At 37.2% G+C, this 141,998-nt stretch overlaps 10 protein-coding genes across 34 annotated transcripts in view; 3 read left to right on the plus strand and 7 right to left on the minus strand.

The window, feature by feature from the left end:
- Window positions 1-1,471: 1,471 nt before the first annotated feature.
- On the minus strand, window positions 1,472-28,330 carry fer1l4 (fer-1 like family member 4). 2 transcript variants are annotated; one of them, XM_008409158.2, is made up of 49 exons: window positions 27,691-28,022; window positions 26,454-26,509; window positions 24,630-24,718; window positions 24,302-24,401; window positions 24,134-24,228; window positions 22,878-22,922; window positions 21,642-21,806; window positions 21,507-21,567; window positions 21,241-21,372; window positions 20,763-20,825; window positions 20,587-20,671; window positions 20,329-20,497; window positions 19,878-20,055; window positions 18,310-18,496; window positions 17,331-17,410; window positions 16,810-16,935; window positions 16,651-16,717; window positions 16,375-16,478; window positions 15,873-15,981; window positions 15,480-15,687; window positions 14,833-14,965; window positions 14,645-14,745; window positions 14,485-14,572; window positions 14,290-14,406; window positions 14,048-14,200; window positions 13,577-13,778; window positions 13,361-13,485; window positions 13,141-13,275; window positions 12,659-12,832; window positions 11,949-12,059; window positions 11,700-11,861; window positions 11,394-11,568; window positions 10,518-10,630; window positions 10,272-10,388; window positions 10,005-10,044; window positions 9,565-9,665; window positions 8,679-8,813; window positions 8,476-8,595; window positions 8,239-8,366; window positions 7,977-8,147; window positions 7,575-7,729; window positions 6,679-6,860; window positions 6,494-6,579; window positions 6,307-6,405; window positions 6,081-6,198; window positions 5,648-5,771; window positions 4,758-5,059; window positions 4,438-4,538; window positions 1,472-2,838 (listed from the first exon to the last, which is right to left on the minus strand). In XM_008409158.2, exons 1-49 carry the CDS (start codon window positions 27,767-27,769, stop codon window positions 2,658-2,660), a joined length of 6,147 nt encoding a protein of 2,048 aa, XP_008407380.2. In that variant the 5' UTR covers window positions 27,770-28,022; the 3' UTR covers window positions 1,472-2,657. The 2 variants fall into 2 exon arrangements, with proteins under 2 accessions (XP_008407380.2, XP_081463058.1); XM_081606932.1 differs by lacking the exons at window positions 1,472-2,838; window positions 4,438-4,538 and having other exon boundaries at window positions 4,942-5,059; window positions 6,103-6,198; window positions 27,691-28,330.
- A 204-nt stretch (window positions 28,331-28,534) lies between these two features.
- cpne1 (copine I) lies at window positions 28,535-53,454 on the minus strand. Of its 6 annotated transcripts, XM_017304896.2 has the most exons (17): window positions 53,297-53,446; window positions 50,645-50,707; window positions 36,263-36,388; window positions 35,986-36,165; window positions 35,539-35,613; window positions 35,369-35,440; window positions 35,104-35,187; window positions 34,888-34,977; window positions 34,705-34,803; window positions 34,544-34,630; window positions 34,331-34,390; window positions 34,060-34,193; window positions 32,619-32,673; window positions 32,368-32,422; window positions 32,044-32,177; window positions 31,722-31,958; window positions 28,535-30,579 (listed from the first exon to the last, which is right to left on the minus strand). In XM_017304896.2, the coding sequence occupies exons 3-17, from the start codon at window positions 36,386-36,388 to the stop codon at window positions 30,463-30,465; spliced, it is 1,605 nt and encodes a 534-aa protein (XP_017160385.2). In that variant the 5' UTR covers window positions 50,645-50,707; window positions 53,297-53,446; the 3' UTR covers window positions 28,535-30,462. The 6 variants fall into 6 exon arrangements, with proteins under 6 accessions (XP_017160385.2, XP_008407377.2, XP_081463060.1 ...); XM_008409155.3 differs by lacking the exon at window positions 50,645-50,707 and having other exon boundaries at window positions 53,297-53,454; XM_081606934.1 differs by lacking the exons at window positions 50,645-50,707; window positions 53,297-53,446 and adding an exon at window positions 38,053-38,330.
- A 1,263-nt stretch (window positions 53,455-54,717) lies between these two features.
- nfs1 (NFS1 cysteine desulfurase) lies at window positions 54,718-61,885 on the minus strand. The gene is made up of 13 exons (XM_008409159.3): window positions 61,535-61,885; window positions 60,626-60,702; window positions 60,042-60,158; window positions 59,369-59,452; window positions 58,892-59,044; window positions 57,987-58,080; window positions 57,738-57,872; window positions 57,394-57,551; window positions 57,217-57,322; window positions 56,925-57,006; window positions 56,752-56,835; window positions 56,314-56,403; window positions 54,718-56,208 (listed from the first exon to the last, which is right to left on the minus strand). Exons 1-13 carry the CDS (start codon window positions 61,638-61,640, stop codon window positions 56,145-56,147), a joined length of 1,350 nt encoding a protein of 449 aa, XP_008407381.1. The 5' UTR covers window positions 61,641-61,885; the 3' UTR covers window positions 54,718-56,144.
- Window positions 61,886-62,948: 1,063 nt separating this feature from the next.
- Window positions 62,949-73,398, plus strand: c5h6orf89 (chromosome 5 C6orf89 homolog). Of its 2 annotated transcripts, none has more exons than XM_008409161.3 (8): window positions 62,949-63,054; window positions 68,424-68,685; window positions 68,784-68,949; window positions 69,207-69,355; window positions 69,758-69,909; window positions 70,751-70,886; window positions 71,219-71,342; window positions 71,519-73,398. In XM_008409161.3, exons 2-8 carry the CDS (start codon window positions 68,497-68,499, stop codon window positions 71,599-71,601), a joined length of 999 nt encoding a protein of 332 aa, XP_008407383.1. In that variant the 5' UTR covers window positions 62,949-63,054; window positions 68,424-68,496; the 3' UTR covers window positions 71,602-73,398. The 2 variants fall into 2 exon arrangements, with proteins under 2 accessions (XP_008407383.1, XP_008407382.1); XM_008409160.3 differs by lacking the exon at window positions 62,949-63,054 and adding an exon at window positions 66,444-66,607.
- Window positions 73,399-74,017: 619 nt separating this feature from the next.
- dram2b (DNA-damage regulated autophagy modulator 2b) lies at window positions 74,018-80,492 on the minus strand. 5 transcript variants are annotated; one of them, XM_081606935.1, is made up of 9 exons: window positions 80,400-80,492; window positions 80,248-80,307; window positions 78,363-78,521; window positions 78,180-78,247; window positions 77,942-78,081; window positions 77,670-77,847; window positions 76,475-76,557; window positions 75,775-75,867; window positions 74,018-74,879 (listed from the first exon to the last, which is right to left on the minus strand). In XM_081606935.1, the coding sequence occupies exons 3-9, from the start codon at window positions 78,491-78,493 to the stop codon at window positions 74,760-74,762; spliced, it is 813 nt and encodes a 270-aa protein (XP_081463061.1). In that variant the 5' UTR covers window positions 78,494-78,521; window positions 80,248-80,307; window positions 80,400-80,492; the 3' UTR covers window positions 74,018-74,759. The 5 variants fall into 5 exon arrangements, with proteins under 5 accessions (XP_081463061.1, XP_081463063.1, XP_081463064.1 ...); XM_081606937.1 differs by having other exon boundaries at window positions 80,248-80,279; window positions 80,400-80,476; XM_081606938.1 differs by having other exon boundaries at window positions 78,363-78,516; window positions 80,400-80,460.
- A 3,268-nt stretch (window positions 80,493-83,760) lies between these two features.
- Window positions 83,761-95,435, minus strand: cept1b (choline/ethanolamine phosphotransferase 1b). 2 transcript variants are annotated; one of them, XM_081606953.1, is made up of 10 exons: window positions 95,211-95,435; window positions 93,556-93,799; window positions 92,201-92,375; window positions 91,551-91,698; window positions 90,978-91,119; window positions 89,472-89,556; window positions 89,013-89,144; window positions 86,884-87,042; window positions 85,992-86,117; window positions 83,761-85,104 (listed from the first exon to the last, which is right to left on the minus strand). In XM_081606953.1, exons 2-10 carry the CDS (start codon window positions 93,741-93,743, stop codon window positions 84,988-84,990), a joined length of 1,272 nt encoding a protein of 423 aa, XP_081463079.1. In that variant the 5' UTR covers window positions 93,744-93,799; window positions 95,211-95,435; the 3' UTR covers window positions 83,761-84,987. The 2 variants fall into 2 exon arrangements, with proteins under 2 accessions (XP_081463079.1, XP_008407384.3); XM_008409162.3 differs by having other exon boundaries at window positions 93,556-93,829.
- Window positions 95,436-96,433: 998 nt separating this feature from the next.
- pth4 (parathyroid hormone 4) lies at window positions 96,434-98,531 on the minus strand. The gene is made up of 3 exons (XM_081606954.1): window positions 98,374-98,531; window positions 97,451-97,533; window positions 96,434-96,764 (listed from the first exon to the last, which is right to left on the minus strand). The coding sequence occupies exons 2-3, from the start codon at window positions 97,528-97,530 to the stop codon at window positions 96,482-96,484; spliced, it is 363 nt and encodes a 120-aa protein (XP_081463080.1). The 5' UTR covers window positions 97,531-97,533; window positions 98,374-98,531; the 3' UTR covers window positions 96,434-96,481.
- Window positions 98,532-104,601: 6,070 nt separating this feature from the next.
- Window positions 104,602-111,316, minus strand: LOC103464805 (uncharacterized). 2 transcript variants are annotated; one of them, XM_008409171.3, is made up of 5 exons: window positions 111,074-111,316; window positions 110,720-110,958; window positions 106,753-106,982; window positions 105,757-105,892; window positions 104,602-105,680 (listed from the first exon to the last, which is right to left on the minus strand). In XM_008409171.3, the coding sequence occupies exons 2-5, from the start codon at window positions 110,924-110,926 to the stop codon at window positions 104,961-104,963; spliced, it is 1,293 nt and encodes a 430-aa protein (XP_008407393.2). In that variant the 5' UTR covers window positions 110,927-110,958; window positions 111,074-111,316; the 3' UTR covers window positions 104,602-104,960. The 2 variants fall into 2 exon arrangements, with proteins under 2 accessions (XP_008407393.2, XP_008407392.2); XM_008409170.3 differs by having other exon boundaries at window positions 110,720-111,316.
- Window positions 107,429-127,405, plus strand: LOC103464804 (DDB1- and CUL4-associated factor 1-like). 2 transcript variants are annotated; one of them, XM_081606952.1, is made up of 30 exons: window positions 107,429-107,611; window positions 109,054-109,250; window positions 109,374-109,450; window positions 109,603-109,676; window positions 109,914-110,027; window positions 113,247-113,384; window positions 113,507-114,103; window positions 114,280-114,381; window positions 115,282-115,440; window positions 115,637-115,816; window positions 116,000-116,109; window positions 116,289-116,388; window positions 116,752-116,921; window positions 117,071-117,195; window positions 117,300-117,376; window positions 117,703-117,849; window positions 117,978-118,133; window positions 118,553-119,188; window positions 119,869-120,146; window positions 120,235-120,433; window positions 120,675-120,757; window positions 120,855-120,939; window positions 121,779-122,012; window positions 122,638-122,731; window positions 122,804-122,908; window positions 123,194-123,267; window positions 123,510-123,599; window positions 123,842-123,994; window positions 124,220-124,307; window positions 125,219-127,405. In XM_081606952.1, exons 2-30 carry the CDS (start codon window positions 109,060-109,062, stop codon window positions 125,284-125,286), a joined length of 4,704 nt encoding a protein of 1,567 aa, XP_081463078.1. In that variant the 5' UTR covers window positions 107,429-107,611; window positions 109,054-109,059; the 3' UTR covers window positions 125,287-127,405. The 2 variants fall into 2 exon arrangements, with proteins under 2 accessions (XP_081463078.1, XP_017160519.1); XM_017305030.2 differs by lacking the exon at window positions 107,429-107,611 and adding an exon at window positions 107,731-107,975.
- A 1,748-nt stretch (window positions 127,406-129,153) lies between these two features.
- dock3 (dedicator of cytokinesis 3) overlaps window positions 129,154-141,998 on the plus strand; it is a 161,587-nt gene continuing 148,742 nt past the window's right edge. For 4 of the 11 annotated variants that reach the window (XM_081606940.1, XM_081606942.1, XM_081606941.1 and 1 more), the window contains exon 1: window positions 129,159-130,331. In XM_081606940.1, coding sequence (XP_081463066.1) covers window positions 130,295-130,331 — 37 coding nt within the window. In that variant the 5' untranslated portion in view covers window positions 129,159-130,294. Of the gene's footprint in view, window positions 130,332-141,998 lie in introns of all 11 variants that reach the window. The other 7 variants (XM_081606946.1, XM_081606947.1, XM_081606949.1 and 4 more) reach the window with 5 other exon arrangements.

Below are 141,998 nucleotides of genomic sequence, written 5' to 3' on the forward strand. Positions count from 1 at the left end.
ACCTTAAACAAAATAAATCACAGCTAAACAAAAAAATAATAATTAAATCTAGGGGTTTTGTATAAGAGTAAATACAAAAACCAGCTGTTGGGAATCTGTTTGACACTTCACTTCAACCAGTGGATCATTCCCTGAAGGCTTACACAATCATCAATGTACTCCCAATATGTCCATCGTGGTAGATTATATGGAGAACTTTATTTTTAAAATAATAATAATTTAATGACTGAGAAGTTAATTTGACATTTCGGGAGACGTGCCAGTGTTAGTTTTCCTCCTCAACATTCATGTTTGTTCTCAAATGATCAGAGTGCCTCCTTCTAAAGGCCAGGTGACTCACCAACCCTTAGAGTTATCCTCTAAAACAGTTTGTAATCTTAAGCATAAAATGTAACCGTTGTCAAATGCTTCAAACTCGTCATCTGACATCATTTCCCTTGTAGCGTCTGAGCCAGAGAGTCTCACACTGAACCAGCTTTGCCAGTCTCAGAGGAAATAATCAGAGCAAACATCTGGACAGTAAACAAACTATTTGTAACTTCCTGTTGCACCAATAGAGGACAAGGACGAAGTCTGACTGTAGAGTCTTGCTCTAAGTTTGGTTCTTTTCACCTGTAGAAAGCAACTAATGAGGCAGAGGACAACAAATGGGTCATTCCAGGACTATTAAGACAGCAAAAAGCTGTAGGGGGTTGCAAAGGTATTGCTACCTTTGAACATTTTCACATTTTGCTATGTTTCAACTGAAAAAATGCAAGTTTTGTTTACAGGGGATTATTTAATTGACTGACTCAAACTAGGGGATAGCTGTCAAGTGAAAGGACATGTTTTACAAACATAACTTGAACCTGATGACCTGAATCAAAATGTACTTCAGCCAATTACCTTCAGAAATAAATAACAATGTTAAGTAAAATCCAGCTGTAGGCAATTTAACCTCAATATAAACCCAGCTGTTTATAAATGCCTCAGAGGTTTATTAGAGAACATTAGTGAGCATGCAAGAAAACCAATGAACTCAACAAATAGGTCAGGAATAAAGTTATGGAAAAACCTAAGGCAGGATTAATCCAGCATTTGTGAAGAGGAAAATTATTTACTTTGGGGGAGCAGCAGAGAGTAGCCTTGAACTGAAACTCTGATTTTTAAAGAAGAATGCAAAGAAAGAAAGCAGCTGTAGAAAAGAAGTCGCACAAAGATCTGTTTGCAGTTTACCAGAAGGGGACAGAAAACATGAGAATGAAGAAGATCTTGACCTTGAAAAAGAGGGCTTTAATCTCAATGGGGTTTTTTAACCTGGTAAAATAAAGGCTAAATGAAAAAAAAATTCTTTACAAATTTTATTCTTCTATTCTGGAATATTTTATTTAGTCTGTAAAGGCGTTACAGGCAAACCTTAAAAGCTTTCAGTTGTAACTGTAGAAAAGGACGGTTAAAAAAATCTAAGTGGTCTGAATAAAAGAGGCCAACTACACTTTTCAGCTTTTATTGGTTAAAAACAAGCTTTCATAAACATTTTCTATTGCACATCAAAATTATCTTTGTTTTGGTTTATCACATCACATTTGTGTAAAACATATCGATGATTATGATTGGAACATGAAAAAAGGTGGAAAAGTTCAAAGGGCAGCCCATTCATCAAATCTAAAAAACCTTTTTGAAGATTCCTGTAAATTTTCTAAAAACACAATGAAAAGATGACGAAACCAGATTCACCAGTCCGAGTTGTCCTTGTCCTGGAGTGAGCTGGAGGTCGATATGCTGAAACATGCTGATATGGTGAATTGGTTACCCTTCGATGAATTGAAAACATAACATACTGGACCCCACGTGAATGGGACACTGTTGTAATGAGTGACCTTTTAGTGAAAAAAAACACACAGTAAAGTGCCCACTCAGTGAAGATCATGAGATGTATTCTGTAAATCACTGTAATGACAGTCGGTAGTGAACGGGAACTCATTCTTGATGAAGGTTAATTGTGAAAAAAAGTAACCTTGACTGTTTTGATGATGTTACATCCACGTTTTCCTCAAAACAACAGTTTTATAATCATTTGTGAAAGTGTTGGTTTTGATCAGCATTAATTCATTTTCCATCAGTGTTTAAATATCACAATGCAACTGAATAATGTGCAATTTCTTGATTATTGTACTTTAGTAAATAATCAATGCCTTCCTGTCACTTTGAAATAATAAATCATTTTACTAGCAGTTGTCTAATTTCCACCTTCCAAGCCACTTACAGAGGTTGATGAATAAATATTTACTAATTTATTCAAAGAAACAAATTTAGCATCCTTATTAAACCAAAAAAATCAGAAATCATTTTAATTGTAAGCCAGTGCATTAAATTCAATATTTTTTCAAAATATAGCATAAATCTGATATGTTTTTAAAAATATAGACAAGAACATCAGCATAACTAACACGTGAGGAAATATATCACATTTTACTTAAGAAAAACATTATTTTCCTAAAACTTGAAGTAATCCCTGATTGGCTATGGTGACAGATTATGCCGATACTGAACACATTTCTGATGATTAATTTCTGTCGGTATTGTAGTGCAACGTGGTTAAATATATCAGTCTGAGAATGAAACCTGAAACTGTTTGGAGTTTTGCACAGCGCAACGGTGAGTCCCAGGAGGTTTCTTCATCCGTTGACGATGAGGGAACTGATTTCTCCTGGCAACGTGTAAACAATCAGGACGAGGAAGAGCGTCAGGATGATGAGGATGACCAGGGCTATTATGTACTTCTTGTAGTTTTTCCAGATTAGGAAGACAAAGGTCTTCATAGGATTGATGAACCAGTTGAAGCTGGTGGTAGGACGGCTGCAAAGACAAAAAAAGAAAAAAGCTTTTGTCAGCAAACTCTAATACAGTAAAATCTAACATTAATGCAAACATTAGTTCTGTTGCAGCATTTATACGTGACGTTTTTGTTCGGTTTACATGACAGGAAACAAATCTTTCAGGTTTCAGCTCAATCCCTAAAATGATACAACTAGTGAAAGAAAACATTTATTGACAGGCAAAGAAAAACTTCAACAGATAACAGATATACTTTCAAAAGAATAAAACTCACATGTAAGTTTATATGTTACCAAGAACATCTGATTACCAAGTTCTACCTGACTTATTGAGTCACAGGGAATAAAACTATATTTAATGAAAACTGGGAATCTTGAACATCCAATTTCTAACTACAAAGCTTAAAACTGAACTGCTGAAGGAAGCCCTGTCAGCTAACACCGACCCTGAGACAACATTTTCTAACCTCAGACGTCACCACACAAGACTCTCAAGCCTTTGTGCTTTTTATAATCAGATTTGAAGATACACAAATTACACGTTTTCACTCTAAATAGCACACTAACTTAGCTTCTCAAAAACAATTAAGCATAAACCACTTAGGTGGTTAAAGTTTTATTTGTTACAAACTTAAAATACATTGTTTCAAGGTCTGATCTAATTTTAGTAGGCCAGGAACTCAGATTTTCTTCATGTTGAAGCCTCAGTCTTTGCAAGGCAGCTGAACTGAGCTAAACAGACTTCAGCATCAGTTAGTAATACAAACTGATCACATCGTCGACGATACCTGTGAGCACAGCAGGACGTTTGTCTGACGTATTCTATGTCAGAATATTTCTGAAGATCATTTATGAAGAAGAATGGAGAAATAAACTGCCTGATTTTATAGCTTAATATTTCTGAAACTAAAATGTAAAAACAAAAAACTGAAAAAAATCAGTCTGTATAGAGTGTCACAATAGATTTTTAGCTGTTGTCCTGTCTAGTTTAATACAGTACATGTTGTTTATTATTATTATTATTATTATTATTATTATTATTATTATTATTATTATTATTATTATTATTATTATTATTATTATTATTATTATTATTATTATTATTGTTGTTGTTGTTGTTGTTGTTGTTGTTTTAGCACCTAGTGATCATCTTTTAAATGATGCACTTCCATTGATTTGTGTTCAATAATTTCTGATAGGATTTAGAATGGAAGTTGTTTTTTCTTCTCATAGACCCATAAGGTCTTTAGACCCTAAAATATTATTCATGTGTTAACAGAACTAGTGGTTGCTTAAGTTCCTAATTCAACATAAACAAGTGCTTTTTTAAAATAACTACTTTAGTCACAAAACCTTTTTAAGCAGTGCTATCTTGATTTTACATATGTTTTGCATTGTTAGACAGTCTTCATTTGTTGGAAGAGAAGAAAAAACAGCTCTTGATTCAAAAACCTGCAGCCCCTCTGGAAGACTCAAAAATGACTACTCATCCTCAAATATGAATATAGTCAGGCAGCATTCTCATTTTTGTCAGTTTGTGCAATCCTGATCTTCTAATTTAAAGTCCATATTTACTGCAGCATTTATATTATTGACATGTTTGTGTGTGACTGCATGTTACTTTGGTTTTTCCAGAGGTTCTGGCTCTTTGCGTCCACGCCCCACAGGGTTCGCCTCTGCCTGTTCCAGCGCCACCAGCTGAAGCTCCGCCTCCACCTTTCCCTTCACAGAGACAATTGGAGTGTTACAGATGTCCAACCTTAGCTATAAGTAGTTGCAGATGTATTGCATCAGTAACTGCAATAATAAGGTCAGTCTGTTGAAGATCTAGCAGTAAGAGATTCAACATCCCTTTTCTTTCAAAATACAATAACAGCTCTTCAGAGTTCATGTTCAAATTAATTTCAACAAGCATGATCAACGATCAATCTTTTCTTGTACCATTAACAAGTAAGTATTGCCCAAACTGTCAGAGTACTGGATGTCTTCTTTGCTCATCTGGCTTCTTTTGTCCTTGGTCTTTTTCTTCTTGCGTCCCTTCTTTTTAGCGTCTATCTTCTCCTTCTCCTCCCTCTCGAAGTCCTCAGCCGTCTTCAAGCGGACCAGCGGCCACCAGCCCTTCATCTTTTTAGCTCGAAAGATGGAGAAGCGAGGACTGGCCTGGTCCATGGCCATTTCAATCGTACATTTGCTGGACGTCTTTGCCGGTCGCACCATGCTGCTGAGGGAAAGCTCTATGGACCCTGAAAGAGAATCAGAACATGGATGATGATACGTTTTATTGCAAATGTAGACATAATAGTATACAGACATTTAGGACTCAATCAAGACTGAATATGTGGAATAAAACTCTTAAGATATTGACAGATACAATTGGCAGACACAAATAATGGTGAAATTTTACTTTACTTTTACTAAATTCTTCTATTTAACATTTGGCCAAAATTGTTTAAACTCTCAAAAAATGCAGGGCATGGTTGTTTTGTTTTGACTTAACATCATGCTAAAATATGCATGTGGCACATTGGACATGCATGATGGGTATTGACCCACCTCTGTAACAACACTAGGAATGTAACATTGTCGTTAACCAAGTCAAGAAATCTTTGGAATATGAAAGAATCAAGCTATTGAGTTGCCTTTCACTTGGAACAGAATAAAGCTTCTGTCTTGCATCATTTTGCTCTGCTGTCTTTGTTTTTTATGAATGTCAAACTGTGCTGCCTTCTGTTTTGCTATCACTTTCGAGGTATTTCCATAGTTCTGAACTTGCACCGGGCTAAATATGATTTTCTCAGATAGCAAAGAGTTTTTACCACTTTTAGTCTCACCTAGAAAGTCATTGGCTGAGATGCGATCGTAGTCCCACACCTGCAGCGTCAGAACAGCCGGCTGGCGAAACTCCGACTCCTCCAGGGAAAAGATGGACTCCTTCTTTTTGTACACCACTTCTTTCTACAGGGGCAGAAAGGGAATATTTTTAGCTGAACATTATAATTTTTCTTTGTATTTAACATATTTTCAAACACTTGTTTGTGTTGTTTCTCCAAGCTCTTGAGTTATTTTAAACTATGAAGCAATTTGAAATTGTTTAGTTGAGTTTATTCATGTGTGACAAAAGGTTTGTCAACATCTCCAGAATTCTCAATTAAGCAAAATGTACCTTGAATGTTCTGTTTTCTTGATTATAAAAGCCAGATAACATCAGAATACATTAAGTATCCCAGCTTTGTAGTAGAGACCTCAGGATTAACATGCATGTACCTCAGTGGGAAGGTAATCAAACCTAAAAACAAATCTCCAGTTGAAGTTTCCTTCACCAGTCAGGGAGTTAAAGTGGACATCAGTTTCCTGTTTATCTCCTTCCAGGCCTTTTATCCAGCTACGAAAATAATAAAAATAAATGTGATGGTGGTTGGACAGACTGCGTAAAGCTGGACCAACTGGTTCAGCATTGCAAACACGTGTTTTGAAGTGTAAGTCTACAAACCCCTTAACATAGATGTCAGAAGACGGGTCGCCGGTGAAAGGGTTGACGTCATCCAGAAACACGTCGTCGGTGTTCCAGATGATCACACGCAGCTCATACCTGTCACAATCAAAACAACAAACAAACATGAACTATTGTAGTTTTCTTTCTAGCCTGTTGATTTGCTCTCAGTAGTATTTCCACCTACATTTCAGGTAGACGAGGTTTTATGTCCACAGCAGGCGGAGCAGGGATATCGGTGGGAAACATGTCCACCCACATATGAAGATAACCCTGCAATTTGCAGCAGACATAAAAACGCTGTTGCGAGCGACCGTTTACACCATGTGCAGTGACTTGTTCTTAATTTTTGCTTTGTGGATGTAGGTGAACCTGAGGGAGTCCAGGATTGTCCTGGTTCTGCAGGGACCGGATCTCCACATGTTCCGGAACCAAAGGAACGGCTCCAGAGAGGAACTCCCTCATCTCCCCCCAGCGCTGCAGCACATTCAGGGATGCATGCTCCTCTATCTCTGCCTCTTCCTCTGGAGACCGCTCATTCTTCTTCAGCAGACCTGATAAAAATAACAACACTTCTATCAGAGCTGCTGCTGCTGCTGCTTTCAGTCTGATTAGAAATCCAGCATGTCATATTTTCAAAAGTCAGGCATTTGTCAGTGAGCTGAAAAGAAGCTTTCCTAAATTACTGAAAATAGACCTGGAGTTTCTGTAGATGTGAAGTAGATGTGCAAAAGTGTTAGAGATAAATACCAAATGACTCAATGGTTTGATTCCAGTGAGAGATCTCAGAATGCCTTGACTCTGAGGTGGCTGTGCAAAAAGCACATCACACTTTTCAGATCTTTTTTTTCTTCTTTTTTGCATAAAAACTGCACACCGTGTCTCTTTTCCCTCTCACTTTACAATCATGTGCTACTTACTGTTATAAGTGGGGTGAGTGTAAAATAACACGCTCATATATTGTTTTAAGTATAGTTTTACTTTTTTCTCATTTCTCAGCTTTTAAATGTTTTTGCTATATTTTATTATATCCTTCCACCTTGATGCTTATTGTAATATCCTTAATTGTGTTTTCAGCATTCATATAAATTCATATCAGTAACATATAATTTGTCTTTCAGCAAGATATCAACCTGTTCACTCCCACAAATGTACTTTTCACATATCATAGTGCTTCAGGATGTAAACTCTCTTACTTACTAACTGCACCTGTTGAGATCTATTCTGTCTATTTATTTCTGTCTGTCCATCTTTATTCTCGGTCCCACCTTCAGGTACGGCATCTGGTGGTATTTTGAAGATCATGTTGAGGACTTTGACTTCAGACGTTCTGTACTCTGGAGACGGGATGCCATTCTTTCTGCAGAGCTCAGCCAAGATTGTTGATGGTTTCTTTGCATCACGCCACTTATTGTAACCATCGCTTTGAAGGCACAGAGAAAAGTACACATTGAATGAGTTATAGACATTGCACCCTATTGTACATGTATAGCTGTCAGGGTAAGATTTTATCTTAAGTTTTAGCACTTCTGTGTGGTTTTGGTGAAAATTCATGGTAGTTTTGTCTCTAAAAGAGCAAATAAAAGAGCAGCTATATACAGCTGTATATGTATATCATTTGTGCTAATATGTAGTTGAGTCTTGACACTAGCCTACAAAGTGATACTAACGTGTCATAGTAAAGAGCGAGGCCGCATGAGGCCCGATGGCGGCTGTAGAACCGATTCTCCAAATCAATCCGAGTCTCTCCAATAACATCATCTGCCCCAACCAGATCGTGGTCCATGACGGTTACAACCAACTCCGTCTCCAGGGGAAAAGACACTGTCAGTTCAAACACCCTAAAATACAGAGTTAGACATTTAGACAGGCTCTACGGCAAGCAGGGATCAGAAGGAGAAAGCTAACTGGGAAATGGAAAGAGACACTGACTCTCCAAATATTGGGTTGAGCTGTTTGGGGATGTATCGATCTTTGGAGTCCAAGCATTGATCTCCCACCTTCACAACAATGTAAGGGTCAGCTTTACCGTTCGGGTCAGTGGGAGCCAAGCTGGTGGCCTGTAACACAAATCTGAATTAGATGTTGAGAAGATTCAAAGAATTCAAATATGAGATGTGCTGCAGAGTTTGTACTGTACATGAGTGAGAGACAAAAACAGACCAGTACCTTGACGATGTAAACTCTGACCAAGACTTTGGCGGGGGAATTTTTAGGAATCCCATTGGTGATCTGACATGTCGTGTCATCTCTGTCTTCCACATCGATGGGATAAACTAGGAAGGAACCCTGTGGATGAAAAGCAGGAACCAATAAAAAGCTATTCTACAGAAACACAGTCATATATAAATCAAGAGCTGCATTAGCGTCACCTTGTATTTTCCCATCAGCCTCTCCTCATCACCCTCCTCACTGTCCTCAGTGATGGCTTGGCCTTTATACAGGGGGAAGATCTGAAGCCAGTCCTGAAAATCACTGAACTCTGACTCCAGATCGCCCTCATACAGCTGAACACAAACAAAGTTGTTCCACTAAATAACTTGTTTTTGAATCATTCAGGAAGTATTCAGTCTAATTTATATATTTTTTTTATTTCTCTGCCACATAAATTAGTGAATTAATGAATAATCTCCTCTACATTCTCTGATGAGCTTTGTGTCACAATTTTTTCAAGACTCCAGTTATCCCTGTTACTTGTGCATCTTTTTCTAACAAACTTTTTTCTTCAACTCAACTTTCCATTAGTGGATTGAGCATCTTTCAATTCAACAGCCTTAACATAGAGTATAAAAGCAATTCCAACACTTCCAAGTTTAGCCTGTTTTCTTGTGAGACTGATAGTTTACTTAAATTACTTTTTGATTTTTAACTTGCAATTAATAAAAACTATGACACCTATAAAACCTGAACATGTAATTAATGGGATTTTCTCTGGTAGAAATCTCAAGGACAGCAATAGAAATAGAACCCATTTAAAATAGGTCTTAAGACTGCATTAGATGTGTGGAAATTAAATGCAGATGACTATTTATTATGAGTCTGTAGCTGTATGATAAAACATCAATTAAACGCTTGAACAGAAACTTAATCTTTGGAGTGGTGAAAATCATTCAAAGCTCACTTTTATGTTGAGAAGCAGACTGCTTCTCGACATCTTTTATCTGTTGATACTGTTCAGTACTGATCAGGTCAAAGAAATGATGGGCTCCTGTCTTTGAACATTAAATAAAACTTGAAAGAGTGATGTCTATTGAACACCTTTAGTGTGGCAATCTTTTTGCGTTTTGGAGGCTCGATATCATCCACATCAGCTTCTTCCTCCTCTTCTTCAATGTTTGCCATCGTCAGATTTACTCCGTCTGTGCAAAGCAGAAAAGTTATCTTTTAAAATACTTTAAAGATGTATCTATCCTCTTTTCATCTATTCATATTATAATATCCCTATTAGATATTAATTTATTGACTCCTACTCACTGGCAGCAATCAAAACTTAACCAAAGAGATAAATATGACTGAAATTTGTTTTTTCAGAAGAATAATGTTCAAACCTGGGCATATTCACAAAAAACATAAGCAAGACTGTTTTAATAATAACTAAACTGTATAATCCCATATCTATTTTTCTGTCTAAAGTTGGATCAAATAAGGTTAAAATAACATTCTGGCAGGTTGTTCATCAGATCTGAGTTAATCTGTACCTGTCTCTGCTTCTTCCTCCATTTGTTCTCTCTCTGCAGCCTGCACACAGGAACACATCATAATTTATTGAAATACATTTACTTTTTTCCCATTTTGTCACAGTTATGCATTACTTTCTGTTGGCATCTTGCATAAAACTTGAACAAAATATGTTGAAATTTACAATTGAAATGCAAGAAAATGTAAAAACGTTCAAGTGGCAGTAAGACCTTCACTGGACACAACGTACTGAGAAAGACCAGCCGGGTAAATGATCTGTGTCTCACCAGCTTCTCCAGTTCCTCCAGTGATGCATAGTACTTGGACCACCAGTCCAGCTCCTCTTTCTCAGGAGCCTCTTCCTCCAGCTCCTCTGCCTTTCTCTTCAGCTTCTTCAGGGGAGCCTAAAGGCGTTTACATCAACCAGAAGAGTCAGCTGGCCAGACTTTCGTATTTTATTATGGGCAGCTGAAACATAATGTTTTGCTGTTGTGTCTCTCATAAGCAGAGCAGAGGGAGATGAATGTACTCACATTAACTATCTTCATGGGGTTAATGGGGATTTTTGATTGTTTGACTGGCAAACCGCTGAGCCTCATGTTCTTCACTGACGTCAAAGGGTTGATCTTCTTTGAATTATGCCTCACTAGAGAAAAGCACATACAAAGCTTGTAAAAATGTTTTAAACTGAAAAATCTGGGCAGTTCAGAGCAGCATGCTGCAGAGGAACATTATTCCACATTAGAACAGCTTCAAAGTCAGCTTTTTGGAAAATATAGCAATTTATTTTGCAGTTGAATCTCATCGAGCTCAACCCCATACCATCCATGAAAACCACATTCATCAACTACAATTATCTTCTTGTTCAACACATTGTAAAGCATCCTCCATTTAAACGTACGTGGGATTTGTCACTAATCCACCAGATGCAAAAGTGTTAGGAAAAAAACAGCAGTTATTTTAATTGTGGGTCTCAGAAGAGTTTCACAAATGGTGTTGTTCCACTGCAGCTGCAAAGAATAACGTTAAACACTGGAAGATGGTCTGAAAGACTATCAGAAACCACAAGACACTGACTTAGATCAATTTCAGTCTAAGTATGGTTTGTTTAAAGTAAAACAGAAAAAAATCTGATGTAACTGAAAGCAGAGCAAATAACTAGTAGTGCATGCTGAAATGATAAAATAGAAGAAATATTTTTTTGTCCCTCAGTGGAGAAATCCATGTAACCAGCAGCAAAGTTGTAAGCAAGCAGAAGCACACCGATTCACACACAGTAAAATAGGACATCAAATATAAGAAACAGGAGACTTTACAGGAAGGGCACAAACCTGAACTCTAAAAAATATATAAAATCTCCAAATATAGAAAATTCTAACTTGTTTTGCAGAGTTGACCAGTTTTGTTACCTTTTGGTTTTGGTTCTTTTTCTTGTTCCTCTTTCTCCCCTCCACATTCCCGTGGAGCGTAGTTCATGAGGTTCTGGACAACATGGGACCCAACCAGAGCAAGGTGACCGAATGCCCGGTGCTCCACCACAAACACCGTCAGAGGAGGGTGGAGGTAGGACTGCTCTGGAAGCTCCTGACAGAACCAAAGGCAGAAAACAGCTGGATGTTCTAAACAGAATGTCTGGAGCTGCAGCTACTGACATTCATCACAATTTATCTTAGATAAATCTAAATGCATTTGATGGCAGGAAAAAAGAAACAGACCACATCAATGTAGCGGACCACTTCCTTAAAGTTTGGGTTGGTCTTGTAGCTCTGAATCTCTTCAGACTCCAGCTGCTGTCCTGCACACTCCACCCTCACCTGTGGCCGCTCCACCTCAAACAGCTGCACCCTCTTTAGCTCCCGCAGACCCCAGAACAGAACCTGAACAAAAGAAAAAGAAAAAAAAACTGCAGAGAGTCGTCTTCTTTAAACTTTTAAACAAAATGTGCGTGCTTTTACGAGCTCCACCTCGATTCTGAAGGTCTTCAGAGCAGGTCGGACTCCCTCTGGAATGACGTAATGTTTCTGTTCATTGTCGTAGGTCAGCTCCTGAGGATCCACACTGAGGGGGAGGCGAGGCTTCAAGGGATTGGGTCAAAAGACAGCTTTAATCTTATATAGTGTTATTGTTTGTAATGTCACAATTATATAGTAAAATAATCAAGTTGATAACATCTACCATTCACAGACTAACGACAAACTTGCATTGCACTCACCAGAGTGAGGTTGCATCTTCTAAGGTGCCTTTTAAAGTATTTACAACTGTTGAGCTTTTCACATTTTCTCAAATCTCTGTTTATTTTATTGGACTTTTGTGTGTTTGGCACAAAAAGCAGTCTGTTTGGAGAATGTCTCCACCAGCCCTGCAAATGGAGTACATCTAGAAAGTCCAAGTGTTTTCCACTTTACTTTGAAAAATAGTTCAAATTTGGTGAGACTGAATGATTATATTTGTGAGCATGAAGTCTGGCTATAGATTCCCAATTAGATTTGGGTCCCAATTTGGTCCAAACGATGAAACTCAAGCATTTTCCCCTTCCATTCCACGATTATGCTCTACAACTTTTTGTTGTGTCACATAAAAGTCTAACAGAGTATAATTATGCCTTTGGTTAATGTAACAAAATATGATGCAAATGTAGCACTTAGAGTGAGACTGATTGATTTACTAGGCTTACTTCTCCAAAAGCAGAGTAGTCAAGCTCAATGAGCTCAAAGGCAGCCAGCAGCTCTCCGGCGGGAACCCGCCCCCTGCTGACGTCATAGAACTGAAGTCTGGGTTTTTCATAAAACTGCTCCACAGTTTTAAACTCAGGCTCTGCATAAGCTTGGCCCAAAGGCTTTGGACTGCCCTGCATAAACACAGAGATTCACAAACTGCTTGAAACCAAGTTGTCATTCTGCTGAGTTGTCCACATATCAGATAACTTACTTTATTTCACTGACTTTCAAACAGATTCATCATTGATCTAGAGATTAAAATGAATAGGTGCAACTTTTTCTCTTTATTTTTATCACCTAACCCATCAACCATTTCCAACGCGACTGATTTGGATTGTTTTCAACTGGATTATTGCAAAAACGTCATTTGGACTCATGGTTGAACTGGAAGCAACTGCCTAACCTATGGAGCATCAGAAGAAAAGAGTTGTCGATTTACCATTGTGTCATGATCATAGATATTGATGATAATGAGAGGTGGGTCTTGCTGAAATTGTTCCTTCGTTCCTTCCAGCAGAACTTTGTCAAACAACAAACACTGACACCAGGAAGGAGAGAGGGTGTCTGACAACACCTGTACAAAGTCATACAGATACAGATCAGGTTATTTGGTGCCAGAGCAACCAAGACCTTTAAACCAGTAGAGTAGCGGGACATACCCTGGTGACCTGGCACTGCGTAGAGAAGACCACCCTCGCAAACGGATCTGACAGGCCGTCGTCATCTGCAGCCATAAGGCCACGGCCCTGGTAGAGGTGGCACCGCAGCTGGAAGTACCTGCTGTCTGTAGAGACAGAGATTTTCAAAGGTTATCTAGAACAAGATTTCTGATTAAACTATATATCTCTTGCTTTTTTGATGATCAGTTGACTCACCCTGGCAGGACAGACTGACAGGAAACTTTCTCCTTCCCTCCACAGTAAGTTGCCTCTGTGTTTCCTCCTCCTCCATCTCCTCATAGATTGGCATGAACTCTTCTGGTAGGCTGTTGATTGCCTCCTTACTGTACTTGACAGGACCAAGCCACAGGTACACCTCCAGCTTTGCAAAGGTTTCACTTGGGGAGCATCCTGGAGACTACAGCACAATGAGAAAAATTACTTAAACTTCCCAATATCACCTGCTCGCCACAGCAAGCAAATGATGAACAAAAGATTCAGGATGCAAACCATGTTTTAAACCTTAAGCATCACAAATGACGCAGTCTTAATACAAATGTTTTGTACTGTCTAGGAACCACATAATGTTCAGCTCAAAGCATTTACACCTGGGCCTCCTTACTGCTTTATTTGTATAACAATGACACCCATCAACTTTAGGATTATATATAAAAGCAGACGGATAACCTTCATGTAGAGAGTGGTGATGCGGCCACAGTCCCGCCCCTTCTGCTCCTCCACCAGTGAGAAAAGGATGGAGTGGGCAGGAATCCTGACGTAAGCCAGTCGTTTGCTTCCATTAAGTAACCAAAGAAAAGCATCTGGGATGGTGCTCTGGGGCTGCAGGTAAGACATGTCAGCACTCAGTCAAAGAATGCTCAGTCTTTGTGGTGATTTGCAGTTTGCACGACCTTTCTGTGTTGCCTAACCTCCACAGCCAGTTGTCGAAGCTTCCTTAAGATCTTCCAGCTTTCCATCAAATGCTCTTTGGTTTTGTTTCTGGTAATCCTTCGCCTGATTCTGACTGCCTGTCTGGCTAGTACAACCTACAAACAGCTAAACGGTCAGCTAGAAACCGACAATCACATTGTCAGCGGCAGAAACAAAGCTGAGAATAAACTCACCAAATTCTTTTTGATAAACTCCCTCCTGCATTTATCCAGGCTGTTGGGACGGGACTGTGACCTCCTGTCTGAGAAAGCGCTGAACTGTCTGACAAAGGAAGACACCAATCAGACAGTAAACCAAATACCTTTCTAATTAACCTTTCTGATTGAAACTCACTTGCAACACGTCACCAGCTCCAGTAACACCTCAGTCAAAATCTCCTTTGCTTTACCCTTCGGCCTCCGCAGATCACTTTCCACCTGATTGAGACCAATCTCCTAAAATACAGAAGAAGAACCTTGGAGACACTGAATGATTCATTAAATGTCATTTTTGAGAACAAATTCAAAGCAATTGACTCCCACCAGTCTGTCGGCCATCTTGCTAAGCCAGTTGGCCTGATAGAGACGAAAGCTGTGATCTTCAAACTGACTCCAGACATACAGACAAGGCTTCAGGTTTGCTGACGGGGCCTGAAGCTGAATACACTTAAATGACCTAAAAACAAGGAAAGAGACACACAGAAGCTGATAAACATGAGTGCATGTAGTTATAGGATATAATCTGGTTTCTCTTTAACAATCACTACCAGTTTATTAATCCACCCACCCAGGTTAATTTATAATTTAATTAATTTAATCTAGAGTAATTTTACTCTAATAATTGGTCTTCCTCATCTGAGCACCACACATATTTCATTCTTCAAAGGGTTTGTTTAATTCATCTTAATCCTTGATAGGCATGGGAATAAGGAAACATCTCATCTAATTTAACGATACTAAAAATTTGACTTGATAAAGAAAAAAATTGTTGTTTAGAGTTGGTGCTGCTGATCATTGCTCATCGCAAATTTACATCACAAGTGTGACAACAAACCCTTTGGAAAGAAGAGTTTTCCAGGTTAGGGTGGAAGTAATTTATGAAGTTGGAAAACTTTTAGAGCATCTCCTGAATTGTGGGGATGAAGCGTGTCTAAAGAAACGACCTGCTGGTTTGATTTTTGACCGTGTACCTGTCATAGTCAGTGGGCTGAGGTCTCATGGCAGAAGACACAGATCTGTTCTCAGCTTCAGGATTCGTCATCTCCTCTCTGTCCAGCTCATCCTCCGACTCCAACAAACCGTGTGTTTCCTCAGTCAGATCTTCTCTGCTCCTCCTCAGCTCCTCCCTGCTCTGGCTTTTCTTAGATCTCCCAACTCCCACTGCCTTGCCATAATTTCCTGCCAAACACAAATAGATGAGAGGCCTCCGGGATTAGCTGTCAGAAAACAAAAGTTGACTTCAACCTGACGGCGTATAGATTAATAAGAAATTGAGTTTTTTGTGCCCCATAGACTGCAATAAATCCCAGCGCACAATGCATTAGCAATACAAAAAACATGTATTATGTATACACAATGTTTACCTATGGAGAGTTCAAAGGTTAGTGGTTTTGTTCCTACTGTCAGGTCTATCATTGTCACTTCAAACAAAGACGCAAACAGCAGAAACTCCTCCTTCTGTCCCAGATAACCCTGAAGTAAACATAAATATATTGTGAACAGTAAAAGATTTCACTAAGGTTTCACATAACTTCTATAATACAACCAAACATATGACAACGTTCCAACAGTTTAATTCTGAAAATATGAGTTAAAATGTCACAGACAAAAGGGAATTTAAATTTGAGAGAATTAAAACTACTAAAACTCATTAATGCTTTTTTGTGCCGATTTTTGGTTTGTCCAAATTTTACTAAAATTAATTTAACTTTATTCAACATTGTTTATTTTCCCCTCCTTTATTCACCTGATTAATCCCTGAAAATAATGATGGCACTTCTTCCTTTTAATTCTTAAAGTTTCTTAACATGACCATAAAGTGGAACAACATCAACAGACTAAACCAAACTGAATGACCAAGCTGACCTCAGGCAGAGGATGGATCTCCTCAACTTCCACAGCGACAGACTCTGGCACCTCAACTCCTGCTTCTTCAGCCTCATCAGCTAATCCACTCGGAGCTGAAGTTGCTTTGGCAGCAAAAAAATCCAAAAAATGTTGTAAATATTTTTTTTTCTTCCTTTTAGCCAATCAAAAGTGATAATTGCAGTGTTGCAACTATCAAAGATGGCTGACGGCCCATTTTATACCAACATGTGAAATCTTTTGATGGGTAAAACCAAATTCATTGTAAAATCTCACCTTCCTTTTTTTCTTTCTTGCTGCTCTTTTTCTTCTTTCGTCCAAACTTGCCACGTGCTCCTTTCACCTTCAAGAGCCCATACAATAAAAGTGTCACATATTCAAATCAAACAGTTGATAAAGCTGTTATTTACAACCGCAGTATTTCATGAGTGATACCTTTACGGCTGCAGCAGAGCCGGTATCTGTGGGGACGGCGGATGGAGAGGAATAAACATCCATGGAGAGAGCCAGGAGGATTCGACCTCGATAGAAGATCCCTTCACCCAAACCCTCGTTTAAGGCCTGAAATAAATTGTCTTTTTAATACTATTTATTTATACCTTGACTACATTTTATATATTTCCTGTTTTACTTGAAAAATATGGTTGAAAAAACCTTCTCTCAGCATAACTTGACCTTGTCAAAAAGTAACTATGTTCAACAAGTAGCAGCGTCTCTTGTTTTTAAGTAAGTAAATAAATGTTGCGTTATAATGACAGTCTCGTGAAAAATCAGCTAAAGTTTGATGAGTCTAACAAATTCTTACCCTTCATTCTGTTTTTGGCCAAATTAAATGAATATGCTTATGTCTATAGTCTTCATGTAAATATAACAGGAATTTTTACCTTTAATTTAAATATGTAACATAAACTCTTCATTGTTGCAGTAAATACTTAGTTCATCTGAATGTATTTTACCTGGTGGACGTCTCCCAGGGTGGAGTTCTGTGGAGAACCATAAAGATTAACCCAACTTGGACCAAAGGTTGGGTTAAATCCTGCAAGGAGAAACAAGGGGGAAAAAAACATGAGGAGTATTAAAAATTTAAAGTAATTAATAAAATTACATTTTCAGTGTAACAATTTTATTTATTTTCCAACTAAATATTTTTTTTTGTCTGTTAAGAGATGTTTTTCAAGAAAACATGCTAATAAAATATTACATATACACATATAGATTGAACATATCAGGGCACTTTTATAGCCATGATCGTAGAAATCAGCTAAAATGTGTATGATGGCGTTCCGCCATCATCGGGCATGGTGAAGTGTGAGAGTTCCTTTGGCATAAAACCCAAAACTCTGGTGGTTTAGTAAGGCAGTGGCAGCATATCTGTGTCCTGGGTGATTTATGATGGAGTCTGGTAGCAGCAGAGGTAGCATAACATGTGAATCAGTATTACCAAACTTTAAAACAAGACCTCATCTGTTTCGCCTGAAGGCTTGTTGCTGAGAAACTGAGAGAAGTTTTAAGTTTTCAAAATGCAGTTAAAATAAAAAAATTATCATTTTTGTCGCTGCCAAACGGATGTTCAGCCATCATATTTAGCAATGTGTTGTGGAGGAAGAGGAGTAGGAGTGAAAAGAAGAGAAATGGTGAGCAGTGACTCAGGGTTTGTAAAATGATTTACTTGCATCAATGTACAAAAATGATTTGTCAGAGCCTGGGTGTGATCAGTAAAAAAAAGCAATACAAGTTTATCATTTTTTGGGCATGATTTCAAGGAATTCTAACAAAGTGCTGGATCAGGTTGAAATAAATACACTAATGGCTGTAAAATGTTCCATTGTTTCAATATAAAATACCAATACACAATTATTTTGGCAATTTTAATCTTATTTTGGTTTTCTCCAGTTAAGGAATAGAAATGTTTAATGCACTATTTCAGTTTCATACCATTCCTGGTGGGATCAGATATCTGTTGGAGGTCCAGAAAGTGCGTAGCTAAAGCTATGTCTCCCATCTTAGCATCATCAAGGAGCTGGATTCTGATTCGCTGTGCAAGTGGAGGAAACTGCTCAATAAAGGAGATTTCTTCATTCCATACTGGGTAGCTGGTGGCACTGGCAACTGATGTTTCCCCCTAAAAACAAAAAGCATTACGATAAAAAATGTAAAATTTACCAAATGAAATTACCCCTTTTCCACTAAAAGCTTAAATGTATGTGCTATAATGTGCTATAACATCAACAGCAGGGGTGCTCAATACGTCGATCGCGATCGACCGGTCGATCGCCGAAAGGTTTTGAGTCGATCTCGGCAGGTGACAAACTGAACGCCGCCAGGACGCTGAGGCCAGCACTTCCTCTTCTGACGGGCTTATCAAAAATATTCACTAAGATCCTAAACGTTTGTAGCTTCATTAAAAAAAGAATAATTATAAAAAGTCAACGAAACGTGTTAAAATTAATAATCTCAGTAATTATTGTTTCAACAAGGTGTTGCGCAATTCTGTGCGTTTCGGTTCCATTAACAAAAAAAAGCGACTCAAAGACCGACTGACGAGCAGAGCAGGAGTTTAAATTAGCTACTCAACCACCGCTGTGTTCATGAGAGGCTTACTAATAATCGAGAAATAAATATCAAGCCTATAAACCTGATATCGTAACGGACTGAATGTTGTGTTTTTAATGTAGCCTAATCTTTGCTCGGCTTGCGGGGTGCAGGCGGTTGCCACGGCAACGGGTGTGCTTAAATGACAAAAGAGACCGAGAGTAAAAAGGTAGGAGATGTTTTCAGTTGATAGTCTGTTCGGGTTGTTTTACCTTTTTTTTTAACCTTTGCTGTGGCTCATCACACCTGCTGTAGTTTCTGAACATTCAATAAACGACTAACTTGGACTAATTACCTCGTTCTTTGTGAGCATACGTCACAACAAACATCAAATAGGGCAAATATATTTCATTAAGTTTTAACAAATTCTACCGCGATAATTATGTGAAATTAAATTAATTATATCCCGACTTTAGAAGATTTGCCTTTACCTTTATTGGGCTCTTTGGTTCCTCCTATCAGTCTGTATTTTCTCATATTGAGGTCATCAAACCAAATTTCAGATCTACCATGACTGACTGACACCTGCTGGCGTCAGGTTTGCAACCAGCTTCTGACTGAGAAACCAGTAACCAGAGACCAGTAACCAGAAACCATTGACCAGTGACCAGAAACCAGTAACCTGCTCCCAGTGTCAGAATCTCACTGAGGAAGAAACTGGATTAGGTTTTCTGTCACTTTATTGTTTCTGCTATAACTGATGTATATTCGCATATAAAATAAGTCAATAGAGTTTAATTTGCAATTTTTTATGTCTTTGTGTCATGGGGTAGATCTCAGGCAGCTGGTGAGAGAAAAAGTAGATCTTGCTCTCAAAACGTTTGAGCACCCCTGATCAACAGCATACAAGTAAAAACAATGTCAATTAAATATTTCATACCAAGAATATTTGTATTTGTTCATCTGTGTACCTGCTGTCCAGCGAAGGTCACCTGTACGTAGGGGTCAATAAAAACTGCCCGATCAGTGACGGACATCTTTGCCATCAGCCCTGCTTCCATGGTTGGGAGACCCTCAGCTCTGTAGATCCGAACACGAAACCGAGCCCATGGACGCTCAGACGGCATACCACGAGGAAGTAACAGATTTCTTTAAAACAACAGCATTAAAATAGTTAAATTCACCTCAGTGGAAGGCTCTTTTATTCAAGAATATGGTTTAAACAAGACATTCAGGAATTACTCCCAGATTTCCCATAAAAGGGTAACAGCATGAAGTTATCTAACCAAGACAATAATCTCAGTTACATTTACATTGAGACTTGGCAAATTTATTTTCAACCATAATGTAAAATGTGAAACAAAACATTTCCTTGGTATTTTTAATCTGTTTAAAATAATGACAATACTTCATTTCACTGACTTTTCTATATCCTCGCTGCTTCCAGACGAGGAACCCTTTGATAGACTGGGCATCCGAAGAGCGTCTCCCTTCATCAGCACACTAAGGCTGGCCCGGACAAAGCCCTTCACTCCTGACCTGGTGTCGGTCGGGTCGGTGAGAGGAGCCCACTTCTGATAGAAACGGTGGTCTGGAGCAGCAAACAGATGAGTCAGTGAGTACCTTGGGGTTTAGGTAGGGTCAAAGTTCTTTGTTGTGAGCTGTAAGCCGTACTGGTACCTGGCTGACTGTACACGGTGGAGATGTCAATCTTAAAGGTCCCAATGTGGGTCATCAGGAAGGCCAAGGTCCGTCTGTGGAACACCTGAGACGAGATAAGGTTACAAGTGATCATGATGACTCCTTAATCTCTAAAAGGCAGAATAAATAAATAAATAAGCAAATGTTTGAAGAACCTTTATTTCTATGACTTCGTCAAAGAAGATTTGAGGAGCCTCCTGAAACTCAAACTGGAAATTCTAGAAAAAGTGAAAAGAGGAAAAGGAGAAACAACTTCAGTTTACTCTACTTTTGCTTGATATGTAATCCATGACATGTGGAAAGACGCTTAATTTCCACAGTTAAATATGGTGGAGGATCTATGATGCAGCGGGCCTCCATCTCTTCCAAGGACTCATTAAGAGCATTACGTCACAAACTCTTTAGAAAGTTCATGCAAAGTTTAAATAAAAATCTGACGGGTTCTACTTGGATCTTTCATTCATGATATGATCCAAAAGCTGTGGTCAAATCAACATAGAAATAAATGCAATCTCAACTTTCACTTTCTTTCAAAACATACATTCATCTAAGTTCCCTGATTTAGATTTAGATTTCTACATTAGACTCTGATTTGGTTCACAGTTTTCTCCTGAATTCCCAGCTGTGGCGTACCTCATTGTAGAATGGGCAGTTAGTGGATTTCTGTGTTGCTGTGTGTTTTTTCTGACTTGCAACGCTGATAAAAACTGCAGGGCTGATGTTCACGCCAACAAGCTTCTGAGCCTCCAGGATGTTCACATTCACCTGCATCAGTACACAATCAAGCACACGGTTACGTTAACTCAATAAACTTTAGATGATACTCAGAAAGATTTAACAGGAGTGTTTACTGGATTTACCTGTAGCTGGCAGGATAGTAAATTCTAACTTGAACTCACCTGAAAGCTGTGGACTCTGGGCATCGCTGCAACAGCAGTTCTAGACAGGGGTCTGCAACGACTGCACAGACACACCCAGCAGATCAGTGATTCTGCACCCTGACGGGTAAGAGAGACAACGTCACACCAACTCACCTCCTGAGAGGAGTTAAAGTGATGTCACAGGTCTCCATCTCCACAAGGTCATCATCATAATCATAATCCTCATCATCTTCGTCTTCATCGCCTGTCCGGATCAGGCTCTGACCAAGACGGCGAGCATCTCTCTCCAGCTGATCGTTGCGAGACGCCATGGATCCTCTAATGACAAGAAAAGACAAGGTTCTATATTTGTTCTTGTTTCAGGAGGAAAGTTTTTAAAAAAAGAGTCACTATAGGCAATCATATGTTTATCTGTTTCTATCTGGATTAGAATATGCATTATAAAAATGATGGTTAGGTTATGTGAATAGTTTATAAATGTTTTAAAAGCTGCAATAAGTAAGACAGAGCAGAGTGGAGATTATTTACTAAAATTGAAGAAAATAGAGGTTTGTAGTCAAATAAATAAAGAAAAGCAATCATTTTTGATTCATTAGCAGTTACATATTGCCCCTTGCAGAAGTATTTAGACTTCTTGTACATTTTCACATTTTGTCAAGTTACAATCAGAACCTCCAGTTTGTTGTAATGGGACTTTATGTGCTAGACCAATACAAAGTGTGTTAAGTGGAAAGAAAAGAAACAAGGTTTTTTTTTTAAAATTTCAAAACAAAAACAACAGAAAAAGTGTTGCATTGATTTGGCCCATTTTGTGATACACAAACATGCTTTGATGTAAGCCGGGCATGGCTAGCCTCAATCTTCAAAAGTAAGTGTCCTGCATGATTTAGATGTTTTATTTGTCAGAAACACCTTAATAAAATGAATGTTTCTCTACAAGTCTTCTGCAGAACCTGATGCATATAGAACATGGAGGACACTGCATCTTAAAGAATGGAGTTGTTGATGTTTATTGATGAATTTTCTGCAATAAAGCTCTGAGGCCTTCAAAGAACGGCCTCATTTATACTGAGATGAAATTACAAACAAGTAGACTCTGGGGGTAGTTGGTGGCACTACAATTTATTTGGGGGCAAAAGAGTAAAACTGAGCTGAACACAAGTACAGAAATTGCTTTTATTATTTTTATTAGTTGTTATGTCATAAAACATGAAAATACTTAAGGTGTATGAATGCTTTTGCATGATGCTGTAGTTGAAGTAAAATACTCCAGATTCTGACTGTCTTGTTGCTGATATTCAGAAAAATTAATGTGTGGATAAAATATTTAGCTTAACCTTGTAACATCTGCAAAGGCAGGAACAAATGAATGTTATAGGAAAGTCTCACCTCTCAATGTCATCAAATCCATCATTCCTGATGACCACAGATGATCTGTAAATGGATAAAAAATGTTATAAAAGAAAGTAATAACTACCATCTCTCTGCCTTGCAGTTGGTCTGTGTGTAAATTATCTTAACAATCTTTTACATACAGCCGAGCAGGCAAGTTTCCTCTTCCAGTATTTTGTGCAAAGCAAAGTATCAAACATAGTGCAGAAAAAGGGACTCCAGTTATCTATTATTTAGATAATGTAAAAGTGTGCAACAGCAATTTTCACACCCTCTAGACCGTAAAAGGAAGCCGGAGAGAACATTTCTGCATTTCTGTGAAAAAAGGATGGTATATCACATCCTGCAAAAAGACTGAACATGCATTATAAAAGACTGTTGGCTTAATTTTGTTTCTATGGGTATAAAACATATGGGTATATGTTTGGTGTGTTTTTATGCTGTGCTAGTTTTCAAAATTGTAATATATAATGTTTACAAAGGAAAGACAGCTTTGGTTTTATTTCTTCACTAAAAAATGTAAGCTGCAGTAAAGGGGCTAAATTTTATAATTGTTTGTTTATTCAATAAATTTAAAAAGCTACAAATCACTTGGTTTTAGGGTTAAAAGATCCAGTTATAGATAAATTGTTTGGAAAATGACATGTATAAATTGCACAAAGTTGATAGACCTATAAAACATCAATCAACACAATTCCTATCCAAATTAAGTTTTTAAAAACATAAAAAAGGCTAATTGTTCCAAGAGGAAAATTATGGATTGACTCGGATCAGAGATTTTTTTTTATTTCCTACCAAGAGTCAATCATTTTTAAATTAAATATATTAAATATCAATTACATTGTTTTTGTCTGTTCTTGAATTTTCTGAGTAGGAGCAGGATATGTAGCATTTTGAGATCTTTATGCAGTATCTGAAAACAGACAACACACCCAAGCTGAAACTTCTGTGCTATGGCTTTGTCCCTTAAATATATTTGTATTGCTTAATAAACATGCTTACTTATTTAAGTATGTCTTCCAGAGTCTTAATTTATGCATCTCACAGAGGCAAATTATAGACAACACCCCAAAATATACTTCACCTTCTGCAGAAAATTGTTGGAGAACAATTTGCTGCAGAATTTTAATTTGTTCATGTTGTCTACGTCAAAGATAAACATGTCAAAAACAATAAGTAAGAGAGCAAGTATTTTTCTCAAACTGTACTTTGTATTGTGTATATTTAAGTGAAAAACTAAGATATGTTTTTACTCATCACTGTCTTCAACTTCCAAAAAGTCCAGTCCCTCCCATTGTCCTGCTACTCCCTCCAGTGGATGGAACCGAATGTCCAGCTCTATAATAATCTACAGAGACAGAGAGACAATATGGCTGCTACTGAACTCAAGACATTTACAGATGATGTTAATGTGGCCTTACATCAGTCAGGCTGTAGTTGGCATCAGTCAGAGGTTCTCGAAGCAGCAACCTCCCGGAGGTAACTACATGCTGCAGACTAATAACAAGCTGACCGAGCAGTCTACAAAAACACAGACAGTTATTATTATCTAATAAAACACTGTGTCTCAATCCATATAATGCAACACCAGGTTGTTTCACTGTTTGCAGCTTATCTGATTAGAGGTTGAAACTGTGCTTTTGAATGAGATTCAAGTGGAAGTAGTAATTTCTGGTCAGTTTCAGGTTAGAAGATGGTTGGATGCTATGAGTTTGGATTCATGTGCATACATGTGTTTGCGTGTGTTACCTGTTGGAAAAGAATTTGCTGCAGTTGTAAACGCTGATAGACAAAAGTTCTTCTGTGATCTCTTTACCATAATGGGGCCAACGGAAATGCTGCATGCAAAGAATTACACAAAGATCAAAGCTGAAGCACCTTTTATTTCACTTCTAGATTTTTGAAAACATTTCATGTGTTAATGTGTCACTGTTGAGGGCCTTTCCTAATGTTGCCTTAGTTTTTACTGAATCTATATAATGAAGGATGAGTGTATACATTCAAAATGAAACATCAGAAGAACAAGTGAAAATCCAAAATTGATTTAATCACAAACATTTTAAATTTTGCAAGATCTTAAGCCAGCAATGTTGATTAGAGCTGTTTTACTTTAAGTTTCATGTAAAGTAGCCAAAAGCTCCTGTTTGGGTTCATTGGACCATAAAGTTGTCATTTCAGCATATTTTGTTCCTGCCAGGCTCTGAGGAACTTCCATAATCAGTTTGCTTCTTGTCTTTCCACCCAATCTTAGAGTAAAATTCAGTTTAAAAAAAGAATCTGTTTGTAGTACAGAAAATCCTCCAACCTGAACAAGTAGGAAAAGACCGTTTCTATCTTTACTTTGGAGATTTTCCAGAACAATCATTAACTACTGTGTCTTAGAGGAAGGCACGCACACAAACATTCACCTGGAAACACCTACAGAACAAACACCTGACTGACTCAGCAGCAAAGAAATACAGCATAGGTTCTCTGAAACCCCGTGCCTGCGAACTGCTACTATATGCCATGTTCACATCAACAAACACCAGGCGACAGAATGAAAGGTGCAGCGTCACCAGTTCAACAAATATTGCCTCTGGTCATAAAGTTAAAACAAACCAGACAATCAGACTTGTGACCTTCTCTGAACAATATGATAAATGACAACATTTTTAAAAAGTACACAATTAATGCATCAAACATCTTACAGCATTTTTTAAAATAAAATGTTAAACTTAACCATCATTGGCACTGCTGATGTCCATGTTTTGTAAAAAAAAAAAAAAAAAAAGAGGCAGAGAGGAATATCATGTATTTTCCAAGCACATAGCTCATTTTATAGCTCAATCAAGTTTTAATGAAAATGCTATGTAAATCAAACATAACTTTGTTATAACTAAGAAATTTGGCTTCACAAAATGACGCGTTGAAATTGGCCTCCGTCTCTTTAAGAAGCTCCTGCTCTTCCTGACACTCCACCTTCCGCACCACAACAGTGCTTCTCCATCATGCCATTTACAACCGTTCTTAGAAGCGTTGGTCTGAGAAGTGGGTTGTTTGATGAAGTCGGCAGACTGGCAGGTCCACCAGGTGTTTGCTAATTGCTGCTGCCACTAGTCTGGAGGAGCTGAGTGGGGAAGGAGTTGGACAGGACTGCTCTGTGAGTCAGAAGTTCAGCTTTGTGGAAATAGGCATGTAGGCACCCCTCAGGATGTCGAACTCATTTGAATTTTTGGGACATTTTGGGCCATGAATCATTAATGTCCTCAAAGGAAATTCATGATTCATTTGATTTGACTGATACAATACTTAAACTCAAAAATGTTATCTTGAAAGTTTTATTTACGTGTCCCTCTAGTGTCTATGGGCCACATAAAAATTTACGTCAGGCCAGATTTGGCCCCCAGACCTTGAGTTTGATATATGTATGTTATAGGCTGCAAAAGGACTTGTCATTAGGGTGGAAGGTGAAAATGACTCTGGACATTCAGCCACAGCTGTTTATTATCTGTAATCAGCCTGTATGTTTAGCTGCCTCAGGTCATCTTCAAATACATTTCCTGTTTCTACAGCATTCATACGGTTACTGACCTCGTTGAAGATGGCAACATTCTCACACTGTGGGGCTCTGGTTTTATGAGTGAAACCTGGAGGATAGATAGATTAATTAAACAGGTTACATTGGCAACACCAGTATTTATCCTATCTGGTTATTAACTAGTTATTAGGTGAAAGGGGAATAGAACAGATGGAAAGCAATAGACTTTTGTGGATAGATGGAATAAAACTTTTTACATCATAGAGGACTGACAATCTAAATAACACAATTATTATTCCAATGTTAAATGAAGGATAGGAAATCTGTTTCATTTTACTGGATTGGGTTCATAAACTGGGTTTTCAACTCCAGTTCTAAAGAAATGGATGTCTTGCAACTTTTAGATTTCTCTCTGCTTTAACACAATTGAGTCAAGTAGTGAGGTCACTGGCAGGACTCAGGAGAACTTGACCGCATACTGAGGAAGTAATTTAGTCATTTAATTCAGGTGTGTTGGACCTGAGACACATCTACAGGCTGCAGCCCTACGGAACTGGAGTTGAAGACTCCTGCTCTAAACTAGTGTTTCAAGGTTATTTTCCAAAGTTCTGTCTCTTTTCAGCTAGATTTATAGTTCATTTTCTTGCACTTTCTCTTAATTTAGATAAATATTTGATGCTATAAAGCCTATATTTGATACTAGTGTTGCTGATGTACCGTCTACTAACCTCTTGAGGGCAATGAACCAACAAAATGTTTTAATGGTTTGGAAAAAAATATATATGGTCGAGGTAGTTGTCCCTGGAATAAAATAACTTCTTATGACAACAAAGAAAACAACCATACATGATCACTTCATAGCTCTTGCAACTGGGAACTTAATTATTTGTGTATTATTTGGAAATGTAATAATACTGTGATTAACTTTCCTCATGAGCCTTAAAAAGCCCAGTCTGAAACTTTATTTTTTAATCCTGAGAAGTGAAAATGACTGAGATCAGATTTAAGACACATTTGTTCTGTGTATAATTTTTACTTAGATCCTCATACTTCCTTCACTTTAAACCTTAATTGCATTCATTCAAATGTCAAAATTAAAACAATGACCACAAACAACTATCTAGTAGGGTGTAAAAAATGTTAAATGAACTTCAATCTGTCTACCACATCAAAATAGCCTTAAACTAGATATTCACAGATGAAACCTCCAGGAAGTTTGTTAGGAGTCCCTCTGATGCTCTGTCTTCACAGCGTTGTGAAGACAGAGTGGAGCATATTTGCACAAATTACCTCTGAAGGAGAGTTCAACCTTTCTGTCTGAACGTCCCGGCAGGTTGAAGATCCTCTTCAGATCCACACTGATGGACATGATGGCCTTCACCTCTGTGCTCTCCTGTTGGTTTCTCTAGGGTTACGTCTACATGTTTTAAGGTCTCCTCTGCTCAGCGTTGGTAGAAACAACCCGAGTCTGTTCTGAGTGTGTGTGACTGTGACTGAACATGTAGGCTCACTAAAGTGTGTCTTTGGGCAGGTCTTTCCAATGTTTGATAAAGCAAATAGTGGCTCAACTAGTTTCCTCCTCAGAAAACACACACGTACAAACAGAGGCTGAGTGTTACAAAACGTAACATTTAAACCGGTACTTAACTTGAATTAGTAAGGTTAGCAACAGGGTCATGGATCAACTGACTTAATCTGCATTTCTGCATCTTTTAGCTTTGTACAATATTACAGTATTAGTGTGGTGCTGTATTTTACACTAGGGAACTAAGCGCTTCAAAAGTCTCTGAAATCAGACTCTGTATGCTAGACAGCAAAGCTGTTGGACATTGGTCTTCCTGCTGCTGGATCAGACTTTCATTCTGGCCAGGTTCACAGTGGGATCTCTAAAATGTAGAGTATATAGCAGACAAGCCTATTTTATGCAACATTTATGGCCCTTGTTAATGGAAAACAAAAAGTATGCTTTTCCATTTCATCTGCTGTTCTACCCGTCATGGAGACCTTTGCACATTTTAGTGTCATGTTTTTCAAAACCTCCACTGAATTTCTGTAAGTATCTGAAGATGGAATTTCATGACAAATGGAACCAGAATAATTCACGTTAGTCAAATAATGCACACATGAAGAAATCTTTGTTTACCAAAGTTGCTTTATTTATTGATTCAAACATGCAGCATTGGAAGAGACATGTTATCATGATAGATACTGGAGCATTTGTTCAGATGTTAAAAACAAATAATTGCAGGCTGTAAATGATGGATCAGGAATGACTTTACTTGATGAGGAACCAGCATCATATCACATGACATGTTGGCAAGATTACAATGAAAAGGCAAGAGAAAAATGGTTTGCATGATTTATCAGATTTAGAGTTTACTTTAAAATGTATTTTAAAGAAAACTATTTCAAGACCAATTCATCAAGACTTAATCCAAACAGGGTTTAAAACCTGAAAGAAGCTAAACTAAATTTTAAACTGCAATTTGGCATGGAAACAGAAAAATCTGGATTTGCAGTCCAGTCTATTCAATAGGTATAGGTAATGAATGCATAAAAATAGCTTCCATTAAAAGTAAACAGAAGGTTTGTTTCATGATGCTGATATAAAATATGCTTTAGATGAAGATTGTTTAAGAGGATTGCACATATCTTCCTATTTTCTCCTGAATAAACAAGTTTTATAAACTAAAAAGGCACAGTGCGTAAAGATGATAACTGAGAATGATGTGATGTAGCAGGTTTGCTCAGAGAGGAGACAAAAACTGTCAGTGTGCGTAACAAGCTATTTTTAGCACTTTCAGCACCATCCCAAAGACTTTCAGCAAACACATTTTGTGCGAATGCGGGCGTTTATTTAAGCTGTTCCCAAACATGATTGACTCTCCTCTGCACAAATTCAGAAATAAACTATAGAAAACAAAAGACAAAAAATACATGATTTTTTTTTTATCCCAAAATGTAAAGAAAGTTTTTTTTCTTTTTTTAAGTGGTTAAATGTGATTTTAAGTGACCATCACTGGAAATAAAGGCAAAAGTACTAGATAAGTGATTACTGTTGGAAATGTTGGCAGCAGTGTCCTTTACAGATAATAAATGTATTTAATGGCAATAAATGGCAAAATTAAAATTTTTCTGTTCTGGTTCCATTATGATGGTATGGATGATTTTTACACTGCATTTTCAGCATGGAATAACTCTGACCATATTGCTGTGGTCCCATTTAAAGCAAAAAATGCACTGAGATGACCATCATGATGGAGGCAACAACAAAGGATTGCAGCTGCACAAATATAGTAGACTTTTAACAATGTATGATCTGGTAACCAACAAAGTAAAATATGCAGCAATAGGAATAAACATGGCATCATCAACAAGCTAATGTTAGCTATGTTGCTGAACTCAGGCTATAATGGCTGAGAAGCATCCTACAGGCACGGCTGCATTGCAAAAATAAGGCAACAAGAATGTTTTGAGTAAGGCTTCAGGTGCAAAGCTGGTAGCATCTTTCATTCTATTCTAGTTTTAAAGCATTTTAGGCAAAGGCAAAGTGCAAAGTGTTGGCACCTAATCAATAAAGCTAATCAGAGACCACAAAATCACAGCTGGTTGGAGTGCAAAAGTTCTGGTAATAACTGGGAATGAAAACACTGAGAGTGGTAAGATACCAGCTCCTGTAGTTCCACAAATGTCCACTAGAGTGATAAAGTTGGATAGAGGGCGTGTTTTCCTGTGTGGCTCAGTGTTTCTCACTTGACACAAAACATGCATAGTTAGTTACAAAGAAGCAAAGTCCTAATCTATCTTAATATCATTTAGGTGCTAGAGAGAGAGAAATATGTAAAGTATGCAGTTATGCAACTATTTTAAAGGGTCAATTCATCCAGAATTATTTTAACAGGCTTGTAGATTAAGTACTGCTACGAAATTGGTTGACACTTCATGCTAATTATCAATGACCTGTTGATTGTGCATAGCATATAGCAATAATAGCAACAATTGTGACGTGGAATGAGATGAGGCTGGAGTTTGATGTGTAGGTTTGGGGAATGCAGGTGACATTTAGGATTTGGGAGCAGCTTGTTGTTTCTGCGGTTCGAGGCCTCTCATTTTGAAGTAAGACACAAGCTGGTTGGGGACCTCAGCGAGAACAGCCTGGGCCAGCGCCGTCACAGGAGCCTGGGCAAAGAAAGACAGATGTCAATGTATATAGCAAGTCTGTTTTTTTTTGTTTTTTAATCGAAAAAAGTTATTCCAGTGCATGATCCATCTTTTTCTGGCACACAATTCAATGAGAGAATTAAAAAGAAAAAAACATTTCTCCCTAGTTTGAATCGTAAAAGTTATTAAAGCATAACATAAGTCTTTCAGATCTAAAATGGTGTTTGCGCAGTACTTTGACGTCATGAAGGGAATAAATTGCACAAACAAGAAGAAAAAACAAATATGATGCTTATTAACAACGACTGTAGGGTTTTGGACTTGATGCAACCATTTGTGCAACAATTTCTAATTGTGTACAAGTTCCATTCAATATTAATGAAACATTAAAGCTTTCCTTAAAAAACATGTCAAATTAAAATAGATTTGTAAACATCCATGAAAGAAAAACTAAGGAAGGCTAGTAAATAAGTCTCCTTGAAAACACTCAATAGGATATTAATTTCAACATATATTTTCCAGAAAATAGTTATTTTTCCTAACTTTAGTCGGTGTAAAGATTGTTAATGTCAAGGCATGTTAAACTGAGTATTTTGTGAGGAAGCAGCCACCTAAACTTCACAAAATGCTATAATTCTCAAAAACCTGGATTATCTCCATAGATGCTAAAACTTTCCACCATATTGAGAAAAAAGCAGTATTAACACAAGACGGTTTATTTACTTTTTTAGTTTCTTGTCACCAACTGGACATTTATGATTTAGTTCAGGAAATTGTTTAAAAATGTGCATTGCTTTTACTCAGAAATTTTAATTTGCAAAATGTTCTCCACTTGATCTTTCTTTTGATAAATTTCTGATGATGCAAAGACCGACATGCGCAAACAACTCTGTTCAACATCAGTGCTAATCTATTTATATTTACATTTCAAAAACTGATTAACTATCTTCTCAGTACTACTAAAGGAAACCCAAGTACCACCACTGGTATGTGTACCACAGCTTGAGAACCACAGCTACAATGCACTCTTATATAAAGTGATGTTTGTCATTTCCACTTAATGGGACTGAGAATTAAAAAAAATAAAGAAGTTTCACTGTTTTTGTTTCATATATGGAAAAAGTGAAAAATGTGCATCTATTATTTACTAAGAGACTTACATCTTTGAAATTTCTGAATGGGACAAACTGGACGATGTCTCTGGATACGGCCTCACCAACAGTGGACCTAAGGACGCCATCGTCTCCATCCAGAAGCTCCATGGCCTTAAAATCAGCCGGCCCCACCCCCACAATAATAATCGACAAGGGCAGCCGGGAAGCCCGAACTATAGCATCCCTGGTCTGATCCAAGTCGGTGATTTCGCCATCAGTGAGGATGAGGAGAACGAAGTATTGCTGCAGACACAAAACAAGATCAGACTACAGGTTTGTGCTCGTTAGATTAGATTTTTGTGTATTTAAGATGTTTGCGGCTCCTCACAGAGGCGGTGGGAGCCTGAGCGACACCGGAGGCAATGGAAGCAACGTGGTTGATGATGGGAGAGAAGTTTGTGGGTCCGGACAGTTTAATTTGAGGCAAAACCCCTCTGTAAGCATCCACAATCCCCTGAATGCCTGGGAGACACAGAGGCAGAGCAGAGGATTAACTAATCAAACAATGCAGACCAACAAAGCGTAGAAAATAACCTGTGATTTGAAATGGCTTCGTTCCTGCCAACCCTATCTTAGTATTATATTTAGGATAAGTGTTCAGCAGCCCTCCGTGATATCCCCCTGGCATTATGTTGCATCTGTGTTACTTTACCTTGACAGTATGGGTTGCTGGGGTTGAAGTTGAGGGCGAACTCATGATTGGCCGCCTGTGAAACCAACAACAAAACAGTTCAGTGATTGCACAACAATAAAATAAAAGTAAATCATTCATGAAAAAACTGCTAATATTAGCTTGTTTATGCTGCCACAATTGTTCCTATTGCTGATTGCAGTTCATGCAGGTTTGTCATGCATGAGGCTGAACTTTAGATTCTAGACATCAGGTTGGTTATAAAAGCTGACCTGAAAGTCTGGAGGCAGTTTGGCACCAAACCCGAATGCTGGGAAGAGTTTATCACTGCAACAGAACATATGTCGAAAGAAATAAAAATGTAAAAATTACAACCGCCCTCAATAATTTCAAACTGTTCTAACTGGAATTTTTTTTTTTTGAACAAGCAGAAATTATAACAATGGTAGCAAATACAGGTCCTTCTCAAAAAATTAGCATATTGTGATAAAGTTCATTATTGTCCATAATGTAATGATAAAAATTAAACTGTCATATTTTAGATTCATTGCTCACCAACTGAAATATTTCAGGTCTTTTATTTTTTTAATACTGATGATTTTGGCATACAGCTCATGAAAACCCAAAATCCTTGTCTCAAAAAATTAGCATATTTCATCCGACCGATAAAAGAAATGTGTTTTAATACCAAAAAAGTCAACCTTCAAATAATTATTTTCAGTTATGCACTCAATACTTGGTCAGGAATTATTTTTGCAGCCTTCAATGCGGCATGACATGGAGGCAATCAGCCTGTGGCTCTGCTGAGGTGTTATGGAGCCCAGGATGCTTCGATGGCGGCCTTAAGCTCATCCAGAGTGTTGGGTCTTGCATCTCTCAACGAATGAACTTTATCACAATATGTAAATTTTTTGAGAAGGACCTGTATGCAGTATGGGGAAGTCGAACTGGTTGTAAATGAAAATCTGCAACGAACAAGATTAGAAAGGGGAAATAGTATATCCAAACAGAAATTTTACACAAAAACAATATTGAATATAGAAGACTATGAAGAAGCTGTAGAACAATGAGTTCAGAATGCAGGTGTAGATTTAAAGCTTAGTCTAGGTGACAGTTTTAGATTATCACCCAGGTAAACTGAGAGCTGCATGCAAAAGACCTGAATGTGGTTTAATAATTATGCTTTCTTACAGAGGTCTGGAAATGCGAATAAATCCTGAAGTATAAAGCAGCTGTTCTAACAATGACATTAGAAAGGTTCCAAAGCAAAAGAAATGAGGCAGTAAAAGGTAAAGTATAGCAAATTACATAATCTAGGACATTGTGCATACTGCTTAGAGTTTTAGAAGGATGTGTGTGAAACTTTGGTGTTAAGTAGTGTTCCTGTGGATGGATGGAGATAAATCAGAATATCAAAAGTTAATTTCGTCATTGCATTTTGGTTATTTTTTATGAATTATGCTGTCTGTCTAATTCAATCCTAGAAACAGTTTCCATTTCTCGGAAAGTTATAATAATTATAAAATAAAAAGGATTTTAACACCCTACTGAAAGTACGTCCACGGGCTATTTAATATTTGCACTCAACACCTCGGGTTTCTTTTAGATAAATCAATGGAGACATAAACTTAATGATTTTTTAATTTGCTGAGATTAGTTTGTTTCAGGTTCCGACTCTGCATGGGTGTAGTTTGTGGTTCGTTGTGTACTGACGTGTCGTAGTCCTGGACCACCTGCCCCACAGACCACAGAGCAGACAGGTACTGGTTCAGCCCATCCGGACTCATGTAGTGGAGAGAGTTGGGCGAGCGAGGATCACCGTTTGAGCCGGTGAAGTCGATGCCGACCTAATGTGTTGACAAACATGGATTTATTTAAATAAAAAATGAAATCCCAAGAAGTCAGTTATTCAGAGGTGATGTAATCAAAACTGGTCAAAATCAAATATTAAATTTAGTCTGTGCATTAGTGTATGTGGACATACAGTGAAGTTGATCTGGCAGCCACCCATCACAAAGTCCAGGAATGAGTAGTCAGTCACCAACTGTAGGGGAACACATGAAACCAAAAGTCAGATGATTGAAAACTTAAAATCTAATTCTAAGAAACAAACACAGTTAAGATTTCAATGCTTATACAATCACAAGTATTCTTATAGAACCTAATAAAAACAATCCTGAGCTCCTGAAGTCCGTACCTTACAGCTCTTCACTGACACAACCCCAGAATTCTTGTAGCTTTTCTTCTTCTTCTGTTTCTCTGGGTGGATGCAGTCGAATTCCACCTAAACGATTGCAAAGTGGACAATGACCACGGGCAAACAGAAACAAATAAACTTACAAGTTTTACTGAACTCACTGGTGAGCCACCAGCAGCTTTCATCAACTCCGAGGCTTTTGTTGTGAAAGAACCAATCAGGTCATGTGACCCATCACTGTCATGGTCTGAACAATCCACCTGCAGAGGAGGGAAAGGATTTAATGTAATCAATGAAGATTTGATTGGTTGTTATGGGGGAACTTAAATCATGATTGGTGAAACCTTCAAAGGTTTTTCCATGTCGGAGGAGCAGAAGGTCTGCAGTGGAACGGAGAACTTCTTCCAGCTGGGATTCAGGTTGTTCTTCACCACCTGCACACAAAAACACACATCACATCATTTTTACCATAGAAGACCATTAATGGGTGAATGGAGAGGAATCCACCCATTATATGCAACTTTCATGTTCCTGAAAGTTGCAGAAACGTGAATCTTTACCTCTGTTCTGTGAACCAGCTGCCATTTCCCATTTTCTCCTTGTTTAAAAATCTCCAAGAATGGATCAGACTTCCCAAATGTATCCTGGAGAAAAAACAGTTTTCTCAGCAAGTGTTTTTGAAGAACAAAGACGACAAAATTAAATGTGTATGGAGGCAACAAGTTTGTTCATTTATCACAGCAAAGCAATAAAACCCATGTTGTTCCTGCTCTGATTTAAAGAAAATGAACCTTTCAGCAATCTTAGTAGAGTTTTAGCCGTTACCTTCTTGTCAAGCTTTTTAGCTTCCAACTCCAACACAATGGCTCTATTGTCTTTGATTTCCTCTGCAGTGATCTACAGACAGTGACGTTAATAATGCTTCACCATCACCGATTCCTTAAGGACAAACTGTACAATGAGATGCTTTGCTCAATAAAATGCAGGCTACTTACTGTGATGCTTCCTTTCCCAGCTGGCTTGTCTTTCTTCAGCTGAAGAGGTCTGGTTATAGTTTTGCTGGAAACTATCTGAACACACACAAACACAAGTTAGATTTTTATTGCCAAGAAGTATACAGTATTCCTGATATTCTCTACTCTGTGAAATAAAAATTCAGCATCAGGCTGTTAGATAAAGAAAACCAGTCATAAAAAGCAATTCTTTCATTGCTGACATCACTCATCGATATTCAATCTAAAGCTTTTATGAAGCAAAAAAGTTGCCTGAAAAGGGTGGCTTGATTCTCACAAACTAATAACTGAATGTTGGCATAAGCAAAGATGCAAGGTCATGCTTGAAACTTCAACATTTACAGATCTTTTACCACTAAAACAGAAATAATAAAAGTAAAATAACTTATCTTCTGATAAGTTTTAAACCTGGCCTTGTACGGTGGTTACCTGTCCCAGCGTCAGCTCTGCCCCTCCAAGGTAATCATCATCGGCAAGATTAGAAGTGGAGTTATCAATGTCGTAGACCCCAAACTTCAGATTCTGAACCGTCTCGAAGTGATAATCTACCCTCAGGCGCTGACTAAAGGATGGACTTGAGGTGTTTTTCAGACGTTCGGTGCGACACAGCTGACAAAGCAACAGGAAGAGATGGGTGCAGTGGGTTTACCTCAAATATGAATTCAATCTGGGAAAAAACAAACTGTAACAAGCAAAGAGCTATTACCTCTGTCCATTTGTCTCCCGTTTTCTGCAGCAGTACACAAAGAGGGTCTGATTTTGAGCCAACATCTTTATCCAGTAGGTTCTCGCAGGAAACCGTCAGCTCAATCTTAGAGATACAGTCTGCCATCTGAAAAAGAGTAAATAGGGGTGTTTTGGTTAGCCCAGAAAATAAAACATCTCCGGTTTAATTTGCAGTCAATAAATTGTTTTTTTTTATAAAAAGTCCTGAACATCATTTTTTCCAAACATTAAATGTTTAGAGGCCATTACATTCAACGTAGTGTAATAATGATTCAAACGACAAATACAAAATGTGATGTGGCAGAGAAATTGGTTACTTAGGAAAAAAATTTGAACAAGGTCACATAAATCAGCAATATGGCTTTAAATTAATGATAGTGCTCCTCTGCAACAGCTCGAGTATACATTTGCGCAAATCAAAACCAAAAAAAAAACCAAACACTTAATACAATGAAATAAGTTATTACAGCCAAGGTTACAAAAGTGAAGTGCAACTTTAACAATAGTGAAAGAAACACTGTAATTTACTACAGAAGGAGAGCCTGAAATGTCATTTCAGCTCATGTGTAAAACTATGGGGTTTCTCGAGGATTCATTTTCCGGAAAATTTCATTCAACATCTATTTGATCCCCCTCATTCAAATTATACTGAATCATAATCTCCCTTACATACTGATGGCACAGATATTTACATTCCTGCTATGACCAAAGTCGTCAAATAAGAGTGTCAATATCAACATAAAGTATTGCTAAATAAGCTTTCTATGTAAACAACACTCTAATAAAGGGCTTCCTGTCACATCAGGATAAAGAAAAAACTACACGTTTTTTTTTTTTTTATCTCAGAGGGTTAGATCATTGAATTGGTGCCTACGTGAGGGGGAAAAAACGATAAATCAAGCAGCTGCAGCTCATCCCAAGTCTTTTTACTGGTGCTAAAAGTACTAACGCCAGCAAAAGGATCAAATCATATCATTCAGATGTATATTTCTCATTATAAAGATATATATTTACATTTTAAATTGTGTTGATACTCTAAAAAGCACTACATAGATGTGTGCCAAATTGTATTTCAAAATTGCTGGTCAAATATACACCTCACTTGTCCTAATATACGTATAATGCGTCTTACGCTCTCTTTGTCTTCATTGTACATTTCTTTACTTGTTATTTTATTTTCCTGCAACACGCTTAGAATTACATCATGGATTACTGGTGTTATACAAATAAACTTGCCATGCATAGAAAAAAAATTCACTTAAACCTCAAGCTTTGCGTTTTATAATCTGATATCTTCACCATGATGAGGAAAAGCCGTCCAAGAAGGCAAAGACACGCAAATCAACCCAGATATGCAGCTTCTGTGTAGTCCGACTATAAAGACTCAAAAAATATATCGTACTATTCTTTAAACTTCATATAGCAATTAAACAACTTGATTTTATCTACAAGGCCTGCTAAACCGGTTTTACGACGATCTTCTCTGATGAGTCACTGCACAGTTTTCTCCAGCAGCAGCTGTACAACTATAGACGGACTCTGTGTCATCTAACTAAACAAATACAATTTCTACTATCTGCTATGCATGAATATTTGTTACACTATATCCTCTTCCACACTCTTTTAGTGAACAAGAAAGCGCGGCATGCTAAAGAATAATTAATCATATATAATAAAAAAAATACATCGCCAGTTGAATAAGCAAGAACTATAGCTACACGCTCATTCAGAAATAGAAACACGAAGTGAAGTAAATCTAAAAGTAATCACCTTTTTTCAGAGCGCTCTTTTCTTCTTCCAAACCACAGGAACAAACACCAAGTCGGATGAGAGAACCACTCCCACAGCGCCGAAACAGATACGTTTCTTTGCCGTTTTCTTCTGCAGCTGCCTTAATACCACTAAACCAACCTCTCTACTAGAGCAGTCACTTAAATATTTGCAGGCTACAGCTATTTTTTTTTTCTTTTATTTTGCGGCAAATAAAAGACTTAGAAGGCAGCTAGCTCAGCTCCAAACTTCCAGCAAGTTTAGCTAGGGCTATATTAAAAAAGGAGTCTCTCTGATTGGTCAGTCTGATACAAAGCGGTGCTCTGATTGGACAAACTGTCAGTCAGTTTAGAATGCCAGAGAAGACGATGACAGTCTTTCACAATAAAAGTGGCGACACACTTTACAAGTTAACCATAAAATCCCATACCACCTAATTAGAAAACTGTCCGTAACAGGATACAGACAAAACATTTAGGATATCTTTAAAAAAATACAAATAAAAAAAGTATGTTGAAATGATCAATGATCTGCAACATAACATTTTTACTCTTGAGTTTTTCTAATGCACCTTTCTTATGCACTACCTTTCCTGAATACATATTCACACACCCCTTGAATGCAATTAATTATCTGAATTATTAAACATTCACTCGCTACAGTAGTCCTAATGTAAGGCCAAGCTCATAGTGAAATATTTTCAACATGATCAAGTTACTCCACAAGTAAATTTTTGCAAATTTTCCCTTCCAGCATAAAAAGTCATTTTACATTTCATTTTACACAAGTATTTTAAAAATATATACTTTTAAACAAAAAAGATATTTAGTCCATTGGCTGATAATACACAACAATAAAAGCACATGTTGATGAAAATGTGTCTTACTATAGCACCAACCAAGCTCATTCAAAGGGTTAAATCATTCTTTCCATGTTTTAAAATCACTTTGGACAACACATCAGCAACAAGAGACACACAAAAGACTTGTAACATCATCTGCCTGATTAAACAAGAGAATCTCAAAACATTTACATCCAACAGGCCATCATCACAATTGCACCTCAATATAATGATTTTGACAAACGGTGACATTTATCTTTATATAATTAAGAGGTTATCTAATTTATAGATAAAAGTACAAATCTTTGCTTAAGAAACAGCTACGCGTGCCATTTACCCACTATGAATACCACAATCTAGATGTCACTTCCTGTAAACACTACTTCCTAGTTGGTGCTGTCTTCAGTTGCATGTTAACATTTAGCCATAGTGACTCACTATTCATTTTTAAATAACATCTACTGGAAACCATCTTTACAAGTTACAACAGATAGTCTACAAAATATATCAAACACAAGCATTTTCCTAATTATTCAATTAATTCAGTCCAGCTCATTTATTTATTGTCTTAAGGTACAAACCCAGTTTGTTTGTTGTGTGACAAATCAATCCAGACAAACAATCCAGTCATATAAACAGATTCAAAGTCAGTTCCATACTTTCATAACCCCTGACTGTGTAGCAAAACCCAGCTCACACCCATTTACTTATTATTGCACCATACCTAACAACAGGCTAATGTTTTCTGTACAGAAAACCATTAATTTATCACAAAAATATATTTGTGGATATTAAATTGAGGGGTGCATTTGATATTTTCATTGCCCACATTGTGTCACATTACAACCACAAGATTTAATGCGTTTGATGCATTAGTTATGCCATGAAGTTGAGCGTAATAGGAAAGTGGCAGGAAAAAGATGTAGGACTTTATTGAACATTAATCTACAAACAGTATCATGAAGACCAAGTAACATGGCACAAAAGTCAGGGGAAAAGTTATTAGTGTTTTTTTTTAAGCAGATAGGTTTTGTAACAATATCCCAAGTTTTCAAAATCTCACCAAGCACTGTTCAATCACCTAAAAATGAATTCCAAGGCACAAATCCAAACCTTGTGGCTGTCAACTAATAGAGATTATTATTCAGAGAAGCAGCCAAGAGGCCCATGGTATCTCTGAAGAAACTGCAGTGACTCCACTATATGTGCCCAGGGCAGCTATTAGTTGTGCAATTCACAAATCTACCCTTTGTGGAAAAGTGGAGAAAGTAAATTTGAACCTAACATTCAACTGACACCACAAACACATGGAACAATGTGTTCAATTGACTCCATAATTACATTTTTGATTAATTTTTTATTTGTTTGCAAAAAGCTATGCGTGAAGAAAAACTAATCTCCATCTACCTGAACACACCACACCCACGTTAGAATATCTTCTTGTTGTAGCATAATGCCATGGGGGCGATTTTCCTCAACAGGTATAGGGAAGCTGGTCAGAGTTGAGGGCAAGGTGCATGATGCTAAATATGGGACACTCCTGTGAGAAAACCCGTTTCAGACTGCAAAAACTTGGAAATAGGATAAGAGCTCACCTTCCAGCAGGACAACCACCTTAAATATACAAATCAACAAAAATGCTTCAGATCAAACCATACCCACATGTTAAAAATGCTCAGACCTAAATACAATTTATTCATTGCCTTTGACTTCACAATTATGCACTACTTGGTGCAGATCTATTGTATAAAATCCCCCCCAGAAATACATGTAGAATAAATGTGTTAATTATTAATATCTTTGCAAGGCATTGTAGTTTAAGTTCAAAATGACAAGTATTAAAGAGCGTAGCACTGATAAGTTGTCAAAATAAGAAAATTTGATCTAAGAAGCACAATTTAAAAACAGCCACATACATCCGTTTATCATCAATTATTTCTAATAACTGAAACTCTACACTTTTAATACGATGCAGAAAATTACTTTTAATCTAATTACATTTATATATTGTGTTTATTATCAGTCCAATTGAAAAATAAAATAATTTTCCTCTGATAACCAACTTTGTGATTCTTTCAGGGTATTAAAATATGTAGCATTAAACTTAATAGCTATCTTTCTAAAGTATAGTTAAACTCCCGGTTGTTGCAACCAGTGGTTGAGTATTTAGTGTCAAGACTATGTTAAATATATTAGATATTTGCATGGTAATTGTTAATTTTAACTTATTAATTTAGCTTCTATTTTGACCACCTGGCTACCTTAAGAGACTACCATTTATTTAAATACAGCTGTAAGCAGATCTTATTTTGTCAACAACTATTAAAATCCATGTTCCACTTTTAACACATCCAGGGTGCCATCTACAGATCACCCTTTTTAAGCTCCATCTAGTCAAATTCACTATTTACTTGTTTATCACATTAGCAGGGCTACCACTTACAACATCAAGTTCAACTTTGTTGTTTGTGAATTTTACGATGACAACTGAAGAGTCTAATGCTGTTTAATAATTCATGTATCCATCACTCACCTGTAAGATATGCCTTCTGTTAAATCTTAATAGTTGCATGATCAATAGCTCGCTGGTCCCATTAAAAAATAAATAAATAAAGCTCACTCACCGCTTAGTCATATCCTGAATGTCCACCAGCTGGATTTACTATAATACACAAACTCTGCCCTTTCCACACCAGCAGCACAGCATCATCTGTACCCCCACATTTCACTTTTATTAGACAAATAAAAAATAATCCATGCACACGATTATATTCAGCTGGACATGGCTCTTGTATCCGTTTAGAGGTGCACCACTTCTCAAGTCCTCTCCAGACCAAACTATTTCCAATAATGCCCTCTACTGGCATTAGTGGATTCACACAGCTTTTACAACTGCAGTATGTAACTTTCATAAAAAGTGTTTACATAATTGCAAAATATTAACATTGTCATGACAGTATAACACAAATAATGCGTTCCCCCCAAAAAAAATGCTCCTCTGCCTTCCCCTTGTGGTCCTGCTGCCATCTGCACAAATACTCTCTGGTTGTTTCTGATTGGTTGTCAGAAACAACCAATCAGAGTCAAGAGGAAGGTCTTAGCACTGTCAATCATCCTGATGTACATGCTGCTCACAGCCTTTCCCTTTCTATTACACAACAGCTGGTTCACCACAATGGAGTTTGCCACAAATGCCCGAGTTAGTTAGCAAGGCCACTGATCACGGCAGTTAAACAATTTTCCTAGAACAGCATTAGCACATTTAGCAGCGCATACATAGGTATGACTGACAGTGCTGGTAATATAGTAACACTGGGAGGAGCTCCATTTTTTCACAGATCATGTCTCACACCATACAGTCACATTTTGACAGTATTAAAGTAAGCATGTTTTGTAAACGTTACATACTGCTGGTGTTAAGCATGCTTTACATTAATTTAAACCCACTTTTCTGTGCTATAAAATATTTTAATTTGGTTTGGTGTAATCTCAATTAACAGTAAGTAGAACATCACAACTAACACAAACGCAGAAAAAACCAGTCTAAGTGCAGCTAACAACCAGTAATAAGTTATTTTATTGGCTATTTTTATATTTGTAGATTAACTGGATAAAAAATGTCATTCTGTGGAATGTTCATTTCGCTTATGTTTATTTAATGCACTATTAAAAGTGCATAAGAAAAATGAAAATAAATCATTAAATTTCTCTTTTACATAAGAAAATAATCTTTTTGCCCAATGTGCAATAATATATAAATCAATTTGCATACACTTGATCATTTGTAGGAAGGTATGCAACTGTATCTAAAACTTCTAACATTTGAAACACTCAGCCCTTTCTGCTCTACATCATTACAATGTTGGGCTATTTTTTTTTTTGTTTGCTTGCTTTACAAAATGGTAAAACTATGCCATTTCAGAAGTTATGGGTAAAATATTTAAAGACAAAGGTGTTTAATCTTAGATGTACATATTTTTGTACTTTCGCTTACTGTTAAGGTACTGTTCTTTCAGCAAATGGAAGGTTTTAGAGCCTGTATCTTAATCCATTACTAAATTGACAATTATAGCAATAATTAATTAATCATGATAAACCCAATTAATTGTTTCAGCCCTATATGATAGTGATATTTATTTAGTCCTTTAGGGGTGATTTCTTGCATATTTTAGATCTCTGCCTGATTCAACATACCTGTATGAAACGTAGGTCCATTACCAGGCCTCTGCAGAAACTGAGGACATACTTAAAAGGCAGTTCAAGCATTTGAGCTGTGCTGGAGCAGGAACACATTTAAGGCATGCAGGATATGACCCACAAGGTTATGTTATACACCTCTGCTCTATACCAATGGCCCCCATTGTCAACAGATTTTGAAGCAATACACCACCTGTTGGAATGTGGTGAACAGATTTGTGCTATGGATGTCCAGCCAAAGAAAAAAAAAAACAAAGACAATGCTGAAACCATGACCTTATTTGGTCCAATTGCAAACAAGTGTACCTAATTAAGTGTCCAACAACTGTAAGGTTTATTATAGTACTCCTTCAATTGCACAGATAAACTGTGCGATTTAACTTTCAGATGTCAATTATAATGCGGTAAAGTATTTAATGCAACAAGTGAAAAGTAAAGCCAAAGGACAAGAAGCATCTGTTGGATAAGCTTACTGAATAAAAGTTTACATCCAAGGTAGGTGGTGCAAGTATTTTGAATGGAGGAACACAATGCTAAACTATAAAAACAAAGACTTCAAATGGTAAAAATATTAAATTGCGTTAAGTATTTCAAGACAGACAAATATAAGCTAATTCAAGTTCCCATAATCAAAAAGTGAAGAGCAGACAGTTGGAAGAGATCACGGCAGGTGAGGAATGTCCCTTTATTAGCCAAAGCAAAGGAGACTCCACATCAGGTATGGTAATACGATCATACAAATTTGTTCACAGCAATATCAGAAACAAATACGAGCTTTAAGGTGGAAACATCAGAATCATGATAGAACTTACAAGCAATATAATGCTAAGAAACTAAAAACACTACGGACTTCATCTCAGCACTCTACAGTCCAAACACCTACAAAACATTTGTCTGCAAAATGGGGTTTTGGGGTATTCAGTGAAGTATAATTGAAAAAATGCATTATCATAAAATGTGACAGAGAAAAAGAAATTAGCAGCTCTGTTAAAAAAGAAAAACATGACTCCACTGTCTTGCCATCCCATATCCTCTATGTGGCAACACTGACTAACGCATCAGTTTTAATCAGCATGATTTTAATAAACAATAGGGGATGCAAGCATAATCACCATTGCAACAGGTCACAGACATTTGATCGCCTCAAGAAAAGCTTCTCATAATTTCAAAATTTAAACATGGATTATGAGTTCAACGCAGCGGCAGAATTCATCAAAGCAACATAGGATGTAAAGATTTGAATGCAGCGACAATGCATGTAAATTTTTACCATATCAAAAACACAAACATTTTATCACAGCATCATACTGTGGTTGTTCATCTTACCAAGCAACAGAGCATGTATATTTCAAACCACAACAGCAGAGCATTAAGCACATACAGCAACAATGTTTGACACTTTACAATAAGGTTATCATAGCAAAGAAAGACAGATGACTATAGACAACATGACTAGAAAAAAAAGCTACACTCTCAGTGAAAATAATATGGAAGGACCAAAATAATGCCAACATCATTATAACCATCATATTCGCAACCATTGTGGGTCTATAGAGGCAAAGTCAGTGGAGCAGATGCAGAAAAATAACCAAAAAAATATGAGGGATTACAGTCCTTTATGGACAGCCTGCAAATGGCAGGGCTTACCTGTGGGTATCTACACAAAGGAGGAGTTTTGGTAATGACAGTCACTGAACTGAAGGTCTCAACAACAAGGTTCTTGACATCTGGCTTACTTCAGAATTAGTCATGGTTGTGGTTTAGCCAGAGTTGTTGATCCAGATGAATGTAAAATCTTATGTACAGTCATTTATTATTAATATTTAAATCAGGTTTATTTTAACTTTACGTGCTCCAATAGGTCTGTCATTAAGTTCCATTACTGCAGCAGTGGCCTCATCATGGCTCTGGAAAGCCACCATTGCTTCGCCATTTGGCATGCCTTTATCATTGAACTGTAAGCAGACTGAGCCTGGTACCACCTGGTAACCATAGAAGAAGTCCATAATCTCATCCACAGTTACAGTGAATGGCATGTTCTGAAGCTTTACGATTGTTGGACCAGCAGCACTACGCTGATTGTTGGGATTGTTGGATCCTCCAGGGGCCGAAGGGTTCCGGAGGGCTTCGTTCCCAGGAGTAAACACTTGCTGTCCACCTGTTGCTCCACCACTTGGAAGCCCCTGGTTATTGGTGGTGGTGGTAGGCCCTCCACCCCGGTTCTGTCCTCCTCCAGCTCCCTTTCTATTGGCATTATCAAAAGGTACTAAGCCTCGCAGCCCATCCTGGCCAAAAGGAGCTCCTCCGGTAGCTCCAGGGCGAAAGCCAGGTGGCTCCAAGATAGGAGCGCCAGGTATTCCTGGAACCAGAGGAGGAGCAACACCTAGATTTACTTCCCCTAACCCTGCTGCCAAAGGAGGCATGGGGGGAGGACCTGCAAGCCCGTTACCTGGGGCAGAGAATGGCGTAACAAATGGGTTACTGTTGAGGTTGCCCATGGTGTTTCTAAGAAAGGTAAATTCATCACCACTCATGGCTGCAAAAGGATTAATCTGGGGCTGCTGGGGATTAGGTGGTGCCTGCTGATGCTGGTTTTGGTTCTGATGGCTTTGGTTGCGTTGACCTCGCTTGTTTTGAGGTGGAGGATTTCTCTCAATCTCCTTCATTTGTTCAAAGGTCACCAGATGGACGAAGGCATCGCGGCCATTGAGTTTTTGGCGGTGTAGCCTTTCAGTTTTGCGAGCATCCTCCTCAGTTCTCAGCTGCAGGATGGCTTGCCCCAAACCATTGCCATTACTATCTGTCAGGACTTTCAGCGCTTCCTCATATATGCCTATACCATCAAAAAAGGCACGGACATCCTTCTTGGAAATGTTGTAGGGAATGTTGCTAATGTGGACACAATTCCTTGGAGTTTTCATGCCATCTGGGTTCTTGCCATCACCTTGTCCTGCTTCACGTTTACGGATAGCATCAATCTTTTCTAGCATTCCTTTTCGGCTGATTGGATGGACCTGGATAAAGCGGGAGCCCATGTATTGCATGTGAGCTCCAAGCCCAGTCTTGTAGTCCTGTTCTGACTTAAATTCAAGGAAGCCCTCCCCAGTAGCCCGCCCATTTGGGCCATAAGAAATAAAGACACTATCTTCTACGATGGCCAAATTATTGAAAAATTCCTTAATTTGTCTCTTGTTGGCCTCATAAGGCAGACCTTTCAGATAGACACAAAACTCCTGCCTGTGAGGAGATCGTGACCTCTCTCGTTGGTCTCTGCCTCCAGGACCAACATTGATGCGGCGGTTCTGATGATCCTGGGCCTCATTATGTAATTTACTAATATTATGAGACATATGGCTCATCCTGCTGTCACTGAGGCTGGCCCACTGATGCTCAGAGCCCGGACTGATCTCAATGAATCTCTGGCCCATCATGCCACCACCTCGCTTCAAAGCTTCAAAACTATCCTGGGGCATGAAGAATTTGACAATTGCCCTTCCATTTGGTCGACCCTGCCCATCCCTCTGTAGGCGAACCCCATCTACTCCAAGACCTCGAAAGAAGTCCCTGACTTCCATCTCCGAGCAGGAAAATGGGAGATTTTGGAGGAGAACATATAATTCATCAGGGTTTGACCCCCCTGCTCCAGTGGCAACAACTGCTGCAGCTTTCATATGAGCTTGAAGGCCAAGAGAAGCCAATGGAGAAAGAGGGTTGAACAACATGGGATTAGGGGTTCCAAGAGGCAGACCTGAGCCCAGTCCTGCTGGAGGAGGTAAGGAGGGGTTGAAGGGAGGTAGAGAGGGCATATGAGGAAGGTGGGCTATAGGTGGCACTGGGGGACCTTGGGACAAAGGTGCAACAGAAGGAACGGGCGGAAGGGTGGACACTGGAGGAGGAACTGAAATTGTGGGTAGTGTGGGCATTGGGGGCATGGAGGGCATGTTGGCAAGAACAGAGATGGGTGGAGGACCGGCATTGAGTGATGATAGAGCTGTGGAAATTGTGGGAGTTGAACTATAGTTATTGGGGAAGCTTGGTACCACATTGGCCATGGTTGCTGCTGCTTTGTTAGTTGGTTGGTCTTGTGATGAGCTTACAGCAGTCACTGAAGCTGGGGTGTTTGTAAAACCCTGATTCCCATGGCTACTAGATCTCCCTCCTGCCCCACTTTGCACCGTGGGTATGGAGGCTGTCGGTGCTTGACGGTTTGCATTTCCAGCTGTGGGTGCTGTCATCTCTACTGGCCCTGCTCCAGCTTCAAATCTACGGCGGCTAAGTTCAATCATGTTCTGCATTTCTGTCTTGCTACTAAGTAACAGTGATACTTTAGAGCCTTTGATGGACCCGCCTGTACGCATCATTCCTAGTCGAGCATCCTCATCTGTGGCGAACACAATGAAGGCTTCACCATGTTCCCCACCCACGATGTGAACTCCCCCATCAGGAATGGTTAGGCCGGAGAAGAAGTGTCTGATGTCCATGGTCCCAGCCACTATGGGCAGACCCTGCAGCCTGATGACTACAGCCATATTGACTGTTTAACAACAGCCCTACAACCTGGGGAGAAAGCAACACTACCATCAGATGAAGAGCAGAGGGAAGCAGAGAAGTTTCTAAATGTTTCAGACTTCAAACTATGCAGGCAAGTATCATCAAATTTTTGATCATGTAGAAACCGTTTTTTTGTTGTTTTTTTCAAACTTTGCAAAGTTATTTTGCCCTCTGATATTGGAAACCAGAGGTGTTTTGAATAATAAAAACAAATGCATCACTTTGAAAAAAATGTCTAAAATGCAAAACAAAAACTAAAAGGCCAACCTCTAGCAAGTTTGGTAAACTTGATTCAGAAAAACAATCAAATTAGATTTTTTTTTTTTGCTCTTTAAAACAAATGGAAGCTGAGCATGTACAAAGTAACTCAAAAAAGCCAATATTCAGAAGGCTCTGATTTCATACTGTAGTTTCATGCCAACAAATAACTGAATCAAATCAATAATTTAAAAGCTAAAAATAAAGTTCAAAATATTGCCATGTTTAGAATTGTTCATGGGCCATTTATCACTAGACAAAAAGGCCAAATACCCGTGATCAACTGATCTTAAGCAAACAGGTATACAAGCCATTTCATACAATACAAATCTTAAGACAGTTTGGTTAATAAGTACCTTCTGTTTAATCGAGCAAATGTGTTCATCTTGTAGAAAACCTTAAAGCATACACGAACATTCTGATGTCAAATGACCCTGATGCTTACCTTACAAAAATAAAATAACTCAAACTGATAAGAGGCGTAAACAGATTACTTTTTGGTGACAATGGGTAAAAAAACATGTAGTACTATTTTACTCAAGAGCTTCATGGGTCATCGAAGAATGACAAACTTACTTTCAAAGTAAGATTTTCTCATTTAATTTTCTCATGCTAAGAACATGTTCTTAGCATGTTCAGCAAAGAACATGCTAAAAAAAACAAATTTTTACACCTCAAGTACTGAAGCTAAATTGAAGTTGGATCAATTTCTTGGACACCTTTGAAAAAAACTTATTTTCAACATTGTAAAGCAACCATTGAGCTCCATAAAATACTTTAAAAAGTCTTATTTTAGTCCATTTAGGATGCATTTACACAAGCCCAGTTTGGTCAGCTTTAATCAAACTGTAGTACATTTACTTAGAAAGTCTGGTTCATTTTGGGGGAGGAGAATGCACATTTGAATTCTGAGTGAACTATGACTGGCCTAAAAACGTAGATCTCAGTTTTGTTGACGTGAACTGGCACAGTTCAAATACGATTGCCAAGCGGACTGGAGACCACTCCAAAACCAGGAAGCAGACTGTGGCGCAGGGCATTCTGAGTAAATACAACTAAAATAAATGCACAAATCTAGAGTAGTGGAAGAAATTGTTCGGAACCTTTAATCAAAGACAAAAGATAAATCCTACATCCACTAAAATTTGACACTGCTACATTTTTATTTACATTTGATGAAGAAAAGTTGTGCTCAGTATCTTCTTCAGAGGTTTTTGTGCAGTTTCCTTCAGTGATTCTTGGTGCAGCACCATTACAGGCGAGGGGGGAACAGGTTTTTCAAAGGGTTTGGTTGGTTTGACACAATGCAGTGTGAAATCGAACTGCACCAGATGAAAATGTAACAAGTATTGCAATTTTGGACTCCAATTGAACCGAGTCTACCGGACAGTTGTGAAAATAAATTAAAACAACACTCTGGCCAACGGCTGGTTCTGGACTTTCTTTAAAAAGCTTTGAGTGGGGCTGGGCAACAACTCAAAAACATTTCAAGTGAGCTATACAAATGGCTCTAAATATTTACCCTCCTGCATATAAGCCATTGGGAGAATGTGATCCTGAAGGTACCACTCACGTGTTCCTCTACAAGCTCATCTGGAAAACCAAGTGTGTCTGTTTTAGGTGAGAAGAGGCATTCTGGCCATGAATGCTGTATATTGAGATATAACCCAATTATATTGATATAACATTTTTGAGGTCAAATTGCCCAGTCCTACCTTTAAGTTCAGAACAGATAGCTGCTTCCAGATTGTAAGCCTGCTACAAAACCAGTGTATAGAGAACCAAGTCATCTGAAAAGGAGAACACATCTGTACTAGAGATGTACCAAGAATCAACTGGTGACCAAAATCAAACATTGAACAATCCAAAACTTAAAACTCCAATCTTTTTCCAATCTCTGAAATCTCCATATTAATCCACTCAAACATTGTGAAAACCACACTTGGTGTGCGACTTGTTACTGCAAGATTCCACATTAACCATTTACAGTATCTATGAGATGTTCTAAAATTAAGTCAGAAGAAGCACAAAAGCAAATTTAAAAGAAAACTGTACTCTGTATGCATTCATATCGGCTGGTCAGTCAGAGTGCTACAACAGACAGCTCCTGTTGTGCATTTTGCTCAATATTTCTTTATTTTGCTGTTTGATTTGGTACCTAACCTTTTCGGGTACGAGAAACAGCCCTTTGCCATAAAATACCAATTTGTAACCACCTTGGAACTAGCAAAAGGTGGAAGACAGTCTTGAGCCAAATTCAGCAGATACCAGGAAGGCGTAGCTTAACAGTTAGTCATTCTAGCTGCAGAACTGATTGCCAATATAAAATACAAATGACATCTTAAAAAGGTCAACTACATACTATTGTCTTTTTCTTTTTTTTTAAATAGTACGTTTTTAAAATTAACTCCTCTTATAGACATGGTGTGATGCTACTTCTGCTTCTGATAAATAATGACTAACTGAACTCAAGGAAAGTGCACTAAAAATCTGTTTTTATTGCTGTTAATTATAGTTCAAACAAGAAAGCAAAGCAAGTTAAGACAAATTGGTTTATCAAAGTTTTACACATCTTTGATGTTTCTGAACCCTACTACTTACATCAGCTTAAAAAATAACTCTCAACTGTCTCTTCTTAAGAGAAAGTTGTATTTTTTTTTACCTTGGAATGCAGAGAAATCGGCTTTGTTTGCTCAAGCTGGTCAAATGTGGTGCAAAAATAAATCTCATGCAGTTCAAACTCACCAATGCAACTAAGCAGTGTGTAAACTTTCACTGAGTTACAGGATTTCTGCAGGACACTGAAACCTGGTGAAAGGGTCAGAGAAACAAACATTCCTGTTCAAAACATTGTTCATACAGCAAAATCACATGAAGGGCGAAAAAGTGAAAGGTGTGTTTCAGTAACTTGCAAAATGTATTTAATAATTTAATCAGTGTCAACAGCTAACTCTGAATCGGACTCAAAATGTGAAAAATGCCATATTAATGTACGATTGCCTAAAGGTTTAAACTGAACAAACATACTAAGATTTAGCAAAACTGAACTTTGAGAATCAACTAATGACACCAGACTCCCAACCTGAAAGAACTAAAACACTTGTAAAGGATGAAATAATCACAGCAACAAACAAAGTTAACCCAGAAATCCAAAGGACTTAGACAAGTTCTGATGAAACCAGATCTCAACACCAAAAAATCCCCTGGAGTTATCTCACAATCAGGCACTCAGCAAAATCTTACAGATATGCATCTTCGTACATCCGAGTCAGCAAACAGCACTTCAGCTCCTCTTTGTACAAAACATCAGAATGACCATCTTAACCAGCAAACATTATGATATCAACCAAACATTAATGACAGCAGGAGAAACTCTTTAGACAACAGAAGCATCATCGTTAATTTTTAAAAAGAAATCTTAGGAACATTTATTGAGAGCAGCATCAGCATCATGCCAACCAGAGCAACATAAGCATCATATAAACCACAGCAACGTTCACAACTGATTATCAGCAAAGAACAAATGATAGCAGCTGATGAACAGGAAAAACAGTGGAAAAGAGCAGAGCAATATGGCAGCTAAGACCAATAAAACACGCAGAGCAACAGAAGATGGAGCAAACTTGCCACTTGTAAAATCCTCTGTATTGCCATTCAAGATGGAGGGACCACTGCCCTCAGTAACTCAAGCAAAGCTAAAATTGTTGGAAATACAAAATGCCTTCATGCCTGCAGTGTACTACACAACATGATGCTCAACATCCTCAACCCCAGAGAACCAAGCGCCACACTGCAGATTACACAAAAGACAACAGAGATGAAGGACAATTCTTTCAGTGCTTTGAAAAGTAATCTTCATTGAAGTTGTAATGATCCTCGCACATTGGTGTTAATGTACCTAAGCAGGCAGCATAAAGAGGAGAAATAAGACCAAAGTACAGTAGAAACCAGGAGAAGAAACCATCCAACCAACCCTGGATACTCAAGGAATAGCGATGCAAAATGAAGCTGGAAAGATTCAGAAAACCACTTCCTGCAAAAAGAAGGAAAAAAATGCAGATTTTTATTTTTAAACAGCAAATTCAGAATCAGGGAACAAAACAAACAATACTCCCCATGTTTTTTTAAAGTAACTAAACCAGTAGGAGGGACATGCCAATGCAACATGGAGACCAAGTCTCTGACAAAACAATAAGACAGCATCAAAAAAATCTGAGGTCAAATCAACATGCCTTTTTTAACCTCTTGCTATTATTGCAGTCACTGATCATTTCTGACTCTACAAAGCTCCACTGGAATCCACATTCTTAACAGGAATTCATAAGAATTGTTATATTTAATAATCTTCAGTAATTCAGTCCCTTCACAAGCAAAACTGAAATCATGCATACAAGTGGTCAAGATATAAAGCCATTCAGAACCTGCACTATGTTCTCCAACAAAGTACTTTCAAGTACATTAATTACCAAACACCACAAATAAGCAAAAAGAAAATAGAACCACAAAGGCCATTTTTTCAGCTAAAGTATCATCATACTCAAAATGCATGTGTGGCAAATGTGTTATTTTAATGTAAAATAAACTGTATTTTCTGCACTGCACAGAGCATTTGCACTGCTTTAGAAAAAAACTATTAATGGCAAACAGTTAAATCATGTAAATAGAGAGAAATAAACCAGTATCTATTAAGCTGCGATTTAGGCCCTCATGTTTTCACAGGATTCAATGGAAATGGAGGAACATACATTACTCCAGAATTCAAGTTTTTAAAACACACACACTACACACACAGTCTCATTTTATAAGTCCTATGCTAATTTATTTTGAAAATTTTGCCAACACCAATTGAGAGAATTGGTCTGTAATTAATTACGTCAAGACATGCTATTAACAATGCTCTAGTTTACCTTTATTTTATCAAACTGGATTCTTGAATGAAAATACTTTGACATAAAATACTTTGATAATTTGTTTGCGTTTACAGTATTCTGTATGCAGCTGTAAACACAAAGAATCAAACTTTAATCAACTAACCTCATTGTGAACTGTACCGTGAAGAAAATAATGAATTTCGGACAGCTAGCTAACGGTAAGTAGCAACCAAAAAATACGAACTTTCGAGCAAAACCATGTTAAATATTTAGTCAATACTGTTCAAACTAAGCAAAGCTTCGACACATATCCTCTGCACACATTTTCTAAAACTCGTTATCGACTAATTCCAACCAGCGTGTTTCATCTGTATTAGCATCCATTGAGGCTAACCTCCCATTAGCAGCCATCGCTGCTGGTGAAACCTGTGATTGAATGTTTTAGAGCTGAAAACCGAGCAGTACGCGGGCTTTCCAAGCCGCTTGGACAGTGTCATTAAGCGGCCTGTCGAATGTGGATTCTTACCGAGGAATTTTGTCAATTTACACACTGATGTTTTAGTCATACACGGGAGTCTTTTCTTCTCTCTGCAGGGTGTTTCTGCACGAAATGTCGGCGCAAACCACGCGATAACAGCAACGATGACGCGAGAGTGTGCAGCCTCCGCCCCCTGCTGGTTGAATCTGGTTAAAGCAAACTCTCCTTCATTTTTTTTTATTGGCGGTCGGAAAAAAAAAAAAACGTCCAGTAGGCATTACCGCCACCGTAAGTGGAGAGTGGTTCATAAGGATTTAATTTATAATATCCAGATGTACTTAGATATTGATATTAAGGAAAACTCATTCCGTTCAATAAATTAATTCTGATCTATTGAAAAATTGAAAACCATATTCTGACACAAAAGATATTCTTTTGTGTCAGAAAATATACCTGTTTAATTTATAGACATTTCACTGCACTTTAATCCAGATTGTATGTATTCAAACTCATTGAACTGTTTTACATTTCAATGCATGTTACTTGTTTTGTATATAATAGAACATTAAAAAAATATGCTCACTGCAAGGAGAGTGAAGCTTGTCAGAATTTTGGGGGAAAAGACTTGAGACTTGAGACTGAGGCAAAGGTTCAGCTCCCAACAGGAGCCAGAAATACAGTGGAATGATTGAGTGTTAGAAAGTCCTGGTCAAAGCATACACCCAAACCAACAGAGAATACATCTAGATGTAAATATTGATTTTTCACAAAAAATCTCCACCCAAGCTCACTGAACTTGAGCTGTTTTACAAAGAATGGATAAACATTTCATTCTGTAGATCTGAAAAGCAGGTAGACACACATGGAAAAAGATTTGCAGTTATTAAAAAAATATTGTCCTTGCATTTTGCCTTTAACGTTTGGTCTCATCACACACACAAAAACCTGAGAAAACACTCTAGTGGATATACTGCAGCATGATATGGAATGTGAACATGGGCTGGTGTTAGAAAGTGAAATACTAAATTATTTCAGATAAAGAAAATCAGTAGATAGGAGAGTGTGAATACAGACAATGGATGTTTTCCTTTTGTTAAGTTTGTTTTCAATGGTGAGAAAAAAATGTTTTTTCATCTTCACAAGATGAAATTATTTTTCTTTTGAATCCTTTAATCATAAACGGCATTAACCTGTATGTGTTAAAATATTCAATGTTGTCATTCGATCAATGCCATTTGGTTTTAAAGCTATTAAATAAGTGAGCTATTGACAATATACACATTTTTTGGCATATTTTGCAGAGTTCCACTTCAACTCAAAACACCAGCCATGTGGAAGTGATGTACTGGTGCTAAGAGTTGAGCTAGTTGGACCTTTCAAGTTAGCCTTTAACTCTTTAACAGAGTTAAATATGAGAGAGTGACACGACATCCTGGGTAAATAAAAGAAAACACAAATTGGTAAAAGTCTTGATTGCATAAACATAAAGCAGTGATTTTATTGGGTACTAATGAGCACTGTGTAACAGCAGAAACTGTGGAGTAATGACATACAACAGCTGGAGGAGCCTAGGAATAAAATACATCTCTTAAAGAGATGTTTATATTTGCTTTAATAGTGTGGATTTGGAAAACAATTTTCTGGATTTCTTTAATCGTCTCATGTGGATGTTTGTCAAATTTCTGTTTGGAAGTTATTTCATCACAGTTGTTGATTTGTTAAGAATTAGTCTTAAGAATGTTCCACACCAACTACTGAAGTGGATATTTTAAATGACAACCAATGATGAAGGTTCAACCTGCTTATTTGATGGGGAAACTGAATAATCCTTCAGATGGATCATAAAAAAAAGAGATGAGACAAACTGACACTTGTGTTTAGATTCACACTGTATGTTTTTTGCCCATGAAATTTCCTATCCATATGCCATTTTCATGTAACACTTACTTTATCAAAAACAAAAAAAAAACAGTTAAATCAAAGTACAAACACTCCCATACAAATATCTGCTTTCAGATGTAACAAATTGAAATCAACATTTACAAAAATCCATTTCTTTTCATCATCCGAAATATCATCACTTTTCGATTTGATCAAGGGCAGCCTCGTTAACGCATCACCTCGACAGGAGGCAGGGTCATGCGGTGGGCACGCGTTTCATCCACAGGGGCAGTGAAACTGCTCATAGTTGAAGGCAGATGTTTTTTTTGTTTGTTTTTTTTATATTACATCAACACTATTCCTTTTTTATAACATTTCACATTTTAATAAGACCTATGTTGGATTTGTCAGCTCAGTTTTACCCTAAAAAGCTTTTAACCAGGCTTTGACATCAGGACGATAGTAATCCATGTAATTCAAACTTATACATACTGAAGCAGTATAACTGCATCTATATATTGCATATAAAACGGTGGTAGATGCATGTTCACTGTAGTCAATTAATATAAATAAGAATAGCTGGCATAACATGGCAGTTTTTCCTTTTGCTTCTATTTATTTTAAATGATGTAATAGATTTTTCCTCTCCTTGCATCTTACACAAAAATGGCACAAACTACATATTCTGTCCATTGTACTCTATTGTTCTATCCCTTATCATGATTTGCAGGATTCAGCTTACTCAGCTTTCAAGCTGCATCTCAGATCATATAAAGTTGCACATTTTGTGGAAGCCTCCTTGTAGAATACAACTGTCAGAGACAGCAGTGTTGCTGCTTCATGTCTCCTAAGAGAACAACTTCAGGAACTTGTACAAAAACAAAAAGCTACAGTTACAAACAGACTTCAAGTCGGACAGGAAGTTTGTGCGTGTTTGCTCAGAGGAAAAAATAGCTGGACCATCCCAAGAATTTCTTAGGAACCGTAATTGTTATCGGCAAGCAGTGGGTGGGGTCTAGTGCTGCGTCCACTTGATGCTCTTCAGGTCGATGCCTTCCTGAACCATCTCCCAGAGAGGACTGAAAAGAGAGGGGACGGAGGAAGGTTAGGGAAGGCAGAATTATTTAAAAATATGTTACAGTCAACAATAAGACCTGATCAGATGAAAAGTAAGAGTTGGTCACCTCATCTCTCTGAGTCTGCGGACGTGCTGGATGCATTTCTCTGCTGTGTAATCGACTTCTTGTTCTGTGGTGAACCTGCCAATACCAAACCTGCAGCAAAGGGATTCTCTTTGATCTTATGCACATAAGAGTTTAATTTCAACGCTTCTCACAAGATTAACCAGTGCAATTTATCTCTAAATAAACAAAACTAATTCATTCCAATCTGATCTTATCATATACAGTTATATTTAGATATCGGCATCCAAGTCTGGGTCTGTTTATATGACTGGACAATACTAATTGATTCTATACACCAGGATCTGAACGGGACTGGTTTAATCAGGACTCTTAATAGTTATTTGGTGATTTGACACTAGATGAATAACCCAAATGAAATTAAAATATAGAGGCCCCATAACCAAAAAAGCAGAGATCTCCTTTGTCTAGTATTTGTACCTGATGGAAGAGTGAGCAAGGTCTTCATCTGCTCCAATGGCTCTGAGAACGTACGACGGCTCCAGAGAAGCTGATGTACATGCACTGCAATCACACAAACTCTTTTCTCTTTAAAAAAAAGTAACAACATTATTCAGTTTTAACCTCATATTTGTTAAAGGTGGCAGTCTGACCTTCCAGATGACAAAGCAACATCCTTCAGCGCCATCAACAGACTTTCTCCTTCCACATAGGCAAATGAAAGATTAATGCATCCTGTAAACACACACATTCAGGTTTTTTAGTAAACAAGCTTTAAGTTCAAAACTGTCTTTTATGCTCCTCCTTCAAACTTACTGAACGGAGGCTTTTAGGTTAGAATTTAAGAGCAAAACTTTAAAGTTGGTTTTAAGTTTAGAAAAAAAGACTAAATAGATAACAAGAATGAGAGAAGGGAAGAGCGAGGATAGCAAAAAAAAAAATTACCAGGGTAGCGTTGTTCTGGGTCTCCGTTCATGATAACGTCAGGAATCTCAGACATGATCTTCTGGACCAGACGGTTAGCCAGCATGGACACTCTTTGATGATCATACTAAACGCAAAAACAAATATTAGGTAATCATCAGGTCTGGTCACTCAGTTTTTTTTTTCTCCTGATTTTACCTCCATCTCCTTCTGAGATATGCTGCAGGCGGCTCCCAGCCCGACGGCCAGCGGAGTGGGTACCGTCCCAGAGCGAAGACCTCTCTCCTGGCCGCCCCCATTCTGCAGCGGCTCCAAACGAACTCGAGGTCGGCGTCGCACATACAAAGCACCCACGCCTGCAAACAAACGCACACGTCACCAATTTATTCTCTCATAATTCATCAAAACCCATAATGAACAAGAGAAGTAAGCAGATATGCAGTGACTTAAATATATGGGTACAAATGGGTTTGTTACAGGTATGAAATGGAAGTAGGCTGTTTACATTATTATCTTAACCAACTATCGCCAATTATATTAACCTTTGGGTCCGTAGATCTTGTGACCACTAATGGACATCAGATCGACCTTCCAGTCAGAGACACTGATAGGAATCTTTCCAACAGCCTGCGCAGCATCAGTGTGCAAGAAGACTCCCTTGGATCGGCAAATCTGACCTGAAAACAGGATGAAGAGTAAACCTTGATCAGACCAATAACATTAGCCAAGCAACAACAGTTGGCTGATTTACTTTGTGGTAACAGGCGTTTATTATATGCTGCCGCATCTACCGATTTCCTCGATGGGCTGCTTGACTCCAATTTCATTGTTGACGGTCATCACGGACACCAGTGAGGTTTCCGGACGAATGGAGGACTCCAGTAACTGCAATCACACACACAGGTTTTATCATTAGATCTACAAACCACTATCAAAATTCCACAAACGCCATGTTACGAAGGGAAATTCTCCTAATGCAAAAACCTCACACTATGAGAAATAATTTAAACATTTTTTCCACTTATATTGTGACATGAATTTGATATAAAAGTCAACTAAAACAAACCGATCTGTTAGAAAACTAACAAAAGGTGAATTTACCCAGTTGTATAAGTTCATACACCTTTGAAATTGCTTCTGATTGATTTTTAGTGCTCAGTCTTTATTGGGGCAGTCTAACAGCGTCTTACCTCTTGACTTCTAAAGATTCTCCAGATCTATCAGAGTCTGAGAACATTTACTGTCTTCAGCTTTTGAGGAAAATGGTCACATTTAGTTCTAAAGTTTTGCTCATTTTTCTCTCGAGATGTCATTCTTTTTATTTGACCAAAACTGGCTAGCATGTAAGAAAAAAAACACACACAGGTTAAGTCGGGATAACTTCAAACACAAAGTTGCTTCCTACTTTCTCCCTGCCCTATTGTCCTTTGTAGAAAACCAGTTGAAAATTCCTAGTGGCTGACTCTTCTTCTGAGTAAACCTGGGAAGTTTTACTCTTTTCCTTTTATCTATTTTGGACTATGTTTTCCTTTCAGTTCAACTGCACAGGATATATTTCATATAATATGTCAAAAAATTTTAAACAGTCTTCTCAAAGAATCATATTTTACCAACATTAAACCTTGACACTTAACATGGGTATGCACATTTGAGAGCCACTGTAGACATTGTCAGTGTGAACACTGTTGTAGTGTACCTGCAGGTCCAGAAGTCCATTAGTCTGGACAGGCAGGTAGGTGACCTCAAATCCTTCAGCCTCCAGGATCCGACACGAGTCCAGAACACATTTATGTTCAGTCTGGGTTGTGATCACATGCCGCTTCTTGGCATGGTAGAACCTGGCCACGCCCTGCAGGGAGGAATACAAAAGATCAACACCCAGTGAGGTCCAGTGTCTTAATTTTTATGATTTTTTTTTTTGCTTGGCTTTGGTGTGCTTTAATTTTATCGCATCATGTTTAAGTTTGACTTATTAATCAATTATTTCCGCACTATTTAAGCATTTTGCAGCCATAGGAGAAAATAACAGAGTATATGCTAATATAATGTGCAGCAATTATTTTTATTATCAAATAAAAAATTATATTTTTTCTTACTTTTAAGCAAAACTAGATGTCAGAAGTGAGTTCAGGTTGTCTTTGTGTGTAAATACAATAAAGTAAAAAGACGGGACCTTGATGGCCATGTTGTTGGACTCTGTGGCTCCACTGGTGAAGATAATTTCTCTGGGATCAGCTCCAATAAGATCGGCCACCTGCTGCTCATGGAAAAAAAAACACAAAGTCAGCGGCTATTTTCAACAGTTATGTGCCACTTTCCACTACATGGTCCCGAGTTTCCTCAGCTTTCCCAGTGATTGCATAAATGTATTCTAATTTATTTATATGATAACATAATATTAAAAAAAGTAAACCATTTTGAGATGTCGAGCAGACCTGGAGCCCATCCAGGGGCAGATTTTGAGAGGGTCACAAGAATAGTCACAAAAGTACAAAGTTGCAACCCAAATTAATTTTCTGTTGCAGAAGTTAGTATTTGATTTAGAAATTTTTATCCAATTTTGAAAAGATATATATACATTTTTTACTTACTTCTTAATTGTTTTGATTGGTTGCATAATTACAATTTAGTTCTTTGCAGAACAGCTTTAGCTGGCTGTGTGACTATGTGTGGGGCAGAATTGGGGAGGCAAAAGAAGAGTTTTCCCAGGGTGCAATTCATTAAAGATCCCACCACTGAGTACACCTGATCACCACTAAACTAAGGTAGGGGAGCTCTTATCGAAGTATTTGCATATTAAAAGTTGTTTCCTACTCCCCCCCTGTCCTGAGTGAGAGTCTTTATACCTTCCTGGCAGTCTCCATGGCAGTCTCGCTCTCCCAACCATAGGCATGAGTCCTGGAGTGAGGGTTTCCATAGTAATTCACCTGGTATGGCAACATGGCATCCAGCACTCGAGGATCCTAAATATACCAAAAGGACAAATAACTTGTTAAACACACACATAATCCATTAGTTTAGGAAGCTGCATGGTGTACTGAGCCTGCTTCAAAAATGATCTTAATCAGAGGTTTTAATAGAAGCATAAATCTCTTTCAAATGATAAAACAGTGAAATTTGTTGCTAGTAAAGATGCACAGGATTTCCACATGAACAGATAAATGAACTACAAAGAAGTTTAGGAAGTTAAGGTCACACAAAGAAAACCTTACCCAAGCTACAATGATATATGTTAGCTGGAGAAGCTGATTTTCTTTCTTTTTCCCCCCTTTTTTTAAGAGCTTCTTTGCTCATTAGCACTTTGAAGGTGTTGCCACATGGAGAGAAGTCATGACTATTGAACTTCAAAATACATAACTAAATTATAAATGCAAATACAAGACAAAACAATTAATCACGACTTGTTGAATAATTGACAGGAAACAGTTACCATAGGAGTAGTAGCCTGGAAGTCCATGTAGAGGGGCCGCAGCTCATCTTTCTCCAGTTCATGTTTCTTGATCAGCTCTACAGTGAAAAACACAATTCACACAGCATTTTAAACTCACTAAAAAAATGTCCAAAGCAATCAGGACATTATACAAGTTCAAAATCATTTAAGCACAAAAGATTCTTACTGAATGCAGTATAGCTATTTGCCATATTTTCTCATTTATTCAAGCTGATTAAATGATTGACCCAAAATCAGGTAATTGTCAGATATTTCAAAGCAAAAAGCTATTCTGAAAACAACAATGATAGTTTGGTTGCTGGAAGAATTAGCTGGAGTGCTTAGCCTGCTATGTCATTGATTTATTCATCAACCATCTTTATAAAACCAGGGAACACATAAAAACTACAAGTTAGCAGTATAAAAGTTAACATCCATTTTTTTCAATTGGGAAAATATGCTTTTAAGTCACCAAACCAACTAATGCTCTAATTGTGTTTTATACAAAATATAACAACTATCATTAGATTGACTTGGTCAACATGCACAGTATAAAATATACTCTGGTTGTTAAACCAATCGTGTATGGAAGTACAATACAAAAGACACCATACCTATTTAAAAGCATTAGTGTTGTGAACACTAACGCCCATAAACACAATTCTTTTTATAAGTTGAGTACCACTGACCTTGGCACTCAACTGAGTTGGCCTTTCAGACTCATTTATATACAGTAATGAAGTCGAATAGCGATGTAATATTTCTGACTCAGTACAATGACATTTAATTAGATCACAGGTATTATAAAGTTTCCTGTATCCTCTAATGAACTGCGTCACTTTGGGATTAGCTTAATGCTAGCTGCTTTGATTTAAATAAGTAGGTTAGATTGGTCCTGGTTGTTGTTACCTTTTTGCATAGAGCTAACGGCTGTCCGCTCAGGACACAGACGAAAAGGAAGCCACGAGGCCGGCCTCAGCAGCCGGGAGGAGATGGTCCTGCCCGGGGAAAGCATCGGGTCGGTAGACTGATTTTAGCTAAAGCTCCGTCGACCTCAGTCCAAACCAACACGCTGGCTACAACTTGAACACCGAAAATGTAATGATGTGAGCTTGATCAGAAAGCAAGGTTCCTGTGAGAAAAGGCTGAGGAGAAAAGTCTTTAAAAAAATGTTGCACACGAGTAAAGTTTTGTTTTTGTCCGTCTGTCACTGTCTTACGCACAGGTTGCAGTAGAATGGGTCAACGTCAAAATAACACATCAACGTTAGCTTCCGGAGAGAACTTTCAAAACAAAAGACGTGACAAAACAACTACAATAAAATTTTCTTTTTAGATAACTCAATGACATTTCGAGTAAATACATAAATACAGCTGTAACATTTATTTCCTGATTAAGGAAAATTAAAATCTAATAACGTATCTATATAGGGAAAGTATTACATAAACTTTATTGTGCAATAAATTACACAACTAAGGTCCATTGTTAAAGAAAGTAGAGGATAAGATAAGGTTTTATTTACGTCAAAAATATTTAAACATGTCAGCATACAATGGTCCTTAAACACTTGCACAAAAAGCTGCTCATCTTTAAGTGTCTTGGGTGGAATTCATAGGAGCAGCAACATTTAACAGCATCTTGTTACAGTAAAAACTGGTTCTCTATTTCTCTAAACCCTTTACACAACAGGATTTCACATTTAAAGTGATACTGCAATTCCTTACTACTGCCTAGTAGTAGTAAGGAGTTTGCTGATTATTATTATGCACACTTATGGAGCTATGTTGTAGGATAGTTAAAGATTTTTTTCATCCTGCTAGTTGTTTTTTTTATTTATCAAGATGACATCAAGATGACAAATCATGTTGCAACAATGTAGTGTCCATCTGAGACAGGAAACATTTTATCTTTCTGTCTATTTACTAAGCTAAACTGGTGAATACAAATGCTGAGAACAATCTGAGGACAGTATGAGATTCTCACATGTGATATTTGTGAGTGATATAATACAAACATATTTAGTACTGTTTATATGTAAATATTTAAAATAATAATATCACATCACCTAACTGCTTTTATGTAAAACCACAAAGGAAATTTTATTCCAATTACATTTAAAGTCAATAGAATAAAATAAAATAAACACTTGCTAAAGCTAACTGTAAATAACCATAAGTGTTTGAATGTGTTGTATTTTGCCAGTAATTTTGAATTCTGATTAGAGATGTACGCTTTAAATTTTTCATTTTCTGCCTAGTGCTGTACAACTGTTAGTTTGTTTTCCCCTCAGACACAGAAAGAAGTCAGTGATTTACAGCAGTTAGAGCAGTTGTTGCAACAGTTAGTAGAGCAGTTTGTAGAGCAGTTTGTTTTCACAGAGCAACAAGAAACATTGTTTCAAACTGCCAGCTCCTCCAAAGAGTCAAAAGGTGTGTTGATTGTTAAAGTATTTCCTTTAATATATTTTTTGTTTGTTAATATGTTTATTTAGCACAAACTTAAAGTAATATATGGATGGAAATGGTGGTGATATGTGGATTACAACACTAAAGGAATTAAATCTCATAAAAACCATCAGTAAAGCTTCGTCTTTGTTCGGAGAGGCATGCTATAAATAACAATCAGTAGCTAACAATTACTGTACATGCTGCTTACTACAGTTCTTATAATTTTATAGTAAGATATGTTGCAGGGTTCCTTTGATTTTTGTGCTGACTCTCCATGTTTTTCACAAACTTGAAATAAATGTTTGTAAGTCAGACAGCTGACCGATATGTGGAGAAGTACTGTGCTGCATGTTATGTAACAAAAATGTAACTTTTTTAAACCAGGGAAGAACAATGTAATTTGTCTCCAGGATGGGTGGGGTGTGCAGGGGTTTTAGCTGCCTCCTTCCTTACCCTAGACCTGTAAAAGTCCTGGGTGAAGGGAAAGCCAGCCATGATTATCCTCTCTACAGACCTGATTAACCACACAGTGATGGATGCACAGGACTTAATAATGTATGGCCAGCCAGTCCTGTGGTAGGTTCTGCTTCTTGAGTTCCCTCAGGAAATACAGTCTCCAATAAATCTTGATCATTCATTATAAGTTTACTTTGGAAATTTAATTTAATGATGGTCGTTAGAATTTATATGTACTAACATTTCTTTTCACTTCATTTTGAGAAGAAAGGTAACTATCATTTTAATTTTCTGCTTCCACATCGCTGCCTTTCAACTACGTCGTAATTGTTTGCAGCTTGACTTTACTGTAAAATAGTTGCACAATAAGCGGAAGAAGTTGGGACTTCCTGCGGCATGTCCGTGCTCTTATTGGCTGAAGGGAATTGTTTTGGTTCCGTTTAAGGCGGGATTAAGGATTTGTATATTTTGCTGGCTAAAAGGAAACGTTTATGAAACTTCATCAAAACTACGTTGAGGCTTTATTTTAATACATATTGGATTATTATGACTTTTTTATTTTTGAAGTGGAGTTTCAATGAAAAATAGAATTTATTTTTCATTATATAAGGCCTTTTCTTTTAGTGATTTTTTTATTCTTCAAATGACAGTAGTTTGTACTGCCCCATATATTTTTTATGTATATATTTTCTTGAATAAATGCATTTGTATTTGAAAGCAAATGATACATTATTTTGTATCATTTTCAACACCATCAATCACACAACATAACATTTTACTCCATCCAATTTCGAATGAGATTTAAGTTGTTGTAATGATCTTTTTTGTTTGAAACGTTTCCTCTAACAAATGACGTTCATGAAATATTTATATTAGACTTTGAAGGAAAACTTTGTGTGGTTCTTATCTGTCAGGATGCCCGTCATGCTGCCAAACTCCAGAAAAGGGCTTCTTGAATCCCAAACAGATTATTGGCGGCGAACAAGAATTACACAGAACACAAACTCCATATTAAGAAATTCTTTCAAAATATTATGTTGCATAACTGTGAAATGTAGGTTATGTAGAGCAGCAGATTTTGCAACAATGGAATTAATATTTAATTACACATTATTACCAAGTGAAGATTTTATCAGTGTCAGTGAGTGGTGTTCACAGTATATTAGCAGTTCCCAAAGGTGTGCTTCTCTGTATCAAGTAGTCTGATGTATCTCCAGGTATTCCCTGGGCTAGCCCTCGGACCCAGGCTCGCTAGAGGCTGGGGATGACGGCTAGCCCTCGGACCCAGGCTCGCTAGAGGCTGGGGATGACGGCTAGCCCTCGGACCCAGGCTCGCTAGAGGCTGGGGATGACGGCTAGCCCTCGGACCCAGGCTCGCTAGAGGCTGGGGACGACGGCTAGCCCTCTGCTAGCTACTAGCTACACAGACAGCTACTGAGTGTCATACCCACTGCCACTTGACTCTCACAACCTCTATATAAGCTGAAAAATAATATTTATATATAAACACACACATATGTCACTGTTGTATCTGTCATTTTTGCCTCAGCCTGGATTCAAACCCTGGTCTCCCAGGTGAACAACTGGTGACATAACCATTGAGCTACACAGACAGCTATTGTGTGTCGATCGAAATCCCTAGGAGGAGTTTGATAAGATGCGATGGCTGTAAACGGCCAAAATGGGGTCAAAATCGGATCCAAAATGTCTGACTTCCTTTATACTTGCACTATCACATTAATTGTAAATTCTGAGTGTCTTAGGGAGCTCTACAAGTGTACCAAATTTTAAGTCTGTACAAGAAAGTAAGTGAATAGGAAAGGGTCTTTTGAATGTTCCTAGGTGGCGCCGTTAAGCCGTTTCTTTTGCAATTTTTGCAAAGACCTTAAAATACGTAAATTTGACACGGGCTGTATGCGTCTGCAAAGTTTGGTGAGATTTTCAATATGATAAAGCCCCCAAAAAACCAATTCATTAGGCAAAAGAATCATAATAAACAGCACAATTTCAATAAGCCTACGCAGCGCTTAGCTGCTCGGGCCTAATTAATACTAATGGCTTGCACCTGGACTTGACGGATTGTACCACATTGATAGAGGAGGAGGGATAACACAAAAGGAGAATTCACAAGGTCTGATTCTTTTTCAGGAACAAGAAAAATTTGAGTAATATTTTGTAACTTACATTTCATTCAATATTTCAAAATTAAATAGTTTATCCTACATTTTTCATTAATTAAGAGGCAACAGTTAGATGGTTGTCACTTCCTCTGTTCAATCAATTAATCATGTTTATTTGTATAGCGCATTCCAGCAGCAGGGGAGTTCAAAACGCTTTATATCATAAAACCAAAAACTGTTGTCTAATGGCAGGTTGGCTGATGGACCTGCCAATAGACAATTTAGACTGCCTAGACAATCTGCATGTATGCAGATTGAGATAAAGACAAAATATCAATCTTTAAAGTTTTGTGCAAACAGTAACACACGATATTTTTGGCACTTAATTTTTTTTTTAAATAAATGCTTTTTATTTTTATATTTGTAATTCTGTATTACTCCATGACTAGTTATCCCTTCTTTCAAATTCAAAAAATACTTTATTGATCTTAAAAGGGAAATTCAATTTACAAAAAGCTTGGGTCTTTTTTATATCTTTTTTTATCTGCTTTTTTATCTCTTCTAAGGTTTTTGGCATGTCAAAGATGTACCATAGCTATTCCTTTGGAGGTTTCTTTGGAGTTTTACATCAAATCCTCACGTTGGTACTGAGCCCTGCTTTGATAACTGGTTTAAAGTACCAAAGCACACCTATTTATTTTAAAATTTTACACAATCAACACAGATCCATAAAACATGAATTGTGTATTAAGCTATCCGTATTCAATGTAAGATATACTCTGAACTGCTGTGCCGGAAGTTACAAAACGGAAGCGAACTTCACTGTCATGCAGAATGCAGCCATGTCTAAAGGTCTAACTGACGACCTGTAGTTTATTTTACTTAAAAATATAAATATTTATGGCAACGGTATAAGAAATGGGAATGTTTTTTACTACGACGGTGGATTTCACCTTAAGGTGAGGATTTTATTTTCTGGAAATTGTGTCTGTTGAAGTGAGAATCTGATGTTGCTATCAGAGAAGCTAACCTGTCAGATTATTTCGGCTACAGATTTCTGTTTCTATGGTTTTGAATTATTTAATCACACAACAAGCCCTTTTTAAATTTTATCTGTGAGCACTGTGCCATCGTGTTTGTACCGGTTTGTATATTTGTTATATAAATATTGTTGACAGGTTCCTGTGTTACTAAATGAGAAGATAAAGCTGTTGTGCTCGAAAACGCTGCTTATCTTGATATCTCTTCAGACCGTTTTCGCTTTCTTGCGCCACAATGGGAATATGGCGCAAAGTATCACCGGTTTTAAACAGCCCCCTGAGTCATTTTATTTCTTCTGTGGGTTTTGCATGTTTTACAATAACACGTCGACATAGGGTGGGAGGATATTCTTGTGTGAGAGTGTGTTGGTCATGCTTCTAATTCCTAGAGGTCTAAAATCTCTGCTGAAAAACCAAACGCATTAATTTAACCATTCTCACCACAGATTAAGCTGACAACATAACATCTTAATCAAGTCCCCTCGTAAAAATACTTTTACAATGCTTTGTTGTGTACAGTTTGATGCATGCTGGTTGCTTCACATGCAGCTAATGTTTTTTGTCAGCTTGTCAGCATTTCATTCAACTACCCTACCAAATACCCTACTTTTAACAAAGCATTTGAAACTCAAGAGATAAAACTTGTTTGTGAATGAGGAGTAGATGGGGTACAGGTAGATGTTGAAAGTCCATAACGTGTGCAAAACAACAGTCTGTGAGTGTTTTCATTATGTGTGCCAACATTATGGACCAGGCAATGTCCAGATAGATGCAGTATTAGGTAAGCATGATCAGCTCAGATTTGTAGGTCAAAAGTTCAGAGCCAAGCTTTTGTTTTTTATATTTGATTTAAATTTTCTTTCCTTTACCTCTATCGTGATTTTATGGCATTTTGTACGCTTGTGTGGTTTTAATAATTTTACTTTGGATTTTTATTGTTTGTTACTCTGATTTTCTATGTATGAGTTTTTACACAGTGTTTGAGAAAAAATAATTCTCACAGCCTACCATGGTGGTGGCAGTGTGGTGATGTGGGCCTTCTTTGCTTATTCAATACCTGAATTGAAGTCTGAGTGTCTATCAGTCAAGGCCACAGCTGAATAACTTGCAAAAACGTTTTAGAGGGACATGGTCATTGCTAAACTTCAGTCTGATTTATATCTCGTGACATTACCTTTAGCATGGCGTTCATGCTTGAAAACCCTCAAGTGTGGCTAAATAAAAATGCTGTAAGTCTAACTTATGTTGGTGAAGCCGGGAATTAATGAATAGGATAGTTCCAAACATCTTAATGATTCCCCAGACTTTTGGGAAAGTTTTCTGTGTCCTGGCAGAAGTGGAAATATTTGAAGTCTTATTATATCTAATTAATGCGACATTTCAGAAAGGAAAAAAAAAAACAAGATACCAGTTGTCAGACTAGTGGGGAGATGGTCTAAAGTAGGGTGACTTTAAAAATAAAACCTTAACCCTTAGTCAAAGTCCTGACTTCAATTTGCTTGAGGCCGTCAGCAGACCTGCAAAGAATCAGACAGGTTATAAGGTTTCCTCTGTCTGATGTTAAAATTTGTTTGATTTATTGTCTGAAATGTTAGATTGAAAAAAAAATAGAAATTAGTATTGATAATACAAAATAATAATAATAACCACTGACATAGGGGGATTACAAGCCAATAGAGACCAACTATAATGTATAATTTAGAGACAGTGGTCACAACCTTTGGTTTCTTAACAGGTGAGGTGACGCCATGATCCTGGTTCTCTGCACCAGCTGAAGACTGACGTGTTTGACAACAACTGCTGTCACTATGGGGACAACAACAAGCGAGCCATGTATCTACGACAAACTCTCTGAGAGCATCGACATTCTCCGCCAGTCGGGTTACCGCTATGGCATGTCAGAGAGAGAAATTGAGAGATTCATCAAGCAGGTCCTGGAAACCAATGAGCCAAGAAGAGAGCCGCCACAATTCCCCATTCTAAGAGCCACCATTAAGGTGAAAAACCTGTGAAGAACATAGCATTCTTGTCATGTCTAACTGTACGGTAGAATGAATGGTTTCTCAGTGTTTTAATGTCTTTTGTTTTTGTGCAGTTTCTTGTGGCTGTGGGCTTCCTGTTGGTGGTGGTGCTGGCCTTCACCTACCCACAGAGCTCCCCCCAGTTGGGACTGGTAAATCTGGGCTGTTGCAACCGGTCGTCCCCCCTGAGCCATATCCGCCTGCTCTCCCTTCCCATTGCCAAGAAGTACAACCTGCAAGGTGGGAAGCTTTGTAGCTCTTACAAAATGCAAACTTCCAGAAGGCTTGTAACAAGCTGATCTTAATTTGGGATAGATAGCTTCTGTATCTTGGTGCACAATTTTATAAATTTAGGAGGCCTTCTGTTAGATCGTGTGTAATCCAGTTTGAGGGATCAACTGGAGCCGTAAATATTCATTCCTAAAGTGACTTAGAGGTCCGGAAGGTTTTTAACGTCACAAACTTTGATTTTCATCTTGTGTTTGTGTGTGTGGCAGGTTTTCATGAGTGGTGGAGTGCTGGTTCTCTCCGGCAGAGTCTGGTTAACTGTTCAGGATGCGCAGAAATCTCCTCAGTACTGGAAGTCCCAGAAAGCCTCAGGGGAACTGTGACTCTGCGACGGGGACCTCAGCTGGTCCTGCTGAAGGTCAGAGCTCCATTTGATCAAGAGTAGCCATCTGATGAGTCGCCCATTGTTGCTTTTGGATATTTGGTGCTATTAGAGCCTACTTTAAATTTGTTTGGAAGTATTCTTTCCCAGTTTTCTGAATAAAAGGATAAACAAGGGTCTGCTGAATTTAATGTAAACACGACACTGGCACTATGTCCTCACAACCTGTGGTGATTACAATTTGACACAAACTGACACATTTGAATTGTGTTTTCAAGAGTAGAAAGAATCAGATTTTTTTTTTAAACTCATTTTCAAAAATGCACATTGATCACATATAAATTAAATAAAAACTGCAGCAATAATACACATTCTCATTAGACTTTTTTTTGTAAATTCATAGTTTTTTTTTTTATTCACCAACACTGTCGTCTGCAGGGCGGGGAGTCTCTCAGCATCCAGCGGCAGCAGCTGGAGGCGCTCTACTTAGCCCATTCAGGCTCCATGTCAATTCTGCTGGAGGAAGACAGTGGTCTCCATAGCGACAACCTCGGCCTCCCTCAGGGACCTGCCAACTTCACCCTGCTCTGGTGTGAATCTGTGCCATTTTAGCACGTGGATATGCTGTGATTAAATTGTTTCATTGTCTTGCTGAAAGGTGAAGCTCAGTACCAGTCTGATGATTGAACCTCTAATGGGTTCATGAATTGTGTGATGTTTGACTCCATCCATCTTCCCATTAACTCTAAAGAGTTTTCTTGTTCCTGCTGAAGAAAGGCCTCTCCTAAAGAAGCATGACTCTGCCCCCATCATGTACAAAACTGGAATAGTGTGGTCAGTTTTAGCTTTCTACCAGATATTGCATCTTGCATGTTAGTCAGAAGGTCTTATTTTGGTCTCATCTGACCAGAGCACCTTCTTCCAAATGGTAATTTAGAGTTCATTTGTTTCAAAAATGCCTTTCTTCTTGCTTTCCCTCCATAAATGCCTGATTTATGAAGTAGGCAGCTAATAGTTTTCATATCGACAGATTTTTCACCTCAGCTATAGATCTTTGCAGCTCCTCTATAGTTACTGTCAGGACCTCGGCTGCATCTCTGATTAGCATTTTCCTCGCTAGGTTTATCAGTCTGTGTGAACAGCTATGCGTTTGTACGTTTGCAGATGTGTCACGGCTTTTCTTAAAGTTGAAAGCTTGATGTCGCTAATAGTTTTAAATTTGACGTTCCTTTATTTAACTTTGTAAAGTATAAATACATCACTATTAAATATGGAACTTATTTATGTGTGATTTAATTTTAAAAACTACATATAATTAATTCATGATTGTCAGGAATATGTCCTGACTGCCAGGACATATTCTAGAGAATATTGGAAAAATATGCATCAATATGCCATTTTTAATCAAATTGAATGTCTTTGTACTTACAGGAGGTTCAGTTCTGGAACCAGGGAAAAAGTGCTGAGATGGCTCTTCCCAAAGGCTGAGCTCTGCCCCCTGCTGGACAGCGCTGGGACCATCCTTCAGCGATGCCTGGTCATCCACAGCACAAACTCTCAGAGCAAGGCAAGTAATGCTTGGCCCAAAATCTGAGTGAAGTACTAAACAAGAGTTACAAATACTGACGGGAAAATATTAGGGTAAAAAAATACCACACAAAATATCTGATATTTTGATCTAAGAAGTAAAGATTAATAAATTTTTTAAAAGTAATAGAAACATTTCTCTTAAATTTTTAGAATTTATTTTTAACTTTTCCACAATTTTAACTTTTTAGAATAAAATGCATTGTTCACTTAAACTACTAAGAGCATCAACGAAATGGTAACAGATGCAGAAATGATGCATGCTTTGGACTCTCCGTGAGACGTCATTGTTATCTGTTGCTGATGTTTCAGGGCGTCAGGGTGCTGGGTTGGCTGGTGGTGGGGGAGGGGCTACCAACAGTACGAGTTGTGCCTGTTCAGCGATGCCAGAAACACTGCAGCTCCTTCAACCTTTGGCTGTCACCTGGAGACATGGGTAACTGCTGCTGCAGACACACACTTAAACTCCTTTAGCCAACAATAAAAATGTTTTGTGTTAAAAGATTAAATTAGATTTGAAAGCTCTTTTTTTGGATCAGCCCCTTTTTATTTGTTATAGATTTCTTCTCATTCTGACCCAATCTCCGTCTTGATTGTTTTCTTCTTCTGCAGTGTATGCGGACCCCCGGTACTGGCAGATGGAGCTGTTCCCCGGACGTGGACAAAACATCATTTGTGACGGCACGACCTTTTAGCCTTCAGGTGGGCAGAGTTCAGGACTTGGATGCGACACATAAAGCACCTTTGAATGTTTGGAACTTGTTGGCCTCTGTGTGCCCATCATCTGCCCATTGTTGCCTTATAACACCCACAATATTTTGTTTATAGCACCTTTTTGGTCTGATATGCCTCTGAGAACTGAAACCAACTGCACACAAGGAGATCAGGTGGGGGGTTGAAAAAATAACCTCCTGCAAGATTTTCTTAAGAGTGAAGGTCAGAGGAATAAAGAGACTTATTTTTTAGCTGAACTGTTGAAAATTAATCTGTGCTTGTGCCACAACTTCTAGCTGATTTCTAGCAAGTAAGAAAAAAAAATCTCTAAAATTAATGGATGTGTCACTGATTAAAAAGGTAATAACACTGGTCCCAGACCCGGGAATCACTGCCACCATCTGCATCCTGTTCAGTGACTTGAAACTATTTTTGTTGCATTCAGATCCACATCAGTGGAAGAATAAAATTAAGTGAAATTAAGAATGAGTACATGAGGGTTTTTTTTATGTGCCACCACTGGGGAAATGTTTTTTTAACGTGCAGACTGACCATTATTATGCAGACACTAAAATCAGACAAGCCTATCTTGTGATAATTACATCTAGAATTAATTTAGGTGATTAATTTGGTCCTAATCATTTGCAATATTGTGTAAAATAAAATGCTTTAAACAGTCCTGCCAGTCAAGCTCCGACAACCTATTTTCCTAATTGTGATGCGGTTTTTGCCTGAATAAAAATGTAATCATCTTTCTGTTCCATACTTTTCTTCAGATACAACCCTCCATGAGCATAACCTGCTCACAAAATACATATGCATGTGTCCTAATTTATTTTCTATTCTTTTAGATTATTTTTTTCTTGCAGTCTATGCTTGCAGGTTACATGCAAATAACTGCAATTTTGCTGTTGCATTTTAGAATGTAAAATAGTTGTCTGCTTTATTTACATTGTGTAAATTTCGAACAAAACATTAAACAAAGAGGCAAGAAAAGTAATGTGCTGTTTAATCACAATTAAAAAAAGGAACTTATATTTTGTGTGTAATTAAGACAAGAGCTTTAAATGTAAAATTAGCTTCAGTAAATATGGTAAAGAGCTCCACTGCTCTGGTTCTTACTTGAAGAGTAAACGGTAAGTTTATGAGTTTGTCTGGATGAGTTATTCTGGAGAGCACACATCTGATACTTTCTGTTCCCCTTTTGAATGGAGGCAGTTATGGCAACACGTTACACTAAGTTATCACACAGTTTTAAAGAGTGGAGCATTTTAACTCTGTGTTTTACAAAGCTCCTTCTCCAGATTCAGAGTGGTGATTGGATGTTGTCACTTTAAAAGAAATATACTGTAATATACACTGCTCAAAAAAATAAAGGGAACACTTAAACAACACAATATAACTCCAAGTAAATCAAACTTCTGTGAAATCAAACTGTCCACTTAGGAAGCAACACTGATTGACAACGGGGACCCTCGTCGGGTCAATCAGTGTTGCTTCCTAAGTGGACAGTTTGATTTCACAGAAGTTTGATTTACTTGGAGTTATATTGTGTTGTTTAAGTGTTCCCTTTATTTTTTTGAGCAGTATATATTTGATTATTGCTGCTGAGTTTTGGGACAAGGTGTGAGTGGAGGATATATTTTTAAGTTTAAATCTGTCTGCCAAACAGAAGTTCTGCATTTTAAAACAGAAAATGATCACAGCTGAAACAAATATTTAAACTGCTTTAGAAATGTAATCGTTTTATGACAAAATAAAAACGGATGTTCAGTTTTCTTTTGTGTGGCATTATTTTAGTTCTGGAGTATGAACTTATTTTACTTGTTTCCATTGTGCGTTATCCCTTTATTTTACAGCATATTGCATTACTCTAAATAGTATGCATAAATGATTTGATGGTAGTGCAAATTAAAATGTTACATATACGTATGTGGCCAGCTGGATTCCAGTATATTTTACTTAAACACTGATTTTTGCATCATTTTTCTCATTAAACTCAGTTGTATTTAACCTGACAGCTAAATTTCCAGGTCAAGAGCTACAGGCCTAATCATGTTCGTAGGGCATCAAAACTATCAATTTCAGCCAAAAAAGTGTAATATTTCGGATATCAAAGTTGTTCTAGTTTGCAGAGCAAATAGATAACTTATTTTCTTTAAAAAAAATAAACCTCATGATTAATTTTGAAGTTACCTTCAACTTCAAAGCTGAAGTGATTTGCACTGTTATTTTAGCTTTGCAGCATAACCGGGTCAGACTGAGGTTAACTATGATGCATGGTACTTGTGCAAGCATGCATATACAGACTGTTGATTAAAATGTGTCTTTACCACAGATGCAAATAAATGTGATCAGTGCTAAATATATCATAAAAAGGAGTCCTATTCCACTAGCATTAGTTATTAATTCATTTATTCATGCTCACTGACAGCTGGTATGTAAATATTAGAATAACAACACCATTAGGCCATAAATTAATAAAGTCTGTGCTCAGATAAGAAAAAACAAACAAAAAAAAACACAATATAGACTATGAAGAATTTATATATATTGATTAAAAATGTAAGAAATCCAAGAATACTTTTTGATACAGTTTTGCCAGGCCAGTCATGGCTTACAACACGGTCTAAGACCATATTTAATAACTGTAGTTAAATGACTTAACAGTTTAATACTATGTATTTAAAATGTAAGCCAAGTAATCAGTTAGGTAAGCAATGCTTTGCATCATGGTACAGATATGTTGATAATAGTGCAACTGAATAAATATCTGCATTATCGTCAGTTTAGTGAAGCACAAATAATAAAAACAACTTGCATGTTTGATTCCACAGGTTTTAGTTATCGTAACCATTTGGAGATCTCATACGAAAAACAATACAAAGACCTTATGGTTGTGAGCAGCTCAAACTTAAAGCAATCCTCTGCAGATTACAGCAGGTGAGACGAACCTTTGAGTCGGATCGCTTCAGAATCTCAGTATCTGACTATATACAGTGCAATAAGACAGAGAAGACGTCCTGGTGCCCTGACCCTTAAAAGTCTCTGCATATTCTTTATAAAAAGACAAACTTCAAATTTGCTAAGAACAAGCAAAGCAAATCTGAAGCAGACTCGGCTGCAGCTGCATTTTGTGTCACGTTGTTCCAGCCAGCAGAGGAGAAGTTTCAGACGGTCTGTTCTGACGAGAAGGTGGAACATTCCTGTCGTACAGATGGCTGCTCTGCAAAACCGCTACTGCTCGCAAGTTTATTTTCTAAAGGAAATGAAAAAGAAGAGATGGTCAGTTTGTGAAACGAGATTAAATGACGCATTTTATCGGTTTACAGCAGACAACTGTGCCCCCTTTGTCCCTGCTTGTCCCAGCGTGATATATAAAACATTCAACACAATGAGTTTTTTTCTTCTGCTCTCAGCTTTTTTATGAATCCACACTGCAAACGTTGAGTCGCATGTTAAAATGAGTTTTCACAATTATGCTTCATATTTTTTGATGTCTTATGACACATCAGGAGACAGGAACAAGTGTTGTGTGTCCACAAGCTTTTTTTTCATTTTTATTTATAAAACCAGGGGTTCACAGGAGTGTCATTCTCCCAACACCCAGCAGGAAGCAGAACAGTTCAGATTTTCATCAGGTTTAGTCCACAGATAAAATCTCTCCACAGATGGGCTACAATTACTAATGATTGAATTATCTGATTATTTGCTTTTATGAAAAAAAAAAAACATTTATGCTCTTTTTTAATACATATATATAAAAAGTACATCAAACAAATCTAATTAAAGATTAATATTGGTTCGTTATAAAGTACTATGCTTTGTTAAAATAAAACTAATTAGATTTTTATGTTTAAATTCTCTTCCTATGATCACATTAATTGAATATGTAATGTAATCAAGACAGGTGTGTCTGTGTTGAAAAGTGTATCTTATGGTTTTGCTTTTAGTTAACCAAGAACATCATTGCTGCTACCGGAAAAAATATATACTTTTGAATGCCTTCTGTTTTTTTTCCTGAATGTTGACAGAGAGTTTGAAAATATAGTTTAACAGCAGCTCTAAACTGGAGTTTCTGCAGCAGTCAGATGTAATTCTGTTGAAATAACTACACATATTCAGCACTGGTGTAAAACAGCAGGAACAACTACCTGAAAATCTCTGATGTAAGTGAGGAAGAAGCTGATGAAGGAAAAGGCCAGGAACCACTCAGACACCGTGCTGACCATATGCGGCACGTAGCCCTGGAAGACGACAACAAACATTATGCAACAAAATCTACATCATTTTGTGTTCCATTTTATTTGGTATGGAGACATTAAGCATTAGATTAGATTTAGTTTTAGCTCTGCTTTAAGCCATAGGTTTATTATCTGTTTGTGTTTGAACATTCGTCAGTCCCTCCAGTATTTCCTGATTGTTTTTGTGATTTTTGCAATCGTAATCACTGATTATGTGGTGCTACTTCAGAAATATCTGCAAGGTATTTTGCGATATTTGCATTTATGTATGATGGTAAATGTAGCTTTTTGTTATTTGACTAATGTTAAGTAAGGCTTAGGTAGAAGGTAGTAGAAGTAATACATCCCACCTGCAGGTGGCAGTAAGTAGTCACTTCAACCAAATATTTATAATCATTTTTGTGTACAATTTGCAATAAATTCAAAATTATGCATTCTAACAAAACCAGAAATCTGCTGATTTTGTATAAATTTTTGTGATTGCAGAACCGCGAAATACTGGAGAGATTGGTTAGCATCTGTAAATAATCACTTTAGCTTCAGTACCATAATCTGCACTGCATGGATGTAAAAGATATAATAAATACAAAGGATGCTGATGCCAACTGACCGGTTCTCCTGGGAGCCAGTGTAGCTTACGGGGTACATCCACTCCTGACAGAATGGTGTACATGATGACTGATGATACAAACACTGACCGACTGTTGAGGATAACAACTCAAAATGAGCAATTCAGATCTTCAGGTAAAACATCTGTTGTTTCTTTAGTTTTGAGAGACACAGTTCCCTCGTTATTACTTCTGATCAACTTCAGAGCATGCATGAGTCAATCAATTTATGAGACCTCAGTCAGCTTTCCATTGAGCAGAACTGGTAGGTGGTTGGAAGGTCAAATACTGAGAAATCTGTTTGTTTTTACCTATTTATTAAATGCATCAAAATTTATAGATTGAAAAATTCCCACAGTTTTTCAGTCTGAAAATACATTAAACCTGAATGTGTACTTCAATTGACCTTTTTGGGTTTTGATTAGATAATTGAGATAATCTTGACTTTCATTTGTTGTTTAATTTAAAGTTGCAATTTCTATAAAAACACCTGCAGCAGATTATTTTTTTATTTTATGTGTTTTTATATCTAGAACAAATTGACACTGAAGAAAAATCAGAAATCACTATCAGACAAGAAATGTTTCATTGGTGCTTCCCTCATTTTTGTACATTGGAAAGGAGGCAAAATTTCAGTTGATCAATTTCTGCTGTCTCTGAATGCACCATTAATAGCATCAATGATCAACAGTCCTGAAAGTTAACTTTTAAAAGAGAAATAAAATTCCTGAGCAATGGGTCAGCAGTCAGTGAAAGAGGAAGTAAGATGCAAGTCTGTTTTAATTGATCTTGCAACTTTAGTCAATTACTCCAAGACTCTTTGGCTTCATGTTTTAATAATGTTGGTCAGTTTCACACATAACTTTCATATTATTTTGTCCAAAAGTGTGATAATAACTTCATACTACACTTGCAATTGAAACAAAAGGCTAAGAAAGACAGTAAATGCTTGATTTTTGAGTCCCTAAAATGAGTTGAGAAAGAATCAACTTCAAAGAAAAGCTACACAACAGGTTTTTGTTCTGGAATCTTAATGGATTCCCATGGTTTAGTTGGATTCCAACTAAACCATGCCACAGATATTTCATTAAGGTCAAGGGAATTTCTATCATCCAGTGAAAAATTAGTATCATATTTCTTCTTTCATGTAATTGTTATATATGTGCTTCAGAACAGGCAGGGGGAAATTAAGGATACTGCTGATGATGCTGCCCAGGGTCCAGACCAGGATGGTGAGGCGAACCACAAACGTGGTCTTGCTGTGGATGTGAGGCTGCATGTAATGCGACAGCAGCGTCTGAACCAGGATGTAGAGCGCTCCGACACCGAATGTCAACACCGCCCCCACCATGTGCATGGAGAAAAGGGTGGTCTTCTGCTCAGAGAGGCGTGCATAAATCTTTAGCTGACCCATTCAACATTTCTAATATTCAAAGAGCTCAAACTGATCTTAGGACAGCAACTCTCACCTGGAAGTTGGCCACCACACACATCCCGAAGGAGCTCATCCAGCCGAGGACTAGCCCAAAGCAGTTCAGTCTTTGGAGTTTGACCTCGTCATCGAGAAGAGCCTCCACCTGCTTGTAACGCACATACACCGTGGCAATGCCTACAAACAGCATTCACACAGAGCGGGAGTAATGTTAAAAAAAACGTCTAGGTCCCTCTTACAATAAAGAATGAGAGTTCAGATCCACATAGTTTTACCTAAAAAAGCTGAAACATCCATCATGATCCCGAACACACACCTCTCCGGTGCCAATGTTCCTGTGTCACTGCAAGAAAGAAGAAAAAAACAACATTATTTTAAATCACTTTGACTTTTTTGTTTTCTGTCATATGACTCAACATATTGGGTATGTAGACCCAAGACATTCTCCCAGTTCTGACCTGATGTAAGGCACAAGAAGGTCCACATGTCTCAGCACCACCGCTGTGATGTAGGCGAAGACGAAGGACGCCACCGTCCAAACAACCAGAGCAGCGGGCAGGAGGCAGAGACCCTGCTGGAACCACCACATGGTGTCCTTACAGCTTTTTCACACTGCGCTGTGAGAAACACGGTCATTAATACCATCATTAGGGTTGATTTTTTTAATATGGATGATACGGATCACTGCCCAGGGCATCACTGTCTGAGGGGGCAGCACAAATATTTATCACCATTTCCAGTCAATAAGAAGCGAGAGACACCGTGTTGTACAGAGTGTAAGATCTGTAATAAAATATGGCTCTAGACAGGGGTATTTCACTGCAATTATGGATTCTTTAAAACACAGTTTTGATTAGCAAATCCAATTCTGAAAAAACAGCAAACAAAAAACAAAGCAAAAAAAACAACAAAGAGGGACAGTCTTAGTCTACTTTAAAAACAGTTTAAATCTTGACTTCCCTCATTCTTGGGAACTTGTTGTGTCAGTGTCATTTATAAAAACCAGCCGCCACGGAAACAGTTTCTTCCCCCAGGCTCTAACAAACTAAATGACCACTGTAACAACTCTGCTGTGAAACAAAACGTGCATATTTGCACGAACACAACCCGCTTTTCTCTTTTGCTTCTTCTTATAAAACAATGGCAGTAAATACATCAATGTACACATTGTTCAGTTTGTTCCTCAAGTTATTTTCTCTAAAATGTATATGTTTATTCGCTGTATGTTGTGTGAGTGAGAAAGACAAATTCCTTCTTTATGCACACAATCTGTGCCGACAAAGTTGATTCTGATTCTGATTGTACAGTAGACAGAATGAGGAACACAGGAAGGACAGTTTAGTGTCTGATTTTTACTCAACTGGAAAAATAAAAGGAACATTTTACAGTTTGATATTATTACTGGGGTGTAATTCTTACCATCTATATTAAACTTGTTGCACTGTTATCTGGTGTTCATTCTTTTCCAATGGCTTGTTTTTAATCGTTTTTACTGTGCAACCTGGTAGACTACAATTTTTATTTTATTTATATTGCAATTTATTTTAGATTTCCAGGTAATGTGAGAGAGATGTCTTATCAGATAGTGCAAATGTTAATTTCCTGTTTTTCTTAAGAATTTAAAAGGTACTGGCTCCTACATTCTTTTCTTTTAAATTATAAAGAGTTTGGGGTTAAAATGTCCACACAGGGGTTTAAAGATGAATACAATGAGTCACATTTGATATTAGCTTTCAGCTTATCTGATCAACTAAAACTCTAGAGTGAAAGCAAAACTTCACGCCTTGCTATATCAAAGTGCTGTTTTGAACCTGTAAACAAATCACCTGACTTTCAGTCACAAGGTATTTTTTTTTATTTTGTCTGAGACTGTAACAGAAATGAGTTAAACCCGAAGGACAACATGCATTTAAGTGCGTCAGGTTTCACTTCCCCGTTTTCACGAAAAGAAACCTTTTTTATTAAAGTATCATAAAAAGAGGCTATAAACGCATTGCAAATAAAGGCAGCTTAATAGATTTACAAAACATACTCTGAAGAAAATCGAGAGAAAGCACATTAAACCAACGTATCACTAACTAACAAACTAGCACAAAAATGCGGACGTTTTTAAACTATTCGATTACTTCCTTAGGCGAAATAAGATTAGTTTTGTGGTTTTCATTTAATTCTAACAAACGATACACACTATATTACAAAATTTACTGTGTATCATGTTACTATTTTAAGTTAACTACATATTATATATGTATTTTCTTGTAAGTCAACATTCTTAAATGTCACATAATTGTAGAGAAAAGTTCCTGTATTCGGTACCACCTCTATAAAAATAATGAAACTCACGTTATTCCAGTCTTCCAGCAAACATAACCTTCCTGCGTTGCAACAGCAAAATGGAAAAGACTATATTGAAAACAAAATTGGGGTTCAGACTTTCTTTATCTAATAATTATAGTGCTTCAAACGTAAAGCATCTGTTTAAGCTTTGAAAATACCTCACGCAACGTCGGCCGCCTGCTTCCTCCTTTGGTGAGCTACGCATGCGCACATAAATATTCAAGTGGAATTTTGTTTTGTCCTGTGTGCTGCCTGGCAGGCAGTGCTGAGCTTATTTAAAAGCTGTCTTAAAAGTTTATTAACAAATAGATTCGCAATTAATTAATTAGCTCAGAAAAATGTAAAATTACATTCCATGAATTTTATATATATATATAAATACATCTCCTGAAGTCAGTAATCATTCCCACAATAGCAACGTTTCACAATTGTCTAAATTAATAAAACTACATACTAGAATTTAAAATACATTTCAATCAGTGTGCAACTAATTTATATACATATATATATATACACACACACACACACACACACACACACGCACACACATACATACATTAGAGCCCATCTCAAATTTTAGTACCACTGGGGCGTTAGTTTTAGTAATTTTCAATAAGAAAAATTTGTGTTTTATAAATTTGTTGCACACTTATTGACATTTATTTTAAATTCTAGCATGTAGTTTTATCAATTTAGACAATTGTGAAACGTTGCTATTGTGGGAATGATTGCCGACTTCAGGAGTTGTGAAGAAGACAGGGACTGATATCAAAAACTAAGTTGTGTAAACTATAAAATGACATTCCAAATGAAAATGACTGTTCACAGAGCACTAGCATTTTAAAGGAATGTTAAGCGGAAGAAAAAAAAATGCACTATGTAGCAGAGATAACCACAGCCTTGAAAAAATTTATGAACCAAAGGCAATTTAAGAATTTGGAGTTAATAATTTGTTAACTGTGGTTAATAATTTACACAAACACTGTAAATACGTGTTCATATTGTCCCTTCTAAGTATTTACTTTCTCTTAGTTTTCAAACTAATATTAAATAACCCACCTAAGGAAAGTTTGTTTAAACAGACATCTCCCAATTATGCACAATTTTCCCTGTAAAACAGCAAGGTGCAACAGCAAGCTCTCCAGTTTAACTAGACATTTACTTATAATAACACTTTGGCTTTTCTTCCCTACTACTTTCCTCTAATTTTGAAAGAAAAAGAAACCCACTGCTTTCATTTTTTCAAAATGAAAAAGAAATTAATCTTTGTGTTGCCAAAAATCATTAAATAGTTGAAGCAGAATGGAACTTTGATTGAGCCACAATCACCACCTCTGGTCAGTCAAAAAGGAACTTTTAAAACTACAAGAAAGAACTGTCATTCTAAGTTTTCATCTTTCTTTTATAAATAAGACTATTTTTATGGCAAAGAGGAAAACTTTCTCCATGAAACTCCATGGCAATAAAAAAAAAGACCTAGCAATGCATATATTTCCAGTGAGACACAATCAGAACTATGTTTTTTAGGTGGGAATATGAAATTTATTTGCATTGTTAGATGAAGCAGAGATTGTCAGGTGATCCAACACACTGTGGCGCACACTGGTGAAATACCTGAGCTTGGCATTCTGGCCAACAGAAGACAAACTTTTCCACAAGCCTCCAAGAGCACGTGCACAGTGACAACGTGCTCATCGAGAAAGGCTTCAATTTGTACAAAGTAATAGAAAACAAATGAGTTCATTAAGGCATTTTTTTTTTTACTTCACAGATGAGAGTGGACCTGATGCCAGGAACTATAAGCACACAAGCTGCAGCGATGGTGGTGTACCTCACAGAGTCATTATGAAAAGTTGTTCAGCTGAGTTTTCAGGTAGAAGTCATACAAAGCCTCTCCAGATACAAACTGTACAGTGGAATACTACAACATGCAGACTGAGGAACCAGTTCATTCCTTATTTTGTCCTAGAACACTGAGAACCAGAAATAAAGATAGGAAAATGACATTCTATGACTTTTCTTAAATGTACCTTGTAGTTCATACCAAATCTGCAAAGTGGAGCCGTCCGCCATGTTCTTTTGATGACCTAGATCACCCAAATCCCTCTAGATTGTTTTTAATTTTATTATAAAGCTCAAGTCTTTTAGGCATCCTATTCAGCAAATTTTGAAATGCAACTTAGTTCAGTTTGAAGACAAAGAAAGCTTTGGGAATTGTAATTGGTAAATGTTCAGTAAGCGGTTTTTTTTTTTTACCTGATTTACAATGGGGAGGGGGGGGGGGGTGGGAAGGGTTGGGAACCATAATCCTAAAATATTGGATTTTGTCAGTCATTTTTCTACCAATTTTAATTTTTGCATTATTCTTCAAGTGTTGGAAAGAAATCTAACAATTTTTCTATTCAATCTTTTATTAAAAACAGTTACTCGAAAATACTTTTCTACAAAATTCCAATTAAATTCCAACATTTTAATTTCAAACTGGATTGTTTTAAAATGTGTCAAAAAAAATCAGAGATTTGGCATATATGACATGCTTGTGTAAAACAAAAGACTGGTAGAAGCAAGATTATTATTATTTTTTTATGTATAGTGTCAAAACCCATTAAACATTCTTCTGAATTAAAGTTTTTATTTTCAGATAATCATTTTTCAAATAAATGTATTAAAAGAAAAAAAAAACTGATCTGGGTGAGCTGGTCTTTCAACACTTATTGTAAAGATATATTCAGATAGCTGGATGATTAAACACCACAACCATCCTGAAATCGGTTAATGTTAACTGAAATACTGCACATTTTTTGAGACTCAAAACTTGGCATTACCGATGGTAAAGAAAACTGTAGAGTCCTAGAAACAGACTCCGAAAAAGAAACAAACATTAACAGGCACAAAATGCATAAGCAGGAAATTATAACCCGGTCTGCATGAATCCTGACCATCAATGGAAACCCTCTCCAGCAGCAGCAGCAGCAATCTTAAACACGGCGTCAGTCTGAGGTGAGCGAGCAGCAGCAGCCGCACACAGAATAGACGGGGTTTTAATAAACTTGATCATCACAAAAAATAGGAAGAAAAACCCATGAGCTTGTTTTTACACCTCATCTCCTGCACATTCATTCACGTGTGCACCTGTTCTGTTACAGCAGATATGCATTTGGGGGAAAACAGTGAGATCAATATTGGACACAGCTCACAGGGAGGATTCTGTCAGGCAGCTGCACTGTGTTCATTCGTCAGTCTGGTGAGAGTCTGGGGATTCCTTATCCACAATCAAATGAAAAGAAATGAAGAAAAAAAAATAAGAAAGAAAAAATGCAAAAACCCATCAGATGATCTGATAAGGAATTTCAAATAAAAGTCACAATTTGGTGTCATTAAGTTTGCATCATTTTGCTGTCATTTGTTCTGATGTTACTATGAATTAACAGCCTTGGTTATTTTAATCCCAATTTACATCTGAATCTAAGCAAAAATGGTAAGGAAAAAAAAAGGGGGTAAAATAGAAGGACAAGCAGCTTAGAAAATTAGGAACATTTTAATCAAAATAATGTACCACACACCGTTACATACCAAGTTGGTGCAAACATCTTAGTAAAAGTAGGCAATAAAAGTGAGACGTGCAGGTATGATTTGGTCTTTTCATGGGATTTCTGTTTGGGCGGGGTTGATTCGACAGCCGGTGAACCGTAACAGGACTGAAACACAAGTTTTCATTTTAGTTATCAAAACTAAAATGAAAACAGCATCACACAGTATCCTATTGCATGAACTTAGTATCATGAATTTACTGTTGGGATCAAAGGCCACCATTAGTCTATCAGGCCTCTCACGTACACCTGCAAAACTATAAATGCCATTACAGAGTCCTCTAACTCAATATAGTTCTCCTTTCTCACTTGTAAAAATGTTTCTTTTTGTAACCAAAAAACAAAACAAAGAAAACCTTCTCAATGACTAACTTTAAAGTGTACAAAACCCAGTAATGCAGAAATTAAACCGAAATATCAACAGATTAAACCGAGAATGGACTGGCAGTGAATATTTTTGAAGTACAAAAAAAAAAAAAAAAAGAATGTTGATATGTTACATAATAAAATAAAGTTGCTGCTGTTTCCTCCAAAAACATATTTTGCTGATGCAAAATAGCAGCACAGCTTTGATTCATGTGCAGAAGATGAAGTTGCTTTAAAAATCCAATACATGAAATGTATATATATATATATATATATATATATATATATATATATATATATATGTGTGTGTGTGTGTGTGTGTGTTGTAGCAGGACTTTTAACTTAAGAGAAGCACACTATTACAGTTTCCTATTTACAATAGCAAAAGTTAAAGTTAGGCAAATATTACAAAAATCCTTATCATGAAAAGCAAAAACCTTGATTCGTTCCTTGTACATTTTCTTGCACTTATACAGTTAAAACACATGTAAGTTTCTCTCCTTGGACGCACCGAGTAGCACCTGTACTCCTCTGAAACATTTGCTCATTGTAACCATGAATTTGTCAGAAATTAAATTCTGTATTGGTGGAAAAAAAATAGAAAAGAAAAAATGACAGTAATATTCCAGTATCCTATTGTATAATATTTGTCCTCACATTCAGTTGGCAGAAGCACATACTTTACACCACATCGACTCCTGCCTCTTTAGGAGTAAAACTGAGGGAAGAGAAGATGAGTGCAACTAACTGGAAGGGACAGAGTCAGTAACGGCTGGCATCCCCTCTGTGATTAGCTGGACTGGGGACTAAGCAAAGGCTTGATTTTGAAAACAAAAATGTGAAGGTGGCAGGCAATCTGGTTGCAAACACTGACACAGTAGCGCACCAGATCAAACAGGGAAATGATCTGCAAAAGACAAGAGAAAGGTCACCATTTTAAGACTGAAAAAGCAAAGTTACAGACACAGGTAAGGCACAATATAATCAGAAAACTGAAGAGGAAACTTCAACCACTTCAGAAATTAAAACATGATTATTAAACTGTTTGCAACGTTTTCTTCATGCAATGTTGACCTAAGATGCATATGTGGGGGAAAAGAAATCTTAGGAAAAAAAAAAAAAAAAAAACAAGTACACCCCTGCTGGCTGAAAAGGATTTCAAACACAATCAGGACTCATTGAGGAATTTTAACTGATAAGGAATCTACAAACATCACAATTAAACAACCGTACAAAACATGTTTTAACTTGGTGGTTCCCAAAGATTTTCTTCTGCCCTCTCTATGGGTTACAATACAATCCCCCCCAAAAAAGAAAAAAGAAAAATAAAAAAAATCAACTGGGCACACACATCGTTCAACCAGACATAAACTTATACACATATTTTGTTTTCAAACTCTACAAACTATCTTTACAGTGAAACACTTTTGTGTAGCTGTTTTTTATTAGTTCTATACTGTAGAAGAGTTTTCTTTGCTGTCAGTGTTATTTCAAACACATTTCTTTTTTTATTATTTGTAACAATATTCAACTTTGCTATCATCACTACATTTCAAAAAAGCCTCTGTACAAAATGGGGTTAAAGCATGAACGGCTTACCGAGTTTGTTTTTTTCCCCATTCATCTCACCCCCCTGCAATGGCATTGCACCCCCACTAGGGGGAGCGCCCCACACTTTGGGAACCAGTTATAACTTAAAACATTAATGTTTATCAGTAATGTCATCAGCTGCATCTGAGCTTTTACATATAGGACTGTCCAAAATACACCAGTCGGCATCAAGCATGTACTTACCAGTGCAATCCAGAGTACCAGGTACTCATCAATAAAACTATTGAAATACTGATTGAGAAACAGTAATCCTGGCCCCAAGAAGGCTAAATCATGGAGATGCATCTCACTTTTTGTCATATGTGCTACCTGTGAAGAGACAAATATGCAGATCACATCAAAAATCAAATAGAAGATTCTGCAATCTCTAAAAACACAACAAAATTTCTAGGAAGGAACATCAGCACTGGCCACAGGAAGTCTCATGAGTGAGAACAGCTTTGTTTATCCCCGTTGGATATGAGAACTGAATGTAAATAATTTGACTTAATTATTTATATTTAGCAATTTGTACATTTTCTTTCTAACAACTAAAAATTTGAGCTCAAGTACAAATAAATTATATCTACTCAAAGTTTATGCTGCTAACAAAGTTTAATCGACAGATAATTTGACCAAAATCCACTCTGGTGTATAGAAATTACAAACTTAAATAATTTTATTTTTAATAGTGCAAACTCAAAGTTTTTCATCTTTTACATGAGTCTAATATGACAACGGGGTTGTGCACAAAAATGAGTTAAACACCATGAGGTGGAAGTCTAGGATCATGCTTAAATCAAAATGTCATTTATCAAATCTGTTCAAAAAAGAGATTTTTGTATGTTGGTTGAACCTTCCTCTACTCAAAAAGTTTTAAAAGTTAAAAACTCAGATAAAGGTCAGACTGAACAATTTGTAATATGACTAGAGCGGTGCATTAATTATGATTCCTGCGTTTATCCCATTTAGTTTTGAAAATTATAACCATTGCTTTGAATAAATATGTCTGGTGTACTAAAAATGTCAGATGTTTAATGACATACCAAAATGCCAGATGTGACAGATTTCCATTACTACTGAAGAAAAGACTTACAACTAATTTATTTGTGATTTTGGCCGATACGAAGCCAAACGCCAGGATATAAAGACATGGATGTTTCTCGAAGAGCTGGACAGCAGACTTTTTGTATATCATCATCGCCAAAATTATAACTGAACCAATATGTAGGACAGGAGAGAGGACACTGGTTCCCTGGGGACAAAGGACAACAAAATCAGTGTCAGTACATTTATACAGAAGAGCCCTAAAAACCAGTTCCTAAAATCTTATGTTTCAAACAGTCTTTCATTTTACAAAGATAAAAAATTGGCCCTGTAGTTGGTAACAACATGTGCCCTGAATGACTCAATCACAAATAAACAGAGCAAGAAACAAGTTATTTTATGAAATAAAGCATCACCTGTCATTTTTATACAGACAACTGCAAAGTTCATTTCCCTGTGAATTGTTTTGCTTCCTGCTCTGCTCATTGTCTTCTTAAGTACCTGGCTTAAATCAGGAGATGGGTGGAACTAAATCTTCTGAATTTTAATAAGAACAAGACAAAAGTCCTGCTGTTCGGGCCAACTGGCACCGATAGAAAACAAGAAAACCAGTAGTAGAAATCTGGGTGTGAGAATTGACACTCCCTTATGATTGATAGTTAAGTAAACACTGGTAAAATCCTTCCTTTTCCAGTTGAGTCATTTATCATAAATAAAGCAGTCACTTTGAAACTATAATCCATTCTTTTATAATCTTGGCTCCTTGCTCTTTGTTTCTTTTTGGAATTAGTCATACATTTTTTTTCCCTCATGATACAAAAAGCCATTTCTTGATTAGCCTGCACAAGGGAAAAGAAGACATTTGGGAATACTAGCATCTATTTATTGGCTTCAAATTACTTCCAAAATTTGTATGTTTAAGCCACATGCGCCGTTTCACCGTCATATGGACGATATGGACGAATTTTCGTGAAATTATTGATCACGTATCTATTGTAGGGCTGAAACGATTCCTCGAGTGATTCGAGTACCTCGATTATTAAAATTCCTCGAGGAAAATTGACCTGCCTCGAAGCTTTGTTAATTTATGCTTTATCATTTAGCGCACCGTGTTTCAGCCGGAACATTATTTGCGTTGAGCGGAGCTCTGACTTCCGCCTCTGAGTTGTTGACGGAAGCTACGTGTTAGCGGCATAACGTCCAATCTTCAGGTTCGGCCCGCGGGGATTTTACTAATTGGTGATAATTCCGGGTTTTCATCGTTTTTGTGGGACCAATAAACATCCTTAAAATGACCGGCGCGATGCCGGGAGTTCGGCAGCCTTTCTGCTCCGGAGCTGCTGGTTGAACGGCGGGAAGAAGCTGAGGAGGATTTATACAGGTGAGCGGAGAGACCGTTTGTTCATCCCGGTCTGAACAAACGGGAGGCGGAACATGGCTGGTAGATGAGTTTCTGAACGGAGGAGCCGTAAATATCCCGTATCCGTATTGCTACAAAAAAGTAACTGGTAGGGAAGCTCAAATGTGGAACAAATAGACTGATGTTGATATCCGATAGTAACACTGGTGTTATGGAAGATTTACCAATATTTTATTTCATAATTGTTTTTATCCGATTACTTGATTAATCGTAAGAAAAATCTATAGATTACTCGATTACTAAAATAATCGTTTACAACAGCCCTAATCTATTGCGATACATATATTTATTGATTTATTATTCAGCCCTACTATGTCAGCGCAGTAAATTAGTGAACCAAGAGATAATGGAGTTTTGTTTTATTGTTTTACCCTTCAGTCTTTGTACCATCTGTAAAGCTTTTGTTCAGCTCTATTTTTTTCTCAAGTATGGCTTTACTGTGGAGCCTTTTTGGTGAGTGTCATTTATCTGAAAGCAGTCAAACAATTATAAATCATAACATTCAGATTACAAAATATAAAAAGCGGTTTCACAGAGACATACTGTCAGCAGACTATTGGTCTGTTCATGGGGTTTACAGCACAGCTGATACAGACTGTATGCATTTGCATAGAGAGCAGGTGAGATCTGATTACAAAGGGTCACCCAGGAAAAAACCTTATGAGGTAAACTCTTTATAATAATACACTAACTAATCCCGCAGCTCCACAAACAGCAACATCAATGACACTTTCGTACCAAAATCTTTTGATACTTACAGCTATTGTGGATCCATTTTTACCAACACCTCCAGTAAATATAACTCTGAAGTAATTTGTGCAAGAGAAGATGGCTCCTAATAAAGTGCATATGGCCGGAATCATTTTCATCTGGATATTTAGGACGGGAATCTGGGAATCAAAAGATTCACACAGCAAACTTAGAAACTTACAGTTGGTCAAACGAAGAGATTAAAACATACGCTGGTCCGGTTTTTAAAGTTGTTCTGTACGTCATAAGCACGTTCAGAGTAGCATCCACAATGAAGACGTCATGAGTAATGTTAGAGAATAATAAAAGCGCTATCGGAATTGTTTTTTTTTACTAGAATAAAACAGTCAACACAACAATGTTAGAGCAGCATTACATGTTGATGAAATTATAAAAATTACCACAATAGAATTATAGAATCATATCCAATATGTCAATTTATTGGAATTAGAACCATTCAAAATTACCAGTGACTGCCAAAAAGCAGATCCTCCCACGGCGGCCAGCAAATACATGATTATAATGAAGATTTGCACCTCAGTCACATCAATGCTGAGTGGGAGGAAAAAGCAGAGGATTTACAGTGAAGTTTAGTAAAAGTCTACCGGCACATCAAATTCCTACAGCCTTCCTCCACAAGACATTACCAGACATGGAGCCAGTAGTTTGGGTCTACATGTTGAACTTTAAGTTTTTGTACAGGTAGAAAATAATTGAAACAGATTATGAATCATTGTTCTCAATGTGACTCCATGCAGGACAGCAGCCATTGTGGAGGCAGTGCAGTAGTAAGCCATGCAGGCAGCAGCCAGGAAGTTTACCATCACGTTCCACAGGGACGGACCAACAGTGGCTGTGAACATCTGTAATCCTGCTAGACAGAGCTGCAACTCTGTTATGTCAAATCTACACACAGGACACATTACATTTACTCCACCTCGACTGCACACGTTGCTGCTATAGGCTGATGAAAGGACTAATATCAAAGTATTACTGCTGGATCCACTTTTAGATGACTTCTTCAGAGCCTTGGAGTAAGTCCAAGATTACAAGATGCCAAGAACCTGATCCGGGGTTTTTCCAACCACGTTTTTATTCAACAAAAGGTCTCTTTTTAGTAATGGTCTTTTAAGACCAAGTATGACATACCAAACACTACACAAAAACAAAATATAAAAGTGCATAATATCTTCACCTTTAATAAGACAAAACTAACATACGAGTAACTTTTCATCAAGATATAGGAGCTTGTTTTAAGCTCAAACTAAAGCAAAAATACTTGGTAAGATTTTGTGTTCTTGCAGTGAAATTATGCAGATTAGCTTTTGGCAAATTTTCAATCACATAATCAGCCTCTAGGTTCTCAAGAAAAGCTATAAATGAGCAGAACCCAAAATAAAGTTCCAGAAAAAAAGGGTATGTTTTTTTTTGGAATCAATTTTCATTTACAAAAAAAATTTAATTTATAGCTTCAGCCTTTAGAAGAAGCACAAGTGGCATTTTTTCCATTGAATTTAGCACGTCTTTAGCTTCACCAATTGTATACAGTAATGTTAAAATTTCCCATAGACAGCAAAACTTATATTGCCTTGGCAACCAACTCAGGACTGACCCATTATGCCATTTCATCCAACTAGAAAGTCAGTGTACTATAATACTGATACTCAAGCTAATCTCTCTATATATATATTACCATATTTAGTAAAACATAAAATGGCACAATGCACTTTTAATTTTTATATTTGTGACAAAAATAAACCATTTTTAAATAATATAATTTCTGACAATAATGTATGAAAAAAGGGGATTTGTTTGGTCTGTTTTGTTCATTCTAAAGCACATGAAATATACAAGACTTTTTAAAAGCTAAAAAACAAGCTTGTGTGTCACTAAAGGCTGATCTGAAATCAGAAGTACTGACAAACACTCAGACTGAGACAAAACAGATTTGTTTTCATTGTTTCTTGACTCACATGCCAAAGCGTAGCGTTCCCGACACGTATGTTTGCCAGTGGGCACAGTAGAACATAAACATCCCAGCGAAGCAGCAGAAGAACATCCAGTCTGGGTTGGTGCCCAGCTGCACTGCTATACTGGTTCCCAGTACAACAAACACTGCAAGGATGAAACACAGGTACAAACACTGTTAACATGGTTACAGGTTTTCCAAGACAAAGGCTCTGCTCATTCAGAGGGTTTTTTTTTTTCTTTAGGTACAACCAACTGTGCCTTGCAATTGTATTTCTGCAGCACAGAGGCAGAATAAAGAGATGGGGGGGGGGTCAGGCTGTTATGCTGCTGGGCTCCAGAAGAAGTGGTGACACAGACAAAAAGAGGTGTGTTTAATGGGAGGTCAGCACTGTGAGACATGCTGTTCTAATCAAGACAGAGATTTGAGCGTTCGCAAGCACACGCCAATACATTGTAGAGTGTTATAAATGAATGACCACAGAGAAAACTGCAGCAACATCAGACCGAGGTGTTGGCTAACAGAAGCACAAGAACAAAACTCCACATGATGAGAGTCAGACATCAACAAAACACACCTGTAGAGAGGGAATCACAGCCGTGGTCAAACAGCTCGCCCAATGGAGAGCTGCTATTGGTGCGTCTGGCCTGTTTCCCATCAATGGCGTCCAATGACTGGTAGATAAAGAGACCCACTGCACACATTAGGTATGCCCAGAGAGGAGCCTGCAGCAACACAGACACAGAAAAATGTAGTTATCATTAAGAGTTTTATTACAGGAAACTTTTCCCTCCCCCTAAGGAACATTTTATTCCAAGGATAATAAACAGAAGCCATTACAATAACCAAACATATCAGTAAAGAATATTTTTCCCAATGGAGTCTACAAGGCACTGTAGACTCCATTAAACAATATAAACCAACACAATGCTTTCAGTCAAGATGGCCCATTTAGTCTTAAAGTGTGAAAAATACATTATCTGCAACCTTTGCAGAAAAAAAGATTAAGAATTAAGAATTAACTTTTCAGCTTTGTTATTGATAACGTCGTCAAACCACATTCACATTTTCTCACCACTTTAATAAGCTGATTATATCGTTAAATAGTTTATTTTAAACGATTTTAATCTCTTCCTCTTCAACAGTTTCCTATTAACAGTGTCCAGAATCATTTAGGTAGTGAGAATATGTTCAAGGACTAGAAGTACAGTATTTGTCCTGTCCCACCTGCTCAGTGGCAGTTGGGCAGTAGTAGACAAGCACGAGGGTGGTGAAGACATTGGTGGCCAGGCCGATGATGGTGATGAGGTTGGGGGCAATCCAGAAAGGGACCTGTCCAACCAACCACTCCCAATAGCGCTGCATCAGAGGCTCCAGCAGCGAGCGTCCAGCACTGCTGTACCTGCACGGACGGAAAACAAGCAGGTGGAGATTTCTCACAAAACTAGAATCAAAAACGATGGAGTTGAAAGAAGGATCAAATCACCATAGCAACGGCTAAGCTGGGTTTTAACATTTGGATATTGTTGATTCTTGTCATTATTGGGCCCCATTTTCTTTCAAAACATAACTCATCCTGCAGTTACGTATCCTTACACTTAGTCAAAAACGCATATTTATCAGCATCATCCTCTTGTACTGTAGTGTTTAAGGGAAATTATATTATTTTTACTTTTTGTAATTCATAAAAACTCCAATTCATCTTATAAGCTATACATTTGTGTGCAAGAACAGTCGTGAAAAGGGTTTGTATTAATCATTTAAAACTTACGTCAGACCTGACATACTTGTTCTACTTTAAGCAAACAGTAAGTATAAAGAAGCAGGACTTTTATACAAAGGAGACTCATCACTCCTCATTATCACACTGGATGAGTAAACACTACAGCACAAAAGCAAACACCAGGTAAAGTAGTTGAGAACAATACACATGTTGTACTGAAATGTCTTACAATCCCTTGGATTGCATTGTTGAACTACTCTCAAAAGTTTTCTATATAATTATGTTTTAAGTACAGCCTGAACATCATTATCTGCCCTAAAACATTTAATTTAGTGTAACATGCAAAAACAAGAGAAACAATAATAAAGTACTTGACACATACATTCTATTTGATAAGCTGTTGCATGAAATCTTGCAACTTAATTATTGTCAAATAATGATTACATTATAAACATAACATTTACCAAAAATTGCACTTTTGCAAGATTTATATTCAGTTCAATTTGTTCAGCAGAGCAATGTGCATTAAACATGACACACAAACAAACAGAATCATTGAAGTGATAGGCAAACGTATGAAATTATGGTAGCTTTTATTCCTTAAGTTTCATGGTAAAACATTCAATAATCTATTTAATTATACTTTTATTACATTATATTTTACAATAAACCAAACCTAATAAAATAAATTCTTAATATTAAAAAATAATTCATTGATACCAAAGGGAAATTAAATTAATTTCTAAAACAACACTTTTTTCATGATTGGTAAATATTTTATGTAGTTGTAAAATACATACTGCCACTTATTGAAGTTAGATTGTATTTATTGTCCACTGACAAGATGCAGTGTTTTTACCTATGCTCCTCCAGTCTCTTGAGCTGATGTCGGGATAGAGGGGGAGAAGGAAGCTCGATCAGCCTGCGTAGCACTCCAGGAGGCAGCCAGCAGGTCGCCTCCATGCTCATGCCCGACCTCTGATCCTTGTCCCGGGCAAGGCTTCGGCGAGTACGCAGGCCCCCCCCTTGCTGCCCCGTGGTGCTCATGGAGCCCTGATGTGATCCCTGATGGCTCTGCCTCTGCCACTGTCCTACCTGAAGGGCTAAAGATCCACAATGTGGCTGGATGATTTCTGGGGAGAATTAACCAACGGTTTTCTGTGAAAAATCTACTAAAAATGATCATGAGATTTCCAGAAATAAAATAAATCTACTGCAGCTCTTAAAATTGAGTTTGCAGAAAATGAAGGAACTGCAAGATTATCTTAATCTTTTTTGGATTTTTACTCAACTCAAAAAATGCATCAAAATACGTGCTGTCTGTTGATGCATTTACATACCAAAAGCATGTCGCTTATCTTTGTTTTGATGCTCATAATAATCAGTGTGTGACCTGCTGATCAGAAAAAGACTAGCAAACTGTTAGCTCAGTTTCTTTAGTTTAAAAGAAAACGACAACAAAAAAATTGCATGCAGTTAAAAATGTCCTCACCGCTTCAGATAATGAAAGACAAAGTTACCTTAATATATCTGTAACTAATTATCAATTGGTTAATAAATGCCAAGCCTTCAGTCTTAGTTTGCTAGAAAGGTGGCTATAGAAAAAAATTAAACACTGCCATTTCTGTTTTTAAAGTAGCTCAAACAATCTTTTAAACAATTCACTGTAATTTATAAGTGGTTTTTAAAAATAGTTAAAAAAGAGTGCAGAAAGTCTAAAGAACTAGGGAAACAAATTATGAAGTAGTAAGGGTATCTCGAGCGGTTTCACAAACTATTACCATTTATGGTTTGAGAGAAATGTCAAGTACTCCGTTATCAAAGCAGTAATCCTTACATTCTTATATTAAGAATCTAACCAAAGATTAAACAATTAAAGTTCAAGTACCTCGGTCCAGGATTCATTTAAATATCTTCAGAGTTGCACATAGAGGAGGGAACATTATTTAAATTAAAACAACCTCTACTTTGTTATTAAACATAAACGTCCTCAGAGACAGGAGGACACAGGGACCCTTGTGAATCTCGACTGTCACATGTCTGTCACTGATATTATATGATCAATCAAGTCAGAATGGGACATCCAGACAAGCCAAAACACAACGTGTCATGTTGCGCTCTACTATTACGCTTTGAGTTCCACCCAGAGTAACTCTGAAAGCTTGTTATCATCGTACAAACCAAAGGCGATTTATTTACGTCTAAATGCAGTAAGAATGTACTTATTTAACTGTCAGCTCTCAGCAAAATACGAACTGCTGACAGTTTTTCATCGACAGCAAACATTTTCTTGAGTAGCATGTTAGCTGTTAGCTTGGTTCAAACGGACCAAATCCAACGAATTCAAACTCCCTACCTCCATTTAAGTTATTCTTGAATTTGAATTTTTATTTGAACAAAAAATGTGTAGTACGCACGTTTTTTATTTACGAAAGTGGTGTTGATTGGTGTGCAGCCCTGTCTAGCTTAACAAGCTAAAACAAATTCAGCTAACGAATGCTAACACCAACTGACCTGGCGATTAAAGGACGAGATCCACGGACTGTCCAAGGGTCAGTTATGCAGCTTAAGTCCAACAGCCAGTTTGTCCTTGTAGTGTCCGCTCCGATTTACTGTTAATGATCCAGAGCAGCGTCTGCAACTGTAGAGAAATGTCCACGACCCGGTGTCCCAGCACCTAGTCGGCTCGGTGAGCTAGTTATCGTTAGCCATCACGGAAATCTCGCGACATCTACTTCAGTCAGGGAGAAATGTATCCAGAACTGGATCTCCCAGGCAACTAATAATAATAATAATTTTTAAATGGCTTGAACTTGTATAAGACATTTATACTTCAACTAATCATAATAATAACAATGATATTTTTTTTACTCAAATTATATTAGTGCAATATGCATAAAAGCACAATGAATAGTAAATTAAATTGAAAATGTGCAAACACATCCCCAGCTCATTTCATCAAACGACTTATACATCTATAATACAATGCCATGTCACATATTTGTCATCATATACAAAATTAGGGCTCTGTTGGAATTATTAAAATGTGTGCTGACACTGCTGTTCAGATAAGTTTTAAATTATTCCTCCTATTATTAATCATTTGACACGTAGAACCATAGGCACTTGTGGTATATATTATGTACTTGAGGCATTTAGCTTAAATTAGCAAAGCAAAATTTAAAAAAAATGCACAATTAGATTAAACTTTAGTGTCTATTTTACAAAAATGACAAAAAAGCCTAGCAGCACTTATTTTCTTTTACTTAACATTTTCAGGCAGTTTCCTGAGACAATGTAAAAACCAATCACATGGAAAATGATAGAGGGAGTGGATAATACATAATCTTTAGTTGTCAGGGAGTATGGGGTATGGTTTAAAACAAATCCCCATTATTAAAATTACCAGCTCCACAATCTTATTTGGAAAATATCCCACAACACCCCTCAAATCTTCAAATTTTGTCTAGATTGAAGTGTAGTTCTCTCTGTAAATACCAATATTTGCTGAGAGCCCCTGTCAACTACTATGCAAACAAAAATAAATTAAAATTAATTAAAAGCAACATCTATTTGTAATCCTACATGAATCATCACAAAAATTACAGTTAATCATTAAATGTGTCTATTTCATACAGTTATATATTTCTGTGACTGAATGCAAGTCTTGGCCGCCTTATAGAAGATTTTACTGGTGTGCTGCAGGTTTTCTGTTATACAAAAACAATGACACGCTCAATCTTTCTGTACATTTTATTTTATGTTTTATGTGCGCTTGCATGGTGTTAGGGCTCTTCATCCAAGAGATGATTCAAATGGGGATAAAAGAAGTCTCTCAGCATGTTCTGGACCTGAGCAGGTCGGGGGCTCTCTCCAGCTGGGATCAGAACTGGATTCAGAGGGGAGCCCAGGAGCTTTGAAGGGGTGAAAGCAGTAGCAGCAGCAGCTGAGCGGGTCTGTGCTGTGTGAAGACCCTCCATAGCGCTGGAAAGCCAGATGAGCCTTTTCAGACTCTGGATGTTTCGACCACGATCGTGCATCAGCTGGTGTTCAGTCACCGCTCGACGACTGCAGGGAGACCAAACACAAGTCAGCGCACTGCCTCACAACTCAGAAAACCTTTGAGGAATACACAGTTCCATCCAAATCAGGTTTAATCTAAAAACTCCCCATTCACCTGAGGTGAAAACTAATGTAAAAACTGTATTTTGACATTAACATAAAAACTGTTGGTACTCGTGCAAAAACATAGCAAGGTACAATCTAAAAAAAATTAATTGAAAGACTAGGATTAAAAATTCTTGTTTATTTTAATTGTTTGCATAAAAGCAATATCAAGTGAAGTATGTCCACCTGCATCAAATGTCACCTTTGGAATAGGTGGAATTTAATTTAAGACATAACAGAATTTACTGTTGATTCTGAAAAAGAAATCAAGAAATCAAGAAATGCTGCCGACATCTGAGGGCTTAATGCCATAAAAAAATCAGAATTGTAGTCTTAGTTCTTTGATGTTAAATTGAATCTTTTTATCCAATTATGTATGAACTTTGTCATTGGTACTTGTAAAAATAATCAGGTAACATGTTAATGGATCAGAACATGAATCAACCACTTATCTAGATTAATTGAAGAACAGATTTTAGACTTATGAAATGAGTATAAATATCTTAAATAACTTATGTATGTTTAACTTGTCTCAAGACAAAATAACTTTCTGCACAAAAGCAGAAAATCAAAGGTATTTGTCTCACTTGTCATTCTGTTGACAATGGCCAGTTGTAAAGATGACAAGAACCATCACAGCAAACAACTGCACAGGCGAGATCTGCATCTTCTGAATCAGAAAACATACACAAAATATAACATGAAAACGGAGAAAAATGTATCTGAAGAGCAGGACATCTATTCATTTAGTCAGATCTATCTGCTGTACTCTTCCACTGGGAATCACAGAGAGGAGTTGACGAATAACTATTTGGTAATAAAATCCAGAGTCCTATAAACTTTTATTGTCACAAGTCAAATTTACTTGCCCTTAATTTTTACTGTCTCATTTTCTAAAAGAACATAGATGAGCAAAACAATTAACTCTTTGCTAAAACAAATTTCAGCAGTTATGAAACTAAGTCATTTATGAAACTATAAAACAGAATTTTGCATAAATCAACAGCAATTATTAATTTCACATCTCTGCACAACCTTGGATATTACGGAAAATTTCTGTTGGCAATTACCAATAGTTTTAGAGTTTTAAATCTATTTTCTAATTTTGAATTATAAAACCTAAAATGAAACTTGTATGACAAATCTTTCCATGGATGGGATTCTGTAAAGGAGGAAAGAATGAACCCCTAATAATCTCCTGCATCTTAAATTTAAATTCTCTGAAGACCTAATTGTAGGTCTCTGCAATGTTAAAGGTGAGAACAGTAGAACATCGGTACAATATCAGTTTTCAGATTTGAGAAAAATAAAACGAAGTTAAACAGAGCTAAAAAAATCACCAGATTTCTATTATTATGCTATTGCTTTTACATTGTGTAACTGACTATTGCAGGTTCTGAATTACTTTCAGTTTGATAAATTTTGTCATAAAAAAATACAAATGCACAGCATAAACTTTGAGAATAATTAACAAAATTCTCTTAGACAAACAATAATTGTAGGTACTTACATTTCTTCTCTCTGAGTGGAAACAGCTCCTCTAACGCTAAAACTCTCCAACTGAGATCTGATTCGACCCTTCAGACCTTTTATAAATCCCCCCGACACACACATACATAGACACACATTTTGTTTAGCCCACCCACATAATAAAAAGCCACAAATTTAAAATAGGACACTTGATTTGGAAATGAACAGAAAAAAAACGTCAGCAGTATCATCTCCAACATGTGACTTTTGTCCGGAGAGATAAAACGTCAAAGCCTTTTAGGCTTATTTGTGTTAACGTAATCCCAAACAGACCCCTGTCCCTCAATGCTTGCTTGCATGTGTTCTTTATTTAATCAGGTGCTTTAGAAAGAATGATCGAATTAAATTGAGGGATCAGGATTTCTCCATTTTGTGGTTTAATTCTCCACATTCCTTTTTTGAGAAACCCTGGCACCTGAGAAAAAAGGACAAATTTAGAGAATGGTTGAATGGTTGTATTGATTTGGTGGACAAAGAGACCCTGAATGAGTCAGTGCAGATGAGCTAAACCTCAGCAAACTCTGTGACGCTTCAGGTTTAAACTTTTCCAAACACTTCGTAGTTAAAATGTTTGTTACCTGGAGCTCTTCACCAGCTGCTTGATCCCACCGACCCCAACACTTAATGAACCTAGGAGGGCTGAGGTCTATGGTTGCCATGGTACCTCCACAGCCACCAATAGAAACACAGTCGTCCTGACAACATCTTCCAGGAGAAGTTTCTTTTTTCGTGAGGAATGTTGGCTCCCATCAGAAGCTTGTGGGCAGAAAAGATGAAGGAGGTATGACATGATTCAGTTTATTAGGGAATGAATCCAAAGAAAAATAACAATAACATGGATAGAGGAGTAACTAAACTAAAACAGGTGTGCTTCATAAAAAAAAAAAAAAAAAAAAAGTTAAGGTAAAATTGTGTAGAGACATTGTATGCTATGAACATAGCACTGTGATTTGCCTCCGTACAGGTAAGTTCTGCTTTGCCACTTTCATCCTGCCCGGGGTGTACCATGCCCTTCACTCGCCATTTGTTGGGGATGGATGCCAGCCCCCCGCAACCCTGCAAGAAGTCTTTTACATATGTTTTTTAAATCCTTTTCTGTACATTATTGTTTAAATGAAAGCTACATTTGATAATAAATTGCATGTTTAAAGTTGCACAAATATATGTATTGGATTTGTGTCAAAACTTTGAATAGGCCACTCTTAAACCTCTATGTGATTGTGGATTTTTGTAAGCCTTTCAGATGCGAGTGCTTTGAAGCATTGACCTGCTGCATCATCCAGGTGAACGTTTTTAATATGCAAAGTATAGCTTTTTTGTCCTTAATAAGAATAATCTGAATTTTGGGGATTGGTTGCTTCCATTTACCTGAGTTAAATTTGTCTGACACCAAGATCAGTTTGATTATCTGAAACATTTAGTTTTGGCAAAAAGCAAAACTATAATAAAGCTGTAAGGGGGGTAATATTTTCACAGCTTTATGTTTTGAACAGAAGATTTAAAGTATGGGGCTGCCAAAAAGGAAAAAAAACAAGACAACAAAGAAGGATGAAATGAAGTAACATATACAGAGTGTTATTGTGACAGAAGGAGACTCTAGGACTGCTCTTAAAGTGAAAAGATAAATAAGGAAGAAGGAAAATGGATAACTGGTCTGCCAGATCATTTTTTCTGAATTATATCAATATTTTGCATGTGATATTTCCCATGTATTGATATGGAGAAAAAAAAACATTCATATAAACTTAAATATTTATACTTTTTGTGTGTGCTCAACTTACCTGCAAAAACATGCAGTGCAGGTTAATTGGCAATTTTAGATAGGAACGAGTGTGTTGTTTGTCTCTCATGACCATGAATAAGATAATACTAGAATTTAAAATAATGAATAAATCCCTGGCAGCTATAAACTACTCCCACAACACCAGATGATCACAATTTGGCAGAGTGAAGTGTTTCAGAACATGCAGCTCCCACTGACTCCCACTGACACCGTTGGCACTGTGTTCATGACATGGCCTGTGGCTACACAGGGGAGTACATTTCATCTGATGGACTTTGTGGCACCACACTGACTTGAAGGCAAAATCAAATGACGTCAAAACATGACTTTCAATGTCATTCACTTGATGCAGAATTGGAAAGCTATATTCTTTCAAAAATGCTAGATTTTATTGCACAAATGTTCATTAGTTTATTTATAAATATTTAATAAAAAGTGTGAAAAAACAAAACTTTTTTGCTTCCAAGAAAACAATCTGGTACAAAAACAGCTGTTACTAAGTACTGATATTTCTTGCACCAACGGAAGTAACTGCTATGGACTGAGCTTAGTTAGTCATTCTGGTTTTGAGTTTTGTGTTCTTCTTGATTATGTTTATTGTTTCATTTGTTTTTACTATGTATTGTTTGGCCATCAATATTTCAGCTTCTCTAGCGTTGACCCCCTACAAAGCTGCAACACATTTAATTAATCTAAACTGTTTTATTTGTAAATCTGGATTTATTAGTTGTTTGTTTTTTTTTTGCTTGATTAAACTCCACTTCATCAGTGTCTTGCCTGTCATCAGGATTCTACCAGGGGTTCATCAACCTCAAAACATGACTGTGTGAAAATGAAATGCAATAAAACTACTGCCAGTATTTTACTAGTGCAGACAAGCAAATAGCTTTTTTAAAGTAAGATCTTAAAATGTTAGAAAATATTAATTTTGATATTTAATCTTGGAATAAAAGTGAAATCCCTCCAGCACATTTGCTTTTCTTTTCCCAATTAAATTAATTTATATTGCTCTAGTTAAGGGCTGCACAGTGGCGCAGTTGGTAGAGCTGTTGCCTTGCAGCAAGAAGGTTCTGGGTTCGATTCCCGGCCCCGGTCTTTCTGCATGGAGTTTGCATGTTCTCCCTGTGCATGCGTGGGTTTTCTCCGGGTACTCCGGTTTCCTCCCACAGTCCAAAAACATGACTGTCAGGTTAATTGGTCTGTCTAAATTGCCCCTAGGTGTGAGTGTGTGTGTGAGTGTTGTGTGTCCTGTTTGTCTCTGTGTTGCCCTGTGACAGACTGGCGACCTTTCCAGGGTGACCCCGCCTCTCGCCCGGCACGCTAGCTGGAGATAGGCACCAGCAACCCTCCTGACCCCACTGAGGGACAAGGGTGAAAGAAAATGGATGGATGGATGCTCTAGTTAAGAATAGTCATGAAAAAGCAAATTATAGGCCCAATTTAAATCCCGTTATGTACAGTGCAAGGCAGTGGACTCACATTACTGCAGCCAGATTCAGTGGATCATCAAATGTCAACTCCCTCAGATGGCATTGAAATCTTACTTCCATGGTCTAACTCATCCAGAGCAAGCACTGCGGGATAGTCGAGAGAATAAACTCAATTTTAAAAAGAAGAAACCTCTAACAGAACCAGGATCGGGACAAGTGACCATCTGTTCATCTGTAGTGACAATTCAGATGTTGAGAGGCCGGCAAAGAGATAAACTCAAGAAAATTGCATCTTGGAGTATTTTCTAAGACGTGTGAAAACGAAGAGCAAAAAATTAATGACAGAAATAATTACTTCTTCATTTATTAGGTCAGACTGGCTCACTTTGCTTAGTTGGCATGTTAGAACTATTACATTTTAATAAGAAAACATACTTAGCACAAGAGTACTAGCATGACTTAACTTTTAATGCTAAATATTTTTATCTTCTGAAGTGGTGCCTGGGTTGATCCTAAAAGATTCTGAAAATGTAGAACTGATTTGAACAAGGTTTTAAAACTGCATTTATGTAGAAAACATAAATGACCCAAACTATGAGATCTCACATTCTCAGCTCCAATAACATAAATTTGACACCTAATGCTGTTACCTAAAGTCTTGTCAGTTTGTATTATATGCTTAGTGCAAATGTCACTAAGAACTCCATTTAAACAGGCTTAATTTAAAACCACCTGCTTTTTTTTCTCTTCATGGAGGTGGAAGATTTCCTTCTTCCTGGGAAATATCAACTATTTACTGCTTCCTGGACATAGGTGCTGTGTCTTGGTCACATTTGGATTCCACTGGAAAAGATAAAACCTGTGGTGCTCATCAACTGTGTGTGGATATGTATAAATATGAATATATATTGATGCTTAGCCAACCAGAAATAAATCCCAGATTAAATGAAAGAGCACATCACAGCCCGCTTTGAATGTTTTCCCAGTATGGAACCGTCCAGTGTAGGTGGTGGTAGCAATACCAATATCCCCCGCCAAGAGAAGAACTTAGTTATTGGTTTGTCTCTCTCCCTCTTAAAACCAAAATATTAAATTTAAATCCCTGATATTTATTCAGAATGGAAGAGAAAGATATCTCAGAAATAAATGGTCATGCTGTCACATAAATCAGGGGCCTTGAAGCGTATGTTCCTGTACTTTTGTTATGAGAATAAGTAAGTAGCCTTCTACATATGTTGATGAGGAAAATGTCCTTTTAAAAAAACGTTCAATAGTGTCTTGCCTGTTTTCTACCCTCACCTGATATACAGAGACTGCCTGCTTTTAGCTTAGGCTATGTGTTCACTTCCTCATGTTTGTTTAGTTATTTTTTAAAGCGTATAGAAACTAAACTCAAACAAAATCTAAAACATTATTGTGATGGTACATCGGAAGCTTATTTTAGTAGATACACAGAGTAATAGATGGACACACTGGATTTAACAGATTCTGCAGACTATCTATGGGATTTAGATGAGAAATGCAGGAGTGGACAAAATTCAAATGTATTACAACTAGTATCATCATCATAATACTTACAATGCTCCCAGTAGTTGATCTTCTAATATCATGCAGCTGTAATTGACAGACTGCATATGTTCCAGTATTTGGACAGTTACTTGTGGCTGTTTTCTCAGAGTTTACATTTTTCTCAATGTTTGTCTTCTAACAAATGATTTTTAAAATGATCTTAAGATTACACTTGGGGCTTCATTACATGACCAGGGTCATGGCCCCAGAAACAGAAACAATCCTAATGAGACTTGTATTTGTTATTTTATTCAGTGTTTACTAAAAATAGTTTTTTTCAGGAGAAGTCGGTGAGAGCATAGTGCTGCAGGACAATGAGGAAAAGTGAGTCACCACACACACTAAATGTGTAGATGTGAAAAGGTTTTTGTCCCATTCACGGGGTTCAAATCAGAAGAGTGTCAAAAACATACAGTAAGTCTAAATGATTGGATAATTTAATAAATGACTAAAATTTTTTAATTTAAAAGAAGTTCATACTGACCACATGAATCAAGTTGGGTATTGCGGTTATTAAGGTTGTTTCATCAAAATTGTTGTAGTAGCGGTTTGAAGGCAACACTAAACAAAAGATGGATCAGTAACCATAGCGCTGAACCATGCTCCTACTGGGTTCTTTCCATGAAGCTGATGTTAAATTTAAAATCTACATCCTAATTTTTTTTCAGTTTAAGCTTTTTGATTAATCTACAGTTAGATAGCAGGTGTTGTTTCACACAATGGAACTGCTTATTATGCAAAACTCAGCACAAGAATTTTCAGCATATTCAATTTTTACATGTAAACAGTGACTACACTAATAACAAATGTGTTTCCTATGTTTGCAGGGTGTGTTAGTCACCAAAACAATGCTAGAAATATGTTCGAAGCCAAGCTTCAGTAGCTTGAAATGGATTTAAATGTTGTGTAGGCCACTTAATTAATCAGGAATGTGAGAAGTACAAAATACTTATGTAAACACAATTTACACCTTTTAATTTAAGTACATTTAATCAGGTAAATCCCAAAACTTCTAGTGCCTATAAAAAGTATTCACCTCTTTGAATATTATATCCTTTTATATTGCTGTTTGACAAAAACAATACAAAAAAATAAAAAAACAACTTTAATATCAAAGTGAAAAAATATTCCTCATCACTCGAGACACTCTCACAGCAATCAGGTGATATCCATTTCTCTCACTGTGAGACTACTAGCACCAATTGGACCACTGTTGAATTAGGTCAATCACTTTCAGGAAGTGAATATTTATGAAATAACTTATTTTATGCTACATATTTTTATTTATGATTGTTGATGACAAAACATGGTTTAAGAGATGAACTTTACAAATGATTTCAATTAACTTTGTACAGTATTTTTTATTCAGCTTTTTTGTAGCGTAATCTCAATGCACTTAAGACATGTATAGAATTTCTCTCAAATATCCAATTCAGCAATCAAAACTTTATTGAAATAAATCCAATGCATTTTAGTAGAATCATTTCACAATCTGCTTCAGATCCAAAACATAAAAACCAGTTTAACTGAAACAATAGTCAAACTTAGTGAAGCATGCAATGCCAAACTGTAAAACCGTATCCAACATAAAACATTTCTCAACATATTCAACGTATAGAATGAGTTCCAACTATCTTCCAAGAACTAATTTAGCAGCACATGAGAATCGGTTTTCTCGTCTGCTTTCGACTCAAATGACAGAAATGTATCTGCTGCAAGTAGTTTTTTTCACTGCTTTGTAGATCAAATCTTTGTGTACATTTTGTGGCTTAAGCCCACAGATCCTCAATGAACCCCTTTTTTAACTAAAGCAGTGTTCTGATAATTTGACAGCAAACATGAAACTACAAACAGCTGGTTAATGTTGTAGGCCTGTGACAGAGAGACAATGCCATGAAAAAGTTTATTCTGTTTTACCCTCCCAATGACTTGCTCCACATGCATCTTGAGTCTTGCTGTGGCCTGGTCTCCTGGGTGCTTGGACAGAAAAGAAAGGGGGTACACTTTACACTCACAACAATCCCTGATCAGGAAGCCCTTATTTACCATCACTGCCATGTCTTCGGTCAAGTTTTCAGCAATGCCAGAGCATTTGAATAGCTCGCTATTACTGAATGAACCTCTATATAGATCAGAGACGAATGTTACAGCACCGTGTGGAGCTATGCCAACCAAGGCTCTCATGGTGCAGAGGGATCTGTGAGTGGGGTTGATGTCCATCTGGGGAAGAGGTATTTGACACCTCAGCTCTGTACAGTCCAGGATCACATGAGTGTCAGGGAAATCCTTGAATTCCTCAGGAAGATAAGCTTGCACTTGCTGCTGTGTAAGCCAGATGCACTGAGACCCCAGAACAGTGAAAAGAAAATTTGTCCACGTTGCAATAACGAGGCTCACAATGGACTGGTGAGTGTTGAATCGAATTGCAAGGTCCCTTTCTTTCATACCAAGTGACAGAAAAATGAGGAACAGGAAGAACTCGTCAACAGGTTGAAGATGCTGCCTCTGTGAGGTTGAAATAAGAGAGAACGTGTTAAGAAGAGTACAACCCATGATGCTACCAGCAAACCCTTTGGCCTACCTTTAATGACGGTGCGGAGGTCATCATTTCTTCATTTCCCTTGGCAGCTAATTTAGCTCTTGACATCCTGATCATTTTATGAATCCAAGGCTCAATCAAAAACCAAAACGCCATCAAATGTTTGTAGCTTGGAAATCTATTTAAAAATGGAGACATGAATCATATCCTGTTATCACACCAATATCAAATGTAACTACTAAAGTAATTTATTTAGTTCTTTGGCTTTTCTATCCACAAGTAGTGAACCCTAGAACAGTTTCACATGTAGTAATGTAAAAAAAAAATCTTGACTGGGAATTTTATTTGAAAAACAAAATAAAATTGTCATGTATAGTTTTGAAATGAAATAAGTGTTTCAATTTATTTGAAATTGAAACAAATTTCAAACAAGTTCTAAATTTAACAGAATGTTATAACTTAACTTTCTGTTATAATGTTAAATTATAACAGAAGGTCATAATTTAAACATTCTGTTTAATTAACATTTAAACAGAATTAACATTTAAACATAATGTTTATAATTTAAACATTCTGTTTAAATTATAAACAGAATGTCATGCATTTGTGTTCAGTCCCCTTTAGTCAATATTTTGTAGAACCACCTTTAGCTGGCAGCTTCAAGCTTTTTGGTCTGGCTTATCAGTTCAGCTGTGTATACCTATTTTGTAACGATTGACTGAAACGTCCTGACATGCTCAAATCTTTGTCTAGCATTTTAAAATCTTAACATCTATTCTGTCTGGTGTGTTCCTTGATCTCCATGTTGCTGTGAGTTCACTGATGCTCTCTAACAAATGACTAAGGCCTTCACAGAACAGCTGAATTTATACTGAGATTAAATTCCACACATAGACTTTATTTACGAGACAAATGACCCAGCTTTTCTTGGTCGATACTGATTTTATAAGTCAAAAACTAAACTGTATTTATATTGTTTACTTTTTGACATCCTTCTCAGCTCAAAAAATACAAAGCTGAAACAAAAATTAGGTTTACCTTGTGTAAAACTGGATGTCGTCATCAGAGCCAGCAAACCGTTGTAAACAAAACTCTTGCTGAATAAATTGCTCCCAAATTTTCTTCCTCAGGTTCTTCACGTATTTGGACTGGTCTTCTGTTGCTGAGATTGACTTGTCCAATTCAGAAGAAAATGACCTTTTCTTTGCAGGGGGTCCAGGTATAAAGCAGTAGTTATGGTCCTTCTGTAAACTGTGCCATTCTTGTGCCTGTGGAGGAGGGGGTGGTTCTGTTTTACCTTCACAGATATTCCATTGAAACAATGTTGGTACAGCACCTTTAACCAGCCTCCGACCACCAGTTAGAGATGTTGGCTCTATGAGCTGATCGGAAGTGAAATGTCCGCTGCAAACTTTGGTGTGAGCGGTAACTGTGTAAGGATCACGCCGTATGTTTATCAGCCATTGTTTCCTCAAGTCGGAATCGGTAGGAAAAGAATGAAAACTATTACATTTGGAGGAAGCCGAACAAAACGGGACACAGCAATGTCTTTGGAATTGCTCTGTTTTGAATATTTTCTTGGGTATACTCATGCTGAATTAAATTTTTCTTCCGTGCTCGCAAGAGCTGCAAACCTCTCCGGATACATTGAGGACTACAAATCCCATGAGAACAATTCGTCTAATTTCGTCATCTAACGTCGACTGGTCGTTTGGTGACGTAGCGTACGTTCGCCGGGGAGAAGTTTGAAAATAAACGTGAAACTTTTTTCCCTTCTTAAATTTGTCAGACAGAGATTACTTTTTTATTACTTTCAAGCAAGCTTTTTTAGAAAACCAGTAAAGGAAGCGCTAACGAGTTAGACGAGCGACACGGAGCTGAGAAAGCCTATTCTCGTGTAAGTAATGCACAAAAACATGATGTTGCGTTGCTAGCTAAAGCTGTTACATGAGGCAACTGACTGTCAGTGTCAACATGCTGTTGGGGAGCTCGGAGACTCATTTAGGAGCTTATCTCTCCGTCACATGAACAGGAGATATTTATGCGGAGGACTCAGTGGGTGCAGCTTGAAATTATTGCTGTTAAATGAGTTTGGTACCAGCTAAGCCCAGTAACTGAAGCAGCAACAAATAAACCAGCTGTCCTGCAGCAGACAGGCCCACCTGTTGGTGCGGGTTTAAAACATTCACTGTTTTCATCTGTCACGACCTCTGACGGCTGTTGTCAAGATGAGGCCGCGACGATTCTCACGGCAGCTAAGGGTAAGTATTAAGGGGAAATCATGAGCAAAAGCAACGGGAAGATTCAACAGAAGCGCTTCTATTTGTAGTTCAGGTTCACGAATGAAGTTTACTGTGTTCACTGGGACCAGAAGTGACTGAAATTACTCAAAATTAGACAAATAATACGCACGTACTATTCTAAAGCATCAATCTCTATTTATTTATACAAATACATAGTCCAACACTTACTTTAATCTTTTAATAATTGTTTGAATTTTTAATCCAAACATGTTAAAAGTATTCACCTCTATTTAAGTATTTTAGATGCTATGTGATAAGTATGATGCATTGCAGCACATATAACATGGAATTTGCAAATCAATACCCAAAATTGAGATAATGATTTTAACATAATGAGCTCGTTTTAATTGTTTCCTCTTTTAGTTATGCATTTAATATGATAAAATAGCTAACGTATTGCTTTTTTATTAGTGTACTACATTGCAGTTTAATTTAAATAATTAGACATGCAAAAATGGATTGACAAATTATTTATTTATTGTGGCATATTTAGACCTTTATACTATATCTGACTTTATATATTTGCATTTTATTTGAATGTATTTCATGCTTTACTTCAGCATTTATCTTGATTATTCTAAGAAACTCTGTTAAGTTTTAGTTGTAAATTCCTGTTGCTCCCAAATATTAACAAAATTGGAAAAGAGTGAAAAAAAGTACATTTTCAGCTTCTCTGGTTTATTTTTAGGTGCTTTGAACATGCTCCACCCTTTATTTTGGATTCATACGACTGAGGCTAAAAGATAAAAACTCACACCAAAGCAGTTGGGGAAACACTAATCTAGAATAAACTACTTTTTCTGTTTGAGATATGTTATTTTTTTCCTTTTACATTTTATCAAAAGCTGTCCTTATTAGACTTTTATCATCTAATACAAATTTCTGTCTTTGTCTGAAGCTGATCTGAACCATTCCCCCCCCCCCTGATGATTACAATACATACAAGTCAAAAGCTATGATTGCACGATTTATTCGTCTCATCGCTTTATATAGAGTCAATATGGTGTCATTCCATCTTCTCCCCTGTTCTCTCCAGGGTGCAATGTCCTCCCAAGATGAAGATCCATCACCTGCCCTGTCTGCTGTGCTGTCTTCTGCATGGTCAGCCGCTTTATCGGCTGCCGTGGCCGTCGCCATGGCTGTGGACGCCAAAGCAGATCTCGCCAGACTGTTGGACGAGTGGGAAGAGACGCGGCAGGGAACCACAGAGCAACTGGTGTCCATCTTAACAAGGTCAGATCCTTTCTTTTTGTGCAGAGGTCATCATTTGCAGTTACTTCTTTTTGGAGAAGTAACTGCATGTAAACTTTTTTTTTCTTGCGCCAACATTTTATTGTATCCTACATTTTATTGTAGGATATCTGAGCTGATTGAACAGGAGACAGAAGAATATTACAAATCAGACCCTGATCCCTTTGATGATCGTCATCCAGGTGTGTGCACATTTTCAAACTTTGTGTGCTCCATGTTCAGTTTTTGTTTAAACTTCATTAAACCTCAAAAACATAGTTAGATTAGTTTAAGTGAGTTTAGTCTAAAACACTTTTGATCAGTTGTCGACTTCCTCTTGTGTGTAATCTTTCAGGACGAGCTGACCCAAACTGTATGCTGGGGCAACTGCTGAGGATGCTGTTTTTAAATGATGACTTCACTAATTCGGTAACCTTTACAGTTTGTATGTCTTATTCATTATGTGTGTACATTTCTTACTAATGCAATATGTCTATGAAGTGTGCATGTCCAACAAATTAGGATACATGTACATAATACGTTATAATTTAAATTCCAACTATTATCAATCATGTCAATCTAAAAATTTAAATATTCTCCATTTGAGAAGTGTTAGTTAAGGAAATTTGAATTGTTTTTTCCATAAGATTTTCCGGTATCTTGCAGCTTTTGGACACGTATATCATGAGCAGTCGAGACATTAGTCTCAACACAGCAGCATGTCGCCTCCTTCAGAACATTGTCCCAGGTCTGGACACGGCTGTCGTCTTTGAAGAAAAGGTACTTTTTACATTTATTCCTATTAGATCATACAGAGTGAAAGAGAAAGTTGGAGTTGGAGTAAAAGAGGACATTATTAACATCCCTTCTACTTATTAAACTTGTGTAAATATTCTTAAGTCTGAAATTGCATTTAAGACCTGTTTGGTATAAAATTCCCACATACTAGTGCTTTCCTATAAGCCGCTTGCCGTTGAAATTCACATTATTTCTGGATTTTAATCCTGCTCTAATGGGTGGACATTCGTGTTTTTTCCACAGGTTTTTGGTGTCTTAAACTGGAAGCCTGAGCTCTTGTAATATTTTTCAGGCTCTACACTTATTGATGAGATATCTTACTTCAGGTTGTAAAAGGGAGTCAAGTTTATTTCTAACATTAGACATTACTTTAAAACATTTATTTAAGATGTAAAAGCAATAAGGCAAAAATATTGTACGTAAGCCGTTTTTATATATTTAAATTAAACACAGTCAACATTCATCACACAGAGGACATGTTTACGCTGGAATGCATCTTGGGTAGATGAGGTACACCAGGTGCTATGACGCTAGCTCTGTACACACGGAACAGTATTTTTTATTTATTTATTTGATAAATGACAAGAGGAAATGAAAATGAGGCGGACCAAACTGATTTAGAGGAGAGAGCGAGATAGCGTAAAATATTAAATAAAGAAATAAATGTCACTTACCGTTGTCCGGTTCGTGAGCTGACGTACTGTACCAGTGGCGGTAGTTTCGCCAACATCTAGAGCTCCTAGCTTTGCAAGTCTCAGACCTTTTGCCCCGGGTTTTCCTACCGCTGCCGGGTGGTGTTGAGGCGCTTTGAAGGAAAAAATCGTTGGCACGGCATTCAGTTTTAGTTTGCGTGGGTAACGACCGCCCGTTAGCTCCTTCATTAATTGTGCACGTACAAATGACTCATAGTCCTCTGTAGAAAAGTGTTGAGAGCACAAATATGGGTTCTTAGGAAGATGTATTCTTCCAACGGCTCTTGCCCATTGCGCTCTAACTTTTTTTTCATTTGGGAAACGATGAAGACTCACTTGAGTATTTCGGTTCTTTTTTGTGTTATAATGACAACCTAAAGCGACGCAGTGTGGCATTGTCTAACTTTTCTTTACTCAAATGCAAAAACTCTTACTAGACTAGCCACACACAACTCACGGTACGTCCGCATGGTAACATGAGCCTTGACGACTTGCTTTGGTTTGTTCGTTGGCGCAAGTATGGTAAGCCGTTTAGCATAAAATCAGTTTCGCCTTACTATCGTTAATTACATTCTAGATAAGTGTTTCTCAACCCTGGTCCTCAAGGCACACTGCCCTGCATGTTTTAGGTATTTCCTTCCTTCAGCCCAGCTGATTTCAATTGATGACTGATTAACAGGGGTTTGTTGAACTGCAGTCAGCTGAATTAGGCTTATTAAAGCTGGGAAACCTCTAAAATATGTAGGTCCGTGTGCCTTGAGGACCAGAGTTGGGAAATCTAGATGTCCAAAATTGGGTTTTGTCTACAATTGGTGAAGTTTTAACTATCGGGAATGGTAATTTAATTACATTGTAAATAGTAAAATGAGCAATTCACAATATTTTCAATTAGATTTTGATGGACCAAAATGTTTTTCAACATATCACAAATGGTGTAACCAAATTCGTCATTTCAAGAATCCCATATTTATGATGACAATTTAAGATATTTTGAACTTAATTTTGATTAATCAAAATTAGATTTCTGAATTAAGAAATTGTATGCCTCTTGCTCTTCCACTAAGCTGTCCAAACAAATGCCTGCAGAATTTTGGGTGTCTGCAAATTACTGACTGTTCTGTACAACAGAAAATGCCACAGCATAGAAAGAACTCTCCTATGTTTTGAAAATAACAGTCTTTAAGCAGACACTAAACAAACTTTTCATTAAGACCACGTTTCTGTTTTTAAACATTTTTTATTGGTCTGATGTGTTCTAATTTCCAATGCCATGTTTTCATTAACTGTAAGTGGAAAATCATCATAATTAAGATAAAGGTTTTCAAACATCCATCTGTGCATTTAATCAAAAATAATGTGTTTCACCTAGTGATACAGTTCTTAAAATAAATTGACCTTTCAATAATTTTCATATGTATTGAATGAGTCTGTATCAGATGTTAGTAATTTATTGCAGCCTTCTTTAAATGGATCCTCCATACAACCTAATGGTAAAGTTGATATTTATATTAGTCAGAATGTACTAGAAGGCGTCACAGAGAGGTTCTTTTTTATAGTCAAAATTTTATTACAGATATCTGAATAAACTAATATGTTTAGTCATAAACCAATTTTAGATATCTGAAGTTCAAGTGTGGTGTGATAAAACCGCACTTATATTTCCGATAACAAAACTTTTTTTTTGACGTATCCGATTTTATGCTAAAAGGGCTTGCCATATTATGTCCGCCATGACCTACTCGCGTCATCGCGAGTAGGTCATTGCGCAAGTAAAAAAAAAAAGGTATTTGAAAAGTGTAATAAAGACGTAATTTAAAAAAATAATAATAATAATAATGAGTTTTTACGTATCACAAACAACTACTTTTAGGTTAATAGAAAAAAAAATTTGGCCAAAATGTTAGTTGAAACTAATAATTTTTTCCCTATAAAAAAGCGATTAAATTTTTGAACAGAACAGACATAAAAACATATGAAATATGAAAAACTTTATATGTATGGATAGGTCTCAAGCTGTTGAAAATATATTTTTTTTGTAGTGAAACTGGGGAAAAACAAGAATGTGTGTCTTTATTACATTTTTATAACGTAACATTTTAGGACTTGGGAGTAGAGTGCCAATTTTTAGAATTTTTATTTTAACTCTAATTGCTCCAAAATGAAGGTGTCCAGTTCATTTAAAGGTTGAGGTAAACACACATTAGACAATGCCACACTGCATCTCATTGGAGAAAAGAATGGCCATTTTATTTTTATTTGATTCATTTTATTGCAAGAAAATGAAATGTGTTAAATTACAAAATGCAATTCTTATATCCTTTGTCCTGAAGAAATTATGTGAACTTCTCAGCTTAAAGAGCTGATTTTAATAAGGGTGCACAGGGTCTTCATGTGTTGAGCAAAGAGTTATAATTATTTCTAGCAGTCAAAAAGAAAGAAACACATCTTTAACTTTTGATTAATTTAAGCAAAGCAGTCAGCTGTCAGTTTTGTTCTGTGTGGATTACAGGAAGGTCTGGTTGGGAAGTTGTTCACATGGGCCCGTGAAGCTCAGCGGCCATTATGCATCTATGCCACAGGCCTGCTGGCCAAAGCCATGAGCAACCAGGAAGTGGCCACGAGCCATAAAGAAGAAAACGCTCATCTGGTGGGTGTCACACCTCATTTGTAGAAAAATATTGGTTTATTTTTCATTAGCAGTGTTTACTTTAACCCAGCTTCATTAAAAAGCATATTTATTTTTGCAATTACTCTGCTCTCCATATCCAGGTACCCATGATGATCAAACGTTTACACGAGTTGCAGTCTGCAGAGCACACGAGTTGCTTCAGTCCCACCCACACTGCCCAGAATCTACCTCAAGACTCCCAAGACGAAGCTCCCCATATGTCAGGTGTCACAAAACATCAGCAAATCCAGACAAGATTTTCTGAGGAGGGGACAGAAGAAAAAAATGTTGCAGAGAGCAGCAGCTCGATTTCAAATGACAAATCTTCGGCCCAGAGAGACAGTGGTGGTAGCAGCAGCTCTGCTCGTCTTCTTCCACGTTTTGTGTACCAAGCTAGCCCACATCCGACTTCGAAGGAGAAGGACGACACTCAGGGAGGAGAAGAAGGAGGAGGAGGGACGAAACAGGTTGAGAATGGGAGGAAGACTAAACAGAAACTAAAGTTTACTACGTCCGCCAGCGGGACTGAGGACGAGGCCGAGGTGGCTGCTACCAGCGAGCAGACAAGCGGCAGCTCATCCTGGTCTGAGATGAGCTCCATTCTGATTGGCTCAGAGTACCGATTGTTGCCGCTGAGCCCAACCATGGAGCAGAGGCTCATCCTGCAGTATCTGACACCACTTGGAGATTACCAGGAGGTAAGAGTGGTGATGTGATGCTTACAGTTTTTATGCATTAAAATATAAAGTTGCTGTACCATTCCTTTAAAAATTATTTAAAAACAATTTGGGATCTATTGGTTATATTTGTCTTTTTAGACAGTTAAGTTTGTGAAACAAGTCTGCAATTAAAATTATCTTTTTGATTTCTGCAGCTGCTTGCAATCTTTATGAAAATGGACACTCGTTCGATGATGATGAACTACATCGACCTCAGGAAGACCAAAAATGTTCAGCTTACATTTGATGCCCTGTTGGTGAGATCATTTTCAAAAACACCGTGATGCAGTTTTTCTTTATAAATTTACAGGCTTTGATGTATTGTTTGTTATTTTGCGTTTGTTAAATTTGTTACTTTTTAATCTACTGTATTAATATCTTTGTTTATGTTTTAGAAGTTTATTTTAAAAGCAAGCCAAGAAAAGTACTGCTTAGTTGTTTAAAGAAAATGCCAAAGTCCACCCCAAATAAAAATTGTTTTGCTAATGTAATTTAATAAAAGAAAACATATTTTTGGACCTTGAATTCAAAAGTAAGGTATCATTTACTCTTCAGCCCCCTCCCCAGAGGGCGTCTGTCTGTCTGTGGAAGATAATTTCTACTTCTGTGGGTGGGGCTCGCTGTGTGGAGTTGCTCAGTAGTGAGGGACACCTGGAGATTCACATTAGTGCCCATCAAAGCTTGAAAACCTGACTCATCATCCTAGTCAACCACAGATGGAAAAAATATTGATTTCTTTTTCAATGAGTTTTGTTTGTTGCTTTTTACATTTTCTGGAATAGACCAACAATCTACAGACATTTTAGAATAAATCTCTGTAAATATTTTTACTGATATTTTTAAAAATGTAGTGACCATCAAACTAATCTCCTGTTTTATAGTAAATTACTGGTAAAATTTGTAAAACAGATTATTTTTCATGACAAGCCATGGTTATATAACATGAATACATAAAGCATAAGTAGTTGATTCAGTTTGTCTGAACAACTTGAATTCTTTGTAAAACATTTTTATCACTGCTTTAAAAAAGAGAGAGAGATGAGTAATATCTGGAAATAAAGAACAAAAATTACACAACGGAAAACACTTTGGAGACCTGTAAATGTGTAAGGTAGTGATTCCATAAATAAACATTGGTTGTTTTCCTGTCTCTTCAGTATCTCGCCTCACTTCTCCTTCATAAGAAGTTTGCGTCTGAGTTCATTGCTCATGGAGGAGTGCAGAAACTCCTGGAGATCCCGAGGCCATCCATGGCAGCGACAGCCGTTTCCCTCTGCCTCTACTACCTGGCGTACAATCAGGATGCAATGGAGAGGGTACAGTGAACATGAGCACCACATATGTTGACATGCAAGTCAGAAAGAGATCTTTAAATATTAGTTTTCAGCAAAATTCTAGGCAGTTAAAAAAAAAAAGATTTAACGCGATTATTTTTTTTAAGATGTTGGAATAATGTTTTCGTCTTGGTTGATCGTCCCCATCTTACCGCCTTGTTCTTCGTGTTCCCTCTAGGTGTGCATGTTCCCAGGGGATGTGCTGACAGACCTGGTGTCCTACGCTCTGTGGTTGTTGGAGTCCTCCCACGCTTCTGGCATCTGCCACGCCACCATGTTTTTCTCCATTTCTTTTTCATTCAGGGTGGTGTTGCAGCTCTTTGACCAGCTGGATGGTCTACGCAGGCTGGTCAATCTGGTTAGTACTTTTCTCTGATGGTGCAGTTGTTTCTAAATTAATACATTATCTTTGACTAAAGTTCCGTTGGAATTTCGGAATCATGTTTTTTTTTTTTTTTTCCAGAAAAGAAATGTGAAATTCTTCCCGATACTCTGAAACTGAAACCTCCTTTTCCTTTAGTAACTTTCTTTCTCCTTGTAGATCAGCACTTTGGAGATCCTTAACACAGACAACGATGCACCACTGATGAATGAAGACCAGGTGTTCTCCAACAGACAGACGGCTAAGCACACCTGCATGGCGCTGCGCAGGTATGGTGATATTAAATGCACATTCAGATAAAAAAACAATAAACTTATTTAGAATAAGTGAAATTGAATATGTTGTGTTTCAGAGTAAAACCTTTTTTTTATGCTGTGTCTATTCATTCAGCCTGCATCAGTTTATTGTACCATACATTGAATATTGTATCATCAATCTGGTTGTGAAGGTACTTCGAGGCTCACCTTGCAGTGAAGACAGAACAAATGAAGCAGTCTTTGCATACTTCAGAAAGCGGCACCATCATCCCTCAGCAGCCACCTTACAAGGTACAAACAGTTTCTTCAGTGTGAACTAGCAGTTTGTCTTTAAATCCAAAATCAAAATGAAAGACAGTCATTTTCTGTCCGTTTGGATATTAATGAGTTCTCTCCTCTTTAATATAATGGCAGATTACATTATATTAACATCACATCTGTTGTTTACAACATATGGGTGAGATCCCTCAGGCAGATGTTTGTGCATTGTTTGAATTAGGATATTGCAACATGAATATACCTATTTTTCTGTTTCTGTCATAACTTATTTTTTTAAATTCCATTTTCTATGCGGTGCCTTGAACTTTTTCAAATCTTCAGTACATCTCAGCGCATTGTGAATTTATGTTTAGCTTCATAATTCACTGTTTCCAGGCATATGCAAACACTAGAGAGCAAATAATTGAGATGATGGAGTTTCTCATCGAGTGTGGACCTCCTGAAGGCCCCTGGGAGCCAGTTCAAGTCTTCTGCAAGTTGTCCTGTATTCCTTTAATGCTGCAGCTCATATCTGCAGCCTGTGACTGGAAGACCTACTATGGCAGGTAATCTGACTCGCCGGTAGGAATAATATGAGCTGAGACGAGTTTTAAGAAAAAGAGATGTAGCAGAAAGATAAATGGCAGCAGCGAAGGAACTAACTGCCTTCTTCTTTTCTTTCCTTTCTTTCATCTGGTGGTGTTTTTCTCTCCAGGAGCGACATAGTTCGCTTTGCTTTGGACATCCTGGCTATCCTGACAGTTGTTCCTAAAGTCCAGTTAGTGCTGGCTGATACCGTGGAAGTTATCGATGAAAACAGGTCCCCTGTTCCAACTGTAGGTCTGTAAAACGTCTCTGCTTTAACACCAATTTTAGACAAGAGAAGTTCATGGATTTTCATCTCAGGATTTTGTGTGCCTCTGTGTATTGTGTTTTTTGTGTAGGTATGAGCATCATTCTGGGTGTTGCTGAAGGTGAAGTGTTTCCCAATGATGCTGAGATTCAGAAGTCTGCTTTGCAAGTAAGCTTGGCTCACTGGATTTTTCTATTTGTTCACTGTTTAAACTAAAATTAATTAACATAAAGGTAAGAGCATGCTGAATCCTTTTATTTTTGAGAACTTGTCATGCAACCTTCAGAGACAGCTTTAGTTTGGATGAAAATGATAGCTCTGATTTTTTCTCTTATCTTTTATTTATTATGTATTATTTTTACAGATATAAAACATATATAAGTTCACATTGTCTTGCCCAGGTTTCAGAATCACGTCAGAAAGCATCATCTCCTGCAGCTGTTTTAGTTGTTTGTTTTCTCCCAGTCTGATCATGTTCTTCATGTTTACCTCAGGTCATAATAAACTGTGTGTGCGCTCCGGACCAGAGCCTCAGTGCTTTTGCTGTCGCCCCCCTCAGGCAACCCCAGCAGCCTCCTCCCACCCACAACAGGGTGCTGGCCCACATGTGGCAAGTGGTGCAGAATAATAACGGCATAAAGGTAGGCTGTCTCAAACATGGTATTCAAAATGCCTTTGCTTGTTTTGATGAAACTATATGCTGCATATTTTATCAAACAGAATTCCTCATCATTCCAGAGATCATACTTTGCCCCTCTCCTGGCTGCAGGTGCTACTGTCTCTGCTGTCGGTGAAGGTTCCCATCACAGATGCAGACCTGATCCGAGCGCTGGCCTGTAAGGCTCTGGTTGGACTCTCTCGTAGCACCGCCATCAGACAGATCATCAGCAAGTTGCCGCTGTTCGCCAGCGGTCACATTCAGCAGGTGACAATAACACCTTCAATCAAAACTCCTATCAAAAAAATTCAGTTTTTCTCTCACAAACTTAAAATATTTCATATTTAACACAAAAAAACTTAAAACTATTCTCAGTAGGACTACACAATTATTGTTTTTTTGTTTGCTATCTCTACAAGTGTATTCCATGTTGCAAAATTCTACAGATTTTTATCACATGACCAAAAATATATTGCTTAAAACTTTCCTCATCTTGTTTTGTGAAAATTTCAGAGAAAATTTTAACTTTTTTAAACTTGTTTTATTTTTTTTAATAATGTGGGATTTCTCACTCAAACTACAACTTTTTTTTTCAAAGGTTATCAGAAAAAAAAAATCTTGTTACGATGGAAAATATTAAGAGTTTTCAGACAAAATCATTCATGTTTTTGTTTTCTCCTTCCCAGCTCATGAAGGAGCCGGTGTTGCAGGACAAACGGAGCGAACATGTCTGCTTCTGTCGCTACGCCGCCAAACTGACGGAGCGAGTGTCGGGCAAGCCCCTCATCATGGGCGCGGAGGTCTCGCTGTCTCGCCTGCAGAAAGCCAACGTTGTCGCTCAGACTCGCATCACGTTTTCTGAGAAGGAATTGCTCATTTTGATTAGGAACCACCTTGTTGCTAAAGGACTACATGACACAGCAAATACCCTCGTCAAAGAGGCAAACCTACCTGCAGGATCTCTCTTTCCAAACTCCACCTCCTCAGGTGTCACTCCTACATCCTCCGCTTCCAAATCTAGGACTTGTCGGTTTGCTGGTGGTGTTACAGCTCGTGTTGCTGCCAATATTGGGCCCTCTCCCTTATCCTCAGGTAATTCAGCGCCCTCTACCCCCTCCGCTTCCCGTTCTTCTGCCATTCCTCACTCGTCCGGTTCAATGGTGTCTACCTCAGCGGCTCCCAACACGCCTCCTCATCCTGGGCAAAGCTCACATCTTGTTGGGCGAATTTTGTTCTCTCGGGAACGACCAGGGGGCAACTGCAGCTCGGGGAAAAAACTGCGTGCACTTAGACAGAAGTCTGACCATGGTGCTTTCATACAGGTCAGTCGAACCTTTTGTTTCAATTCATAAAACTTCTGCAATGTGCTAGTAATAATTGCATGACTGTAATGCCATATTTTCCATTTAATTAATTGTGATAATTTTTGAACAATATGGTAGACATCTGATAATTGAGTTATTTTTGCTCTTCTATGATAGAGATGACAGTCATGTTTCAGACCTGTCAAGAAAAAAATTCTTTATTTTTATTTTCTCTCTTATGCTTGAACCTTTGCTTATTGAAATGAATGAATTGTGAATAGAAATCTCACTTCTCAACAAAAGGCTTTATATCTTGTACCAAATTTCATTTTTCTAAAATTACTAAAGTTATTTTCAGTGGCCGGTTACTTTGCAAAACTGGCGCTAAGGCAATTACATTTTCAAATGACTCCACCTTCAGAATTGATAGGCATGTGATGGTGAACATTTGTGATAAGTTTCATGCTTGTATCATCAGCAGAGCAATTTTTTACACCAGTCGTCCAGACTATTTGCAATTTTGTTGTTGTATCAAATTAGGGCCCCAATCTTCTTTGCAGTTGTGCTGTTAACTTGAAGCATATCAGTTTCTTGACATCAATTTTTGTTTCATTATTGTTTTGATCTAGATGACTGATTTCTCTATAAATCAGCAATCTAGAACACTGATTTCATAAACGTTTCTTTCTTTGAAACAGACCCCAGCTATGAAAAAGCAGCTGGAGCGTCACATGCCTTCTCCGCCGACCCTTGACAGCATCATTACAGAGTACCTGAGAGAACAACACGCCCGCTGTTCGAATCCTGTCACCACCTGTCCACCTTTTTCCCTTTTTAACCCTCACCGCTGCCCAGAGTCCAAACAGAGGCGACAGGCTTCACCCAACTTCACCGCCCGTCTGGGGAGCAGGATGCTGTATCCGAAGTACCGGGGTGTGGACAGAGGAAGTCTGGATAGACAGCTAATATTCAGCAGGTAAGAAATAACAGCTGTCTTTTTAAAAGCTCGAACGTAAGCTTGATTTTTTTTCTCTGACTCTGTTTCGTCTGTTTTTCCTCCTCAGGTTTCGCCCCTTGTCAGTTTTCCGTGAAAACAGTGGAGGCGATAGCAGTTTCACCTGTTGTGCCTTTTCGGCACGCGAGCGCTTCCTGATGCTGGGAACGTGCTCCGGTCACCTCAAGCTTTACAACATCTTCTCCGGAGAGGAGGCGGCCGACTACACCTGCCACGGATCGGCCATCTCTCACATCGAGCCTTCCCGGGTGGGAAAACTAATTTTAAATCTCAAGTTTGATTAGTTGGGTCCAAAACACACTGAGAACAGTTTGGCATTTAGAGAAAAAGCAGCTTAGGTTTAAGAAAATGGTTTGATTTCAAACCATTTGCTTGATTAATAATAAGCAACTTGAGTTGTTTAACTTATGCAGACTAGCTTTTAGATTTCTTCTATTAATTTCTAAACATTTTTGGGTTGAAATTGATCCTTTTCTCCTCATTTCACAGGACGGTAACTTTGTTCTTACCTCTGCTTCGTGGAGCGTCCCTCTGTCAGCTCTCTGGAGTATGGACAGCATCTTTACCATGAAGTAAAAAATATTGCACATGGCGGTTTTCATTTTAATCAATGGTAATAAAGCATTATATCATGTATTGTTAAATATCACATATGTCATCTATCCCCAGGAACTCCTTTGGAGAAGATCACTACGTTGAATTCAGCAAACTCTGTCAGGACAGAGTGATTGGCACTAAGGACCAGGTTGCACATGTACGTATCACATTGACTTTCTGTTGGTGCTCACTATATCATTAAGAATATTTTATTTTTTTGATGTCAGATATAATGTATATAGTAAATATTTATACCTTCAGAGTTTTGGATGACTCCTTCAAATGTCATAATTTGTAAGGTAGTTTAAGCTTGAGGTTAAACTACATGAAACTATATTCATTTTAGTACATCAGGCGTTTTCGTAATCTAATGAAAGCAATATAAAGTATTATATTCTGATCCATTGGGGATTTCTAATGAAAGCAATATAAAGTATTATATTCTGATCCATTGGGGATTTCTAATGAAAAGCAATTTATTTCAGATAAACATTAAAATGAAAATAGTAACTTAATAATTATAAAAACAGTCATCTGGAGCTGCTTTTCTTAATTTGTCATGGTAAAGGTCATACTAAGACCTATTAGGCAATGATTTAATTAATAGAAAAATTACTGTAATGATTCAGACGTGAAAATATTAAATCATCAAATACTTTGTCATATACAGGCAAGTTAGTTTGCTTCTGGTCCAAAACTCACAAAGCAACAAATCTAGAGAGCAACAACAAAGACTAACATGCTAATTTTTATCTTTAGTTACTGACTTAAATTGAAAGCTTTGATGATGTCATGCCGTTATCATTTATTTGTGGCTCTGTGAACAATAACATATTGTGCGTTTTTTTTAACCCATCACCTTATCTTTTGGTTTGTTTTATCTCTTTTCTTTCTTTCTTTTACAATGGACCCTTCTTGTGTCTTGAATTAAGACTGATTGATTTAATGATTGATTGATTTATATTTAGACTGTTGTTTCTGACTTCCTTACTCCAGATCTACGACATACAGACAGGTCAGGAGATCCTGACCCTGAATGACCCCGCATTGGCCAACAATTACAAGAGGAACTGTGCCACCTTCAACCCCACTGACGACCTGGTGTTAAACGATGGGGTGTTGTGGGATGTGCGAGCGTCACGGGCCATCCACAAGTTCGACAAGTTCAACATGAACCTCAGCGGGGTTTTCCATCCAAACGGCCTGGAGGTCATCATAAACACTGAGATTGTATCCTTTCTAAATGTAATAACCGTTGGAGTTTAGCCCCTTGGAAAGTGAAAGTAAAAAGGAAAAAGAAATGATGTTTGCTGTCCTCCTTGGTACAACTATACCAAGGAGGACAGGTTGGTTTCAAGCGTCAGTGCAGTCCTTAGCAGTGAGTTCTAAGCAAAGAGAACTGGAACACAGTGAATAAAAAGCAGATTGGTGCTTTTTGCCACTAGTGGACCAAAGGTCAGGTGTTCTTATTCTTCCCCTGTTAGTCAGTATAAATTTCCTCCGCTATTGTCTTTGTGCCATGTGTGAGTGACATTTAGGTCACTCACACAGAACTGGATGCTGATAGCTTCCTTTCACTTTGAAGACAAAAGGGGAAAGTTGTGTGGGTTTTCATATTAATGTCCAGCAAGAAGCTTTGGTGATGTTGAGGAAAAATAATTTTTACCTTATCGGCAGGTGTGAGCTTTAATCCATAATATTTTCCTTGCAGCTTTGCACACATTTTCCTTTCCCATTGCTTTCTAAACTCTTTGCAAAAAGATGACCCTTAAGAACATTTTATTTCCTGTGAGATCAATGTTTTGTAGTTGTTGTTGGGTTTGCTGTTGTTGTCGACCTTGACTGCAGGTTTCAGTGGGACCTGAGGACGTTCCACCTGCTGCACACTGTTCCTGCTCTGGATCAGTGCCGGGTGGTCTTTAACAGCAATGGCACCATAATGTATGGAGGTATGGGTCTGACTCTTAATTTGGCTGTACATAACGCTTCATGTTATGACTGACCTCCCTTCTCTTGAACAGCGATGCTGCAAGCTGATGATGAGCATGACGTCATGGATCAGCAGGTGACGAGTCCCTTCGGTTCATCTTTCAGAACATTTGATGCCACGGACTACAAGCCTATTGGTTGGTTGACTTTACCTTTATTCTGTAATGTCTCAAATTGTTTTCACCTCCTGTTTTTACAGTTTCAAAAAGCATTGTGCAACAATTATTTGATATCTGTCTCATCTGTGTCTTGGTAACAATAAAAGTTGAGGCTTTAAATGTTATAAAATTAAAAAAAAATGCCCCTTGTTATTTATTCAGCTTGGTTTGTGATACCTTAGTCTGCTAGTGGTTGCTGAAAGTAACTGAGCTCCTGCTTCAGATTGTGATTGTAACGTTTGGTCTTGATTTAATTTTAAACAGCCACACTGGATGTGAAGAGGAACATCTTTGATCTGTGCACTGATACCAAAGACCACTACCTGGCTGTCATAGAGGTACTTGATTTAAGTTATTTTTAAAATCTCATCTCATTGGTGTTTATTTGGGTGTAGTTTTATGTTCAGGTTGTTCTGTTTATTTTAACAGTAAAGCAAATCTGTAGCATAGACAACTTAACTGATTGCAAATCAAAATGATAATGACAATACTCTGCTTTTTCACTTTTACCATAGGAGATCGTTAGGATTTTTTACTTGTGCTCTTTGTATAATGAAGTTTTTGCACATTTTCTCTGTAGAACCAGGATGCGGTGACCATAGATACTGTATGTCGTCTTTATGAAGTTGGACGACAGAAATTGGCAGAAGAAGGAGATGATGATGATCAAGTAAGATTCATAAAATTTGAACGAAACATTTTATTTTCTTCTGTAGTCTTTCTTGATATTTTTTTCTTGTTTAATTTATTTTCTTATGCATTTTTTATATTTATTTTTACAGTCCTTGTCAGAATTTTTGGTTTGAGGGATCAGCATAGACGGTTAAATCACAGCTGCTCATCAATCTGACATCTAATGTGCCTTAAATTGTGGTTTGAATAGTTTCTTTACTGCATTTCTGTGTTTTCCAGGATGAAGATCAGAATAATGATTCCTCAGACACAGACGACGATGAAGATGACGACGATGATGATGACATGGATATAGAGCCCCTCATTGAAGAACTTGCAAATGAAGAAGAACAGGAGGACCAGGATCAAGCTGACTTGCCTGCAGATGACGCGGTATCTGATCATTTCATATTTCCACATTTGAATCATTACAGTTATTTTTCTCTTAATAAACATGTCGAAAGTGGACAGCGATATAAGAAACTTATAAGAAGCTGTTTTAAAATATATGGTTTTAACTTCAGCAACATGTACGCATGTTTTCATACTATTATTAAAAATGTATATTTAGGCAGAATGGTTTTTCTTTTCTAAATGTTGCTTTTTGTTTTTCTTCAGATTGAGGCTCTTCTTGGTAGTACTAGTGGAGAAGATGGTGATGATGATACTGATCATGACTCTGAAGCTTTAGACCATGCATTATCATGTAAGTAATGATGCCCATCTGTTGTTAAATTAACCTGATTACAATAGTTTTTATTATAAATTGCACCTGTTCTAAAAATGTGCACTAAGAAAAGATTGCTAAGAACTTTAGACTGTGAAATGTATAAGACAAATTAATTGCAACTTAATAAACCTATCTGCTTTATGAAAAATGAGTGACAAATACCAGTTCTGGTATATATATATATATATATATATATATATATATATATATATATATATATAAATTATTATTATTATTATTTTTTTTTTATTGGTATGTTTTATTTACAGTGGATGCAATAAGAGATCTTTAAAAATTGTTTCCCATTCAACTTGTTTGTGTAACACAGACCCACCATAAGTATGAAATTGACTATATATGCAGAGATACATAGTTCGTTTCAAAGTCCCATTTTAAAATCTCTTTTGGCATTTTTAGTGAGCCCAACTAAACGTTGTAATTTTGTGAAATTAAATTAGTTTTAGTTTTACTGTTTTAACCATCATCTATGTTTTTCTCAATTCAAAATTGAAGTTAATAAAGTTATCTCACATTTTGTAGCAAAAATGTAAAGCCTCGATTTTAGGAGACAACACAATGAAAGTAAAGCTTGACATTGATGCATTTAATGTACCTTTTATTCCGACTCCATCTGTAGAGTTTTGTATAATTTACATGTCCAACTTTTGAGTTTCCTTGTTTTATCAGAGAAATTAGTTGACATTTGAAAAGGTCCATTTTGAGTATTGTTATGACATAATGCAATGGGATAACCGTTGCATAGGAAATGATTGGTGAGGCATGAAAATCATTAAAACCTATTGTTATAAATGTTTTTTTTTTTTCAATTATGATTTTAAATGAATTGTGCCTACATATGTTGCCTGCTTTGTGTTGTCATGTTTTAGGGTTTGGAGAAGAATCAGATGATGACGACCCTGACATGTTTGGATCCTTGCCTGACTTATGGTTTTAATGATGTAAGAGTTGACGCTCCGCCCGCAGAGAATGTGAATCCCTCTTAGAGAAAATGGTAGCAAAAATGTAAAGTTTTCATAAAAGGATCTTGACTGGCCATTCATTTTTCATTTCTTGTCCCTGTTGAGTGATTTTAAAAGATTTGGAAATATATATATTGCTTTTGTGGCTTTTCCATTGGCTGAAGATATAGCGCATATATTTTTTCACCTCTAATTTCTACCAACATATGCAGCAAAACCACAAATAGACCCAGTTATGAGAGCCTGGGGAGAAAATACAAAATTGGGAACAAATTACAAAAAAAATGTTTTTTTTTCCTTGAGAAATTCTGGATATTTTTCACCTTTTTGATTTGGACTTGTTTTTATTGGATAGTAACTGAAGAGCATTTTTTTATTATTAAAAATTTCCTGCAGAAATGTTTTGATTTGCCAGGAAACAAAACATATTGATCCTGATGTCATCAGCTGATATAATAGTAATCTTATATGCACATAAAAAGCTTATTTTCTCAAAGATGTGTCTCACTTGGGTGTTTGTTGATGTTTTATTCAAAACATCAACAAAAATAATTTGTTCATGTGGGTGAACATCAGAAATTTTAATATGTAGTCGTGAAGCCAGAGGTAGGATCCTAACAATGTGAAAGCTAATGTCTTGTCACGCAGCAGAATGCAATTCAGGAAAAACATTTGATAGAGAAAGGTAAATTAAGTTTGTCTGGTGATAAAGATCCAGTGTTGATCCTTATGGTGATCAAATGGTTAAAAATATGTAATTACTATTAACTTTTCCTTGATGGGGAACTTGCTAACAAACCAAATATTACCTCTATCACATTTCCGTTCTTATTTATTCCAACAATTGGAAAATGAGTTTCAGTAAGCTACATGACCCAATTTCTCCACCAGATGGCAGTACATCCCACACTTGAGTTGACAAAAATATTTTCTAACCCATTACATTTCACGGTTTATTGTTTTTTAAATACTGTTTAATTTTAAGTTGATGTTTTATTGTTTTGTAGGTTTCCCAAGGATAGGCTTAGGAAATGTTTTTTTTATTGATTATGTTGGTGTGTCTTTGTTGAATTTTACATTTAAGCAAAAATGATGTCGTTTTTTTATTTTGTTTTTGTTTTTTTTTTGTCTCTCAGAGCCCTCAGGTAACTGGAAGCAATAAGCATATGAGTGTAAAGACCGATCAAGCTGGTTAGATGATTACAAGTGTACAAATGTTTTCTATATATTTAATTAGAACAAAAATTATTTTGAGGTCACATATGTTATTGTGTTGTCTCCAGTAGAATGTCTGTTTTGTTATTTATGAGCCAAAAATATTTTTGATATTATCAGAAGATAATGTTGCTGGCAAAAGAAAATAGCTTTACAGTCTTTTACACATTCAACCTGTAAAGACTGAAAAAAATGTCAAATAATTCAAATGCTTCCTTACTTAAAGGAATTCACTTTAAAACAATGTTACTGTCAGTTTTAGTGTAGTTTTATATGACAGTCTGTTTTCCGCATTAAACAATCTTTTTACTTTTGTACTCATACTTTCAATTGGCCTTTTGTTGGGGGATAAAAAGTGGAAAAACTGTCATGATTACGGGTCTGTAAGAGTGCCAGTAGTTTACACAGCATAGAACGATAATGTGATTTAAAATATGCAAATCCTTGAAACCTTTTGTACTGTTTTCAGCCTGTTGCGTTCAACTTGTGAAACTGCATAAAACAATTGGCAATAACACGGGCGCATTCTGAATTATTTGGTTTTTACATCAATCTTTTTCATGATCTTTATTAATTGGGACAAATTGTTTTGGATTCACAGCTGCAGTTAGCAACTGGCAGCTCTGGTCTTATCTCTCTATATATATATGTTTCAAGTCTAGTTTTTGACCGAATGAATGTACAGTATAGTGATGCCTCAGAGCATTTTCATCACTGATGACTTGAATTGATGGTTTAAAATTTGGTTTGAAAACTTAGATCCAAATTAGAGCCTGTATAATTTTTTCTGCTTGATAAAAGTCTGTAAATTAGTTGGATATATTTGTGTATTTACATCTATTGTTTGATTCTTTGTAAATTAAAAACTATTCTATGCAACTTATTGTTATACTGACATGGTCTAAATTTATGATCATTGTGGTGAGGCACTTATTTATTTATTTTTGCCAATAATAAATCAAACCTTTGTAATACACATTTGCAATCACTTTACCATGTGTAGGATCACCTGATGAGTGATGGGAAACATTTTGTGCTGGAATCTTTGCTTTGTGATTAGTCACTTATTATCATTATCAGTTCACCAGTGCATCATCTGGTTAGAACTATGTTGACGTGACGAGGGAGGTGATGTGGGTCAAAGTTTGTGTTAAAAGTTAGCTGCATACATGCAAAGCAAAAATGTAAAAAAAGGGAAACCGAAAATTAAGTGCATTTTTTTCAGTGTTGGCATTGAAACAGTCATAGCATGTTTTTACTCAGTCTTTTCCTCGAGAACACGGATCTGCAACCCTTGACTGAAAGTGATAAAAAGAACCAAATCATGTTTTTAAATACAGATGCAATAATGGTTCTAATCAAGAGTCTGTTTGTTTGAATGCCTGTGAATACATGCCAAATATGACCTTTTTAAGTAATTTTTTAAAATTTAATAAACACATTTCTGGAATGTTCTCCTTAAAATATCCACACACCAGCCAGAAAGATATAATTGTCTAATGTACTGGAAGTTTCTCTCACTAAAAACTTAAACAGTAGTGTTTTAAAACAATGCTGGATTTTGTTTTATCCTCGATTGTGTAACGTCAAAAACACATTTCCAGTTTCACCTATTGTGGTGGAGTGAACCCCACCTGATAAGGTCACAACGTCTGGGAACTGACTCAGGGTAGAGCTGAGATAGATCAAGAATGCCTTCTTGATCTATCTATCATCTATCCATCACCACTAGAGTTCTGCCAACCAGTCCTTTACACTTTTTTAAAAATGTAGTTGTGAAAAAGAGTTGTTTTTTTTTTAATTTGTTTTTCTGGGCTATTTTCATTTAATCATACCCAGTTCCCTTAAGAATCTCTGTTTTAGTTTCATGTTCCTTTTTTAGCATTATACTTTAAGTATTCACTTAAGATTAGTGTGATTGCAAATTATTCATTCTATTAGTGATGAGTGTAAAAGTGTTTCTCAACATAAGCATATTTTGATGAGTAAGTTATAGTTGGAGCTCATCAAAAAATAAATGTGAGTAGCCTTTATGAACTGGTAGTCACACTAAGTCAAACTGCCTGAATGTAGAAGTTAGACTATTGTCCACTGATTGAGATATGATGACTTTTTGTTCTTCTTTCTTTTTAAATCATCACTAATTTGGAAATATCACCACGTCAAATGTTCATTTTGGAGTTCCCCTTTTGTGTTTACAGATGCAAGACACTTTATGAAAACCTAAAAGGAGGATAACAGGTGAGAGTGATTGTTTATTCTGACAGACAATCCTCAGTTATGGCAAGTCTTGCATAATTGCATATGTGAATATTTGTTTAACCAACACATTCAGTGGGGGTTTGATGGATAACGAAAGTAGTTTACCCCGTCATTGCAAAGGTCATAACATTTCTTTGTTATAGGTACTTTTTATTATTGATCTTATGCAACATCTTTTTGAAACCTGGAATTTTGGGTTATTTGCAAGCCAAAATCACCTATAGTAAAAGAAGTAAACTCAGAATAACTCTTAAAATTTTATTCTGTGTAGTTAACTGATGTATGTACATCAGGTCTGTCCAGTGTTCACTAGTTTTATAATTCCCTGTGCAGAGGAACATCCACACGGTGGCGCAATTACAAAGCTATTCGTGGAGACTTTCACTATGCCTCAATAGCAATATGAACACATATATTAGTCAATATGCACTGAAATAATTCACTCGAAACATGAGGAACTATGTCGTGTCACTTTTTAAAGTGACTACACATCGAATCTTTAAAGTCACTGCTTCTGACGCTCGTGCGTCATACGCTTGGATATTAAATATATTTTCATATGTTTTCAACTCACGTAGCGCGCCCTAACATGTGCCCACAGCTCACATTTGGGTCGTGAGCTTTCCGAGCCGCCTCCCGCATAGATGAGCAATTTTCACCTGCGTGATGTTATGTGACAATTCAGCTCGTGTCACGTCACCACAAGAAAACCTTTAATGATCGGTTGCTGCAGCAGACAAACAGTCGCCCGCTCCAACATTAAACTCTCCCTCTCTGGACCGTGTAACGCAGTCCAACACGGGCTCCTTCTCTTTCATGAGCCGCTGAAACAGACGGAGCCCGAACCCAGACGGGAATGTCTTTTCCTTCTTTTTGTTCCCTCTCCGTCTTTCACCAGGACAAGTTAAGTAGTTGCAACTCGTTAACGCATGCGTGTACTTAAAAAAAAAACAAAAAAAAACATTGAATGTATGGGAACTCAGATGCTGCGCTGAATGAGAAGAGGAGTTCTATGAGCCTTGACCAAAACCATCAACAAAAACATTTTTTCCCTGGGTAAATTTTGCGCTATTTTGTAGTTTTCAGTCAGGATCTGTTGTATATGCTTCCTTCTCTTTAAGCACCCCCCACCTGTCTTACCAGCTTTCAGACCGGTGTATAAGTAGTAGCCCACAGATTCCCTTCGCAGAGACGCCTGTTTATCAGATTTCTTTGCCTCATAGCTGTACTTCAGCAGAGATGGACAAGCACAATGCGCCAAACCTGACGGGATAAAACATCCCTGCTGGTCCCTGTCAAAACAACTGAGGCACCTTCAACTTCAAGAACCTAAAGAATTCATTTTTTCTTTGCCTCCCATCTTCCTGAGGTAAACTTTTCTTCTCCGCGGCGCTCCTCCTGGTTCCCTTCCCCTCTCTGGGTGAAATCACAGCGGGATTTCTATGAAGCGACGCCTCGGGTGACTAGACTTTGTTGGGGATTTTGCTCTGCTTCCAGAGGGACATCATGTGGACTCCCACGGAAGACGAGAAAATCGGTGTTGGTGAGTAAAGAACAAACAAAAACACAGTTCTCCATCATTGTGGCTTATTTTATTTTGTAAGCATCTGTTTCACAGAGAGGACTGTCATGCTGAGCAGTCAAGTGTTTCCAGTCCTGACTCCTTAATAATGTTGGCTGTAGATCTTGCATAACCCCTGTCCTAACTGGAATCTTGAAGCATTTTCTCAGAGAAAATATTTAAAAGTGGAATAGTTTTTATACTTTGCTCTGTCTGTATCAGCATATTCAGAATGCAGTAGCTCCGGTACTTTTGATTTTAAGGTCTTCTACAAGAGGTGATGCAAGAATCTTACAGTGGGCTATCTGTCTTAAAGAGCTGCAGCAGGAGACAGACCAATTTGTAGACCCCAGAAAGCCTGATGGAGGCTTTAATATCCAGTAAAACTTGATGGGAAAAGAAAAAGAGTGATAGGACCAGTGGACCGTACAGTGATCTGTGACCACGGTGAATCAGCAGGGATCTATCCCAGTTTATTGTGCTGTGGTGGAATCACAGTTAATTGTTTCAGAAGACATTATTAGGGACCATTAGCCGCTTATCCACAGTTCAGTTATTCTCTCTGTCTTGTCTGTTATCATTCTCTCACACGAAGTAATGTACATAATCCTTGAAAGCAGTCAGTGCCATACAGTTATGTAATTTTCTTGAATGCCTTTATTATTCTGTGGTAATCACTCAATACATTAATGGCACTTAAAGTAGTTTTGTTGTGTGAGCTTGTTTTTAAAAAAAACAACAAAAAAAAACTCTTTGGTCTATTCTAAATTGTCCTACATTTTAAATAAGTCAAGAATTTTTTTGGATGATAAAATCTTTTAATCAGTTTTCAATGGTGTTTTCATTTGGAATTTGCTAAATGTCTTTTGGACATTTCCTACACTCTGTCTGTTAAACGGAAACTCCTTGATAAAATTAGTTTGGATCGTTTGTTTTTCCTTTGGAACTGACTTAATTGTTTATGATTAATCAAGTTTTTGGAAGCATTCTTCAAAAGTTATTTCCCAGACTTAAGCAGGGGTTATAAATGGCTGGTCATAGTCAGCAAAGCAACCTTGATAAAATGAGGAATAGAAATTAATATGTGGTCCAAAGTGTGCCCAAAAAACAGTTCCTCACACCGTTGCACAGTCACTGATAACCTTACCCATTGACACAAGCCAGGATAGAGCTGTTCTTTCATGTCATGAGAAAACATTCTGACCACACCATCTGACCATCTTCTGTACTCTATTAACTCTAACGCTTTATGCATGAAGAGACGTCATTCTGCATAACTTGGTTGTAACAAATCATTATTTGAGCTTTTGTATTCTTGAAGTGGTCTCCCCCATTTTCCTCTAACAGCAGCAGGGAATTTTCATCCACACAACTGCTGCTCTCTAAATATGGTCTCTTTTTTTGGGCCATTCTCTGTGAACCCAAGAGATTGTTCAGAGTAGAAATCCCAGCTGATCAGCAGTGACATACGCAGACCAGCCCATCTGGCACAAACAACCATGCCAAGTCACTTAAATACCCATTCTGCCCCATTCTGTCGATCACTTTCAGTTTCTTCTAGTTGCCTTTACCGCGTCTTGATACCTACTTAATTGAGTTGCTGGCATGTGATTGGGTGAATAATTACTTGTGTTCAGATTTAATAGGTCTGCTTAATAAAGTGGCTGGTCAGTATATGTTGAAATAGTCCAAACTTGAGCCTGTTTAGTTCAACCAAATCTCATTTAATGATGATGCCAAAAGACGTTGACTTGTTCACAAAGTTGTTTTCTCAGTCCTGGGGTTGTTTCTGGAATCCTCACATAATTGCATTTTTGTTCCTCTTGATGCCGCTTTGAGCTAGAAGTGTAGTTGTGCCTAAAGCGTCTGCTGGTCTTTCCAGAGTTTCTCAGGCTTGCCAAGTCCCCTAAAACTGCAATTTCTCAACAGTCAGTCTTGCATAAGAGTGTCTAAAAAACAGTTTTTAAATCCTTAAAACATTTGTTCATTATTTGGGACCACCCATGCAGCCAAAACACCATCTGAAAACTGATGTGAACTTTGAGAGTCCAACAAAATTTGCATAAGTGTTTCAAATGAGGCGACAGACCTCCAACCTCTCCAAACCCTGGAGGTCAGAGCTATCGATTGACAGCTGCTCGGACCGTTCCAGCTGACCGATTAGGGGGAAACTCTACACCAGTATGGGCTGTGGGAGGAAGCAGGACTCAGCTGACAGGAAGTCAATGTGGGGAATCATGACTCCAGCTCTCCGTTAATTGGAAACAAACATTAGCTGAATCTGAATGAGACGTTATTCCTCCCATCCCCATCTTTGACTATAGCCTTAGTTTTCTGATCTATCTACTCTTTTACATCAGCTTAAACTTCATCATGATTTACATGGGGAAAAAAAGCTCCACATCTTTTTTTCACTAAAATAATTTCTGCTGCGAGAGTTTGCGATAATTTATCGGCTATTTTTTTAAAGTGATGTTCGAAGTTTATCCAGTTTTTCTTTGATTACAATCTGTTCCATATCATATGGAAATTATAGCAGATTTTTTCCCTCATTTGTTCTCTCATGATCCTTTCTTGTAAACATCAATAACTAAATAGGTACACAACAGAGAAGACATCAAGAAGTCTTTAACGTCTGCGTTAATATTGGGATCAAACAAATCCTGGAAGAACTTGCACTTGGAAACTGGTGTCATTGTTTTCATGCAAGTGTGTTCTGTGGCCTTTGGTAATCCGAGCATTTGTGATTTTTGCAGGATAAGGCTATGCATACCAAGGCAGAGAGAGTGGTAACTCATAGAGGCGTTCCAATGGAGTTGGGATGACTAGTGCCTCGTTGTAGAAAACAGCTATTCAGCTGCATGAATGCAGCTTTGTGGCACCCATAGAGGTTCCTGAATGAAGCTTCACCTCCCCCAGGGCTGCACTGCACACTGCTCAGTTCTCACACTCGACACAGAACACATACTGACACATGGATGGGTTGAGAGAGAGATGGACATGAGAAGTGACATAACGTTCATCAATTATACCTGCTAAAGGTCTGAAATTACGCATCGTAGCAGGTATTGAAATTATGTGGTACTAAATCTTATCGGCTCCATCTTTTGATAATCATCAGCGTATTTGCAGAATTAAAAACATAATACCTTATTTGCCTCCATTATAATAAAAAGTTAAGATGTTATTAAAACCAACTCCCCGACTGAGGGGGATTTAAACCCTCACAATAAGGCTAAAGCCAGCCAGCTGGGTCACTCCCAGAACCTGCTTGTTATGAGCTGAAACGTTGCCAGCTGCTGGACCGCCGTGTCAGCAAATGACAGATATGCTGAAGAATTTTTACTGGCATGAACCAGCAAACCTAGTGTTTAAACTGGGTCACACTGAAATTAACTGATGTGTAATTTATGTCCCTAATTTATCTAGTCTGATTTCGCTCTGACCCATTTATCCTGGACCAATCTTTCCAATTTTCCTCCCTGTGACTTACTGTAGTGTCCTTTCGGATTTGGAAAGCTCCCGTACTTTAGTATGGTGCCATTATTATACTTCTCCTCAGACAATGAAGCGCTCTGTCAGACATTTCTCTTATGCAAATAATTTTTCTTAGGGTTGGACTTAATTTAGTAAAAATGTTGATGTATTATGCAGCAAGATGTCATGTTACTTGGTTTGAGTAATGTCCCTAATTGGTCGTCCAGATGTTGGCACGCCCTGGTAAGGATGAATAAAAATATGTTAAATTGATTTATTGAAGTAATACTGTACTGAAAGAGTGAAACAGATTTTTTTATTTAAAATGTTCTGACCATGTACTCTTAACAAGATTCTCGAGGCCCTTAGAAGAGAATTGATCCCACAGCGTCAAAGATCATCCAACATGCTGATATGAGGTGGCTTTCATATTTTTGTCTTTTGTTTTACTCCAAACCCACCTGGAGTTTTTCTTCCCAATCATCGCTGATCTGACCAAGGCAAAAAGTTTCGGCTGAGACTAGCAAACTCCAAATGTTTACTAGTTTTACATCTGTGACTACAGAACAGAAAGTTGTTTCATGGCATCATCTACTTTATATGCAGATAGTATCTAATGTTATATAGCATTTAACCTCTCCTACCACACTGCTCACTATTGGTGCTGGCAAAATGAACATGTTTTATGTCATATCTGTATTCCAACATAACAGAAAGTTGTAGTTTACTAGAAGACCTTAGAAATAACTTGGACTACCAACAACTGTGCACAAGTAACTTTATTGAAACACAATCTTAAATTAAAGGTTTGAATTTTGCAAAACTTTTCAGTTTGAGATTAGTATTTAAAGATTTTTATTCAATTTTACCTGTGGCAGAAATGATTTTTTGACTTTGTATGTCTGCCTGTTGATTTCTTTGCTAATTATACCGCATGTATATAGACTTTGTGTGTTGTATTATACAGTAATCGTTTCATCTTCCATTTGAAGATGGGAAACAGAATAACTGCTTTTTTGTCTATTTTCTCTTTAAGAGCCTTAGCAGCTTTCGCAGATGGCGTTAAAAGTGTGATTGTTGATGCTCTGCATTGCAGTATAGCCGTTACATTATGATATTGGAGCTATTAGTGTACTGAGTGTGTGTGTGAGTGTGAGTGGGATCGTTTGGTCTTTCTGTCAAGTTTTCTGCGAATCAAATAGTTTTAGATCTTTGAGCTTCACGTCCAGACTGAACTTTAGATTCAGAATTAAGCATTTTCAGTTTTATTGCTGTTATGTTTCACAAAAGATGGGGGTAAGATCTATTTATCTTTTGCCCTGTATTAAGTAGGATAAAGGTTTTTATGCTTATTCATGTTCTTTCGTCCCAACTTTTATGGAGAAGCTTTGAAACACCCGTTATGATTTTTCGTTTTATCAACGGGATTATTTCTGCTAAAAATAAAATAAAACCATAATCTGCATATAGTGCGCAGTTTTTGCATCCTTTAACAGCCTGCTAATGGAGTGAAGCTCCGCCTGCTGTGTCACGATAAGCTGAACTGCACTTGAACTTGAAATTTGTTGAACTGTCACTCTGCGGCATGTTGCTGCTTTTCCTGGCTGTTAGTGTTTAGTGACCCAGATTTACACTTTTAATCATTAGAAAGTGCTGTTATAAAAGCTTTTCTCAGAGGAGGGAAAATGCTTAATTAGTAAGAGATTCCACATTTCCCCTGATACATAACATTACCAGGTGAGTCTTCCATAGTTGAAGCAGAGAGTTTTGGTATGACACAGTTAAAAGTGATGCAGCCGAGTGTCCCAGACGGTCTGATGGTTTGTCAGGTGTTGACAACTGCTGCTGAGAATCTCCAAAAACTTTGCTGCTGGGGCATCCAAATCCATTCCTTTGATTTTAATTTAACAGGAAAGGTATATTTAGTTCAGCATTGTTATTGTTTCCTTCAGAGTGTGAAAGAACTATGAAACATGACAGGATCTACATCAAACATCTTTCCTTTGCCTCCCAGGAGCTGGTTATTGTTCCTTCCTCTTTCCATCTGTTGTTTGCCACTATGTGCTCGGGATGTGAGGCAGTAAGGATCACTTGATGAGTTCAACTGCTGGAGATTCTATTAGTGTTTTTCTGTTGAATCCTAATATGTGTTTCTCAACTTCAGCAACCATCTCTGGAAAACCTTAGCCTCCTTCATATAGATTGAGTCAGAAGAAAATGTGTGAATAAAATTAGATTTTTGGTCTTGAGGTTTTGGATCATATTTGCATATTTATAGGCAGTAACTGAGCACTTTTATGAATGCCATGTTAAGCATGCCTTAACAGGTTTATGTATATTTTTTGTGTGGGCACATCTCGCTGATGTGCTGGAGGAGATGTAAATATTCTAAATAAAAGTAAGGCGAATGAATATAAATATGAAATATTTATGTTGTAAAACTGCAGTTAAATGATGGTGTCCAACGAAAGCATAAACAGACAAATTGCAGCTTCAGCACCTGTAATAATAAATTAAACTGTTTTTCTAACTTGGATGAGATGTTATGTGCTTTCCATAAAATGTTACTGGAATATTATTTCTTAGTAGGAATAACATGGATCGGTGCTGATGTTTCGCTCTTTACCAAGAGTCTTTAGTCAGTTCAGTTAATCTTCCAACTGCTTCATTAGGACATAATCAGAATATCTTCAGTGAAACTGAAATACAATTCTTATAGCAAAAAATATATTTTAAATAGTAGTAGTATTGAATTATATATCTTATAAAAATGCTATCAATTAGGAACGTTGCATTTATTTCATATCCCAAATGTAAAACATTTGTTGCTATAGAAAGTCATCAAACCAACTGATGTTTTGAATGAACGCTTTTGCTGCATCTCTTAAGTCAGCAGAGACACAGGAAGCTACTAGAAAGGTCACATACGAAGGCATATCTGTTGGTCTTTCAGGCTGCAGGACGGCAAGAGAGTGCAAAACTTCAAGCTGTTTACAGGAACGTCAAACAATGTACAGCAACTTTGCTCGGTTTTATCCTTTTGATCTGTCAGTCCTTGTCAGTCCTTGGATTTGGAGATGTTGGTAGTTTTTCGATCAGCTCATATTCAGGGTGAGGTTCTGAGTTCTCCAGTATTTACAACTGGAGAGGAGCGTTTCTGTAGCGTTGTCTGCCCTAGCCATACTAAACTACTCAGCTTCTAAAGACAGATCTGGACTGCGCTCACACACACACAGCATGACTTTGTCTCTGCTCCTAATGAGCGTAATTAATTACTGCTCATGGCAAAAAGACTAGAAATAATATTTTCAGTGCTGTTCTTATTTTGTCTTATGTTATAGCTCTTAAAGGGAAATCAGTGTCTCTTTCTGTGAGTACATCCACATTGTACTACTGAGGTGGTCTTTAAACCTCACTCAAGACAGGTAATTGTACTTGGATAATGTATTTCACTGACTCAAAAAATATATCTTTTACTAGCAAGTAAAAAATGTTAAAGATTTAATTTATGCAATCTGAGATTCTGGCTGCTATCCATGGTGCTGAAACTCATCTAACCAATGTTGTAGTTGAGGAGAGCGCTTTTCCCGTTTGATCTCTACCTTCAGTTTTTATGTTCTTTACCCCTCTTGCTTAAATTGCCAAGCCACGAGGATGCAGCAGGATTTTCACATGAATCACAGTGTCTTGGTCTGTATCATGTAATTCCAGCCGCTCCACTCATTCACAATCTGTAGGGGAAAAACTGAGACCACAATCAACCTAAAGCATTCACTGTTTCCCCACATCAGAGTGAGCAAGTAGGGCAAAACACCAAAGGCAATAGACTCGAGAGGATTATGTGCAGAGCAGCTGGACTTCAGAGCTTAATGAACCTTGGTGATGGGTGGCGGCGTCCTGTAATTGCTTTACTTTATGATGATAAAATTATTTACACATCAGTGAAATATTGCAAACCTTGTTACCGATCCAAGTTGATGTCAGCGTAAGTGGTTCTTTGCATTAACACCAGAGTGTTGATCTCTATAATATATGGGTGGATTTTACTGGTTGCACACTTGCTTGGGGACATACTGTGTCCCTCTCATGAAAAATAAATAGACTTCTTCTATATTCCCTCTCAGTCTAATAGTTTATTTCATGTTGGTTCAAAGAAATCCAACATATACCCACAAACCTTTTTTAAACTCTTACCATCCTTTTAGACTTGAGACTTAATTTCCAATTTCTGTCTCTGTCATTTTGTCTTCCTGACTCATTCCTTCTTTCTCTCTTGTATTTAAATAATTTTATCCAAAATTATAATCTCTTTAAACTACTTTGATCAACACTAAAATCAAGATTATTTAACGATAACTTATTGAGTTTGGGAACATTTAGTATTAATCATATTCATAAGAATATACTTAGAAAACAGAATGAAGCAAAAATAATGTGTTTTTACCTGGTTTACTGTAAAGTCTATGATTATAGTACTCAACTAGAAAAAAGTGGACTGCTGCTTCCTTGTGTTGTTAGGATGAAGGGGAACTGTATGTCTATTTGCTGTAATTGGCAGAAAAAAACCCCAGATGTTGGACTTTTATAAGCAATATAAAGGAAGTAAATATTAAAGATGCATTTAATGGTTCATGTTAAGAAAAAAATTCCTCTGTTAAGGCTCTGGCTGAGATGTGGGCACCGTCACCCCGCTGTGGGTGTTTGTGTGTGTGGGTCACGGTTAGTGTTTGTATGGCTCTGCGTTCTGGAGGAAAGTTCTGCCGTTGTTATGGTTACTCTCGGTTTCCGCAGACACCCCGGTAGGACGGGTTGCACAATCGCCATAACAACAAGCCAACTTCTCTGCTTTCATTCAGAAAACAGAAGTGCATCATAAACAGCCCTGATCTCTCAACACTGAGACGTATTGGTTTGGTATCAACATTTATTCCCAAAGCTGACTGCTGACTCACTCAGTTATAAAATGTCAGTGGCATAGTGCTGGGTAACCACTCAATACTGTATTTGTGACTGCAGACATGCAATCCTCATATAGGCTGTGATCAGATTTTTCCTGAGTTTATATTTGAATTGGAGGGGTATATATTTTTTTTATTTTAGAGTTAAGTAATCAGAAAATCTACATTTACATTTCATTAACGCCAACTGAAACTGACCTGTTTTGATTTATAAGAATGTTTGTTTTCTATCACATACAAAGGAGCAAGTTATGCACCGAAGTAGCAAAACAAAAGAAAGATGTTTCTGAAACCAAAATATTTTCACAGGTCAGAAAAATTATGTCATACAAGTAAAACTGGAAAAACCTTTTATTTACTCACTCAGGATTTGGCTATTTTGACTTATAACCAAAGCCAAACTGGTCAGGCAAAACAACTAAATTAAGGCCTCTAGGTTGGAGTTATAGAACAAAGTTGGATAAAGTGCAGAGTTGTGCAACTATTTCTGTAGATAAAACACAGTGAGATGTTGTTGCTAAAGAAAAATATGTGTGCATGACATAATTTAGTCAAAGAGGTCTTGGAGTAAATGGGGTAAGTGAGTTGTTCCTTCATTTTACATGTGAAACCTAAGTGGTTCATTCCTGGAAGGCATGGACAGAAACATCTAGGCCACTGTCCCTCTCACACCTAAAAGGACTTACTCTTCTCAGAAGTCTGTCATTCCTTTCCTTGGAAAATGTTAGGAGCATTTCTCTAATGCTTTGTAAGTCCTTGTCACACTGTTAAGTGCTTCCAGTAATTACAACCTATTCCTACTCATAGCTGAAGGAGCTTGGCAGTGATTTGCATAAAACATGTAAAAGAGCCAACTTTTTCCCAGCCTGCAAGTTTCTGTGTGTTTTGTTATGCCATTAGCACTGGCTCGCTCTGACAGGACAGGTTCCAAACACTAAGTTGGAATTCACAAAAGCAGTTTGATCTATTTTCAACTGAAATAGTAAAACTGAGTTAGGTCAGTTTGTTCTCTTCCCGTATGAAAGGGACTAGTATGTTTAAAATGTTCAAACCTTCATCTGAAATTCACAGTTTTTGTGCTTTAAGCCTTTTTGTTAACTTTGTACTCCCCTATGATTCGTCCTCTCATAAGAAAGGAAAGGAACTGTTTCTAAGATTTGAGCTGTTTCCTCAAATGCAAAACCCAACTGTCAATTTATTGATTAGTGGATAAAATAGAATAGTTTTTCTGTCCTGCAGCTGGTTGACAATGGGTTGCAGAGTAGGGCAGGCAATCTTGTCATGTAATTAAAGGATTTTTTTTTAGACTAAAATAAATGAGCATGGATTGTCTTGACTATTCTGACAAGTCCTCTTACAACTGAAAGTGGATTAGTTGTGCAGCCCTTATTGGGTTGATGAGTAAGAGAAGAAAAGCAAATGCTACCTGTGTATCTAATAAATAAATAAATTTTATTAGATATTTAAAAAAAAAGACCACTCAAAGCTATAAAAATTCAATCCAGTCATATATTTTATTTTTTCTGCTTGATTCACATCTAATATCTTATTAACTTGTGCTGCATAAGCCAATGCTCACCATATATGTTTCAACTATTTGGGCAGTGAATTATGCCCGGCTCTGTGTTCATGTGCATTTCTAGTTGATTTATTAACAAGCTTGGACACCAAGGTGAGACTTGCAGTTGTTTATTCAGACATCAGGCATAAGATGTACACCTCCTCCGATGTTCCACATCTGGATTTATTTCTTGGATGCACACGGAGCAAACCCCCCGCCCTGCATATGAGAAGACACAAATTTTGGTTGACACAAAAAGTCTGGAGGCAGCTCTTATTTCTCCAGTATTTGAGTTTTTCTCCATTCCACGTCTATATAGTTGTACCTCTAATTTTTTTATTTTTGTTTCTCTGTGCGTCAGTTTTAGTTTGTTCGCTTTCTCTTCTAAACAGCTATTTTTCCCCCTGCTGTCTTCTCCCTCTCTTTCATCAATCCCTCACTCAGTGTAATGAATATTTAACGTAGAAATGCTATTATTAGATGTAACCGGCCCTCTGCTCCATCCATCATCAGGCTCAGCTTTCTGGTCTGTGTGGTTTTATTCCTTCATTATCAGACTGAGGTTGAGTTTCAAGTCACTTTTAATCATCATCGACAAATGTTCTTTTCTTTCTCTTGGAGAATGCAGATTGACAGTAATTTATGATGTCATTATTTATCGTTTTGTCAGACAGGAAAGTGCTTCTGAAAGTTCATGATTTCATACCCAATGAGTGATAAATAGCACAGCAATTTTAAAGCTTTAAGCATAATATTTGGTTTGTAAGATTTTTTTTCTTTTGTAAGCACCTTCCTTAAGCATTTTGTAAACCTTTAATTTTTTCATTTTTTGTCACATTTCAACCACAAATTTGAATGTATTTTATTCAGATTTATGTATTATTAGATGTGAATACAAGAAGTCTCTTACTCCCATCCTTGAGGACCAGTGTCATGCAACTTCTAGATGTCTCTTTGTCTTAGCAGTTTCCAAAGCCTTAATGTTTTTCTTTTAATTTTCAAAAAGATTTTAAAGATGTCTCGCCCGTTTCTGGCACCAACGTCACAGCATTAGTAGTTCAGGCAGCTTTTACAAACAAAAACAGAAACAGTACCCTTACCAATAAGTATATACAACATGCTACTAAAGTTATTTTATACACACAACATAAATCTGCCTACAAACTAATACACTGAATCAAATCAAACTAAAGCTTCTTCTCCAATGAGGTGGACGAGTAGGGAATTCCCTCAGGGTGAAGTCATTATACTCATCATATGTGCTCTCCATGAATCCTGCCTTCAGGAAGCTTTTGTTGAAGAGAAAGAGAGTTTAGTGGGCTTCAAAAGAAAAGCATAACAAAACAATAACAAAGGTTTGTGTCAGACAGTGTAAATGTGTGCTTCATCCTAGTGTGGGGAGATTTTTTTCTGCTCCCTCACAACGCTTTAGAGGTTTCTTGGAGAATATCGGTAAAAAAAAAAAAAAGTGGTGTAGAAGTTCAGCACAGGTTTAGGTTATAAAGCAATTAAACACATTTTTAAAATGAAAAGAAAAAATACTTCAATCTTGCAAGAATATAGAGTTCTGTGGCAAAATCAAAACATTATTAAAAAAGGACATTTTTTAAAATTCTACTGGCAAAGTTAGAAAACCTGAAAATAGCAAGTAAG

Source organism: Poecilia reticulata, chromosome 5 (assembly GCF_904066995.2).
Source record: "Poecilia reticulata chromosome 5, P_reticulata-male-v2, whole genome shotgun sequence".
Taxonomy (NCBI): Eukaryota; Metazoa; Chordata; class Actinopteri; order Cyprinodontiformes; family Poeciliidae; genus Poecilia; species Poecilia reticulata.

Coding starts and splice junctions, on each gene's coding strand:
- fer1l4 (XM_008409158.2), bottom strand. CDS start 27,769: ATGTCCATCAGTGTGGATCTGAAGAGGATCTTCAACCTGCCGGGACGT. Junction 22,923..24,133: donor GAAGTTGAAGACAGTGATGA/GTAAAAACATAT, acceptor ATCCATTTACAG/ATCATCTGTGGTCATCAGGA. Junction 20,056..20,328: donor AGCAGCGAGGATATAGAAAA/GTCAGTGAAATG, acceptor GTTGTTTTAAAG/AAATCTGTTACTTCCTCGTG.
- cpne1 (XM_008409153.3), bottom strand. CDS start 47,619: ATGGCTGTAGTCATCAGGCTGCAGGGTCTGCCCATAGTGGCTGGGACC.
- nfs1 (XM_008409159.3), bottom strand. CDS start 61,640: ATGCTTTCCCCGGGCAGGACCATCTCCTCCCGGCTGCTGAGGCCGGCC. Junction 57,873..57,986: donor GCAGCCCATCGAGGAAATCG/GTAGATGCGGCA, acceptor TCCTGTTTTCAG/GTCAGATTTGCCGATCCAAG. Junction 57,007..57,216: donor CCCAGAACAACGCTACCCTG/GTAATTTTTTTT, acceptor GTGTGTTTACAG/GATGCATTAATCTTTCATTT.
- c5h6orf89 (XM_008409161.3), top strand. CDS start 68,497: ATGGGGACAACAACAAGCGAGCCATGTATCTACGACAAACTCTCTGAG. Junction 69,356..69,757: donor CTCAGCTGGTCCTGCTGAAG/GTCAGAGCTCCA, acceptor TGTCGTCTGCAG/GGCGGGGAGTCTCTCAGCAT. Junction 69,910..70,750: donor GCCAACTTCACCCTGCTCTG/GTGTGAATCTGT, acceptor TTGTACTTACAG/GAGGTTCAGTTCTGGAACCA.
- dram2b (XM_081606935.1), bottom strand. CDS start 78,493: ATGTGGTGGTTCCAGCAGGGTCTCTGCCTCCTGCCCGCTGCTCTGGTT. Junction 78,082..78,179: donor GGATGTTTCAGCTTTTTTAG/GTAAAACTATGT, acceptor TGCTGTTTGTAG/GCATTGCCACGGTGTATGTG. Junction 74,880..75,774: donor CTTACATCAGAGATTTTCAG/GTAGTTGTTCCT, acceptor CATTTCCTTTAG/AAAATAAACTTGCGAGCAGT.
- cept1b (XM_081606953.1), bottom strand. CDS start 93,743: ATGAGCACCACGGGGCAGCAAGGGGGGGGCCTGCGTACTCGCCGAAGC. Junction 89,557..90,977: donor GGAACGCTACGCTTTGGCAT/GTGAGTCAAGAA, acceptor CCTCCCACTCAG/CATTGATGTGACTGAGGTGC. Junction 85,105..85,991: donor TGGTACTCTGGATTGCACTG/GTAAGTACATGC, acceptor TGTCTTTTGCAG/ATCATTTCCCTGTTTGATCT.
- pth4 (XM_081606954.1), bottom strand. CDS start 97,530: ATGCAGATCTCGCCTGTGCAGTTGTTTGCTGTGATGGTTCTTGTCATC. Junction 96,765..97,450: donor CATTGTCAACAGAATGACAA/GTGAGACAAATA, acceptor GTCTCCCTGCAG/TCGTCGAGCGGTGACTGAAC.
- LOC103464804 (XM_017305030.2), top strand. CDS start 107,943: ATGAGGCCGCGACGATTCTCACGGCAGCTAAGG. Junction 109,677..109,913: donor ATGATGACTTCACTAATTCG/GTAACCTTTACA, acceptor GGTATCTTGCAG/CTTTTGGACACGTATATCAT. Junction 117,377..117,702: donor TTCAGAAGTCTGCTTTGCAA/GTAAGCTTGGCT, acceptor TGTTTACCTCAG/GTCATAATAAACTGTGTGTG.
- LOC103464805 (XM_008409170.3), bottom strand. CDS start 111,133: ATGCCACACTGCGTCGCTTTAGGTTGTCATTATAACACAAAAAAGAAC. Junction 106,983..110,719: donor AGCTCACGAACCGGACAACG/GTAAGTGACATT, acceptor CCTCCTCCACAG/GCACAAGAATGGCACAGTTT. Junction 105,681..105,756: donor CCTCCGCACCGTCATTAAAG/GTAGGCCAAAGG, acceptor TCAACCTCACAG/AGGCAGCATCTTCAACCTGT.